This window comes from Prionailurus viverrinus, chromosome B2, assembly GCF_022837055.1.
Source record: "Prionailurus viverrinus isolate Anna chromosome B2, UM_Priviv_1.0, whole genome shotgun sequence".
Taxonomy (NCBI): domain Eukaryota; kingdom Metazoa; phylum Chordata; class Mammalia; order Carnivora; family Felidae; genus Prionailurus; species Prionailurus viverrinus.
In genome coordinates, this window is record NC_062565.1 from 42,183,182 (window position 1) to 42,318,913 (window position 135,732).

Sequence of the window (135,732 nt, forward strand, 5' to 3'; positions counted from 1 at the left end):
CACCTGTGGGTTAGGGATGTGAAATAAAAATTTATCTGAGTAACTGAAAAGATCAAATTGGCTTGACTGAACAATTCATGAATCGGGCAGCATCCCACTTAGCGAACAGAAAAAAGCTCTGTCCAGCTGTAGAAACAGGTTTGTAAGGGCAGGGGGTGGGGTAGCGGAAGGAAATTATTAGCAACGAGTGTATTGTTTTAGGTAAGGTCACCTCCCTAAGGGGGAACAGAAGGAGTCTATCCGTAAATGTTCTAGTGCTGCAGGTAATCCCAGGTTGACTGGTTAAGGGTCACATCCCTGGGAGGGTTAAAACTACAGTTAGGTTAGGTATGAAGTCTTGGTTTCCTGGTATGGGGCCTTGACATAAGTGACTCCATGACCCATGTGGGGCCTGGGGATTTTCTTTTCTTTTTAGCAATTTCTTTTTTTTTTCTTTTCTTTCTTTCTCTCTTTTTTTTTTTTTTTTTAAGAAAGGGAAAGAGTGCACAAGCAGAGGAGAAGGGCAGAGGGGGAGAGAGAGAGAGAGGGATTGACTGACAGAATCTTAAGCAGGTTCCATGCTGAGCATGGAGCCCAGCTTGGGGCTCGATCCCACGACCCTGGGATCATAACCCAAGCTGAAATCAAGAGTCAGATCCTCGACCTACTGAGCCACCCCAGTGCCCCTCTTTTTAGACATTTCTCCCTTTTGATTCGATTCTAAGCTTAACTGAGAGACGTGATCGAAATTTAAGACATTCCGTGACTAAGGTAGTCCACAAGTTACAACTTCAGGTTCACGGGTTTTTTTTTTTAAAGTCATCTCCAGGGGCACCTGGGTGGCTCAGTCGGTTGGACATCCGACTTCGGCCCAGGTCATGATCTCACGGTTGGGGGGGTTCATGCCCCACGTCGGGCTCTGTGCTGACAGCTCAGAGCCTGGAGCCTGCTTTGGATTCTGTGTCTCCCTCTCTCTCTGCCCCTTCCCTACTCACGCTCTCTCTCTGTCTCTCAAAAATAAATAAACATTGAAAAAAAATTTTTTAAATAAAGCAATCTCAATACCCAACGTGGGGTTCAAACTCACAACCCTGACATCAACACTTGCATGTTCCATGGCATGGATATCACGCCTGCCAGGAGCCGCAAGGTTCACCATTTTTAAGTCAGTTCATCCTCTTTGCTCTTTTTCTGACGGTCCAGTCTTCGGGAGATGGTGCACTTGGTGAAGTACAGCTGTGAACACACATTTAAAGCTTTTGAGAGAGTACAAGGCACCACGGAGATTATCGTAGTGAGCACAAACAGGATAATCCCCAATGTCTGCTGCGCACTTCAGAGCCATGGTCTCCAAGACCCAAATCAGTCAAAACCAAATAAGTCAAAGTAAGACTCTGCTGAAGGAGTCACTGTTTTAAGCCCTGTGGCTAGGGCAGCGAGCTCGTGCAACTGAGTTTCAGCCTCCCCAGAAGTGTTAATCCAGGTACAGCGGATGGCATTGGCCACAGCACAGACACGTCCTTGCTCAGCTAAAAGATAATCAGGGGCTATCCTGTTATCAAGGACAGCTTTACTGCAGAGTTGAAGGATCTTTGTTGGGCAGCTATTGTCTTAGTGACAGATTCTACAATATCTTTAAGAGTTAAGGAGAGGGGCGCCTGGGTGGCTCAGTCGGTTAAGCGTCTGACTTCGGCTCAGGTCATGATCTCACGGTCTGTGAGTTCGAGCCCCGCGTCGGGCTCTGTGCTGACAGCTCAGAGCCTGGAGCCTGTTTCAGATTCTGTGTCTCCCTCTCTCTGACCCTCCCCTGTTCATGCTCTGTCTCTCTCTGTCTCAAAAATAAACATTAAAAATAAATAAATAAATAAATAAATAAAAAGAGTTAAGGAGAGGTTTCTGATCATATTCTTATCTATATTTCCTCCTGACCAGGTAAGTATGGCTCTGCTAAACGAAGCAAACCCTGAGTTGTGAATCCCTCCTGATAGGTCTTTTTTTTCTTCCTTTCTTTCTATTCTTTCTTCCTTTTCTTCCTCTTTCTTTCTTTGTCTCTTTCTTTTCTTTCTTTCTTTCCTTCTCTCTCCTTTCTTTCTTTCTTTCCTTCTCTTTCTTTCCTTCTTTCTTTCTTTTAATTTTTTTATTTTAGAGAGAAAGTGAGCGGGGGAAAGGGGCAGAGGAAGAGAGAGAGAGAGAGAGAGACGATCTCAAGCAGGGTCTACGCTCAGCACTCAGCACAGAACCTGACGCAGGGCTCCATCCCACGATCCAGGGATCACGATCTGAGCTGAAATCAAGAGTCAGATGCACAGGATGCCTACGTGACTCAGTCAGTTGGGTGTCTGACTTCGGCCCAGGTCATGATCTCACGGTTCACGAGTTCAAGCCCTGCGTCGGGCTCTGGGCTGACAGCTCCGAACCTGGAGCCTGCTTCAGATTCTGTGTCTCCCTCTCTCTCTGCCCTTCCCCTGCACATGATCTTCTCTATCTCTGTCTCAAAAAATAAATAAAAACAGGGGCACCTGGGTGGCTCAGTCGGTTGAGCGTCCAACTTCGATTCAGGTCATGATCTCGCAGTTCGTGAGTTTGAGCCCTGCATCAGGCTCTGCACTGACAGTGCGGAGTCTGCTTGGGGTTCTCTCTCTCTCCCTCTCTCTGCCCCTCTCCCATGGTCTCGCTCTCAAGATAAATAAATAAATTTGAAAAAAATAAAATTAAAAAAAAAGAAAAAATACATAAATACAAAAATAAAAATATTAAAAAAAAAAAAGAGTTGGACGCTCAACTGACTGAGCCACCCAGGCACCCCTGGTAGGGTGCCTTTTCTAACTAACTCAATGATGTAAATCCAGGGGAGTCAACCAGTGAGATGTCTGATTTCACTTGTGACAAGTTGGGGACACAGTGAGATAACCTAAGAAGCATTGCCCGGCTGTGCACTGACGGGGAGAACAAAGACCAAAGGAAATGAAGATAAAATTCAATTTCCTTATATCCTGCAGCCCATTGACAAATACTTGAGGCCGGCAGAGTGTGACATTCCTCCAGGAATGTCTTGTTATATTTTTTAAAAAGATTTTATTTTGAAGTAATCTCTACATCCAATGTGGTGTTTGAACTTACAACCCCGAGATGGCGAGTGGAATGTCACCTCTCCACCCACTGAGCCAACCAGGGGCCCCCACCACTGTCTTAACGCTAATGCCTTGCTAGAGGGAAAAACGGACTTAGCCGGACAATAGCTAGGCCTCCAGGATCCTGTGAGTCTTCTTTAACATAAGAAAATCCTTCTGGATGTGGAGGTTCCTCAAAAAATTAAAAATAGATCTACCTATGACCCAGCAGTAGCACTGCTAGGAATTTACCCAAGGGATACAGGAGCACTGATGCATAGGGCCACTTGTACCCCAATGTTTATAGCAGCACTCTCAACAATAGCCAAATTATGGAAAGAGCCTAAATGTCCATCAACTGATGAATGGATAAAGAAATTGTGGTTTATATACACAATGGAATATTACGTGGCAATGAGAAAGAATGAAATATGGCCCTTTGTAGCAACATGGATGGAACTGGAGAGTGTGATGCTAAGTGAAATAAGCCATACAGAGAAAGACAGATACCATATGGTTTCACTCTTATGTGGATCCTGAGAAACTTAACAGAAACCCATGGGGGAGGGGAAGGGAAAAAAAAAAAAAAGAGGTTAGAGTGGAAGAGAACCAAAGCATAAGAGACTCTAAAAAACAGAACACACTGAGGGTTGATGGGGGGTGGGAGGGAGGGGAGGGTGGGTGATGGGTAGTGAGGAGCGAACCTTTTGGGATGAGCCCTGGGTGTTGTATGGAAACCAATTTGACAATAAACTTCATATATTGAAAAAAAAATGCAACAGTATATACCGGGCATTGTGTTATACTCTAAATATATAAAATAAAGCAAGAGCAGATTTAATTAAAAAAAAAAAAAAGAAAAGAAAAAAGAAAATCCTTCTGGAAACTTCCTTTGTTTCTTCCGCCCCTCCCCACTTAACCCCACTTAACCCCACTTAAAATGTATTGTGAGTCACTCCTCACAATCCTGGTGCAGCTCTTTCTGCCCACAGATCCTGTCTCTGGGCTTTAATAAAAACCACATTTTTTTTTTTTTTTTTTGCACCAAAACCATCTCAAGAATTCTTTCTTGACCGTTAGTTCCCGAACCCCACTTCAAATCATACCTTGCACCAGCTCTCTAGACATTTGTAGACCCAAGGAGAATGATGACCACCAAAGACAAGGGACAAACCCCATCCGGTCACAAACCACTTCCACTAAGGTGGCGCTGTGAATGTGGACAGATAAGAGTTTGGGATGACGAATCCAGCAGGCTGAAAGGCAAAGGTTATCCCCCTTCACACCAATGAGGGGGGTCATCTTTCCAGGCCAGTGCCATTGTGAAAGAAAGAGAAAAGAAAGGGTTTCATATCAGTTAAAGTGTGAGGTCTCACGACCTGGCCTCTTGGATGTCTCCAGCACTTGCACAGGACCAGATGCCAGGGGGAGCCTTCTCCAGCTCCAAGGTGCAAATCCAAGGTTTAAGGCCCTGTGGTTTGGCTGCCATCTGACTAGTGAGGAGGGCCTGCTATAGTCCCTTCCAAGGAGATTCAAGAGCAGGCTTTGTTCTCACCAGTCCAGTTGTATGATCTGAAAGTTACCAGAAATCTGTATTCTACAGGCTCCGGTGTGGCTCAGACGGTTGAGCATGTGACTCTTGATTTCAGCTCAGGTCGTGATCTCACAATGCGTGAGTTCGATGGTACTTGGCAGACTCCTTTCCATGAATTTCTCTGAAGATGAAACTCGCCTGCAGGAAGGTTCTATAAAAGTATCTGAGTAAAACAATAACTGCCTGTAAATGAGAAAGGACTTAAACATGACCTGGGTAAAAAGATCTGATGAGAGTTCATTGTAATGCAATTGACAAAGAAACTTGGGTATTCTTGCGACATACATTTTAAGACAGTAATTAGAATTACAAGTGCCGACATTATATTAGGACACATCAGATTGCCAGGAATTTTACAAGTTTCCCAGAACATGTATATGAAAGAGCGGACCTACGCCGGCAGACTCCATCTTGTTCTGTGTCCTCCACCTTCAGTGACTATGTCCCCGACATGGCCCCCTTTCCAGGAAAATTGCAGAAACCTCAAACCACGCCTGCTCCCCTTGAGTAATCTCCCACTCACCCGTTCAAAACCCGCCCAGCAACCTGCCTAATGGGACTCCGACCCTTCCCCAGCCAATTGGCTGAGGCCACGACCCTTCCCCAGCCAATAGGCTGAGGCCACGACCCTTCCCCAGCCAATCAGCTAAGGCCACAACCATTACCTCACCAACTGCCCCTAGACTCCTATAAAACCTTTGTGCTTTTGAAACTCGCTGGCTCTCTCCGGCATCTCCCCGCTGTGTCGGTGCAGGTAGGGGATTGAGCTCTAGCTAGCTCGAATAAAGGCTCTTTGCTTTTGCATTGGACCCAGCTCCCTGGTGGTCTTTGGGGATCGCGAATCCTGGGCATAACATATACAGGCATAATATAAAGAAGGCTTAGTAGCAATGCAGTTTGACATGTTGGGGTTCAAAGCCAATGGCCAAGAAAGAATTCTTTTCATTAATGTTTGTTTGTTTGTTTGTTTGTTTGTTTGTTTGTTTTAAACGTTTATTTATTTATTGAGAGAGAGAGAGAGAGAGAGATTGAGAGAGTATGAGCCCAGTAGGGGCAGAGAGAGAGGGGAGAGAGAATCCCAAGCAGGGTCTGCACTGTCCTTGTAGAGCCTGATGTGGGGCTTGAACTCATGACACATGAGATCATGACCTGAGCCGAGATCTTGAGTTGGACACTTAACCTCTGAGCCACCCAGGTGCCCAAATGTTTATTTACTTTGGAGAAGCGGGGAGAGGAGCAGGGACAGAGAGGGACAGAGGATCCAAAGCAGTACGAGGCTCGAGCTTGTGAACCATGAGATCGTGACCTGCGCCAAAGTTGGACACTTAACCTACTGAGCCACCCAGGCACCCCAAGAAAGAATTCTTGAGAAGTCTTTGGTGCAAAAGGGTGGCTTTCTTAAAGCACAGGGACAGGATCTCTGGGCAGAAAGAGTTGCACTGGGATTGTGAGGAGTGACTAATTCGATAGTTGGGAGCTGGAGGAGGTAAAAGCAAGGGGAAGTTTCCAAAAGGACTTTCATGTGCTAAGAAGACCCACAAGATCCTGGAGGCCTAGCTATTGTCAAGCTAAGGTTGTTTTTCCCTCTGGCAAAACATTAACAATAAGATAATTGGGAGTTCCTGGAAGAATGTTATTCTCTGCCTGCCTCAAGTATTTGTCATTGAGCAGCTGGTTATAAGGAAACTGAATTTTATCTGCGTTTCCTTTTGCTTTTGTTTCCCACATCAGTATTATTTTTTATTTGACAATGCTCCCCATGTAATTTAATATATCAGATAAGCCTAATTAAGTTTGATATCTCCTTTTTATAAGGAGAGAGAACAAATCCTTTGAGATGTTCCGGGAAACATCTGGAATAACTCAAAGGTAGTTCAAGGTCAAAAAGACTATTTAGGATTTGATTTGGGGGAAGCTCATCAAAAATATCAAAAAGGTTGGGGCACCTGGGTGGCTCAGTCAGTTAGGCATCCGACTCTTGATTGCGCCTCAGGTCATGATCTCGCGGTCCTGAGCGTAGAGCCTGCTTAAGATTCTCTCCCTCCCTCTGTCCCTCCTCCTCTCATGCTCACCCACTTTCTCTCTCAAAATCAATCAATCAAAAAGGTTTTAAAACACTTGGGCAAATAGAATCATAGGTCACTTTCACAATACTTAGTTATCCATTTAACCAAAGCAAGAAGTAAAGACTTTGCAAGCAAATACAGAAAGTTAAAATAGTTATTAAAAATTTCAAGTCTTTTAGCATTAAAAAGATTCAAGGTTTTTTGTTTTTTTTTTTCCTAAGTAATCAGAGACTCAATAAAGGCAAGCATACAATCTTTGCGTTTCTAGGCAGATTACATTAAAGGTGAAGAAAAACCTTTGTTTATAATGTCTTCTTAAGAACAGGTCAATAATCTAGAAAAAATATTCTTTTTTTAAGTTTATATATATATATATATTTTAAGTTTATATATATATACACACACACACATATAAATATATATATATATTTAAGTAATCTCTACATCCAATGTGGGGCTTAAACCCATGACCCCAAGATCAAGAGTCACATGCTCTTCCCACTGAGCTGAACAGATGCCCGGAGAAAACTATGTCCTTTTGACAGCAAGAAAAGCTAACTTCTAATTTTGCAGCTGTTTACTTTTGATACTAAAGCTCATTTTTTAAAATGTTTATTTATTTTTCAGAGAGAGAGAGAGAGAGACAGAGGATCCAGCATGGGCTCTGCGCTGACAGCAGAAAGCCTGATTCGGGGCTTGAACTCATGAACCGTGAGATCATGACCTGAGCTGAAGGCAGGTGCTTAACCACCTGAGCCACCCAGGCACCCCTAAATCTCATTTTCAAGTAAGTTCATTTTAATCTGAGCCAACTTGATCACATATTAAAATTCCTTTTGAAAATTTCCTTTTCCACAAATCTTCTACAACTCTTTCTGTTTTACATTCAGATTTTGTCCTCTATTTTCCTCTTTAAGTACCCCTATTTTAGAACAAAATTACTATATTTCTGTCTACAAAAATGCATTTCCATTAACTTCTTTTACTGAAAGCACACATCCTGTTCTTGCATTACTTCTGGTAGCTGTAATCACACGTATTAATTTGAATTCTTAACCCTTAGGAACCTTAGCTAAGAAGTAAATAATTGTGAACTGTCTTTTATATTAGCATACTGCGAATTGTCAGACTTATAAATACTTAATGTGATTTCTAAGAACATGCTTTAAAAAAAATTTTTTTTAATCTTTATTTTTGAGAGAGAGACAGGGAATGAACAGGGGAGGGGCAGAGAGAGAGGGAGACACAGAATCTGAAGCAGGTTCCAGGCTCCCAGCTGTCAGCCCAGAGCCCGATGCAGGGCTCGAACTCACAGACCGCAAGATCATGACTTCAGCCGAAGTTGAACACTTAACCGACTGAGCCACCTGGGAGCCTCAGAATATGTTTTTTTATAGAAAATTTCTCACCATGGCATAAACCATGTTTATTAATAGAGGCAATTATTTTTAGCTTGTCTATAAAAGGAAGCAAAAAAAAAAAAAAAGGAGAAGCCTGTGTTCAGTAATTAATGTTTCAGCATTTTATCTTATTTGGAAATGATCTAGATATTCTTTGAATTTAACTTAACTCATCACTTAGCAAAACTTTAAGATTTCAGGTTACCAAAAAGACTGAGGAAGGGGTGTCTGCCTGGCTCAGTCGGTAGGCTATGCAAATCTTGTTCTCAGAGTCAAGCCCCAAGCTGGGTGTGGAGCCTACTTTGAAAACAAAACAAAAAAGATGTTTAAAAGATTTCAGGAATTTTTTTTTTTTTTAAGTAATCTCTTCTCCCAATGTGGGGCTCGAACTCACAACCCTGAGATCAAGAGTCACATGCTCTTCCGACAGAGCCAGCCAGGCGCCCCATGAGGAAATTATTTTTAAAGTTTACCTAAGATTTTTTATCTTATTTATAGCTACTCAATTTATTTTTTCTTAACAATTATGTTTAGATTACCCACAAAAACTTCATGAGACATTAGATAAAATCAACTATTGTCCCAAGGTATTTTTCTTGTTGACAAATTTTGTAACAGAGATAACGTGACCTTACTCGATTAGCAAACCAGGGTAGGATAAAAGTATTATATTTAATGCTAATAACTTCAAAGACATGTTTATTTTAATTAAACTAACAACCTTAAACTAGCTTTAATACTAAAATATCTTCCCAGAGCATGTGAACCTGAAAAGCACTTGGATTAGCTTCTATTATACTTCTGAAATTTAGAAATATTTCATTTATAAGTGTTTATTTTTAAGCCAGTTAAATAGAAGCCTTCGCAAATTAATTCTAGCAATTCCATACAGAAGTAGAAAATGTCACCTATCTACAATAAACATATAAACAGAGACTTTACAATTATTGTTTTAAAATTTTTAGCCACGAGACAGGCATGAAAATACAAAACCCACTAGTTTATAAAAGAACAGTTAGATCCAAACTTTTTCTGGCAGATGAAATAAGTTCAGGTGGCTTGCTCAGATTGCTAAAGATTTTTCTACTAATATTTGTGGAAGAAAACACATGACTTTTCATTCGTCTAAGTTTCTTTTTTTTTAACACTTTTGAGAGAGAGAGACAGAGCAACAAGGGGGAGGGGCAGAGAAAGAGGGAGACAGAGGATCTGAAGCGGGCTCTGTGCTGACAGCAGAGAGCCCAATGCGGGGCTCGAACTCACAAACTGCGAGATCATGACCTGAGCCGAAGTCAGACATTTAACTGACTAAACCACCCAAGCGCCCCCATTCATGTAAATTTCAAATGGCCTGTGGTGCCTGGGTGGCTCAGTCAGTTGAGCTTCTGACTCTTGATTTTGGCTCAGGTCGTGATCTTATGGTTGTGGGATCAAGCCCCTCATCAGGCTCCAAGATGACTATGGAACCTGCTTAAGATTCTCTCTCTCTCTCTCTCTCTCTCTCTCTCTCTCTCTCTCTCTCTCCAGATGGCTGTCTCTCAAATAAAAAAGTTTTTTTAATTAAACTAAAAAACTTCTCATTGCCTTTCTCCCTTTCATTCTACTTCTGGTAAGAATTACTTTGGGCAAAATAAGTGAAGGGAATTAAGACATACAGACTTCTAGAATTAAGACATTATTAATTCCTAAAAAAAAAATTTTAATGTTTATTTATTATTGAGAGACAGAGAGAGACAGAACATGAGCAGGGGAGGGACACAGAGAGAGGGAGACACAGAATTGGAAGCAGGCTCCAGGCTCTGAGCTGTCAGCACAGAGCCCAACGTGGGACTCCAACCCACAAACTGCGAGATCATGACCTGAGCTGAAGTCGGATGCTTAACCGACTGAGCCACCTAGGCACCCCAAGACATTATTAAAAAAATGTTTTAAAGAGGGGGAAAGAATGGCTTCCCTGAGGTTTGTACTTTTAATATTTTTATCTCAAAGTCCCAGGAAGAGAATGCAAATTCCTCCAAGAAGGACTTTGGCTTTGTAAAGTCAATCATTTACAAGCCGCTTGAGATAGGGGAGGTTTGGGAATTAGTAAAGAAATAGGTGAACTTTGAATTGCCTTTAGAGCTGCAAGTCTAGTTTTGTAAAGATTTGTAAGATAAGGACAGTTGCCTTTAATCCCTCTTCTGCAAAACTGGGCTGTAGCCTGAATGTGGAGGACTGACATCCACCTACCTATGGTGAAATGTTTGTTAGTTTCTTTCTTGGTGGGTACATTTCACTGACAGGAAACAGCCTTCCAGCCAGCTTCCATCAGTTTTTCCAGGATCCCATCCTAAGGTTCTGAGTGGGGCTTAAAGTGGAGAGAGTATAGCTCTGATATTTACTAGAATTTGGCAAGGCTTTGTTTGGCTTTTAATTTTAGTTTTCCTTTGGCTGTCTCGGGGAACAATGTAACAGCTTACCAGAAGATTTCCACAGAGTCGCATCAGCTCTGGGAGAGTCTCAAGGGGGAGTAGGGGGGGCTCCTTTGAGAACAGATATGGTGGTGTCTGTAAAGTGATTAAACCGGTGGACTTTTGTCTCCAGTCATGTAGTGTAAAGGCAATTCAGACAGAGGATAACTAGAAGGAATCTTTGAGTAAAGGATAGAGGGAGGGGGAGGCAGTACGAATTAGGACAGTCTTACAGTCGTTTGTATTACTTCTGTGTCTTCGTAATTTTTTATCAGCTTTTTTGCACCGAAAGTTTCAATAAAGCTGGTTTTGCAATTTTGAACCCTTTGTTTTTACGTGTACTTCTTAAATGATCTTATCTGATTGGAACATTCTTCCTAATGGCCACTGTAATTCCCCTGAGGGCTGGTAAAGGAGTTTAACCTACATTTCTGTCCAGCCAGATCTAGCTGTAAATGAGGTACAACTCACTTTGGCCTTATTTTGGGGATCGCCACCTGAGGGTTATGAAGCCAAGTTCCTCAGAACGCAAATCAAGCTTAGTAAGATTTTGCCATTTGTGTAAATATCTATAGCTTCCAGAACCGAAGTTCTTAGACATAAAATAAGCAGGTGTGCTGGAAGGTGGTACACTTGACTCTGTAAAAATTAAGGATCCCATCTTTATTATTTATTTACTTATTTTTATTGTTTGTTTGCTTTTTTCATTAAGCTTCTGGGTTTCTCGAAGCCAGATTAATACCTAAGAAAGATGCACATGGAATTGGGTTTGTGTGGTGTTTCAGTGTTTCACCTCATTGCACAGAAATTGTCTCTTTTTTTAAATGTTTATTTACTTGTTTATTTATTATTTATTTTGAGATAGAGAGTCGGGGAGGGGCAGAGACAGAGGAGAGAGAGAGAATCTCCAGCCGACGCCGAGCATCAGCACGGAGCCCACTGCGGGACTCGAACCCACAAACCATGAGATCATGACTGGAGACAAAATCAAGAGCTGGATGCTTAACTGACTGAGCCACTCAGGCGCCCTAAATGTTTATTTATTTTTGAGAGAGAGATAGAGGGGTGTGGAGGGGTGGGGGGGGGGCGGGAGAGGATCTGAAGCAGGCTCTGTGCTGACAGCAGAGAGGCTGACGCGGGACTCAAACTCACGAACCGTGAGATTGTGACCTGAGCCAAAGTCGGACACTTAACAGACGGAGCCACCCAGATGCCCCGCGCGAAAATTTTCTTGAGGTTGGTAGATGACTTAGTGTCAATCTAACCCATTCGGTGGCCAACTTACCCTAACACGGGCGTCTTTGGGTCAGGTGGCACTCTTCACCCTCTAACAACTCTTAAATGCTTGACCCATGCCCACCAATTTTTGTGGCTTTTTGGCTTCCAAGATCCCCATCAGCAATTACACCTTACCTTGTGGGTACACTAACAGAAAGCCACAGAAACCAAGGAAACCGACCGTGGCCGCAGCAGTACCCAAAGAACTAGGGGGCGGGGAAAGGACAACCCGACCTCAAAGAATGGGGACTGCAGACTGATTCCATACAAATGGAGAAACACAGCTGCCACCAGCAGCTCCCCGCGTGGAATCTGAGGACAGAACCAAGAACGAGGGTTTAGAAGTCACTGCGGACCAGCCCATAGAAGACTCTGCACACTGCCAGCAATTCCAGTGTGGACTCCACAGGCAGACCTCAGTCTCCATCTGGGGCGAGCAGTTCCAAACCACTGGGGAACTGAAGACTGAACCAAGGGCTACAGCCTCAGCTTGCCAATTCAAACTGACCCACTAAGCCCTGGACCGGGAAGCCAGTTAGATCAGGAACTCATCGCAAAGAAAGCCCGGTTCCCAACTGAGAGGGACTTACCCACAGCCCTGGGAAACGGTGAGAAAGACAGTGAACTCAAAAAGGGGTTCGCAGCCTTTTTGTACCGCGCCTATCCACAGTCTTCTTCGGGGTCTGCCGCGGCCGCCAAATCTGTTAAACAACCAAAATTCAACTGAGTGGTTGGAAAGATCGAACTGGCTTTATTGAATAATTCATGAGTCAGGCAGCGTCCCACCCAGCAAAAGGAAAAAAGCTCCGTCCAGCTGTAGAAAAAGAAAGGTTTGCAAAGGCAGAGAGGAAGCGGGAAAGGGAAATTATTAGCAGTGTATTGTTTCAGGCAAAGGGAACGGAAGCAGTCTATCTGTACATTTCCTAGCGCTGCCCAAGAAATTCCAGGTTGACTGATTAAAGGTCACATTCCTGGGAGGGGTTGAAACTGCAGTTAAGTCAGTATTAGTCTTGGTTTGCTGATGTGGGGCCTTAACATAAGTGACTCCATGAGGGGCCCGTGGTTTTCTTTTTAACAGGGGTGCCCCTGGCTACCTCTCAGGGGGTGTCGGGTGGACAACAGAGATCAAAGTGTGCTCAGTGCTTGGTGAGCAGTGAGCGCTCCCCGGGTGGTAAACTCATCATCATCATCACTTTTAGATGAAGGAGCCCCACCTGCAGTTTGTGTGCCGACCAATCAGAGGGAGTGTCATTCACCTAGATGGTGTGGTGCACGCCCAGAGTTGCACCACATGGCGGCTGCCTAGCATTCGAGAAGTGAAATGAATTAGCATACATGTGATAAATGCATCTAATGAACACACGCATCTAACACATACGCAAGCGTGCATGCGTCACATTCTCCCACATCCAGACTCTGAAACAGAAGTGCCCCCCCAGCTACAGCCAGGCCTGTCTGGCCTGCCCCCTGCCAAATCTGCATCCCACCCCCTCTTTCTCCAGTCCCTTTGAACTTGATCCCAGCTCAACTTCATTTGCCTGCTCTCTCAGCCTAATGCCCAGGAAGGTCATTCCCACTTTGTCCTTGCTGTCTCAAGGATCTGTAACTACACTTTCTGTTCTTCTCCCCCGGCCTTCAGTGTGGCTAGCTTCCTCTGTGCACGGAACGGGGTGGTAGGGTTTGGCTGGGGAAGGGCCCTGGCCCGTGCTGCCTGCAACCTGCACAGCTCAGGCTGGGTGACCTTGATCGAGGCCATGTGGCAATCTAGATTTCACATCTTGATGACTAACTGCCATTCTCTGCAGCTGCTGCCCCCATTTCCTTCAGGCCCCCCTCCACGGCTTCCAGTTTTTCTGCAAGGATGAGGCCACATCAGAGGAACCCCCTCAGCCCGACTTCTCCAGTCCCTCAGAATAGCACGTAGCTTTGTCTTCTGGTTTCTGAGAAAGCGGGGTCTAAAGTGGGCCAGAAATCTTGCCGTTTGCAACAACATGGATGGGCTTTGAGGGCATTATACTGAGTAAAATAAGTCAGACAAAGACAGACAAATATATATGATCTCACTTATATGTAGAATCTTACAAAAAAAAAAAAAAAAACAAAGCCAAAAGCAAAAAATCTAACTCATACATATAAAGAACAGATTGGTGGGGATGGGGGTGTGTGCAAAACGGGTGAAGAGGGTCAAAAGGTATAGGGGCGCCTGGGTGGCTCAGCCGGTTAAGCGTCCGACTTCAGCTCAGGTCACGATCTCGGCTCAGGTCACGATCTCACGGTCCGTGAGTTCGAGCCCCGCATCGGGCTCTGGGCTGATGGCTCAGAGCCTGGAGCCTGCTTCCGATTCTGTGTCTCCCTCTCTCTCTGCCCCTCCCCCGTTCATGCTCTGTCTCTCTCTGTCTCAAAAATAAATAAACGTTAAAAAAAATTTTTTTTTTAATTTTAAAAAAAGGTATAAATTTCCAGTTATAAAATAAATATGTCATGGGGATGTAATGTACAGCTTTGTGACTATAGTTAATAATACGGTTGTATGTTTGAAAGTTGTTAGGAGAATAGTTCTTTTTTTTTTAAGATTTCATTTTTAAGTAATCTCTACACCCAACGTGGGGCGAAGTCACAACACTAAGATCAAGAGTCAGATGTTGCACTTGCTGAGCCATCCAGGTGCCCTGTCCAAAGAGTTCTTAAAAGTTCTCAACACAAGAAAAAAAAAATGGAATCATATTTGTATGTAAACTAATATAATGTTTATAATGTATATAAACTAATATAATATAATGTCATATGTCAATTATTTCTCAATTTAAAAAATAGAATGTGCTAGAAAAACTATGGACTACCACATAACAGGAGCAGTGGACTGGACACCACACAGCCACGGCTATAAGATTCTGAAAATATGCTGAGTGGAAAACAGTAAAGCAAAATGAACACGGTAACTTTTTTGTACATTTTTAAAATGATGGTTTCAACAGAATATAAACTTTCCCATCTTAACCATTAAAAAAAAAATTTAAACATGTATTAATTTTGAAAGACGAAGAGAGACAGAACATGAGCAGGGGTGGGACAGAGAGAGAGGGAGACATAGGATCCGAAGCAGGCTCCAGACTCTGAGCTGTCAGCACGGAGCCAGATGTGGGGCTCGAACTCACGGACCGTGAGATCATGACCTAAGCCGAAACCAAGAGTCGGATGTTTAACTGACCGAGCCACCCAGGTGCCCCCAAACATATTTTATTTCTCTACCCTCTTTGCACAAAAGGTAGCCTGGTATACTCATCAGTCTGCACCCTCCTTTTTTTCTTAAATTTTTTTTTAATGTTTATTTATTTTTGACAGAGAGACAGAGCATGAGTGAGGGAGGGGCAGAGAAAGAGGGAGACCCAGAATCCGAAGCAGGCTCCAGGCTCTGAGCTATCAGCACGGAGCCGGACGCGGAGCCCCGACTCACAGACCTCGAGATCATGACCTGAGCCGAAGTCGGACGCTCAACTGACTGAGTCACCCAGGTGCCCCTGCACCCTCCTTTTTTTCTTAAAAAAAAAAATTATTGTCTTGGGAATATTACAGATAAGCCAGGAAAAGAGGCTAGATGATCCATGTGGTCATAGATCAGACTTGGAGATATCAATATGAATTCATGTTTAGCTTAACATAGATACAGATGATTACATACAATATATTTATAGATGTGTGTGTATACTGGGGTCAGTATACACACACGCATTTCCTTCCTCTGCAGACTGAGAGGGCCCAAAGCAACAACACTCCAGTAGCAATGAGCACACCAAGTGCCCAGTACTTGGTTTCTAATACCATTCACCAATAAACAGAACTGGGGCTAGTGGGAGAAATGTCTGATTCTAGGGCTGGTGCAGGAAAGGTATAAGATGAGCCCAACGCGTCTTGTGCCAGAAAGTAAGGAAATGCTCAAAATAATAGCAAAAACCAAGAACACAACGATGAGAGTACGTCAAAGGCAGAGCTGATTGCCCACCCCTTAAGTGTGGGCAGCACCTAGTGACTTCCTTCCAAGGAGGGCACTATGAAAAGTGGGAGGAAAGAGTAACTTTATGGTAGAGAAACCTGACAAACACAACTTCAGGCAGCTGATCAAGGTCAGCGTCAACAGGCATGGCTTTTTACTTCTTTGGTTTCTTTCCCCCCAACCCCAAAACCCCAGTCTAATCATGAGAAAAACAGACAAATCTCACCTGAGGGACATTTTGCAAAACACCTGCCCGGGATTCCTCAAAACTGTCAAGGTCACCAAAACAAGGAAAGTCTGAGACACAGAGCCAGGAGGAACCTAAGGAGAAAAAGACAACTAAGTGTCATGTGGTCTCCTGGATGGGACCCTGGCACAGAAAAGGGACACTGGGTAAAAGCTAGGGAAATCTGAATAAAGTATGGGTTTCAGTTAACACTAATGTATCAATATCAGTTCCTTAATTGTACCGAACGTACTATCCTAAGGTCAGATGCTAATTATAGGGGGAATTGAGTGTGGGGGATACAGAAATAGTCTGTACTATCTTCACAATTTCTCTGTAAATGTAAAACTATTCTCAAATAAATAGGTGGGGCGCCTGAGTGGCTCAGTCAGTTAAGTGTCCGACTTCGGCTCAAGTCATGATCTCACTGTTCGTGAATCGAGCCCCACATCAAGCTCGCTGCTGTCAACGCAGAGCCCAGATCCTCTGTCTCCCTCTCTCTCTGCCCCTCCCCCTCAGAGATAAATAATAAAATAAACTTTAAAAAATAGTTTATTTTTTAAAGTAATTGAAATAGATACCTTGGAGATATTTTTCTATTGGTGCACAGAGAGCTTCTGTATGATTTTTTTATAGCGGCATAGGATCTCACTATGTAGTGAAGTCTTGACGTTGACTTATCTGTTCTTTCCTGACAGTTGTTCCCAATCTTCAACTATTATAACCAATGCTACAATGAATGACACCACACATGGCGTTTCATGTAATGCAGATATTTCTAGAACATACGTTTCTACAAGTGGGATATTAAGTTAAAAAGTATATACATCAGGGGCGCCTGGGTGGCTCAGTTGGTTAAGCATCCGACTTCGGCTCAGGTCATGAGCTGGAGGTCCGTGATTTCGAGCCCCGCTTCGGGCTCTGTGCTGATGGCTCAGACCCTGGAGCCTGCTTTGGATTCTGTGTCTCCCTCTCTCTCTACCCCTTCCCCATTCATGCTTTGTCTGTCCCTGAAAAATGAATAAATCTTAAAAGCAAAATTTACAAAAAGCATATACATCAGTAATTCATTATATATATTAAGCTCCCTCCATATCAGGGGAATTTATACTGCCACCAGCAATATAAGAGAGTGCATATCTCCCCACATCAACACGGTATGTGGTAAAACTTTTACATATCTCTAATCTGGTAGAAACAAAATTGTTTCTCAGTGTCCTCATAATTTGCATTTTTCTTATTGCAAGTTGAAACGGAGCTAAGACTCCCGTTTTGCTAGCATTTCATTTTCTGTGAGCTGCCTCTGTATATTCTTTGTCCATTTTTATACTAGGCTTTTGTGTTTTTCCTTATACAAGTCTAGGAGCTATTTATATTTTAGGAAGATTTGTCTTTGTTCTGCCATAGGGGCTGCGAATATTTCCCTTTGTTTGTCATTTGTCTTTCCACTGTTTTTTTCCCCCTAATGTTTATTTATTTACCTTTGAGAGAGAGACAGACAGACAGAGAGACAGAGCGTGAGAGGCAGAGGGGCAGAGAGAGCCAGAGACACAGAATCTAAAGCAACTCCAGGCTCTGAGCTGTCAGTACAGAGCCCGACCCAGAGCTTGAATTTGTGAACCACAAGATCATAACCTGAGCTGAATTCAGACACTTAACTGACTGAGCCACCCAGGCACCCCTCCACTGGGTTTTAATGCCTGCCACACAGACCCCACTCCTCCCTTTCACTCCAGCAGAACTGCTTTCCTCAGGCCACCTGTCCCCTCTCAGAGCCACGTCCCCAAACCCCTCTAGTTCCTCATTCGTCCTGGTGACATTTGACCTCTTAGTGACATCTGGCTCTATAAAGACTCTTCTTTTTTTTTTTTTTTTCTTCAACGTTTATTTATTTTTGGGACAGAGAGAGACAGAGCATGAACGGGGGAGGGGCAGAGAGAGAGGGAGACACAGAATCGGAAGCAGGCTCCAGGCTCTGAGCCATCAGCCCAGAGCCCGACGCGGGGCTCGAACTCACGGACCGCGAGATCGTGACCTGGCTGAAGTCGGACGCTTAGCCGACTGAGCCACCCAGGCGCCCCATAAAGACTCTTCTTATTGTAAATAACATTTATTGTGTCCTTTGACTTCTGGGATTACATATTCTTTTTTTTTTTTTAATGTTTGTTTATTTTTGAGAGAAAGAGCATGCGTGTGCAGGAGAGACATTGAGAGAGACAGAGAGAGAGAGAGAGAGAATCCCAAGCAAGCTCTGAGCTCTCAGTGCGAAGCCAGGGTTGGGGCTCCAACCAAGAGATCGGTACCTGAGCGGAAGGTGGATGCTTAACCGACTGAGCCACCCAGACGCCCCCCAGGATTACATATTCTCATTAGAACATGGAAAACAGAGAAAAGCACACAGAAGAAAACCAAAATTCACCTTTCAGCCTGCTTCCCAGGATAGCCACTTCCTGTTTCTCAATGCCTTTGTGTGTTTGTATCTGTGGGTGCATTTATTTACAAAATAAATTTCTTTTTTTTTTTTTTTTTTTTTGCAATTTATTAAATCTCCCTTTTGGGAGTCTACCGCTGCACTTTCACACCCCTCGCATTTCTCCTTGCGTTTATTCTGTCTCCACTAGAGGCAGGTCCGCCGGAGGTGCCCCTCCTGCCCGTCGCCTCTGCAGCCTCACTCTCTCGCCCAGTGCGCCACATTTCTCCCACGCTGCCCGAGGTTAACCGCTGCACACGCTCCTGCCAGAGACGTGAGCCTCCAGGTCCTGTGGGTCTTGCAGAAGCACCTTCACCTTGTTGGAAACTTGGCTTCCTCAACCCGTCCCCCAGAGTGAGTCTGCTTGTCCCTCTTTCCCTTAGTGGCACCCGCTAGTCAGAACCACCCAGACTCGCCCAAGCACCGTTTCCAGCCCCCGCCTCGCGCGCACCGGACATTTCCTGAATTCACCCCGCTGTTTGACCTCCATCTTGGCTCAGGGTCTTCCTCATCTGGATTCTGTTCCTCCTCCCTGCAGCAGGGTCGCCCTCTGCCCCCAGCGCACCTTCGGCCTCTGCCTTCTCTTCCTGTTTCCTCTCCGAACCCCCGCCCTCGCCTAGACCTCAGCTGGCTTCAAGCTCGGCCAGTCTTGTGGGAGGCCTTCTAAGAGAACTTCCACGCCTGCTCCCCAGGCCATGCTGGCCAGGCGCCCTGGACTCCTCAGGCGCCAGGCACTTTTCCCTGGCAGCACAATCGTCTCTCCTTATTGTAATTTCCTGTTTACTCCTCTGGGTGCCTTACTGACAGCCGGTGGCAGGGCTGTCTTTCACTGACTTATTTCAAGGTATTTCAAGTGCCTTCGCAGGAGCACTAACTACGTTTGTTGAGGAGGGAAATGAATGGGTGTCCTGGCTAACGTGCTCACTCCCTATTTCGAACGTCCAAAGCTCTCCACCAAGGACGCCTCTTGTGGGGCCAACCTGGCCGTGCGGGGAATTAGAACCCTCCTGGGTCTGAGGTGCAAACTCCTCTACCTCGACTGTCTTCCCCGCACCCTCTTCCGACTGTCACCGAGGTCCTCGCTGAACCTCAGTTTTTTTCATCTGTCTAGGGAAGAGAACACTCCAGGGAAAATTATAAGGACCAATGAATATGAGATGTGGGTACATTATTAAAAAAACAAGAGTGCTCCATTCACTGAGCATGTTCTCTATACCAGGCGCTGTTCTGATATCTAACCAGTAGTAAAAGCCTTTTCATTCTAAATGGGCTCCATTTCACAGAAAGGTAAACTGAGGCCCGGAGCCGTTAATGACTTATTTGCCTAAGATTCCACAATGGAGGCAGAAGGGCTGGGATTTGAACCCTGAGCGGAGCCTATTTGCTTAACCACCACCCCATATTGTATCCCTATTAAATAATATATATTAGTATCACTCGGTCTGAAAGCTGCCCTCTTCGAATAAAACCGACCCAATCACACAACCATCCCCTCCTGGAATGATTCTAACTCTAGCGGGAATTCTGTAGGTGGATTTTTGTGTAGATATCTATTTATCTATCTCAAGGATGGAAACGTGTTTAAAATGTAGCTCTTTACAAAAGAACCATGCCCATATTTTCTGTTCTTTGACATTTGTGTTATCAGATTCAAACAGAATCAACCCTTCGGTTGAATGACACAGAGTTTCACTACATCTATTTTGCCATAACTCACATGGATTTACCTTCAGTGGTATTGGAGATGTGCATTCCCCAAACCCAGCCTTCCAGGTCTTCCAAGAACCTTTAGGCTGGGTTTCCAGTGCCTTCCCTCATATTTTCAGAATTCCCTCACTGAGAGAGGTGGGTGCAAGGGAGAGGAAGGAAGTGGGTGGGGCTCTCCTCTTGGATTCACAGAGGACAGGAGGAGATAAAGAGAGGTCTGGTGGCCCTCTGGGTCTGTGGCTCAGGGCACAGGCTTTGCTCCCCTGGAATGCCATGGGGGGGCGTGGCAAGGTCACCTGCACGTTGTTGGGTTCCCCTGACCTGTCTCCTATGCCTATCCTATTTATGCATCCCTGATCCCAGCCTCATCCCTGGCACAAAGCACCAATTCCTGCCTAAGGGAGCCAGAGAAGGAAGGGAGGGCAGAAAGGGGCCATTTCTGGACACCCAAGGAGAGACTGAGTGTAGAAAGAAGGACACCCCCGGAGAACAGCCAGAAGCAAAAGGCACTCCCAGCACCATGCTCCCTGCTGCCAGCCCACACTGCCTTTACTTCTTGGGGTCCAGAAACTTGTGGGGAGGCAGGGGGAGAAAGAGAGGAAAAAAATGCTGGGGGCCTGGGTGGTTCCTTTGGTTAAACTTCCGACTCTTGATTTCACAGTTTCATGGGTTCGAACCCCATGTCGGCCTCTGCCGACAGACCATGCTTGGGATTCTCCCTCTCTCCCTCTCTTTCTGCCTCTCCCCTGCTCACACTCTATCTGTCTCTCTCAAAATAAATAAATAAACTTAAAAAAAAGAGGGAGAGAAAGGTGAAGAGAGTTAGGGAAATCCAGAGAAAAAGCCTAAGAGGTTGGAGAGACCAACTCAGGCGTACCTTAGAGATAGTGTGGGTTCAGTTCCAAACACTACAACAAAGCAAGTATTGCAATAAAGTGAGTGAAATGAATTTTTTGGTTTCTCAGTGCATATAAAAGTTAGGTTTGCACTATACTGTAGTCTCATAAGCGTGCAATAGCATTATGTCTAAAAAAAAATCTTTTTAATTTAAAAAATGAAGTTTATTTATTTATTTATTGAGAGAGAGAGAGAGAGAGAGAGAGAGAGAATCCCAAGCAGGCTCTGCACTGTCATCGCAGAGCCCGATGTGGGGCTCAAACACACAAACGGTGAGATCAGGACCTGAGCCAAAACCAAGAGCCGGACGCTTAACCAACATAGCCACCCAGGCACCCTACAATGTGCATATCTTAATTAAAAACTAATTTATTGCTGGGGCGCCTGGGTGGCTCAGTCGGTTGAGCATCTAACTTCGGCTCAGGTCACGATCTAGCGGTCCGTGAGTTCAAGCCCCACGTCAGGCTCTGTGCTGACAGCTCGGAGCCCAGAGCCTGCTTCGGATTCTGTGTCTCCCTCCCTCTGCCCCTTCCCCACTCATGCTCTGTCTCTCTTTGTCTCTCAAAAATGAATAAATGTTTAAAAAAATTTTTAAAAACTAATTTATTGCTAAAAAGAAATGCTACCCTTCATCTGAGCTTTCAGCAAATCAATCTTTCTGCCGGTGGAGGGTCCTACTTCCTTGCTGACGGCTGCTGACTGATCAGGGTGCTGGAGGCTTGAGGGTTATGGTGGCTGTGGCAGTTTCTTAAAATAAGACAACGGTCAAGTTTGCCACATCCATTGACTCTTCCTTTCACGAATGATTGCAGCATGTGCTGCTGTGTGATAGCATTTTCCCCGTGGTAGAGCTTCTTTCAAAACTGGAGTCGGTCCTCTCACATCCTGCCGTGGCTTTATCAATTATATTTACATAAAATTCTAAAACTTCTGTTGTCAGTTCATCAGTCTTCACAGCCTCTCCACCAGGAGCAGCTTCTGTCTCAAGAAACCACTTTCTTCAGGGGCGCCCGGGTGGCCGAGTTGGTTAAATGTCTGGCTTTGGCTCAGGTCATGATCTCATGGTTCCTGAGTTCAAGCCCCATGTCGGGCTCTGTGCTGACAATGTGGAGCCTGCTTTGGATTCTCTCTCTCCCTCTCTCTCTGCTCCTCCCCCACTCACTCTCTCTCTCTCTCTCTCTCAAATATAAATAAACTTAAAAAAAAAAACCACTTTCTGTGCTCATCCATCAGAAGCAACTCCTCATTTGTTCATGTTCTGACATGAGCTTGTAGCAATTCGGTCCCGTCTTCAGGCTCCACTTCTGCTTCTAGTTCTCTTGTTCTTTCCACCACATCCACACCACAGCTACTTCCTCCTCTCCGAAGTCTCGAACCCCTCAAAGTCCTCCACGAGGGTTGGAATCAAATCCTTCCAAACTTCAGGGCACCTGGGTGGCTCAGTCAGTTAAGTGTCCCAACTTCAGCTCAGGTCATGATCTCACGGTTCATGGGATCGAGCCCCACATCAGGTTCCGCACTGACATCGTGGAGCCTGCTTGGGATTGTGTGTGTGTGTCCCTCTCTCTCTGCCCCCTCCCCTGCTCTATTTCTCTCTCTCAAAATTCATAAACATTTAAAATAAAATAAAATATTTACATAAATTATATAATTTGGCTCATAACATTTTTCCACTTGGCTTTATCTTATTCAACATCATGTTTTGACACTTATCCCTGTTGATACTTGAGAGTTAGTGTACTCATTGTATCTGTTGTGTGGTATTCCATTTTATGATGAAGGTGATTTTTCTTTTCTTTTAAAAAAAAAAAAAACAAAGATTTCGGGCACCCGGGTGGCTCAGTTGGTTAAGCGTCGGACTTCAGCTCAGGTCACGATCTCAAGGTTCATGGGTTCGAGCCCCGCGTCAGGCTCTGTGTTGACAACTCAGAGCCTGGAGCCTGCTTTGGATTCTGTGTCTCCCTCTCCCTCTGCCCTCCCCGACTCGCGCTCTGTCTCTGTCTCTCTCTCTCTTTCTCAAAAATAAATAAACATTAAAAAAAATTTTTTAATAAAAAATAAATAAAATAAAATGTGCCTATTAGCTCTCTCTTCATCTACTTCTCAGAGATCCAGAACGGCAACCCTTTCAGATACCGTTTGCAGTTCCCCCTATGCTGGTGTAGATAAGTAACTTTTCACGCGTATGGGTCACTTGTGTCTCCTTTCCAGGAAATGACCTGCTCATGACCTTTGTTCATTTTCCTTGTTGTTATTGCTGTTTCCTTGTTGGTGGTGCTGTTTTCTTATTGATTATAGAAGTATTTTGTTCATGATGGATACCAAATCGTTTCCAGGTGTGTGGGTTGCAAATGTCTCCTCCCAGTCTGGGAGGGACGGTCTTGTCATTTTGTTGTGAGTGTCTTGTGTTAACTGAAAGTTTTTGAGTTATTATTGAAGCTGGGTGATTGATACGTGGGAGTTCGTCATACTATTGTCTCTACTTTTACATAATTGTGAAGATAACACAAAAAGTTTATAAAAATCTATGACACAAATAAGCGTCTACTATCCCAAATTCCTAAAGATCAGCTCCTATATTATATAGTTGTACTTTCCACATTCAGATCTCTGATGCTACTGCGATATATTTCTGTAGTTGGTACACCGACAGGTCAACACTTCTCTTTCCCTCACGGAGGGCCAACTGTCCCAGCCCCATTTCCCACCCTGGGCTCCAACCCTGTCCCTTCTCCTCTGAGCAGAAACTCCCCCTCTGCCCCATATACTCTGGGGTCTGTTTCTAAATTCTCTATTCTGTTCCTTAGCCACTGTGTCTTTGTTTGCGTTTTGCCACACCGTTTTAATTCCCATATTATTAGATTGGCCAGAGTAGTATTTGTAGGGCCAGATTGGTATCCTTTCTTCTTTTTCTCCTTGGTCCTTTTTTCTTCCACATGCATTTAAGAAATTTTTTTTTAACTTTTATTCATTTTTGAGAGACTGAGACAGAGTGCAAGCGGGGGGGAGGAGCAGCGAGAGGGGGAGACACAGAATCCGAAGCAGGCTCCAGGCTCCGAGCTGTCAGCACAAAGCCCGACGTGGGGCTCAAGCCCATAAACTGTGAGATCATGACCTGAGCTGAAGTCAGATGCTTCAGAGACTGAGCCCCCCAGGCGCCCCTTCCATATACATTTTTTGATCAGCTTACTCAATTCCAGAAAGGGAAGCAACCAACACTGTTGGGATCTTAATTGGAATCACACTGAATTTCCAGATTAATTTGGGGGAGAACTAACATTTGTGTAACCTGATACTCTCCTGACCATTGTTACCGGGCACGTTAATCCGTATGTTCAGGTCTTCTTTTTTTGGTCCCTCTGTAAAAATGGTGTTTGCTTTCACCGTTAGGGTCTCACTCAGTCTTTGTTAGACTTATGCCTGGGGTTTGTGGGTTTTGCTGCTGTCCCTCCACCCATCAAATATGCCAGGCATGTCCTTCCCTACCTCCTACCCCTGCCTCTTGGTGCCCACCCCTCCTTCCTGCTGCCCAGGGAGCAGCTGTCCTGTGCCAACAGCTGACTTCCCTGTGAGGCGTTTCCAGAGGGGTGCAGCTCACACACCCCCTCCCACCTTAGGTCCTGTCAGCTGAGTCTGGGGAGAGTGACAGTTGTTTCAGCGGGGACAATGGGCCGCATTCTGTACAGGCTCCTCTCTGGGCCGCCTTCCCCCTGGCCACAGCAACTGTTCTTGCGGATAGGGTAGGGTCCCACCTGTCAGCTGTACTCTTTCCGGCAACGCTCAACTCCCTGACCCATTTCTCCATGCCTGAGAAGCATGTCTAGTATGTGTCCTCCTACCTGGCTGCCTGGTCATGAGCTTATCCTGGCCTGGAATTGGTGGGCAGAAGAACGGACGGTGGTCATGGGTCATGGGACTGTCCCCTCCCAAGTGCATAATCTCTTACCTCAGTGGTGCTGCAAGTACCTGAAACTTTCTCCCAGGCCTCAGATCCTCATAACGGCCCCACTCAGACAGTTGAGTGACTATTGTCACAAGCCAAGAGGAGCTGTGCTAAGTAACAGGGCTGAACTCCCAGTGCCAGGCTGGTGCTCTGCCCTTCCCCCCCACCAACCCCGACACTCCCCACCCCTGACTGGCCTCCACACCTGCTCTTCAGCACCTGCACCCTCAGCACCCCTGCCCTTGATGAGGCGCCCCTGGCTTCTCTTCAGAACACCTGTTTGGGGGTGGGCACTGCAGAGCCAGGGGCCAGGGCCCGAAGGAGACTTGAAAACTCCATCGATTTTTCAAGCTTTAACTGAGGCCCAGCACCCACTCTCAGTGGCTGGTCGTGAACATCAGGGTGCCCCCTAGCAGACCTTCGAGAAGCAGCCAGCTGCCCTGGCCTCAGACATAGGGTGTACTGGGAGGTAAAACCCAAATGATGAAAGGAAGGAAACTCTTGTTTACCGGACACTTTCTAGAGCCAGTTCTGGACCACGTTCTCCCATGTCTCCATCCTGTCAGAGGCAGGAGTGGTGACAATTCCCGTGTTAGAGAAGGGGGCCACCACACAGCACAGCTCCAGACGGTGTTATCCCCATCCCCACTTGTGCAGTGCACAGTCCGCTCAGGCGTCCCCGGAGGCCCTGACAGAGGGTCCCAGAGCCAGCATGTAAATCCATTCTTCACCTCTCTGTGCAGGCCGTGGCAGAGGAGGTCATGTAGTGGAGTGCTGTGGACCCCTGCATGGGGACAAGCGGAAAGGGGTGGGAAGAACGGAAGGCCCCGCGGTCCCTGGTCTCCCAAGAACCCATTAGCTATATGGGGTGCCTGGCTGGCTCAGTCGGTGAAGCGTGAGACTCTTGATCTCGGGGTTGTGAGTTCAAGCCCCATGTTGGGTGTAGAGATTACTTAAAAAAAAAAAAAAACAACCTAACTATATTGCAACTCTCACCGCCCCCCCCACCCCCGCCCGGTCTACCCAGATGCTTGTCTCACACTATCTGCTGACTCTCCGTGGATCTGTCCCGTGTCCTCGGCGGCAACTGACACAGGCCTGGCACACGGTCACTGGCACTTCGGTGCTTGTGGTTGACACGAATGGCCCCAATTACCCAAAAGCATTCTAGAGACCCCTGAGGCTCTGGGAAGAAGACCAGGGAGGAGGACTCCAGGGGTCACAAACTTCACAAGCTGGCCCTCAGATCCTGTTTTGTTTTTTTAATTGACTTTAAGGAACAGGAGGTTTGGCCAGTTTCCTCAAAGTTTCTGGCCTCTTCCCAACAGCAGAGGGTGGGGGGCAGAGGTGAGGGTGGTGCAGGCAGGATCCATTACACAAGGCTAAATCAGGAACTGGAAGGAATTGCTCTGTGGTACCTCTGTTGCCAGAGAGGATGGTTATCTTTCCAGGAAAGGCTGAGGAAATCCTTAGCAGCGCCCCTCCTTTTCTGCCTTGGAGAAAATGTCTGGGGCAGGCTGATGGGCATAGGGAAGGATTAATCCAGGTGAAGGTGGGAAGGAGGTGGACAGGGGAGTTAATCCCAGGGGGTTAGGGAGTAGAGAGTAAACTAAGACTAGACCCAGGTCCTGGCAGCTGCTGCCCCTCCCCCACCTCCCTTTTCACCGCTCCCCCCCACCTCTGAGGTTCCCCATTGTTACCAGAGACAACATCCTGTTTCCTTTACTTGCCTCACTGGTCTAGGTCCAAGAGTCCCTCACTATGCTGGGGGGGGGGGGTGCGGAGAAGGGAGCGGGGAGATAGGGGAAGGGATGAGGACAAGGATGAGGGATGGGACAGGGATGGGACAGGCATCTGACTCCAGGTCCAAGGTCCAAGGATCTCACAGCTGTAGCAACTGAGGTTGGAGGGGAAGTGTGGCTTACTTGAGGTCATCAATTTCTGCTTATGCGGGTCAGTGCTTGGTTGGGACTCATGGTTCCCTCAAAATTGCATACTTCGAAGGTTCCCAGAGGGAACCATCAGGTCTGACTCCTTTCCCTTGGGTTCATGTGATTGGTTCGCCTCTCTGAAAGGCTCTCTCCAGCTTCCATGGCAAACAGGGTCTCACATCCTAAGAGTGTATGCAGATCAAAGGAGCTCTGGGGCTCGGCAGCACAGGCTCTGGACAAGCAGGTCTGAGTTTGGGACCCATCACAGAACCTTCACTGATTCATTCTTTACATTGAAAGTTTATTGCCAAGCACTGGGGACCACCAGCAGACAAAACAGATGTAAGTCCCTACGTTCTCTGGGGTGGGGGTGGGGGGCAGCAGATAATCAGTAAGATAAGGAAGTAAAATAAAATATATAGCAGGTCAGAAAATGATTTGCTGTGGAGACAAGTAAAACAGATTTGGATAGAGAGGGGACAGAGGAGATGGGATGAAAGGGGTGTAATTTTAAACAGGATGGATAGGTGCCATATGGGCAAAAACTTGAAAGAAGTGAGCTAGAGCCCCATGTGGATACCTGGAGAAAGAGCCTTGTGGGAAGGAGAAGAGTGGGTGCAAAGGGCCTGAGGCAGAACCATATCTGGCACAGTTAAGGAGCAGCAAGGAGGCCAGTGTGGCTGGAGCAGAATGAGAGAAACAAGGATAGAAGTTGAGTCAGGAAGTTAGGTGAGGTCAGACCACCCAAGGCTTTGTAGGTTGCGATTAAAGCCTTTGGCTTTAACTCTGAGATGGGAGCCACTGGACCGTTTGTGCAGAAAGAAGACAGGATCTGATTTATGGGGGTTTTTTTGTTTCGTTTCAAGCACAAATGTACTTAAAACAGCGCAAAGCCCACGCGGGGCTTGAACCCATGACCCTGAGATCAAGACCTAAGCTGAGATCAAGAGTTGGATGCTTAACCAGCTGGGCCACCCACGCACCCCTGAGCCATATTTCATAAAAATCTCCCTGGTCACTGTGTGGAAAAGAGAAGCAGGAACCACCAGTTAGGAGGCGACTGCAGTAATTCAGGTGAGAAATGATGAATGCTCAGATAAGGGTAGTCATGGTGACATCAGTGAGAGGTGGTGAGATTCTGGCTATTTTGAAAGTAGAGGTGCCAGAATTTACTAATATGGGTAGTGAACTGTGACGGGAAGAGAGAAGTCAAGATAACGTCCAAGATTTCGGCCAGAGGAACTAGAAAGTTGCATTTGTCACTTACAGGGATGGGCAAGCCTGAAGGAGGGGCAGGTTTGGGGGGAGATCAGGCCATTTATCTGTGGTAGGACTCTGGCTAAGGGAACCACTCTGAACCTCGGTTTCTTCATCTGTACAATGGTTATAATAGCTCTCCTGCAGAGTGTGTGGTGCCTAAATGGGGTGTCTCTTGATCAGACGGAGGCCCCCAAATGTGGAGTGATGATTGGGTGGAAGCCGGTGGTGCAGGCAGTGAAATAACTCACCTGAGGCAGAACGAAGGGGAGAGAAGTTTAGTGAACACACCGCAAGGGAGCATCTGGCTGGACAGCAGAGGAGGGGCTATATACAACAAGGCAGTGGGAGGGAAAGTGAGGAGGTATGGTGACAGGGAGTTTTCCCTGTTTTGGTACCTGTGCCTAGTTGTTATGGGTCAGTTAGGGCCTATGGATATTTCAGGGTGGGTGGCCTGATAGACCTGTCTGTATTCAGCCAAGTGGTCGCTGTGGCCCTTTTGTTTTAAGTTTATTTATTTATTTGGGGCAGGGAGGGGTGCAGAGAGAGAAGGAGAGAATCTCAAGCAGGCTCTGCACGCTCAGTGTGGAGCCCCACGTGGGGCTCGAACTCACCAACCATGAGACCGTGACTTGACCAGGAGTTGGATGCTTGACCGACTGAGCCACCCAGGTGCCCCTCACTGTGGCCCTTTTCTGCATTCCATTGCTCAAGCCTGTTTGTCTAAAAGCAGCCTCCAGATAATGGCAGTAAGAAGTGAGTGAGGTCATGAGCTCACAGGATTGGCACATGTGTCGGCCCATGGCCCAAGGATGACACATGACCAGCACATCTCCTCAGGCAGCAACTGGAAGGAGAGGAAGACTGAACCATAAATCTGAACTCGAGCTCCTCTCCCTGCTTCCTCCGGGCAGAAGTGGGAGGGCCTTTCTGACGTTAGGTTTTCTTTCTTCAAGGCCTTCGGTGGTTTTAGAGATGGTGATGATGCTAATGGAGGCTGGTGATGGAATGACGATAACTGTTCCCAAAGCTGTGAAGTTTACAAAATGCTTTCATGGCCATTATCTCTTCTGGGTCCAGAAAGGCAAAACGTGTACCCATTTTATGAAGTAGGAGGACGTGGTATTCAAAAACAAAACAAACCCAGGTTGTCTCTGTATTTCGCTAGCTCACGAAACTTCATTTCATCTTGGGCAAAAGTGAGTGAAGAGGGTCCTAAAAGTGGGTGGGAGTGCCACCTAGCTGTGTCCAACTGCCAGATGGACTGTGACCTCACTCCTCTACCCCCCGGTGCTTGCCCACGTCCTGCCGTCCTGTTCTCCCTGTTTCGGTCACTCCCTGCTACAGCATGCCTGGCGTGTCTGGGCTGCAGCCTTCCCACTTCTGAGGTTTGGGCAAATGGGTCTCTTACATCGTTCCATTCCAGGTACTCCCAGTTACTGAGACAACAGCGGAGGGGACTAGAGACCAGAAAAATCAATGCGCCGACCGTCACACCCTTAGAAAGCACAGTCTGGGTTCCAACTCTGAAGTCTACACCCAGCAGGAAAAATTCCTGCACGTGCTCCTTCTACTTCTTCGGAGCCAGCTGCCCCCCTGCCCTCAAGATACCAGGTGCCAGAACACAGCTGTCTCTTCGTTAATCCCCCCACCCAGGCAAGCGGTCCTAGGGTGGGGCTGAACTGGGTGGGGCCGCCGTGTAGGGTCCAGGGAGGCTGTGCCCCTGCAGGCAAACTCAGCCAGAGACTGATTCTGAGCAACAGTTCTGACTGGTGAGAGCTGCTGCCCGGTGGGGTTGGGGGGGATTGGGAAGGTAGGAAGTGTCAGGTCTGGGTGGATCAAGGGGCCTCGGAGGAAAATTTACAATTGCCTAGGGAAGAACTCCTGCTGGGTTGAGACTGAGGATGTGCTTGAGGAGGGGTGGGACTGACTGGGGGGGGGGGGGTGCGTGTGTGTCTAGGGAACTAGAGGAGCCCCTGGAGACAGGGAAGGGCAAATTGCGGGTCCTAGCCTCAGTTTTGCTCTTGCCTTGGTTCAATGTCTCCATCTGCACTGTGGTAAGAACCTTCCTGCCCCAGCTACATTGCCAAGAGAAAGGGCTTCTGGGAAGCAAAAACGGCCCAGGAATTGAAGTGGGGGGAGCATGAGGGTATACACTGGAGTGGGGGGACACCTGCCCACCCCAGTTTTTGCCAGGTGAGGAGGGAACAGGAAAGGGGCAAGCTTAGAGTCTGGATTGCTTTCGCAGTCGCTGACCCAGCCATGCCCGCTCCACTGCTCCCACTGCTGCTTCGAACCTTGATGTCCCGCTTGCTGCTGCCTGCCACCCGCCTGGCCCGCCGGCACCTCCTGCCCCTCCTGCGCCGACTGGCCCGCCGCCTGGGCTCGCAGGATGTTCGAGAAGCTTTGCTGGGCTGTCTGTTGTTCATCCTCAGCCAGAGCCGCCCTCCCGACGCTGAGGAGGTCTCCAGAGTGGCTGGCCAGGAGAGGAGGGAGAGGCTAGCTCCCCCAAAATGAGGCTGCGATCCCTGATATTGGCTGTGTCATCAAAAGCCATTCTTTTGGAGCAAGACAGTCCTGGCACCACCACTGAGCACAGCCTACCCACTGTGCAGAAGACGCGGTGGGGGACTGAGCACAAAGAGGGGTCTGACCAGGAATGCCTCCCCACTCCCAACAGGAATGACTGGAAGGATGCCCAGCATCTAGCAGAAAACTGATCTTCCGCGACCCTGCACTCCTCCTTCCAAGACACCTTTCCTAATCGAGCATCTGGGCTGGGAAGGGAAGGGAGGGGGATGAGGGGAGTGACTCTGCTCCCCCACCCCCATCCCGGGCAAATGGGAACCTGAGTTCCAGTGAGGGACAGTCCTCACCCATGGATAACTGACAACTTATCTGAGAGGGGAGATTTTAACCCAGTCTGTCCTTCAGACTCAGGATTTTCCTTCAAATAATAGAACCTTGATTTGTCAGTCTTGCCCCAAAGCCCAGCACGCAGCAGTTGCTCAATAAATATCTGCTCATTTGAATTCGTGGGATACCATTGAAAATTGTGTCACCCATGCTCCTACACTGAAAAACAGTCTAACGTGGCCAGGGGGTGGGAGGGGGAAAACCACTCCCGGCTCCCTTTTGCTTCCTATTCCATTGTCCTGCAGTCCTCATCTCCTGGAGATCGTTTCTCTTGCATAACTTCAGTATGTCACCCCGTGACCCAGCAGTCCTGGGTCCGATTTAGAGGTCTGGCCGGCCAGCTCAAGGTAAGAAGGAAAACTTCCTCGGGCCAGGTCCGAGACTGCTCACCTAGCAGCGTGGGAAGAGGGAGATTTGTTTGCTAAGGGGCCCTGCCGGCAGCCACCCAGGGGAGCAGAGCAAAAATGCTTCCCCTGAGGGGCACTGTGCCTTTTAAGAGATCTGGGCGGTTGGGGGTGGAGGTGACCATGGGCATTCACCTCATTATTTCCTCCTCCCCAAAGAGCAGCCCCTAAGGGGTCAGATCAGAGGTGTCCGATTCATTTGCTTTCAGCCTCCGGGTAATTTGCTTATTGTTCCCAAGCAACAGTCCTCCCTCCCACCTCCCTCCCTCCGCGAGTCTTAGGCTCTAGGTTGGGGGGGGGGGGTAGATAGTGAGGGATGCGGGCCCCTCTCAGGATCCCCATACGGTCCCCACACCAGTCTGAAGTTCGGCCCCTGGGAAGAAGTGACGCCAGAGCTGTGCGCCCCCACTCCAGCCCCGCGGGACCTTCCCCCAGACCCCCGCCTCCCCACCCCTCTCGGCACCATCTGCTTCCTCTTGGCGGCCTCAAAATCAGAGCACGTGCTCGCCCCTCTCGGGAAGGCGACCTGGGGGAAGGGGGCTTCAGCCCGTGGTCCCCTAACTCGTTCCCCTCTGGGGTCACGGGCACCTTTTCTCTCGCCTGCTCCCGGCCTTCCCTACGGCCGGCCTCGTTCGCCCCGGAGTGGCGGAGTGGCGCGGCGCGAGGAGGGACGGAGCAGGCCGCGGAGTGCGGGGCGGTAAGCCGCCGGGGTAGCCCGCTGCAGCCCGTCTCCCTCCCGGCAAGAGGCCGGTGTGACCCGGCGCGGGCCGCGAGCTACGGCCACGGCCCCAGCCCCAAAGTAAGGAGGCCACGAGGGGGACCCGGGCCGGGGGATTTCCTTCCCCCCCCCCCGCCCCCCCCTCCCCCGCTCCCCCCCCCTCCCCCGCTCCCCCCCCCTCCCCCGCTCCCAACCGGCAGGACTGCGGGGAGCGGAGGCGGGCCTCCAGCGCAGTGGGGCGGGGTCTGCGCGGTTCCCACGCGCCGCGCCGCCAGGGCAGGGACAGGTGCTGGTGCGGCCCAAGTTGGGGGATATCAACCGTGTCGGAATCTACGGTTTCCGGTACAGGGGAGCCTTTAATCAGACTTGGAAGGCCACCCTCCCCCCGCCCCCCCCATGACTCTTCCTCCCCACCCCTGCCGCCCTAACCGTATACAGATGCCCCCAAGGTCAGAGACCTGCCCAGAGCAAAGGGTAGGGGGAGAGGCCCGAGAAATTAGTCTGAGACGACCAAGCCCAGACCTAGTGAACCTCAAATCTTAAACCCTGACCCTCGTTCCCATCCTGGAGTACACACACCCACTAGGAAGGCGAGGGAAGTGAGAGGGCTGGATTCTGTATCTTAAATGTTTGTTTGTTTTTTATTTATTTTTTGTGGGGGGTAGGGGCAGAGAGAGAGGGGTACAGAGGATCTGAAGAGGGCTCCCCCCGGACAGCAGAGAGCCAGTGGTAGGGCTCAAACCCACCAACCAGGAGATCATGACCTGAGCTGAAGGTAGACGCTTAACCCACTGAGCCACCCAGGAGCTCCTGTATTTTAAATGTTGATGTTTGGTTCATCATAGATTTTTTTTGCATTAACTTTGATTTTTTTAAAGACTACAGTAAAATATTATTTATCTCGATTCCTGAATTTTTTTGGAGTCAACTCCCTTAAAATTTGCAGTCAAATGCCTCATTGGCCTCTCTCTAGTCCCAACCCTGCCACAAGGGCAGGGACAGAGAGTCACAAACAACAACTGAGAACGCACAGTCATGAGACAGGTGCTGGTGACAAATAGCCAAGCCAAGCAAACACACTTCCAGCAAACACAGATGGACACAGGGCTGGGGAAAAGAGGGCTGTGTGTGAGATGGCGGGGCAGGCTTGGGGCCTGGAATGGGAGGATGGAGTCTGGAGCTACGGACAGTCTCAACTAGAGTGGAGTATAGGGTGGGGGTGGGGGTGCAGCTGACTCAGCCCTTCCTACCCTACTTCTGTGCCAGTGACCTGAGGGAACTCAGGGAGGGAGAAAGCCCTAAGCCTGGGCAGAAGGCGACAGGACTGGCTGGGCCTGACCAGAAAAACTCCCAGTACTGACTGGTGTGAGTTGGGGCCCTGAGGATGTCCAGCAGAGGGCCCTGGCACCCAGCAACCATCTCTGGCCAGGGAAGTAGCTCCGAAGGGGCGTGGATGCTGGCTGGGGGCCCAGGCAGGGTGATTGCCAGATGGGCTTCTTTCCAGCAATAACAGCCCTGGCTGTTGCCATCTAGTGAGCAGGCCAGGCCTCAGCGGGGGTGGGGAGAGGAAACAGCCTTCCACTGTCTGGCCTGGGACCCTCACCACTTCCCTCCAGTTTCTTTCCACTTCCAGCCCCCTCTGCACACAACTCCAGCCACTGGCTACCAGCCTGGCCATGCCTGGAGGATCTGTCTGACCACTAAGGCCTGCCACCCCCACAGGCCCAAAGATGGGAAATGAAGGTGGGAGAGAGACAGGGGCTAAGGAAGAGGGGAGAGGAGGGCTGGGAGAGGAAGAGCGAGAGACGGGACAAACACAGGATGGGAATGGGGGTGGGTAGACCCAGACATGAAGCTGCCCTCAAGCCGTGGGGCAGTGCCTAAAAAAATACCACCCTACCCATCTTCCTGCCCTCTGTTTGGTTAAGGCTGGGGGATGATGGCGTGTTATGTCTCTGTGAGGCACAGAGCCAGGAGGCTGAGAACATTCCTTCTGGAGTAGCTTGGGGACAGGTCACTGATCCTAAGTAGAAAAGCTACCCCTCCTCTCAGGGCCCAGTCTGTTCCCTGGCAAGAAGGTGACTCTACCTTATTCTTATGATGGTAGTACGCTAATTGTTAATTAGTGTCCAAAGCTTCTTCAGGGGATGAGTCTCTTGGGTAGTTGAGGAGGGTGGGGTATGCTGGACTGGATTTTCTGTCTTCACACCTCTCGAGCCTTCAGATTGTCCTCCAGCACTGAGGGCAGCTATAGGGGCCGTATTCTCCTTCCCCCAAATTTACTGACCAGCAAAATGGGAGAGAATCATTCCGCCTCCCTTGGAGGTACAAGAAGGACTGACCACCCAGCATGCCCACCCCCTTCCTCCGCCTCTCAGTATCGGGGCCATAGGATTCACGCAGGATGTAAGGCTATTCTGGGCTTTTTCTCTTACCATCTCCAACTGTTCCTCAGCGTTTCCAAAGTTCTGGATTTAGCAAAAGTGAACCTCGAAGGGCCTACAGACCTATGCCACTACCCTTTCCCCGGCAACCCCCACAGAGACACACATCCCCCTCCTTATCACCACACAGTGGTATAGTGTTTGTGTGTGGGTGTTCGGGTCTGTGTGTTAGAGGTGGGAAAACCCACCACTCAGGTCACTGACTATACTGATTATGCAGAGGGATCCCTCCGGCATGGGGGTTGGGGGAGCAAAGGAAAGGAAGAAAGTGGCACTGAGAAGGGAAGAGGCCCACGCAGAAAAGGAAAAAAGTGCAGTGTAGGAGAAAGTGGCGTGGGAGGGGTTCGGGGAGTTATACCGGAACATCTGGGATGGAGTGTGGACGTGAAGGCGTCCGGACGGGTCTGAGCCGAAGGTTTGCTGCAAGCAGCGTCCGGACGCGGGTTCTGTAGGAGTTTCTGGAGCGGCAGCGCGGAGGAGACTAGGGGTACCCAGCGTGGGGCTGTATTCTCCGGCCCCGGGTGCTTCATAACGGGGCAGGGTTTGGTGTAGCAGGGCCCACAGGTCCCATCTTCAGAAATAGCTCGAGGTATGGGCCATGCAGCCCCGGCTGGGCGCAGCTGGGAAAGAAAGGGGGTGGGGGGCGAGGCTCACGTCCCGAGCTGCTGGGGTGGGGGAGCTGGGGCGGGGCCGCGGCGGCGAGGGCGGAGGGGGGGGCGGGCTGCGGCTGCGGACGTGGGCCGGGGCGGGCCCAGCGGAGGGCGGGTTTCAATGTGCTGCCGCGGGCGCGGGAAGCTACTGAGAGGGCGCGCGGATCTCGGCGCGGTAGGACTCCTTCCTAGCTAGCAGGTGCTTCTCGGGCCGGGGGCCCGGGATAGGGGGGAGCCGGGCACCGCCGGGGCGGGAGGTGTCTCTTCCCGCCGCCACGGGGGCCGGGAGGCTGGGCCTGGCAGCTGCGCGGCGCGCGGAGGGGACGCCGGGTGGGGGCCCCGCTTCCCCGGCGTGGAGCGTGCGGAGCCGCGCTGCACGTGGCGCGCAAGGGCCAGGGCGCGTGGGGACTCTGAGGAGATCGCGACCCGAGCGGAGCGTGGGCGGCCTGGTTCCTGGGCCTGAAACCGGCTGTCGCCGAACTGACCTCCGCAAGGGGCGGGCGAGTAGATGGGTAATCTCGATCAGTCTAGTTGGTACAGGAGAGGAGCCGCGCCGGTAACTGTGTTGGGAGGGGTGGGGGTGGGAATGGGGATGAGGGCAGGGCGCGTGCCTTGGAGGTGAAGGAGCTGTCTCTTTAACCTCTGCCTTTTATTGGCCGAATTCATGTTCCTGGCCTCCCCTTCCTGGGCACGTCCTTATTTACTCCCTGAGAGGACCCTTCCTTATCTTAGAAAGGACAGGGACACATACCGCGGGTTTCGGTCCGCGGTGGGGAGAGCAGCCTGGGTGAGTGAGGGCTGGTCCCAGCCCTGCCCTTCAGCCTTCTTGGGGCGGCCCCTTTGCCCACTCCTCGCGGTAACCTCCCACTTGTCCTTCTGCCTGTTGAGCTCTCGGTGCCAGGATGTGTGTGTATTTGGAGGGGGGTTGCCTTACACCTGAGGCTCCTGTCAGGCTGGAGATGCCGCCCGCACCTACCCACCCCCCCTCCCCGCATGTCCCAATTTAAAGGGCTAGCTGAGAAGCAGCCTTTATACCTACCTCCCGGCCCCAGAAGGAGGCTAGGATGAGCTGCACATTGACTTTGAATTCCAGCTCACCTGCTCACTAGCTCTGTGACCTTAGGCAAGTGACTCAACCGCTCTGAACCTCAGCCTCCCCCATCTGTTCAATGGAGAGAGATTAGTGCTAGCTTAGGGGTGGTTGTGAGGGCAGGTAGTGGCTGGCCCCATATGCAACTCCATGGGAGTAGAGAATATGATGCTACTGCAAAGATGTGTCTGGAAGCTGGGGTGCGTGAGAGGCACTGGGGGTCTGGAGGGGGGCAGAGATAGGTATAGAAGGAGGGGACGTGCTCAGTTCCGTGACTGCTTTCAGACCTCCATCCCGGCAGGCCAGGGCGTGGCTGGAGGGACACCAGATGCTGAGCTGGTGTCAAATCCCTGGTTGCTGCTGGGCAAAGGCAGGCAAGAACAAAACACCTGGGCTGGCCAGCCGACTGTGGGCAGGATGGGAGCACAGCTGGGGGGGGAGAGGACAGAAATGAATACTTCTCTGAGCCTAAGGCAGATTTTACTAAGAAAGGGATACTCTATTCTCTCCACCCCACCTCCCAGTTCTTTACTGCCAGGAATCTTACCTGGGGGGGTGGGGGGGTGGAGCATGGGGTGTGCTGAGGTGTGAAGCTGGGGGTTTCCCTCCTTGCTACCTAATAGAAAATCTGAGTCCTGAGCCTTCTCTCCCCACCCTCCAGGGTGGAGCCCTCTTGCCCCCATCCCTCTTGGAAACATGAACAGTGTTGTTCACCGCTCTGTCCCCAGTGCCCAGAACAGTGCCTGGAGAGCATGCAGAGGTCCTCAGTAAATATTTGTTGAGAAAATGAATAAAAGAAGACCTCTGCCTCCCATCTTGGAGGTGTGTGGGTCTGCTCCTCCTGTCCCTGTTCTACAACACAGGGGTGCGCTGGGGCGCTAAGGAAGGCCTTGGGAGAGTCTGGAGTTCACCCACGGAGGGGTTGAGAGCAGTAACAGGAGGGATAGAAAAGCTGGTTGAAGATTTCGGGGTCCCTGGAAGTAACTATTTGTCGGTATCTGTCTGTCTCAGGCTGGGAACTGGCTGTACCTGGGATTTCTCCCCCCCGCCCCCCCACCCCCAGCTCCCCTACTTAGACTGCTGGGTTTCTTATCTCCCAAGCTAGCTACAGGAGCAGTTTTTATCTCCTGGTTTTGTGTGTGTGTGAGAGGCTTCTCAGAATGGGGCCCAGGGTACCAGAACTCCCATGGCAAGGCCTGGGGGGTTCTCTCCCCATATGCCCTGTGCCACTTTCTTCATTCTGGACCCTTACCCAGGGGGCGCCCATGGACAAGGCCTGCCACCAGAGCCTGAGCTAGGACCACTTCCCAGGGACTGCCCAGGCCCCCTCTGCTCTGACCCTTCTGCTGGCAAGTCTGGGCATCCGGTGAGTGCTCGCCCTAGCCCAGGCCCGGGTCCTCACCCCAAACAGCAGACCTGGCTCCAGAGCTGGGCCTGCACGTGGGGGACGTGCCAGCACACGCCTGCCTGGCTTTCCTTGCCATCCAAAGGGAAAGCTGTCTGATCTGGTGCCAGGGCGCCTGCCCTGCACGAGCGGGAAGCGGGAGGGGGATTGTGAGGGGGTGGGCTAGGAGCTTTGGGACAATGTGGTCAGTCGGGCCTGTGTCCCTGCTCCCCCAGTCTTCCTTTCAAGTTTGCTCTCTGAAAGGGGAAGAGGATAGGGACCTGGGAGTGAGTCAAAGAGGAACCGAGGGGGGATGGGGTAACCCTGGGGACAGGACTGGGCATCGGGGAGGGGCCAGGGTGGTTGTGGGAAGGGCTGTGTCCCCACATGCATGGTGAAGTATTTTCCTAGAAAACTGGCCAGGAACTAGGAAGCCCCTGGGCAGTGACTGGAAAGGAAGGTTCAAGGGCTGCCAGCAGAGAGGCTGGAGTCTGGGGTGCCTCCAGCAGGGCGCAGGCCCTCCAGAGCCCACTCCTGCTGTGAGCGCAGGGGCTCCCCCAGAGGGTGTGAAGGTCAGACCTGCAGAGAGGGGCCTGGTGCCGGGGAGGCATCTCTGGCCTGGCTTCTGTCCTCTTCCCTGTGGCTCTTGCTGCTGCTGCTGCTGCTGCGTATCTGTTTGTTTTGTGCCCTCCCTCCTCCCCTTCCCTCCCCTCGCCCTCTTTGCTTTGACTCCTGCTTCCCTCCTCCTGTCGCTCCTTCCATTATCGTTTGTTGTCTGTTGTCCTTGTCCCTGACTGCTCTCATCCTCTTCCTTGCCTTCTTTGCCAGTCTTTCCCTCCCTCTCCCTCATATTTCCTCCTCCTCCTCTCCTGCCCGCCACTCTCCCGTTTCCCAGCTTACAAACTGCTTCAGCTGCTGGATAAAAATAGCGGTGGCCAGGCCGGGAGCCAGGTAGAGCCTGAGCAGGCAGGGGGCCCGACAGGGCTGGTCAGAGGGGTCAGATTGAGCAGTCCTCAGGGGCAGGGCCAGGAGGGGGTCCTTGTGGACTCTCCGGCTTGTCTGCTCTGTGAACCCTGCCTGCCTGCCGCCTACCCCACAAGAGTCTAAAGAGGCCTATGGGGAAGCAGGGCCAAGACGTGGCCTCACACTGCTTCTGCCCCCAGCAGACGCCAGGAGGAGGGAGCTATCGGCCAGACAAAACTGAGAACGCCGTCACCATGACAACCGGTCACGAGCCTCAGGACAGGTACTGGGGGACCTGGGCCAGGGGATCCAGGGGAGTGGAAATGGGTCTCCAGGGGGCTGGGTGTGGTGTCCTTTGGAATTTGGGGTTTCCACTGTTGCCTGGTCTTCCAGCAAAGTAGCTATGAGTCAGGCCTGCGCGAGGGGTGGGGACCATGCATGTCTTAGCCGGGGGGGGGCCTGTGGGGAGGGCCAGGATGGGTGGGCGGCAGCCCCTCCCTGGCCTCTCAGTGTTTCCACTGTTGCTCTCCAGCCAGCCAGCAGCTTCCAGCTCCTCCTCCCATCACTCTGGGGAAATCATTGGCGGCACCCCTAGTTCCGGAGCACATCTGGCAGAACTGCCCTCTCCCTCAGGCCTGGCCCTGCCTCAGATGACCCTGGCCCACCCTGGTCCTTGAACTGACCTTCCTCTCATTTCCCCGCCTCTGGAGCCTATACGCTCCTTTCAGTTAGACCCACAATGGTGATCATGCATACGTATTTGCGTGGGGGGAGAGGCTATAGCCCGGTTTAAGCCCTCCAAGGAGTCTAGGACCCAAGAGAGTCGATGAAGCCATGCCTGTGGTCCAAAACTCCTTCAGCCCAGGCCCCCCAACCTCATCCCCTCTCCGCTGCCAATCCGGTCTCCCTCGTGTGCCAGAGGCCACAGAAGTAGGCCACTTCTGGCTGTGGGACCTCAGGTACTTAGCTTAATCTCTCTGGGACTGTTCCCACCTGTAAAGTTGAGGTAGGGTTTATTTGAATGGGAGGGAATTTAAGGAGACATAGTAAGTACAGGCCCCAGGTTGGTTCCGTCCCTGTCTCCTCCATTTCCAGGCTGCCTGTCCTATCAGAGTCTCACCATTGGTAGCAGTTCTGTGAACCCCTCTCCCATCTCCATGTATTGGCACCCTCCTCTAGCCCCGCTCTGACCATGTATTCTGCACAACCACGTCTGGGAGCTTCTCCCTTCATTCGGGACCTCTGAGTCGAGCCTTTTAGCTGTGTTCTTCAAGGTCCGGAGGATAAAAGGGAGTGGGGGCGGAGGGAGGCTGCATTTGCAGTGGCTCAGACCTCGCCACTTGGGGCACTCACCCAGGCCTTTCCTGTGTGAGGCCGGGCCCTGTACTCTAACTGGACCTGTTTCTTCCCTGCCTTGGACTTTGTCTCTGCCATCTCTGTGAAGAAAGCGGGCGTTAGCTGTGGGGAAGATATGACAGGCACATCTGGAAACCACAGTAGGAGGGTTCGGGGCTCCCTGGGGAAGGCTGGCCATCCCAGACAGGCCCTGAAGTGTAGGGCTTGGGGCAATGCCCTGGCCGAAGCTAGGGCGGCACTTATTTACTATTTGGGGCCCAGATGACGTCCAGTGGCCTGATACCTCCTGGCCTACCCTATGTGGTGTGACCTACAAAGCTGGTTTTGTCTGGGCCAGGGAAAAAACAGCTCCCTCGCTTCCCAGCTACCCCAAGTCACCCCGCCCTCCTGTCCCACTAGGTCCAGAATGGTCTGGGAGTTTCTTGACCTCAGAATCCTCTTTGGGGAACCACACAGTCCCTACCCAGACAGCATAATCACTTCCAGCCTGCCCAGTGGGGGTGGGAGACACTTGCTGTTTGCTTTCTCCCTCACCCGCCTACCCCCAGCCTTCAGCAAGAGTTCCAAAACCACCTCCGGATGTGTGGGTCACACTGTTTCCCAAGCCTGCAGGGTCCCCCGAGTCTTCGGGGCTGAGAACCAAGGTCCTGTTGGCCATGCCTTTCAGTCCTGTGTCCCTGACCCTACTCTCCCTGTGGACATATCTGTGCCCTTTTCCCTACCCTTGGACACTTCCCCTTCTACATAAACCCATAGGTGGACTTGTGCACATGGGCACAGAAGCCTGTGCCCTGGGGCAGTTGGAGAGACCGAACGTTGGGGAGGGAGGAGCTCTTAAGTTTGATCTGCGAAGGAGGGTGGAGTAGTGGGTCACTAGGCCCCTCTTTCCTCTCCTGTCCTCAGGTACAAAGCCGTCTGGCTTATCTTCTTCATGCTGGGTCTGGGGACGCTGCTCCCGTGGAATTTTTTCATGACAGCCACTAGGGTGAGACTGGGGGGGACTGGGCTCCAGGGGGACATGTCCACTGGGCATGTAGGGCATGGATCTGTTCTTGGGGGCCCCGGGAGAGAAGTCTCACCGCTTCTCTCTGCAACCCACACAGTATTTCACAAACCGCCTGGACGAGACCCAGAATATGTCCTTGGTCACTGCTGAAAACAGCAAGGACTTCCAGCCCTCAGCCACCCCCACAGTACCCTCCCCAGAGCGGAATTATCTCAGTGCCCTCTTCAACAATGTCATGACCTTATGTGCCATGTTGCCCTTGCTGTTTTTCACCTGCCTTAACTCTTTCCTGCATCAGAGGTGAGTGTCCAGGCCCCTGGCCTGACCAGCCCCCTCCACCCCCTGCTGCCTCTTGTTCTCCCTGTGCTGAGCCCGCGGCCTCACCTCTTGTCCCTCTGCTGCCTCGGCCTAGGATCCCCCAGTCTGTTCGGATCCTGGGCAGCCTGATAGCCATCCTGTTGGTGTTCTTGATCACTGCTGTCCTGGTAAAGGTGCATCTGGATGCCGTGTCCTTCTTCGTCATCACCATGATCAAGATCATGCTCATTAACTGTAAGCAGGGCTGGGAGCAGGCCTAGGGCAGAGATCTTCCTGGATCCCCCCACCCTTCTTTCAGAAGCACAGTCAGCCAGGAAGGAGCCCATTCCTCCCGCTGGAGGAAATGGATACCGTGGGTAGTCAATGATTCAAGAGGCCAGAGCTGACATGGACCAGGGCTGGGAGTAGGGGCAGAGAGGGTCATTTGGTGTTAAGACTCACTGGGACCTGTGTTCCTATGGGGCCCCAGCCACCTCCAGCGGAAGCAAGTCCCACCTTGCTCTCCCCTCCCCTGCTGATGCCCACCTTGTGCCCCCAGCATTCGGTGCCATCCTGCAGGGCAGCCTGTTTGGTCTGGCTGGCCTCCTGCCCACCAGCTACACTGCCCCCATCATGAGTGGCCAGGGCCTGGCAGGCTTCTTCGCCTCGGTGGCCATGATCTGCGCCATCGCCAGTAAGTCTTCCTACTATCTGCCCGTTGGCCTAGTTGCTGGGGGAAAGGGACAGGGGTGGGGCTGGTCTTTGATTTCTGCACACCCTCCACCCAGGTGGCTCGGAGCTGTCAGAAAGTGCCTTTGGCTATTTTATCACGGCCTGTGGGGTTATCGTTTTGGCCATCATCTGTTACCTAGGCCTGCCCCGACTGGTAAGCGAATGGAGAAAGGCAGATTTGGGGTCTGGGGTGGGGGGTCCAGGGCTTCGGACCAATGGTGTTCTGAGACCCAAACCTGGGCGAGGCAGGAATTCTGGAGCTTCCACCACTGAATCCACCTCCACTGTCTCCCTCTCTTGGTAGGAATTCTACCGCTACTACCAGCAGCTCAAGCTTGAAGGGCCTGGAGAGCAGGAGACCAAGTTGGATCTCATTAGTAAAGGTCAGAATAGCCCACAGAAGCTGGGGTGGAGGGTGGCCTGCCCTGGAGGGAGCAGCATGGGCACAGAGGGCAAGAATGAGTATACTGTATTTGCTGGCAGTGACAAGCCAGAGGCCAGATGTCACCAGGGCTGGGATGAGGAAAACTACGGGAAACAAAAACTGGAAAAAATAAAGGCGGGGGGGGGGTGGGGGGGTGGGATTCCGGATGACCTTGAATGTCTGAGAGCAATGGGAAGCGATTTCAGTTTCTTGTAACGTGACCTGAGTCTCCTGGGAGAGGTCAGGACCGCTGGACCCATGCTGTGGGATTTACAGGAGATCTGGGCTAGGTGTTAGGGTGTGGCTGTGCACTGGTAAGGAGTGTCCACCCCCTTTTGTGTCATCTCCTGTTGTCCTGTCCTACCTACAATTTGATGCTTTCACAACCTGTCACCCCCTAGGAGAGGACCTAAAAGCAAACAAAGAGGAGTCCAGAGTTCCAGCCCCCAACTCTGAGGCCACCAACCAAGGCCACTCTATCCGAGCCATCCTCAGAAACGTATGTGGGGCATGGGTGTTCTGCCCTCTGCCCTTTACCCTCATTCTCTCCTTTTGCCCCTCCCGACCTGCACACTGTCCATCCGCTCCCTTTCCCACCCGATACTGGCCACTCTCCTGGATTCTCCTGTGTGTGTGTGTGTGTGTGTGTGTGTGTGTGTGTGTATGTCAGGGGGTGGGGATTCTGGGTTCTTTGAATGCACAACACCATGAAGACACGGGCCTGGGTCCCTTTCCTCTAGATCTTAGTCCCGGCTCTCTCCGTCTGCTTCATCTTCACGGTCACCATTGGGATGTTTCCCGCTGTGACTGCTGAGGTCCAATCCAGCATTGCGGGCAACAGTGCCTGGGGTGAGGACACCATGGGTTCCCAGGATGGGGACAGACAGGAGCTAGAGCAGGATTGGGGGTGAGGGAGTGGGGGATCCTAGGCTGTTGTCTCCCCATCTAGACTCTTCTTGGCCCATTTGCCCTTCCCTGGGCTGGAAGCATCTTCTCTGTTTTACAGCTGGGCAGCTGGGGAAACTGAGCCCCAGTGAGGCTAAATCTGTCTCTCTGGACCTAATAACCATCCCTGAATCTACTTTTCCTCTTCCAGGAGCCTACTTCATTCCTGTGTCTTGTTTCTTGACTTTCAATGTCTTCGACTGGCTGGGCCGGAGCCTCACAGCTATATTTACATGGGTAAGGGGTAGAAGGTGGCACCCAGCCCCTGTGAGAGGGAAGAGTCCAGCCTGAGATGCAGAAAGGGAACCAAGATAGTGTGGTGGTAAGGGGAGCATGCTTTTTTTTTTTTAAACCAAGACATTATGTATAGTAAGTTGTACAGGTCTTAAGCATACAGCTTAATGAATACACACACACGTAAACATGCATGCATCTCTGAATAATCACCACCCAGGTCAAATATAGAACATTGCCAGCACTCCAGAAGGCTCAACCATGCTCCCTCCCAATCACTATGCCCTAAGGGTAACCAGATTCAATCCAGATCCTAAGGGGCCCCCAGTGGAGGCTGTGGGCCAGCCCCCGCTGAGGTACCACCTGCTCCTCTGCAGCCTGGGAAGGACAGCCACTGGCTGCCAAGCCTGGTGCTGGCCCGGATATTGTTTGTGCCCCTGCTGCTGCTGTGCAATGTCCAGCCCCGCCGGTACCTGGCTGTGGTCTTCGAGCACGACGCCTGGTTCATCATCTTCATGGCTGCCTTCGCCTTCTCCAATGGCTACCTCGCCAGTCTCTGCATGTGCTTCGGGCCCAAGTGAGTGGGGAACTTGGTGGCATCAGGCAGGGTCTAGAGCTGCAGCAGTGGATGGTCAGTGAAGGGAGAGAGGGCAACAGAGACTCCCTGATCCTGGAGGGGCATGTAAGGCACGTAGGTGAAGGGGTAGTGGTGGGTGGTGGGCGGTGGGACACCCGGGGTACCTAGGTGGAGATGTGGATAGGTGGGAGACAGACCCCAGTACACATTCCCCCAAGAGGGAAAAGCCAGATTGGGGGCGGGAAAGTAAGATGCTTGGCAGCAGAATTCTGTGCTCAGGCAAGTCTCCCCACCCCAGAGGCTCTGGGTGGGGCTGGGGTAGGGGCCATTCTAAGGAAGCCTTGCCCTCCCGCCTTTAGGAAAGTGAAGCCGGCTGAGGCAGAGACAGCTGGAGCCATCATGGCCTTCTTTCTGTCTCTGGGCTTGGCACTGGGGGCTGTCTTCTCCTTCCTGTTCCGGTCAATTGTGTGACCATGGATGGATAGAAGGACTGCAGTGGCCACCTGCTCCTGCCCCCTTTCTTCTCCTTCAGGGACGGGCAGGAGTTTGGAGGTTTTCTCTTCTAGCTAGCCAGCTTCTTCTTTCTCACGGCCTATTCTGGGCCCGGGTGTCCAGGCCCTGAGGAGGGAACCTCTGTGGATGGACAGTGGGGACATTGTGAGCCTGAGGGTCAGAATCAAGGGAAGGGATACAGTCTCTACAGTCTCTGCATCTGTTCAAGGGCTGCCCCCCCTAACACCTTGGTTCTGACTGATCCTTGCTTGAGCAGGGGAAGCAGAGACTCCTGGGCTCAGAGAGTGTGTGTGTGTGTGTGTGTGTGTGTGTGTGTGTGTGTGTTCATCTGCCTATACCAGGGGTGGCTAGGGGGCAGGACTGTCTGTTCTAAAGTCCAGTCTGACATTTCCATCCCCCTTCTCCCTATGTGCCTCCTCCCCTCACATCTCCGTGTCCCTCCCCTCCTCCCCCTGCCTTGTTGTTACCCATCATGCACCTTGTACAGTTGCCATTTTATGCCTTTTTTTATATTCAACAGAAACCAGGTGCCTTCAGAGGCTCTCTGATAAAATAAAACTTTTTTTTTTTCTCCATGGCTCCCTGTGTCCTCCAGCCACAGCTTCATGCCCTAGAGAGGGCAGCAGGATGGCAGCCTGAATCTGGGGGATGAGCATGACCCAGCTGAGCCTTGCCAGCGCTGGGCTGGGCGTGGGTCCAAAGGTGGGGGGAAGCAGTTGGTCCTCTTAGCCTCAGAGAGGCTGCAGTGCCCCCTGGTGGGGCCACGGAGAAGGGACAAGTCTGGAGCTGGGATGTCCAGGCTGCCGGCTGAGACTGAGAAAGGCCATTTATCTTTGCTGCTCAGTTCCTTCTTTCATAGGACTGGGGACAGAGCCAGTGCTTCACCTTTTTTTTTTTGGTCTTCACTGCCATCTTTTCCACCTGTCCTCACTACCCAGCCTCAGGAATGAACCTGCAAAACTGGTCAGCACTCCTCCCTTGACTAACATCCCCTCCCCTGGCTGCCCTCCCACACCTCCAGGCAAGAAGAGGCTGCAGCCCAAGTGTTCTCCTCTACCTGGCACTCTGCCCTGACATCAAAGCTAAGTCTTCTGGGGAACAAGGGGCCTATGTGTCCTTGCATTAAAACTGGGCCCTCCCCTTTTCTTAAACTCACCTAGGGGTGGGATGGTATGGGACTCACTCCGTGGAGGGAGCCATACCACTGGGTCCCCCTTCTTAAAAATTGCTCTTCTGGACTGGAAGTGGGGCCAGAGCTCTGGCTACTGTGGACACACACACACACACACACACACACACACACACCTACCGACCCTGGCTATAGCCCAGACTGTTCACTAATCCCTGACCAGCAGATAGTTACAAATTGGCACCTCTGTCAGGGCTTCTGTTTCTCAGTTTAATTTAATTGAAGGCTTCAGGCCTCATTAAGGGCTCTTAGCACATTTTTAAGACTATTTGATGAGCTTTGAAGTTCTAATAGGATAGTTAAGTACATCATTACATGGAGAGCTAGAGTCCATGTATTCCAGGGGTACATGCCAAACCAGTATTCCTTTCCTATCCGATTCAAAAGCAGGGGTTCCCTGAGTATTCTCCCATCTTTGCAATGCCCTTTGGCAAAGAGGCTGAAATAAATCTGCACTCTTCCTCTTTTCTCCCTCAGTTCTTTTTTTTTTTTTTTTTTAATTCAAGAGGGAGAAAAAGAATCCCAAGCAGGCTTCACGCTCAGCATAGAGCCTGATGTGGGACTCGATCCCATGACCCGGGATCATGACCTGAGCCAAAATCAAGAATTGGATACTCAACCGAGTGAGCCACCAAGGCACCCCATCTCTCAGTCCTTCTTGACCGCCCCATTGTACCCCAGACTGAGAGGCCTAGTGCACTCCTTCCCTGGCACCAACAGCCCCTCAAGAACCCTGCGTTTTTTCCCTGGGTCTCTTCACTACCTTCTGCCTGCTCTCTCCGGACTCCAGCCCAGGTGTCCTTCAGACCATCCCATGCATGGCCACAGAATGATCCCAAACCAGACTTAATGTTACGTTAGTCTCTCTCCCTGGAACATGCTGAGCATTTCCTGGTCCTCCACCGCCGCCAGCAGTGACAGCCAGTTCATGCAGTTCCTTCCCCTTCTGTACCTCAGAGCTTTGGGAACTTTTGTGACTTGACTTCTGTCATGCTCTTACCTTACTTACTCCAGCTGCCAGACAGAATTCGTGTTTTTCACTTGATCTTAGCCAAAAGGCTGAGAAGCGATCGAATTCATGTTTTTCAAGTTAGGGTCACATTCTATTTATGTTTTCACTCTTCAAGCTACAAGTGCTTTCCTTGGCTCCCAGAGGTCCTCAAAAGCTGTTTCCTAAAAAAAAAAAAAAAAAAAAAAAAGCTGTTTCCTTCACTGCATCTGCTTGTCCCTTGCCACACAGTCTTCACACGCCTGTCTTCAGCTGTGTGGTGGCACTCACTTCATTGCCTGTGCTCATGGGATAGAGATGGGCGTGAAGTGGTTTTCTCTCAACCCCGTCCATGATTTGAAGGAGGAAAAAACCGCTCAGATCATCTCACTTTTCCTTCCTTCTGTACTCAGATTGATGTTGAAGCAAATCACTAGAGTATTTTTTTCAAAAAATGTTTTCTAATGCAAACGCCAGGAATTTGCAGTCTCACTTGTTTCCGTTCTCCTGACCTCACCTGAAGACTGCAGAGGTGAGGGTTAGAAAATACAACTCCCAGGTCTCCCTCGCCTAGCCCTCTGCAGTGATGGCTCCTGACCGCAGTAGGCGCTCTGAAGGCACCACCGCCTCGAGACGCAGGCCTCTGCTATGAGACTTCACCACTTTCCCTCTAGCACTTGCTTCCTGTGAGATGGGGAAGGGCTGACCGTGAGAATCAGCCAGGTGTCCCTGGCTCTCCCAGGACTTGCTCATTACCATCTTCCTTCCATCTGCCCTTTCTGCCTCAAGTATCAGCCTGTATTTAGCTGCTGGTCACCCTGGGGTAGCTGCCACTGCAAAATCGGAATTCCCCTTTTGTTTAACCTGTGATGAATTGGGGCTCTCAACTTTGGAAAAGCGAAGAGCCCCAGTAAAATCGGCGGCGATCCTTAAAAAATAGAAGTCAAGCCTCTGGTATAGCTGACAAACCAGAATAGATCTGTGTATCTATTCTTTGAGGTTAATCTGGAAAGAGCGTGGTGAGGGAGTATCATGGGTGAAGGGAAAATTCCAGCTATTGGGAAGACAAATAATCAGAATGTTAAACGACGCTTATGATTCAGAATGGATATGAGCAGAGAAATGCAGAATCACTCCGAAGAGCCCTGTTCTCTGGGCAGCAGGCCCTGCCTGAAACCTGAGTCTTGACATGCAGGAAGAGTGTCAGCCTGAGGGAAGTCAGCCAGCCATTGTGGTCCCACAGGGAGGCCAGGCTGGCAGTGAGGCCCATCTGGTTTCTAGGGCAAGTTGGCAGTGAGTGTAGAGATGGACACCTCACGTGAACACAACCCACGTCCCCCCTCTCCAACCCATAATGGTAGGTGTCCTAGCTGGGCTCCTCTAGCTAATCTCCGAATGACCAGGCTTCCTGCGCTGGTCCCCTCTGAGAGAGGAGGTGCTCGCCCAGAGCTCTCCATAGCCTTGGCAGTCGTAGTGCTCTGTCAATGAGCCGGTTGGCATTCTGGCCCCAGACTGCAGGGCAAATGCTAAATGAGTCACTAGGACCCCACAAAGGGCGGGGGGGGGGGGGGGCTTTCAGTGGGGTTGGTTCCGATTCAGAGCCTAGAATTCTTGGGCCTGCCAAAGAGGGCCTGCCTGTCCTGTGTGACCCAAGACAAATCACTCATCCCCCGGGGCCCAGATCTTTGTTCCTAAGACGGGGTGACATATATATATATATATGTGTGTGTGTGTGTGTGTGTGTGTGTGTGTGTGTGTGTATGGACTCGCTAAGGTGATTTAGGGAGTCTGTGAGAGAACCTGGATGCAAGATATGAGGACCCTGGAGACACGTGGTGAGACACGTGGCACCAAGAAACATTAGGACGAGCCTCAGTATGGTGCGCTCCCCGCCCCCATCTAAGCGGCTCGCTGTTCCTCGCCTCACCTTCAGCCCCTGGAGCCTTGTGAGCCGAACCTCATTTTCCCCCACACTAGGTATTCCCAGGGAGAAATGCCCCATGGGCCCCCGCCTAGCAAGGCCCAAGAACTGCTGGGCCGGGGCGGGACCTGGACCGGACGCAGGGGGCGGAACGCAGGAGCGGGAGTCAGCTCAGCCCCGCCCAGGGGCGGGGGAGGGGGGCGCGGTGATGTCACCCGTTCCGCGTGCTGCCTGGACCTGCGGCCCTCCGCACATGCACCGTGGCGGGTGGGAGACCAGATTGGTCATCTTGAGGCCAGCTCCACTGACCGGTAAGCCCGGGTGACCTTGAGCCAGGCATTTTTCTTTGCGAAGCTGCTCGTCTGTGAAGCAAAGGTAGTCACACTTGGCATTGCCTCTCTCTGGGCCATTAAACTCGGAGATCATAACAACTCTTGCTTTCACCCACTACTCCGCTCACCTCTTAGATGTGTAGTCACCTAACCATCTCCCAATAACCCCGTGTTCTGCTTACTGCTGTGCCCATTGTAGTCCAGAAATGCTGGAATGGTTTCCGAAGCTGAAATGGTTAAAGGGTGGAAAAATATTTTGTAAACCGCCAAAGCACTGGGTATACGCAAATCTCTGTCTCTGTCCACGTATCAGATATGCAGACAGAATGGAGAGACGGAAGAATTTCCAGACATTGAAGGAGGTGACATGCCAGGCCTCCAGTGATAGTGTGGCACTAAAATGCAGGCCTGGTATACCTTTCTCCCCTGCCTTCAAAAAAATTTTCCAGACAGTTCTCTTTTCACATCGCCAAGGATCCCAAGCCTCCTAGGATCTGGAACTCCCATGTAACCCTCCCCAGGTGAAAGCAGCAAAGGCCTGGTGTCTCATCTCAGTCTCTCCTGTTTATGAGTTCTTCATCACCCAGTCGCACTACCACAGCCCTGCCAATCCCTTACCTGGTGCAGGCACCAGGCCCAGAAATCCAGTCAGGTGAGAACTGCCTCTTGGAGAGTGCCTTGTGCCTGGGGCAGGACAGGTGGCAGCCAGAACAGTTAAGTAGGTCAGGGTTGTTTGTGGTGGACCCCGCCCCCTCACCTTCCCCGGCCTGAAATCTACTCTTGATTCAGGGTTAAGTTTTACCTTTTTATTTTTTTTAATGTTTATTTATTTTGAGAGAGAGAGAGAGACAATGTGTGTGTGTGTGTGTGTGTGTGTGTGCAGCGGGTGGGGGAGGGGAAGGCCAGGAGTGGCAGAGAGAGAGAGAGAGAGAGAGAAGCAGAGAATCCCAAGCAGGCTCTGCACTGTCAGCATGGAGCTGGACGAGGAGCTCGATCTTACAAACTGAGATGATTAACCGATGCTTAACCGACTGAGCCACCGAGGCACCCCAAGTTTTACCCTCTTATTCAAAGGGACCTGGGAACACTGAACAACACCCAAGACAAAAAGGGACACCTGGTGGGCATCAGGAGGACTACAGACAATTTGGGGTTAACAAAGATAGGCAGGACTCAGTCACACTCCTCAGGTCACCAATACTAGGCCCTCAGAGAGGCAAGACACACGCATATGTGTATTAATAGAGTAGGTTACCAAAAATGCCCTATTTACTATTTCAGACTGGCTTAGATCATAACTTCTGGCCTTTTTCACCACACTCCCCTGAGAAATTTTGTTCTTGCCCATGACTTCAACCATCAATCAGCCTCTGTCTCCTGGACATTCTCTCATTGGTGCCCCATACCATGCCTAAAACAGATTCTTGACCCCCTTCTATCCAGAGTGGTCTTCCTCCTGTGCCTTCAGCCCCCATATTCCATCATTCTACCTCGGAAAATGCGAACACCTTGCCTTTTCCCTACCCTTGTATGATCTCCCCACTTTTGACTTCTGCCTTCTCCAAACTATGTCCTGGGGAGTCTCCAAGTGTTTTTGTTTGTTTGTTTGTTTGTTTGCTTGCTTTGAGCAGCACAATTAACTGGCTTGACTTAATAGATTTAACATATTTAGACTTTAAAAAAAAATTTTTTTTTAACGTTTATTTATTTTTGAGACAGAGAGAGACAGAGCATGAACGGGGGAGGGGCAGAGAGGGAGACACAGAATTGGAAGCAGGCTCCAGGCTCTGAGCCATCAGCCCAGAGCCCAATGCGGGGCTCGAACTCACGGACCGCAAGATCGTGACCTGAGCTGAAGTCGGACGCTTAACCGACTGAGCCACCCAGGCGCCCCTAACATATTTAGACTTTTATCCAACAACTAGATAACATATATTTTTTTCAAGCATACATGGGACTTTTACACATATTAACCACATTTCAAAAGAAATCTCAAATACAAAAGAGTATGTTAAATGCTTTTAAGCTGATCAATGAAGATACCATAAGGGGAGTCAGAAAATGCTTAAAACTGAATTATAATAAAAATACTATATACGGAAACATGGGATATAGCTAAAATGGTACTTGAAGATAAATCTGTAGCCTTAAATTCTTATGTCAAAAAAGGGGAAAGACTGTAATTTAATGTGCTAAATATTAAAGCTAATACAAAAAGAACAAAACCAAACCAAAGAAAGAAAAAAAATTAGTGGAAATTTAAGAAAGAAAGTAAAGAAACTGAAGAAGCAGAAAACAAATATATGAACATTAATATAAATAAAATAGACAAATCTCTAGTGAAACTCATCATGAGAAAAAAGGGATAAGACATGAGAAACAATTTTAGGGATAAAAAAGAAGACATACTTTAGATAGAATAGAGATTGAAAAGATCATCAAAGAAAAGAGTATGCCATAATAAAGCTTTCAAGAAACATCCAGAAAAATTGACTCAAAGAGAGGTAGAAAACCTGAATAGTCCTATATCATTTAAATTGAGGGTGCCACTGGCTTAGTCAATGTAGCATATGACTCTTGATCTCGGGGTCGTGAGATCCAGCCCCACGTTGGGTGCAGGGATTACATCAAAATGAAATCTTAGAGAAACAATAATAAAGTAAAATCTTTAAAAAAAAAGTTGAGTCCTTAGTTAAAATGGTTCCATACAGGGGCACCAGGGTGGCTTAGCTGGTTAAGTGTCTGACTTCAGCTCAGGTCATGATCTTGTGGTTTGTGAGTTCCAGCCCCACATCGGACTTTGTGCTGACACCTCAGATTCTGTGTCTCCCTCTCTCTCTGCCCCACCCCTGCTCTTACTCTGTTTCTCTCTCTCTCAAAAATAAACATTGAAAAAATAGTTTGTCCATTACAAAAAAAAAAAAAATGTTTCCATACAGAAAACAATAGACTCAGGCTATTTTATAGGTGAGTTCATCAAAATTTTAAATAAATAGACTAATTCTGTTTAATATTACTGAGTCTGTTAATTAATTAAACATGTAAACACAGGGAATTTTTAATTTTTTAAAAAATGTTTAAGTGTTTATTTATTTTGAGAGAGAGCAAGGGAATGCAAGCAAGGGGAAGGGCAGAGAAGGAGAAGAGAGAATCCCAAGCAGGCTCCATACTGTCAGCACAGAGCCCGAGCGGGGCTCAGTCCCACAAACCCGTGAGATCATGACCTGAGCCCATATCAAGAGTCAGACGCTTAACCGACTGAGCCACCCAGGCACCACCCCATAGGGAATTTTCTTAAAGTTTATTTATTTATTTTGAGAGAGAGAGCAGGGGAGAGTCAGAGAGAGATTGGAACCCCAAGCAGAATCCACACTGCCGGCGTGTGTGCTCAGGGTGGGTCTTGAACCCACGAACTGCAAGACCATGAGCTAAGATCAAGAATCAGACACCCAACCAACCGAGCCACCCAGGCACCCCGTGCAAAGGGAATTTTTTAAAACAATAGTCTCAATAGATGCAGGAAAATAATTCAGATACTTGTTCCAATTAAAAGTTGTAACAACTTAGGAATAGAAAGAATATTGTGCTCAATGGTGAAACATTAAAAGCATTCCTTTCCTGATCAGAAATGAGATAGGGATGCCCAGAATCACTGTTTCCACTCATCATTGTCTTGCAGGTTTTAGCTGGTGCAGTATAACAAGAAATAAGAGATACAAGGATTAGAAAGGGAGATTCCAAACTGTCATTGTTCTCAGATGATAGATAGGGTTGTACTTAAAAAACAAAAAACAAGGGCGCCTGGGTGGCTCAGTCGGTTAACATTCTGGCTCTTGGTTTCTGCTCAGGTCATGATCTCACGGGTCGTGAGTTCAAGCCCCATGTCGGGTTCTGTGCTGACAGTGCAGAGCCTGCTTGGTGTTCTCTCTCTCTCTCTCTCTCTCTCTCTCTCTGTCCCTCCCCCCTCTCAAAATGAATAAATAAATAAATAAAAAAAACCCAGACAAATTAAGAATTAATAAGGTAGTTTACCAAGTTGTAGGACCAGTAAACAAAAGTCAATTGCTTTTCAAACTCTTCAGGAAACAAAATGAAGGAAATTTTCCATTGCCATTGCATCAAAAACAAAAAAAAACCAAACAAAAAGCATAGTACTAACAATCAAGTGGGTGAGAGTTGTGAGGTTTCTCATGTCCCAACAGGATGTGGAAACTGAGGCAAAGAGGTGGGGCCCAGGCTGGTCATGCAGACTGGCTCAATTGTCCCACATCTCTAAACATCAGGTCCATTGGCCTGTGAGGATGTCAGTTTAGGGTATTCCCCACTCCCCCCCACCCCCGCCGGAGTTCAGAGATTATAAGCGTCATGGAACTGGGAAGAACCAGAACTGACAGGACACATCTGGCAGCCACTGACTTCCGGAAGCCAGTTTGTTCTGGGAGTTAAGGATCCAGAGCTACCCCTCACTGGTATACAACCTCTGATGTCCCGATGCTTTTGGTTGCTTGATTCATCTACTGCCTCTTAGCTCCCCTCACTGGCCTCCCTGATCCCCCTGAAAGGCCAGTGGCACAGCCTAATTGGGAGAATTCCTATTCTGAGCAGCAGCTAAGTCTCTGTGCATCCTCCAAGACCCCACTTCGCTTTAGCTAGATTAGGGGTCTGTAAGTCTCCTCCGTAAAAGGTAAGAGAGTAAATATTTTAGACTTCGCATGCTCTATGGTCTCTGCCACACCATCAACTCTGCCACTGCGGCATAAAAGCAGCCAAAGACAACATGCAAACAAGGGTGGCTATGTTTCAGTAAAACTTTATGAACACACATCCGAATTTCACGTACTTTTCACAGGCCAAAACAGTATCTTTCTGTTGATTTTTCCCACAATTAAAAAAATGTAAAAACCATTCTCACCCATAAGCCATCTAAAAGCAAGCAACAGGCCCACCAGCTGCAGGCTACAGCTGGTCAACTCTTGCTTCAACTGGCTACCCTCCAACGACAGAAGGTTGGGCTGGGTCTTTGAGGCCTGGTCAGGAATAAAGGGTATCTTGGAAGCAATAGGCATTGCAAGTGCTCCCGGGAATAGGACTCCGGAGATCTAGAAGATTTTAAGCTTTGACAGCCTCCATGGCTTCCTCCAGTCTAAGTTAAGGTCAGAGCATCTTAACATGGCATTCGTGGCCCTCTGTGACCTGAACCCTGCCTGCAGGGCTACTTTTAGCTCTTCTGCCTCCTTCAGGGGCTCCTAGGCTATGGTCCTTCTGTCAGGGCTGTGCCTTTCCATGCTTTTCCCTCTTCCGGGAATAGACCTGTGTCATGGGCTGACTAGCCTTGGCCCTAAGCCTGCCCCTTCCCCAGGATGAGGTGCCTGCCACAGCGCCCTGTGGACTGAAACCTCCGTCTTGTTTATGCATTTTTGCATCCCCAGGCACTCCCTGTGGGAGCTTAAGTTAGTGTCAGTGAGTAGGAGAAGGCTTCCAGAAGAGAAGCCTTCCAGAAATTCTGTGCTAGTGCAAGACTTGAGATCTTCCCATTAGGAGACCCGCGAGGCGTCTCTGGTCCTAATACTGATCAGCACGTGATTTCTGCTCTGCTTTGGACTTGGGTCCTGGGAGGGGAGACAGCATCCCCACTCCATTCCTGGAGCAGGGAGCAAGGGTTGTTGCAACAAAGGCTCTGAGCTCACTGTCCTCATTGAAGCCTTGCTTCCCCAGTTCACAGAATGTGGAGACTCGCTTTTACCTCTTCACAGGATGGTGAAATGGTGTGAATGCTTTTTGTCAACTAGGGAGATGTTTCATTAGCTAGAGCCCTTCTGCCCAGAGGAAAAGAAGGTATATTGAGGGAGGACACTCTTGGTTTGAGATTTAGATCAGGAACAGAGAATCCTGGGGCATTTCTGGGAGCAGCACCCACACCCCTTCCCAAACCCATTAACTTCTCCCAGCCACCGGCTTCTCACACACCACAAGGAAGGAAAGAAGAGCAAGGAAAAATACAATTGGGGTGGTGCTAAGCCTGGTGGCAAGGATGAGGAAAGCAAGGACCCTTTATTCTTCGGAATTCAACACATAAAGAAAATACAAAGGAAGGAAGATGGGGCACCAGGGCTGACGAGGGAGGGCTGTGGGGCTGGGGGTGGGGGTGAGGTAGGGGAGGAACCCCTCCCCAGCATTCCAGTGGCGGACACAGTGGGCCAAGAAAGCAGTTGATGGACACCTACAATGTCACAGAGCAGGAAGTGGCCATTCTCTTCCGGAGGGGCTGTGGGCCCAACAGGATTCCAAGATGAGGCCTTGGATAGACAAGGACAGCTTTCCATCTGAAGGGCACACAAAAGGGGTAGAGCCAAGCGAAGTATGGCGTCCCACAGCTCCCTGGGCAGTCTAACGGCTTGGGAGCTCCGGCGCCACATCTGAAGAGGAACAATTTCTGGCAGCCTTCAACGGGCTGCTCTCTGGGAAGCGTCTTCAAGCGCCCTCCAGGAGCCCCTGCCACCCTGCAGGGGTCCCTGGAGACCCTCTGCTCCTCCCGTCTGGCAGCTGCAGGAGCGAAGAGGGCCAAAAACGAAACCAGATTGAGAAAACAGCTCGATATGCTCACGCTGGGGAGACGCATGTCTCTGTGTTCTACACACGTGGGCGACTGCAGGAGTTGGGGAGGGTCCCCCCGGTGGCCAAGTCGTCCCCAGTCTCCGCTCGCTGAAGGCGCGTCAGCACAGCCGCCCCAACAGCCCTGTGCTATGTGCTTGATGGGGAAGGGATTGGGGGAAGGTCAATCACTCCCTTTTTGCTCCATCCCACTCCCGAGGGAGTGCCGAGCTAGCTGGGCCTGGCAGGTGGATAATAGGGTCCCGCCAGCGGCTTTAGACGGTAAATAGGCTTGGGACAGCCCACCCCCTGCTCCCCGGGGACCCCGGCCGATTCCTAGGGGGTAACACAAGCAGCTGCAGAGACAGGACCAGGCCGCAGAGGGCGGGGCGGAGCCTGGAGGAAAGGGGCGGGGTGGGGGCGGTACCGCCAAGGCGGGTCTGGAAACTGCTGGAAGTAGTCGCAGTACCGCCGTCGTCGCTCCTTCCGCCGGGCGCGGGCAAAGAGTCCCACTGCTAGCCCGAGCCGGCGCCCTTCCCCCCCACCAAGAGCCACGCCCCGCTGCAAAGCGCTGGCTCTTTCTCCTCCCCGAGGGAGGACCGGGCTCCCGGGGCTGCGTGAAGTTAGATCTCGAATTGTGCACTGTCCCTAAGGAAAACCCTTTTCCCTTATTGGGCTGTAGGCATGTGTAGGGCAGTTTCTAGCAAGGAAGTGGAACCTGGGAGTCGAGGTCGGAGTGGTTGGCCTTTCTATCCACCTTTTTTGGTGTTCCTCTTGGCCAGGACACTTATGTGTGGAGGCGCCTGTATTAGAGGTTTATAGGGAGGTCAGTGGGATCCTTGCCACTAGATCCCTCGTTTATGTCATGTGAGCATTCTCAATCTCTAGTTCTTGGACGGTGGTCGAGCCTTGGCAGTGCGGAGATGCGGCCACGAAAAGCGGTACTTGCGCGTGCTCTCAGGGCGGAGACTGAGACCGGTTGCTTCCGCCCTTCCCCGCCCCCTCCCCTATTTTGGACCATGACGTCAAGGTGGGCGGGCAGCGGCAGGTGCCGGGCTGACCCGCATCCTCCTTTAAGGCGGAGGGATTCGGGGACGGGCAGCTGGTCTGTGCTTCGCCGTATATAGGGCCACTGGGGGCGAACAGCCGCTCTCTTGAGTCACCCCCGCGCAGCCTTGTTGCGGATTTTGAGCCGGACTTAGTCCCTGCTCACCGTGGTCTGTCGTGCTTACAGCTCTTCTCCTTGAAGGTAAGGTCATTGGTTTTTTTCAGGTGTTTCTGATTGGATTGCCCTTACGTGTTGCTTTCGTCCATCGTTTCCTTTTCAAAGCCTAGATTTTGTCGTGTTGGAGCGGTCTTGGGATAGATAGGTCAACTCGGAATTTTTGGGGGGTGTGGATGGGACAGGGCTCTCGAGAGTTGGGCTAGTTTTTTCGTCCGTGCTTTGGTGCGGGGTTTTCCCTCAGACGGCAACTAGCCGTGGGGGGAGGTGGGCCGCGGCGTGGGCTTGGGGTAGTGGGCAGCTGCACGTGGTGTCCGCGCCGGCCCGGGACGCTGCCATGTTTGCCCCTCCACTTCCGGACGCGGCTACGGGGCGCCGGAGGGTCCCCAAGGGTGGTGGGTGTGCGCGCTGGACGTGACTCAGCACAGCCTGGTGCTGGCCTGGCTTTGCCATCTCTTCCGTGGGACGCATTTTTCCAGGGCTTTCTGTTCCTTTATGTGAGGTTCTTCGGCAAGGAACGATTATGGCTGGCTCTGGCCTGCCGTTCTTTCTTTCCAGAGCTTTTCTGCAGTCCCGGTGAGGGGGAGGGGAGAGGAGGGGGCAGGCTCTGGAAGATTCATGGGCCCTTTCCTCCCCCGCCCCTCCCAGAGAGCTGAGATTGTTCTGGAAGCTTCTGGAGCCCAGCGCCCCGCCCTGGTGCCCGGATGCTGGGGCGAAGGGAGGCTGCGCGGTGGCGCCCCCTCCTCGCGTGGCCCTGGCCAACGCATGTCCGGCAGTGACGAGGGTCTGCCCAGCCGTCTACGGCCACCATCTTAGTTGTGTTTGGTTTCGTTCTATATTGTAGCCACATGTGTTGAGGGGTGCTTTATCCGTTCTTTGTCTGAGCCTCTTGGGCGGGTATTCACCGGTCTCTCGGGTTATCTTCTATCCTGTGAGGCAGCAATCCCACGTGAGCTTTTGATGTGGGAGATTCTCGATTGAAGAGAGCCAATTCCGGATTACTGGCCATTTAACATAAAATCGCTCATCTTGGGCTATTGGATTTTGTAACAAAAAAGGTGGTGGAAACGTAGTAGGTGGTTTTCTCCTTCACCTGAGTTTGGATTACCTGGAGTTGTTATTCCTATTCCTGGGATGGGCCCAGTATCTGTATTTTGAACAGCCTACCAGGTGATGCTGAGGTTTTGGGTCCCACGGATCAGTTAAGAGCAGTTTGGTTTCAAAATACCTTTTCAAAAAGCTTGACCTTGTGTATTGTGTTGAAGCAGCTTTTTATTTTTCTTTCTAAGTTGGATTCCCACTAAGAGAAGTCTTGAAAAGGCGCTACGGTTTTTGAGGAATATGTTCATTACCTGGATTAAAACAGCTTGGACTAAGTCTCTTTGAGTCTTCCGCTGTGACCAGGGTGAACTTGAAGTGTTAAATGTGGAGCCATCCGGTTCTTTTCTAATTCTTGATTATTCTCATTTTAGATGCCTGAGGAAGTGCACCATGGAGAGGAGGAGGTGGAGACATTTGCCTTCCAGGCAGAAATTGCCCAACTCATGTCCCTCATCATCAATACCTTTTATTCCAACAAGGAAATTTTCCTTCGGGAGTTGATCAGTAACGCTTCTGATGTGAGTGCTGTGGGCAGCTTCATTTGTGGTTTTTGTTTTCAGCACTCGGAAAAGAGAGAAAGGCGGTTTGGTATTTTGTGGGGCTGCTATTCTAAAAACGTTGATGTGGATAGATGGGCTATTGTAACTGTAAATGGTTCTTTTTGTGTTCTAAGTTTTATTTTGAGAGTGAGGGAGGGGCAGAGAGAGGGAGAATCCCGAGCAGGCTCTGAGCGGTCAACATGGAGCCCAACACACGGGGCTTGAACCCACAAACTGAGATCATGACCTGAGCCAAAATCAAGAGTCCGGTGCCCCACCTGTATGTGGCTCTTACACGCCAAGTTTGGGAGTGGGTAATCAAAATTGATGCTACTTGGGAATAAAAAGTAGTTTCCTTTCGGACGAAGAGCTGGGCTTTTAGGAAGCAGAATTGTAAAAATGAGATTTGTGTTTTCAGGCCTTGGACAAGATTCGGTATGAGAGCCTGACAGACCCTTCCAAGTTGGACAGCGGTAAAGAGCTCAAAATTGACATCATCCCCAACCCCCAGGAACGCACTCTGACTCTAGTGGACACAGGCATTGGCATGACCAAAGCCGATCTCATAAATAATTTGGGGACCATTGCCAAGTCGGGCACTAAAGCATTCATGGAGGCTCTCCAGGTATGTGGTATTTCAGCTAGGTGCACGCCATCCATTTTTGTGGATGTTTGGTTTGCTATTTTGTTTTAAACTTGTTTGTAAAATTTTCTGGCAGGCTGGTGCAGACATTTCCATGATTGGACAATTTGGTGTTGGCTTTTATTCTGCTTATCTGGTGGCAGAGAAAGTGGTTGTGATCACAAAGCACAACGATGATGAGCAGTATGCCTGGGAGTCTTCTGCTGGGGGCTCCTTCACTGTACGTGCAGACCATGGTAAGACGGCTTTCCTATTAGGTTGTCTGGGTTAGAATTCTGGGGAAACCTGTAATGGAGATCTTGAGGGTGTTACCTGTGGAGTCGTTGATGACAGGTCTGCATTTAGCTTCATTTTTTATACTCTGTGATTAACTCCTAGGTGAGCCCATTGGCCGGGGCACCAAAGTGATCCTCCATCTTAAAGAAGACCAGACAGAATATTTAGAGGAGAGACGTGTCAAAGAAGTGGTGAAGAAGCACTCACAGTTCATAGGCTATCCCATCACTCTTTATGTGAGTATGGATTGGTACTCCTCACGTGTATGTCTGCTCTTTCGGAGAGTTCCAAGGTCCCCGGTTTTGGTTTCTGAAGTCTGGAGCTACTGTCTTTTGTACTTTCAGCTGGAGAAGGAACGAGAGAAAGAAATCAGTGATGATGAGGCAGAGGAGGAGAAAGGTGAGAAAGAAGAGGAAGATAAAGATGATGAGGAGAAACCCAAGATTGAAGATGTGGGCTCAGATGAGGAGGATGATAGTGGGAAGGACAAGAAGAAGAAAACAAAGAAGATTAAGGAGAAGTACATTGATCAGGAAGAACTGAACAAGACCAAACCCATTTGGACCAGAAACCCTGACGACATCACCCAGGAGGAATATGGAGAGTTTTACAAGAGCCTTACGAATGACTGGGAAGACCACTTGGCAGTCAAGGTGAGAAGCCTTGCATGTTGATTGAATAGGAAGAGCAGGCAGAACGGGGTTGCTGGTAGTAGACCATGGAACTTGCCCATCTGTTTGGTGGTGGGAACTGAATGCCATGGATCCATGTCCTTTCACTTGTTGATGATCTTTTAGGGTAAAGAAAGGACATCTCCGTGACATCACTTTGTCTCTGTGGCAGGTTCCTGATAGGACTGTTAACTCATTAATCCCAGGATTATACATAGCAGTACCATTGTGGATTAGTTTGGGGCATAGGAGTTTAATTTTTTCAAAAGAGGTCCTATGATGTCTGTTCTGTCATCAGTGCTTAGGGAAGAACTCTGTTTCAGACAATTCAATGAATGATGTGATGTTGGGATTTAAAGGTGTATCTTGAAATACACTACTGGCTTGCTTTGAATTTCTTTCAGCACTTCTCTGTGGAAGGTCAGCTGGAATTCAGGGCATTGCTGTTCATCCCCCGTCGGGCTCCTTTTGACCTTTTTGAGAACAAGAAGAAAAAGAACAACATTAAGCTCTATGTCCGCCGTGTGTTTATCATGGACAGCTGTGATGAGTTGATACCGGAGTATCTCAGTGAGTGTCCTTTTGGCCGAATGTAGTTGGTTGGGTAAAGTCCTATATTGCTCTCAGGAAACGGAGGTTTTGTCTTTTTTTTTTTTGAAATCAGGTTCAGTGAGAAAGTGGATCCTGTTGAACTTAGATGACCCTGTCTACGTTAACTCCCATTTTCTCCCTGACTGCAGATTTCATCCGTGGTGTGGTGGACTCTGAGGACTTGCCCCTAAACATCTCCCGAGAAATGCTCCAGCAGAGCAAAATCTTGAAGGTCATTCGCAAAAACATCGTAAAGAAGTGCCTTGAGCTCTTCTCTGAACTGGCAGAAGACAAGGAGAACTATAAGAAATTCTATGAGGCATTCTCTAAAAACCTGAAGGTACGGAAGCAGCAAATGCTTACTTAAGATGGATGGGTTTTTTCATTCACCTAGAGAGTAACAGATTATTTACAAGTAAGATCGTTTTCTTTCCACCTTTGAAGCTTGGAATCCATGAGGACTCCACTAATCGGCGCCGTCTTTCTGAGCTGCTGCGTTATCACACCTCCCAGTCTGGAGATGAGATGACTTCTCTTTCGGAGTATGTCTCTCGCATGAAGGAGACCCAGAAGTCCATCTATTACATCACTGGTATGTTGGAGCCTGGGTCTGATCAAAGCCTCATGAGGGTATAAGGAAATAGGGAGGACATTTGGGAATGCCTGGGAACTGGTAGGTGGCATTCTGATCCCTGAGTCTCTCTCAACCCTGCAGGCGAGAGCAAAGAGCAGGTTGCCAACTCCGCTTTTGTGGAGCGGGTGCGGAAGCGGGGCTTCGAGGTAGTGTATATGACTGAGCCTATCGATGAGTACTGCGTGCAGCAGCTCAAGGAGTTTGATGGGAAGAGTCTCGTCTCCGTTACCAAGGAGGGCCTGGAGCTACCTGAGGATGAAGAGGAGAAAAAGAAAATGGAAGAGAGCAAGGCCAAGTTTGAGAACCTCTGCAAACTTATGAAAGAAATACTGGATAAGAAGGTTGAGAAGGTAAGCAGTTCTGGGACTAGGATGTAGTTTGTAAATGCTTTAGAGCTGTTTCCCTCAGAATCTTGTGGTGCTACACAATTAGTTTTAGGTCGTCTAATTTGTGCAGAGTTTCTTTCCCCTTGCGCTGCTTTTACCAGCAGGTTTAAGGTTGGTATTTTTATAAATATTTGGGAACGATGAAGTGTTTCTTCTGAGAATAGAGCTTAACATACCATCATCTTAGCTTGGAAATGGTAATCAGATTTAACGTAAACATAAGTTTTTGTCATTATCCACAGGTGACCATCTCAAACAGGCTAGTGTCTTCACCCTGCTGCATTGTGACGAGCACCTACGGCTGGACGGCCAACATGGAGCGGATCATGAAAGCCCAGGCACTTCGGGACAACTCTACAATGGGTTATATGATGGCCAAAAAGCACCTGGAGATTAATCCTGACCACCCCATTGTGGAGACACTACGGCAGAAGGCAGAGGCGGACAAGAATGACAAGGCTGTCAAGGACCTGGTGGTGCTCCTGTTTGAAACTGCACTGCTCTCTTCTGGCTTCTCACTGGAGGATCCCCAGACCCACTCCAACCGAATTTACCGCATGATCAAGCTAGGCCTGGGTGAGTATCTTTGTTACACCAGAGTGTGGCTAGGAGTTGGGTAAACTAGTCTCCGAGGGACAGATTTGACTTAATGGTATTCGGATTGACATTCACGTGGCGTTCTTTCCTACTTAACAGGTATTGACGAAGACGAAGTAACTGCAGAGGAACCCAGTGCTGCTGTTCCTGATGAGATCCCTCCCCTTGAGGGTGATGAGGATGCGTCCCGCATGGAAGAAGTAGATTAGTTTCTACCTGCAGACCTGTGCCCTCTGTATAGTGTCCCCATGGCTTCCCAGCAGCCCTGAGTGGCCTCAGTTCACCTGGTTCCTTCTGCTGATGTCTAGTGTTTTGTTTTTTTTCCCCCTCCTGTCTTTGTCTGAGGCAGGATACAAGGGCCTCAGGCCTATCCCTTCCTATATTTGACGAGGGGGTTGGATGTGTACTGTGGTTTTTTGTTTATTTTGTTCTGAAGTTAAAGTATGCAAAATAAAGAAAATACAGTTTTATACAGTTCTGCTTTCCCTTGTAAAGTGGATCTGGTGCCTTTTGAGTTTCCTTTGCTTTCCTATTCCAAGTTGTACCTGGTTTCATCCTGGTAATCGGTTACTCTGGTACATTGAAAGCTAAAGTCACTTGTAACCATCTAGCAGTTCTGAAGTCCCCCAACATTGACTCTAAAGGGTGGCCACAAACCAGCATGTAATACTCTGTCCCCTTCCTAAAGCACATACTTCAGTCAATGAAAACACGGGACTCGAGACCATTGCAGCAATTTAATTTAATAAAATAAAATTAGAGCAAAAAGTTAACATTTCCAAAGTACCAAAACCTGCAATGGGCTCTTGGAGCAGAGCCTGGGGATCCAGGAGCAGAGGGTGGTGGTGCTGGGTAGGGCCCTCCTGTCCTCCTCCCCCAGCACAGCACCGTCTTTCAGGGACTCCCGGGAAAGCAGCACTTGGAGCCTACAACACTTGTGCTTTTCTCACCAGAGTAAGTTCCATAGGTCTCTGGGAGGGAGTCTGCACGGGTGGGCCATTCAAGGGAGGGGACAAGCACAGGTGTGTTGGTGGCAGAGCCCACAGGGCAAGACTTCAGGGAATTTGGAGAGCGGCTTTAGAAGGTGCTTCTGCCTTCTCGGCAAGCCCCTCCCACCCACTGAGGAAGGTCCTCTACCTTGGGGCTCAGAAGAATCCCTACTGGAGGACGGGTGACTTAAGGCAAAGGGGAAGGCTGACTCCTGGACTCAACCCCAACCTGCAGAGCTGGTTTGTGATACTAAAAGCCTGCATTCTGACCTTGAGCCAGCCACCTCAAAAGTTACAGTAGGAGAGGAAAACTGGTATGGTGAGGTTCTTGTTGGACTTCGTCTCTCAGGCCCCTCAAACTTTCTGCACAGGGGACTCGACAGGCACAGCCTTCTTACCCCGTTGCTTTAGTCGGCCCCGGGCATAGACTCTGAGGAGGAGGGCAGCAAAGACCACAGCCACCCCCAGACCCCCCACCACAGTGACTGTGTGGCCGTAGAGGAGGCAGGAGAGGAGGATGGCGAAGGCCTGGCGGAGGGTCATGATGATGGTGAAGACGGCGGCCCCGAACTGCCCAATGGTGTAGAAGATGAAGAGCTGGCCGCATGCAGAGCAGACTGAGAGCAGAAGGGCATGCGCAGCAAATTCACTGTGTCGCCCCATGAAGCGGGTCCCCTCCAGGAGGGCCCCCTGCTCTAGCAGGGAGCCCACCGTGAAGAGGCAGGAGAAGAAATTGACCCCAAACATCATCTGCACCGAAGACATCTTATAGGCAAACAGGGCATCCTGCCAGTTCGAGGTGAAGCTGTCAAAGGCGATGTAGCCTGCCAGCAGGATGAGGCCGGACAGGGTGGTGGCCGGGGAGCTGCGGGGCTCCGGTCCGCTGGACAGCAGGAACATGCTGACCCCGATGGAGATGAGGCCGGCCGTCAGGTATTCCCAGTGTTCGTAGCTGCGCCGAGACACCAACTTTCCCATCAGCATGACCGGGATCACCTTAGAGGCCTTGGCCAGCACCTGGGTGGGAAAGCTGACGAACTTGAGAGCTTCGTACTGACACCAGCTGCTGAGCACGTTTGACAGGCTGGCAAAGGAGTACCGGTACATGGGTGCCCCGTGCCGGGGCTGCTTACAGAGGATGCAGCAGAGGCCAGCCACCAGCAGGGCCAGCACCCGGTTCATCAGCACCAGGAACTGGGAGTCCGTGAAGCGCTCACCTGGCGAGGTGGCAGTAGCCCCATAGCTGCGGGTCATCACTCTCTCCTGCAGCACTCCCCAAGTCAGGTAGGACACCTGGAGGGAGGGGCGGGGAGGAACGAGGACCGAGAAGGTAAGAGGAGGAGAAGGTGGCCCGAAAGATTTCGACCTCCCTCTTCCTCAGAAAAGGTCTAGGTGATTCAAAGGACAGCATACGTATGTTGGTCCCTCTGTAATAACCAGAAGTTTCCTCTCCCCTCCAAAGCCTGGATTCACCTCGGAAGGATCGAGTGTGTGTGAAACAATGACAGAGGCTTTAGGCATGCCCAGACCCTGTCTGCCCCACCGGAGGGTACATTAAAGCAGACTCCATCCCATGTATCCTCCTGTCTATCCTCAGTGGATTCGGGGAGTAAGACTGGACACCTGTGCGGCACGTGTAGGACTAGTAGTGCCCGCTCCAAAGTGCCAAGAACTCCGTATCTTCGCTCCCTGTCACATGCAGTAGTGGGGGGAGGGCTGCGTGGCTTCCCCAAAATTTGATCAGTGGGTTAGCAGTATAGGAGACATCACTGCAGGGGGAAGGGTAGTAACGGCACAGGAGAAATCACACAAGAGGGCAAGAGGAAGGGGGAAGGACAAGACAGTGGTTATCCCGACCACCTCTAAGATGGTGGTACCATGCGCCCCCTGGAAGAGGGGGCCATGTTAACACAGCCAGCAAACCGCGGGGGGCTGGCAGGGTGAAAACTTCGGTTCCGCACCGTACCTGTCCTGGGGCCCAACCCAGGAAGAGAGGCAGAGCCTGCCTACCTACCTGGAGCCCCGCGGCACAGAAGAGCAGCTTCAGGGCCTGCCAAGTGGGAGTGGTCTCTGCCGGCTCCGTCCGGGAAGCCAGAGGAACCTCGTCAGAGGCCTTGGGCTCATGGCCAAACACACAAGTTTTCACCAGGGGAAAGCAGAGACCCCTGCCTAAAAAACAGGCACACAAGGTCAAGAGCCAGTATTCTCCCCAGCACCTCCTCTTGCCCAGAGCAGCCAGCGGCCCTGCTGTCAGGCCTGCGGGCATCCCTCCCTCCCTTCCCAAGCCACATCCCAATCTGGACTGCTGGTCAGCACTCGTAACAGGGACCTGGCACGCTTCCCTACCCTTTCGGCACACACACCTGTCTCCAGGTAGTTCTTCCGCTTGAAGTACTGCACCAGCAGGTAGCCAGGTACCATAAAGCTGGCATAGCCAGCAGCATTCACCAAAAAGCGGAAAAACCACAGCTGCGTCCATGACTCTGGAGGGGCTTCGGGGGTCTCCCCACCTGCCCCCAGGGAGGGGAGCGCAGCCAGCACCACCACTGCCCACCACCTGCGGGGACAGCGGACGTAAGGATTAGGGTGCCGTTCCTCATCCACTCGGCCCTCCAGAGGGGACTACACTGGAGAAGGGCCCGGAGTCTCCCCGCCCCCCTCAGCTGCAGCCCAGCCCGGACAAAGGGCCTCTCTCTCTCCTGGGGGGGCCGGCGCGGGCCAGGCGGGGCTCCCTCCCTCCTCGGGGGCGGACCCGCCCCTCTGGCCACACAGGTTCCCTCTGTTCCCTCCAGCGCTGGCCGGCCGTTCGGGCTACAGGCGGCGCCCCCTCCTCCCACCCCGCCCTCCAGGATCCCGGAGCGCCAGGGTTCCCAACTCCTCCGCCCGACACTCCCGGACCCTCGCAAGGAGGACAAGTCCAGTCCACGCCGCGCCCCCCCCCCCCTCCCCGCCGGCCCCGGGCTCCGCTATGCGGGCCTGCCGCCGGGCAGCTGGGACCCCACCCGGCCCCTCCGTGCCCAGCAGCGGCAGTCACGTGGCCCGGGGGCTCGGTCACGTGGGCCCGCCGCTCCCCCAGCCCCCCCACCTGGCGTCCATGGTCCGGGCCGCGTGGGGCGGAGGGGGGCCGGGGAATGCGGTCCCCGGGCCGCGCGCTCCCTCCGCTCCCGCTGCCGCCTCCAGGAGCGGCCGGCGAGCGAGCGGCTAGCGGAAGTGCCGCGCTCTTCCCGCCTCCCTCCCCGCGGCCGCCCCTCCGCCCCCAGCCGCGACCAGGCAGCGCCCCGGGCCGCCGGCGGGCCACAGCGCCCCCGCGCGGCCCGGAGGGAGACGCGGCCCGGTATCCGGGAGCTGGACCGCCCAGGGCGGGGAGCCCCCAGGCCGTACACCCGCACCCCGCTTCGTCATCGCCCTAAGTCCACACAACCAACCCGGGAGGTAGTGGTGCTCCCGCCCTCTTGGGACAGGGACATTGACGTTGTGCGTCCCAAGCACTTCCTCTTGCGCCACCCCTTCCCCGTTTTCTGACGGGAAGATACCTCCTTCCTTTCCCCAATGGGCTGCAGTTCTGTCCCAACTCCCCAAGACCTTCAGGCTCGGCATGACCTGGCCTGTCTACCTCGCCCACTCACCCACCCTCTGCAGAGTCCCACTGGCCTGCTCTCCGTTCCTCTAATTCACCAAAGGCCTTCGCCTGAACGCTCTCCCTACATCCCTTACTCGTCCTCGTGTCTAGGTGGAGATGACAGGCCTCACAGACCTCCCCTGACCGCCCAAAGTGTGGCCCTCCACCAACGCGTGTTCTCCACCCCACTCTTTTTTTTCCCCCCTCACAGAATCCTCTGCAGCTTGTAATTACATATTTATTGGGGCGTTTGTGATTTTAATGGCTGTCTCACTCACTAGACCGTAAGATCCAACTGGCCAGAGATTGTGTCGTTGGTTTATCCCCCTGTATCCATATTGGCCATGTTCACCTCACAGGAACTTCAGACGTGTGTGGAATGAAAGGAAAAACACACAAAGCCACCGCCCTCTACAGGCTGGCCTTTCTCTCCAGGCTCCTCCAGATGGCCACCTCCAGGGCAGTGGTGATGCCTCCCACCCTGGGGGGGGGGGGGGGGGTTTCTTCTCATTCAGGGCAAGGGTTTGTGCTGGACAGAGAGGCCTGAGGATGGTACCCCCTCCCCCCCCCCCCCCAACACGCACTCCCTACCTAGCAGAGTCCTACCCTGCTCAAGTGGCAATTTCCTTCTCTCTGTCTCTATCATAAGGTCACAAGGCAGGCCTATCTAAAAATCCCCAATGCACGCAGACAGGCACGTGCGCAAAACAACTGTAGGGAGGGATCTTTATAAAGGTCTCTGCTGTTTTAGTGTCATGTTATGGAAACTTCCCCTTCCCCAGGGGGTCAGTTCAGGGCCTTCTGTGTGAAGTCTTTAAACAACAGTGTTTTTAAGAGTCCTCAACAGCAGTGAGATGGAACCCCTCAGGGTCCTGCTTGCTGATTTCAGTTTCTCTCCTCACTCAGGAGAGTCCATGTCTTCCTACTGATTGGCAGTTTCAGGCTGACCCAACGTGGGTAGAAACAAGAGCCCCTGCCGTCTTCTAGAGGCAAACAGGCTTTGCCCAGGATACCTGGGGCTTTGGGAGTCTTCAAGAATCTCCATCCACCTGGAAAAGTCTTCCTTCCAGACTTGCCTTCTCTCACTTGTGATCCCTCCTCTCCGCTCAGGACCGTACTGGCCCCAGGCTGTGGCCTCAGCAGTCCCCAGGACACCAGAAGGGCACATTGTCAGGGCCCAGACTTCAGCAGCTGTAGCTCCGGCTTCCGGATGTGAAGAGGTGGAGTCTCCGGGGCCCCAGACTCTGCCCTGGCTTCAGTCGGCACACAGCAGTGGCTTGCCAGAGATCTTCAGGTCATCAAAGGGCAAAAGAGCCAAGGGCTGAGAAAGAGAATGGAGAGAAGCAAAATCAGGGCCCATGGGGAAAAAGTGGCAGTGGAGGAAGGGAGCTGGGGAGACAGATTGGACCATTTCTCCTCCACCAAATGACAACTCAAGGACATTGGGGAACAAATCTTCCCACTAATCCCCAACATAGCAGCCCCTCTGGGCTAGGCAGAGCCCTGAAACCTTAGGCAAGCCCTGACTCTCTAAGATATCAGAATATCAGAGCTCCCACCCTGGAGGTGATCTAGCCCATGTGTCTGGTTTTGTTTTTTTTTTTTTTTTATTTTTTGGCGGGGGGTGGGGGGCAGGGGTGCGGGGGGTACTTAGAAAACATTTTGAATATTTTTTTAAGTAAGCTGAAGGCCCAGTGTGGGGCTTGAACCCACAACCCTGAGATCAAGAGTTGTATGCTCTACTGACTGAGCCAGCCAGGAGCCCCAGAGTTTTTTCCTTTGAACATTTTAAAATGGGAAAGACACTACAGGAAATCTAGGTTCCATCTTTCTTCAAAAAATTCCAAGACCTGGCAACACTGGGCCCACATTCTTCCTCTGCAACTATCTGCTGAAGCTGAGTAGAGTGACCCTTGGGCATTGACTCTGGTCTCTCACAGGCCCCATCACCTTGCCTTACACCTATCCTGTCTCACCGATCCACTGTAGCTGCAGGGCTCCTGTTAGAGTCCAAGTTTGGGCTCCCTGGTCTGGACCAACTAAAAAAACAGAGGGGCAGAGGCTTGCCCAAGGTCCCACAGCTGGTGAGTGTCAGAGTCGTGGATTACTCCCGGGGATCCTGACTCTTTGGCCCTTTCAGCCATTATGGTGCCTGTCTCTGCTCTAGGTGCAGGAGGTCCTGGAGAGCAGAGCTGAGCCTATGCCTCTTACATCCTCAGCCAGGTCCTGGGGAGTCTCGTCTTCCACGTTCCGCAGCAGGGAGTCGGCACCTGCCTCGCACAGAGTGGATGAGATGCTGCTGAGGCCCCGACCTGCCGCAAGGTGCAGGGGTGTGCACCCGTTGAGCATGCGGGCGTCTACACGTGCGCCAGCCTGGAGCAGGAACTGCACCAGACCCCGCTCCTGGGTCTCCACAGCCAGGTGCAGGGCTGTTTTCCCACTGGTGCCCTCCTGGAGGAGAAGAAGGATGTCAGCCAAGGCCCTCGAGAAGAATCGTGCTGGGCCTGGGCCCTGGATAAGGAGGTGAGTGCCACCACTGCTGACTGCTAGGCAGGGGACTTGGGGCTGGATCAGGCGGTGGGGCAGGCCCTGGGCCGGGCCCTGATTGGTCCTCTCACCTGTGTGTCAATGTCAGCTCCGTTCTGCAGCAGCAGTTCCATGAGTGGCCGGTTCCTCTGCAGGGTGGCGATGTGGAGACAGGCCAGACCTGGGATGGGGTGAGGGTGGGGGCTGCTAATCAGCGTCCACCAACTCTCTCCCTCCCTCTCTTCAGGGACCTCCCTACCCCTCAGCCCCAAGGGACTCACTGCCCACTCAATGCCTCTGATCACAGGAGTGTTAAAACACAAACCCAAAAACCCCCTCAAAAGTCTGAGGGGAAAGGAACTCAAAGTTTCCACCTTTTCAGAGTCATGTTATTGAAACTTTCATGCTTCAGGGGTCAGGTTGCTGAGTGACACCCCACATAGGTGTGCCCTCCCCCAGCACACATTCCCCTCCCCCTTCCCCCTCTCCCCGCCCGCCCGCCCCCCCCCCCATCTCTAACTCTACCTGCCTTGAAGCCCCATCCAAAAGCCACCTTCTTCAGAGCTCTCTAGGATCCTCAGGCCCCAGCCACCCCTCCCCCCCACCCGCCCCGGGGTGGGGGGGGGGCCCTGTCCTGCCCTGTGCTTCCCTAGCCTTCTTGCTACCCGCTTTCTGGCGTGGAACCACTCCCCCCACCCCCGCCTACAGAACTTGATTCAAAGTGACATCCCTCACCTCCTTCAAGTCTCTGCTCAAAGGCTGCTGCTCCTTGAGGGTTTCCCTGGTCACTCTCTTTAAAAATCACACCCGCCCCATCCCTCACATTCTAGTTCTCACTCTGCTCTACTTTTCCCACAGCACTTACAGCTTGGTAACCTACTAGAGAACTCACTTCTTATATTTAGTGTCTGCCTCGATCGCTCTCCAGCTCCTGGAATAATGTCTGGCACACACAAGGCCCCCAGTACATTTTTGTTGCATGAATTAACGAGTTCGTCTAATCTCTGTTAAACTAAATATCTTGAGGGCAAGGTTTAGCTCTCTGTTGAGCTCACAGTAGGCTCTCATTAAATTCTAAATCAAGTTCATTCATTCATTCGTTCATTCGTTCCTTCAGCAAAAAGGGACTGAGTACCTGTTGACTTAAAACTGGAGGTGCATTGACAGACAAGCTATGAACCTCCTTTTCCTGACAGTGGGGTCCATCTCTTGTCCCCTCCTCATCCCACAGGCCCTGAGGCTGCCCATACCTTGCCAGTTTTGCAGCTGGAGGTCCAGGGAGTGAGGTGGTCCTCGGCCCGGCTCTGGCCGCCCCTCCAGCAGGCAGCGGGCACAGGCCAAGTGCTGGCGCTGGCAGGCCACATGCAGGGCCGTGTCACCGTGTCTATCCTGTAGCACCCGACTGGCCCCCTTCAGCACCAGGGCCCGAACTGCACCCGGCTGGTCCAGATGTACAGCCAGATGGAGTGCTGTCTGTAGGCACAAAGGGTCCAGGGCTACTGTAGCATGCTCCCACCTCTGGGGACGTGCCAGGGTGGACACAGGAATTACCAGCTGCCAGCACCTTTTTTGAGGGCAGCTTATAAAGGCTATGGTCCTGGTCTTCCAAGGAAACGCGACCAAACCCTTCCCTCTGTCACTGCCCACCACCCCAGTTCTGGAGGCAGGGTGAGGAAAGTGGGCCCCTGCTCTTCTTAGAGGTCCCCTCAGCCCCTGGAGAAAGGAAAGTTGGGGGCAGGGAAGACCTCTGTTATCCTTGGGGGCCAAGTGACAAGGACGGGCTAGAGGGAGGAAAGACAGAGGTACCAGGCAGGCAGTCTCAACCTGGCATACTCCTCTTTTAAGGCTCCATGCAGATGCCGCCTCCTGTATTAATGCTCCCCACAGACGCTGGGTCCCACAGCAGCTGGGGTCACAACTCTGGTCACCATGCTATGAAATCAGGGGTTGACAGGAGTCCCCTAGCCCAGGCTCCAGCACCTTGTGGGCAGAGGCGTGTCTTACTTGCGTGTAGCATCAGCTTCTGTCCCAGGGTCTGGGATATGGTTTCCTGAGTGCGCAGCCCAAGTACCCTTGTGTGGCTGCTGGGAATGGCTGTCAGGGCAGATATAGGTATCTGGGCATAGCCCAGCCTCTCCCCCAACCCACCTGGTAAAGGTTGTTCTGAATGTCCAGGACCTCCTGGGGCAGCAAAGCCAGGCAACAGAGCAGCACGGCTGGGGCCTCGTGAATCACCGCCAAGTGGACCAGCCTGGGAGAGGGAGACCAGGAACAGGGTTTAAGTGTTAGGGCTCAGGCCAGAGACAGTGAGCTAGGGTCCTGGGGTTAGAAGGAAGAACACATCAATCTCTAAGAAGACACACATAGGGTCGGTGTAGGAAGTGAGAGTTTGGGCCAGGAAGTGAGGGTTGGTGAGGGAAGCCAGGATCCGGCGGGTGGGAGTTCCAAGTTCCCATCTCTGGCCTTCAGGGGGGCCTTGGCTGAGTGGGAGCGTGGGCAGGGTGCTGATGGGACAAGGTCCTTCCTGTTCAGCCTGCCCACACCCTACTCCCCTCTGGCCCCAGGGCCCCACCGGGCCGGCTGCAGCTCAAAGCCAAACTGAAAGCTGCCGGGGTAGCACAGAGGTGGTTTCCGGGGCTGAGCTCCCCACGTCTGCCAACCCCAACAGGGAGGACTGAGAGGGCAGGAGCGGGGTCACCCCCACTCGGGGCAACTCAGCGGTACACATTCCAACGGAGAGAACACAGAAGCTCGTGGAAGAGGAGACAGCGCGGCATCCTGTCCTGCTGCCCTTTCACAGGGGGATCAAGAGGGTCACTCTTCAGACAGCACAGACTGGGTGGGGCCTGACCAGAGGCCCTCCACTCCGAGGACACTTCCAAGGGGAGGTCTGTGCAGTGCAGAAAGTGTGTGTTTGTTGGGGGCCAAAGAGCCTTAATCTCTTGCTCAGGTGGGAGGGGGCAGTTGGGAGGGGAAGTTCCAGTCCTGGGGTTTCCCCACATCAGGTGGGGAAAATGAAAGCCAGAGCTGGAAGGTCTAGGCCGTGACAGCTGCCTTGGGGCATGAAGTGCCTTGGGGGGTAGTTTGGGTAAAGGCCTGTCTGGGCTGGGGAGGGGGCTGCTCAGGCAGAAGGGGGGCAGGCTCAGTGGCGGGGCGGCAGGAGAGGCCCAGGAGAGAGTGACTGAGGGAGGGAGGGAGGAACCGCTCTGGAAATCCCCTCGGCCAGGGCCTGTTCTCTAGGTCACATTCCTGCAGCCACCTCCCTCTCTCCCTGTCTCCCCTCCTCCCACTTCCTCTCCCCACTTCCATAAGTCCTATAAGCCAGACACCTCTGAGGGAAGACAGTGCCCCCTCCTCTCTAAGGACCTCCTGGGGAGTCCTGACACCGCTTCTCCACCGCCCCTAACCCCACAGTCTAGACGCGACACCTGTCTTTAACTAGAGCCGGGTAAAGGCTTCTGCTGAGAGGCTGACAAAGGACGGCAGTGCCAGAAGTCACCACTCCCTAGGTCAAAGGTCAGCCAGAGGTATTCCACATGGAACCCCCAAATTCTTGGTTCTGGGCCTGAGGGTTGGTGATCTGGGCGGGATACAAAAAGGCCTGAGGTCATTCCTCTCCCACTCCCTGGGTCCAAACGCTATCTTTGTCAAAGGCCACCCAGGATTAGGACCCTCCCATCTGCTCCAAAAAGCAGGTCAAGACAGACACCTGCTGCCTCCTCTACCCTCCCCACCCCCATTCATTCCAGCATCCCCAGTCTGGGACCCCAGCCCACTCCACTCTGTTCCTCATCCACAAATCCCAGCCACCCCCTCTCTTGACAGTGTTTCTTCTTCCTAAGGGACAAATCCTCAACTGGCCAGTCCCTCCCACCCAAACTACTTCTTACTTCAACTGCGGGCCCCCCCAGCCCAGTCCCCACCAAGCTCCACCTGGGCCTGGGGCAGGAAGGGTAAAGTAAAGGGGTCAGACAGGACAGTGAGGGGGACTTGGAGGGCTCAGGAGGTAGAGGGTGCCGGTAAAGCTGACTCCAGCCCTCACTTCCCCTTTCACAGCAGAGAAGGAAGTAAGCTGGGCAGCCAGCCGCCTGTCTGTCTGATGGGGCAAGAGTGCTCCAGCCTGGCTCACCCCCTCTTCCTCAGGGCTAGCCTCAGCTCTGCACCCTGCCAGCACCTCCATCCTTAGCTTCCTGACCCCTCCTGGCAACCTGTAACTGGCATCTTTTGTTCCCCGAGACGGGGCATTCTGAGGTCAGGGGCTGGGAATCCCAGATATTGAGCAAACAAGGATACCTACCCTCTTCCCCAGCAAGGAAAAAAAAAACCCCTAAAAATCTGGACTGGTCAGGGGAATTTTCTCTTCCAAGGGGTGGGTTATTGGTAGCTTTCCGAGCTGCTAGCTGGGTTCCAGGTGTCTGGTAAGGGCCCTACCAGCTCTGCCCACCTCCCAAAGGGAGTGCAGAGAAATGATGCTGGGGCCTCTGGTCTGGGTCCCTCCAGAGCTAAAAAGTGGGCTAAGAGTGAAGTCTGGAGTTTGGAAGAGTGGGGACGGCCCCTTCCAGCGCGGGTGTCTTGAGGGATCCTCACAGAGTGGGTTCCCGGCCTGTTGAGGCTCCTGGCAGGCCCAGAGTTGGCATCGATTGGAAGGGGTCCCTGTCTCAGCTTAGACCCCAGACTCACGTGTCTCCATCCTCCGAGATGTAAGTGAGTGCTTCCAGCTGCTGAGGGCTCAGCGCTCCCGCTGCGGGGAGCGGAGAGCGTGGGGCTGGGTCCTCGGTCTCCGTGCCTCCCAACAAGGGCAGGGGCTCAGTGAGCGACGAGGAGCCATAGGTGGAGTCAGCTCGCTCCCCATCTGTATCTTCCTTCTCCTGTGGCTCCTTGGCTGTTCCCGGAGGATGGGTCCAAGGCTGGGGGCCGCCACTGTCCGAAGGTCCGGAGGCCGGGGCCGGGGTGGGCTCGGGCAGGGAGCGCAGAGAACGCAGAGACTCGATGCCCGAGTCGTACTGGCTCTCATCCGTCTCGTCCGGCCCCTTGCGCGCCTCCGACATGCCCGCGGTGCCGGCCCACGGGGGCCAGGTCCGAGCAGGATCCGGCTCCGGGCTCCGCCGCGCCGCCTTTCCGGGTTGCAGGTCCGCCTTGCGGAGCTGGCGCCCGGCCCGGAGTGGCGTTCTTCCCGGGCTGCGGGGGCCCGAGGGGTCGGCGAGAAGCGCGGGCGAGGCTCGGAGCGCTGGCGGGTTCCAAGGCAGCGGCTACTCCGAGCAGCTGGACTGCCCAGTCGGACGCGCTCTCTCGCCCCGCCCCTCCTGCCCCGCCCCCGACAGACGCTTCCGGACCGAGGCCCCGCCCTCCGGAATCCCCCTTACCCCGCCTTCTGCGTTGGCTCCGAGTCAGGGGTTACCCGGTCCTGAGTCACTCGTGCGTTAATTCACCCATTCATTCATTCATTCATTCACCCATCCATCCTTCCATCCATTCACATTTTCCCCCGTCCTTCTTTTTTTCATTCATTAATTCCATGCATTTTCTTTCCTTCCTTCCCTTCCTCCATTTCTTCATTCATTTTTTTCATTCATTCATTCATTCATTCATTCGTTTGTTTTTAAAGGAATATTTATTAACCGTCTGCACAGGCTGAGCTGAGCGTCTTGCAGGGAAAGCACGTAGGTGATGGGACGGGGAGCCATTGCTTCCTATCTCCTGCCCATTTCTCTCAATTTCTCTGTTTTTCTCATCTATCAGTGCCCAGGAGTTTGGGTAGGGAAAGATAAGATACCTATTGTCTGTAAAGAAGCAGTTTTCCCTTTGGGTCCTGGATAGAGGGTCTCCTGTGTGAAACTTCCAGATCACATAGAATTGGACATGAGGACGGATTTTTAATTTTTGTTCTTTTTTGAAAGTAGGTTTTCCCAGGCAGGCCCTTGTCTTAAAAAAAAAAAAAAAAAAAAAAAGGCAGAGTGGTCATGTTTTTTGTTTGTTGTCTAAAAAAGCAGAGTAGGGGCGCCTGGGTGGCGCAGTCGGTTGGGCGTCCGACTTCAGCCAGGTCACGATCTCACGGTCCGTGAGTTCGAGCCCCTCGTCAGGCTCTGGGCTGATGGCTCAGAGCCTGGAGCCTGTTTCCGATTCTGTGTCTCCCTCTCTCTCTGCCCCTCCCCCGTTCATGCTCTGTCTCTCTCTGTCCCAAAAATAAATTAAAAATGTTGAAAAAAAAAAATTTAAAAAAAAAAATAAAAAAGCAGAGTGGTCATTCTTCACAGGGATGAAACACTGGCTGCGGGTAGTTACAACATCTGGTTACCCTCAGCAGGCAGGGAAGTTTAGTTCCTCCTGGTGGGGCCAGGATGGGGAGGCCCCAGACATGCTGGGCCATGCTCTGCTGAGGTCCCCACCACAGCCACAGCCCTAATGCCAGCACATCTTTCCTCCTTCCCTGTCCCTGCTTTCCCTGGGTCTAAAGGGCCTAGGGAGGTTGTAGGCATACTCCACCCACACAGTGAGCCCCAAACTAGTGCCCCATGATTCATCCCCTACCCCAAGTGCCAAAACCTAGGGCAGCAGTGACTTTAGATTATCCCTAAGGGAACATCTCCCTATTCCATCTCTAGCATTGGTGGAAGGAAGCTGGAGTGAGTGTAGACAGCTACTAACCAGCTCTCCTACTGCCCTCCTCCGTGCAACAGCATTTTAACCATCTCTCTGACAGACATGTATGGGGCTTCTCCTATATGCCTGACACTGGTATTTCTTTTTTTTTTTTTAATTTATTTTTAAAGCTTATTTATTTATTTATTTATTTAGAGAATGATCATGCCCTAAGCTGAAATCAAGAGTCAGATGCTTAACTGACTGAGCCATCCAGGCGCCCCTGACATTGGTTTTTCTGCTGGAAGCAAAAGCAAGTATCAATAGTAACAGTAATAACCAACAACCACTAACCCCACCTCACCCCAAAATGCCCCATGGCCCTAGCCTTCACAAATCTCCCTGACAATTACAATACAGACTGATTGTGCTAAGACAGGAGTGAGCACAGGGTGCTGTGGGGCCATGGAGTGGGGTCAACTACACAGTGGGGCGAGGGGAAGGGACGGTTTCATCTGACCTGGAAATGGGAAGGGAAGAGGGCTGGGGAGAAGAGAAGTACCTAGTGTGTGTGCTTGGAGGGGGGTGGGCAGTGAGTAAAGAGAAGATAGTGGATGGACAGACAGGAGGAGATGACCCACTGCTCTTCCTCCCCGTGGAGGACCAGAGTGGAGAGGATGTGTTGAGCATGAGGCAGTGAGACGCCATGAGGGGAAAGCCCAAGGAAATTGAGGCATCTCCTTCCCTTGAGGTCAGCGTCATTTCAGATGTTCTCAACTTCCTCCCCTGACATGTTCCTCTCTCCTCCTCAAAGGCTGGAGCAAAAAATACAGTCATAAACTCCAGACCCAGACGACTTGGGCTCAAAATCTGGCACGATCACATCCCCATCTTAAAATTGGGAAGCTGAAACCCAGAGGGGTGAGTTGACCTGCCAAAAATCAAACAGTCAGAAAAGGCAGAGCACGGTTCTCCTGCCCCTAATCCAAAACTTTGAAAAAATTTTTCAGTGAAACTTTCTTTCTTTTATTATGAAGGTCTAAGGAATTGGGACATCTGAACCTTCGGCAAGGACACAGAAACTCAGGAAGATGCAGTGACTGCTCCTTTCATTCATACGGAGGCTGAATTTAAGGAAAAACCTATCCCAATTCAGTCCCGGGTCTCGCTCTGAACCAGAACAGGTGTGTAGCTGCCCCTTTTCTAGCCACGTGGGGGCAGCATTGAGTCACGCACTGCTTCCAGCACCTAGCCTGCACTTTGACAGGAAGCCCTTAGGGGGACACTTCAGGAAAGGGGACAGGGAGCATACAGTTTCATTTGGAAAGATGACATGAGGACTCTGACTCAGGCCTCAACGTGGTCAGGGCCCTGACTTTGCTTCCTCAGCCCCTCCAGTCCTCTTCTCTCTCTGCCGTTTTTTTTCTGGTTCCCTTTGTAGTGCCCCACTCCCAGCCTCCACCCACCCCAGTCAAGCTCATCTTCAGAAAACAGGCCCAGTTGCCATGGTGACCAGCTGGTCAGCTGGCTCCTTCCACACCCCCTCCCTTCACCCCTCTTTTCCCCGAGCTTCCAAGGAAGGGTTATGTGTGTGAATGGAGAAGGGGAGTTGTTGGGGGGCTTTTATCTTGGGAGCTCCGGGGTTGGCCAAAAGGAGTTGGGCTAGCTCTCCTCCAAAGCCCCCTGAGGGGAGAAGGGAAGGCAGTAGGGGTGGGGAACAGGAGGAAGATTATAACAACTAAGTGGAGAGTGTGAGGATCCCATCTGGGTTGGGAAAGGGCAGGGTTAGGAACTCTGCACTGTCTGCAGTGAGGACTGAACTAAATGGAATGGGCTGAGGTAAGATGAGGGATTGGAGTTAGATGTGAGGCAGGACTTCCCACAAAGCATGAGTGAGAGACCCTGGAGTGAGCCACCAAGTGAGAGGGCTCTTCAGGACCACACCCTTCCTCTGTTTGGGTAGGGAGGAAGGACTCACTGACTACTGGAGGATCGTGCAGGCTGGATAGTTCTGAAGCAAGAGGCAGACAGCCGACCATCCACCTTCACCTTGCCTGGAAAGAGAAGAGTAGGAAAATGGAGGCAGGACCAGGAGTGGGGGTGTATGTGGGGGTGGAGGCAGTGGCTAACCTGCCTCAGATGAGGGGCAGGACCATCCCAGCAGATCAGTATGCTTGTCCCCTATCCCCAAAGACCAGATTATCCCAAGCTTTGCCTTAAACGAACTTCCTACTCACAAACATCTGCATGGCCTTTGGAATGAGAAAGATCTGGATTCTAGGATTAGCTCTGTGAGTACCAGCAGGTGACCTTGAATAAGTCAGTTACCCTCCCTCTACCTTGGTTTCTTGTGGGTAAATGGGGGAACGGTTAATATATATATGTCAAAGACTCTAATGTAACACGTGGCAAGCAGTAGGATTCCACAGTGACTGTGCACACACAGATTGAATATGCGTAGCCTTTATACTACTTTTTTGATGTTTATTCTTTTTGAGAGACAGTGAGTGGAGGGCGGGGAGGCAGAGAGAGAGAGAGAGAGAGAGAGAGAGAGAGAGAGAGAGGTAATCCCAAGCAGGCTCTGAGCTGTCAGCCCAGAACCTGATGGGGGGCTTGAACCCACAAACAGGGAGATCATGACCTGAGCCCAAATCCAGAGTCAGACACTTAACCAACTGTGCCACTCAGGCACCCCATTCTATTTTTTTTAAAGATAAAAAAAAATTATTTTAAAGAGTGTGGGGAAGTGGGGGAGGGGAGAAGGAGCAGAGGGAGGAAGAGAGAGGATCTTTTTAAAAAAATGTTTATTTATTTATTTTGAGACAGCAGGGAAGGGGCAGAGAGAATTCCAAGCAGGCTCCACGCTGTCAGCACAGAACCTGATGTGGGGGGAAAACTCACCAACCATGAGATCATGACCTGAGCCGAAATCAAGAGTTGGGTGCTCAACCAACTGAGCCACCCAGGCGCCCCAGAGAGACAAAATCTTAACAGGCTCCATGCTCCGCATACAGCCTGATTTGGGGCTTAATCCCACAACACTAGGATCATGACCTGAGCTGAAATCAAGAGTCAGATGCTCAACTGACTGAGCCACCCAGGTGCCCCCCATTATACTATTTTATCATAATGATTGATCCCCATCCCCAATTAGACTTTGTATTCTTTGAGGGTAGAATATTGTATGTTTCATTTCTGAACAGGGTACTCAGTAGAGACCTAATATCTGTTTATTGAATGGATGCATCCAGGAATGAATGAATGTCAGTTTTCTTTCTGCCTGTCCTAAGCAGTACAGAAGAGCAGTGTGGGTAGATGGCGGGAAAGCGTAGGATACTCACAGCCCAGCTTGGGGTATGATTATGCCTCCTACACCCACAGAAGAAGGTCAAAGCCGTAGAGATTGTCCAGTTAACTTTTCCGATGCACAGATGAGGAAACTGTGGCTTGAAGAGCGTAAGGCACTTGCACAAGGTCACACAACCCCTCAATGGCAGAGCCAGGATTAAAAATTAGAACTCAGGTTTCCTGGTCTCCAGCCTAGGGTAATGTACACACTTCATTCTTCTTTGGGGCTGTTCTTCTAAGGAAGGAAAATGGCTTTGGGAAGGCTGGTTCCAATGTCCTCCCCTCTGCCCTCTGTTAGTCCTTTCTCATATCTAGCTTCAATTCTTACCCTATTCCATCTCTGTTCAGTTGGGTCAGGCGTCTGAAGGCTGGCTCCTGCCTTAACCCGTTACCACCCAACTGGGAGTAAGGATCTTCCCTAGGGTTCCAAGGCTCAATTTCCTCTCCCCACCCTCTGCCCCAGGAACTTGCGGGAACCAAGGATGGGGAGGGATGTTGGCTGAACCGCTGGCGCCCCCTCCACGATGAAGGGACAGAGAAGTGTTGCTGCACAGATCTTCCCAGGATGGGGCGGGAGGAGGGGGTGCGGTGAGCAGGGCTGGGAGTGGGGAAGGGGTGTAGGGAGCCCCTGTTGCTTCTCCTCTTTGGGGGGGTGGTTATTAGGTAGGCTTGCGGAAGGCGGAGTTTGGGGGGCCGGGGGCGGGGCTCCTGCGCTGGGAGGAAGAGGGGGGGCGCGCTGGCTCCAGCTCGGCTCAGACAAAAGGCGGCGGCGGGAGCGGGCGGGAGGCGGAGCGGCGCCGCGAGGGCCTCAAGGTGACACCCGCCCCCGGCCCCGGCCCCCCCGGCCCGGCCCCCCAGCCCGCCTCCCCACCCCCAGCCCCTAGACCCCTACCCTTCGGTGCCCTTTCCAGGCCCCCTCCCCCCGGCGGGGGGTGGGGAGCAGCGAGGGCCCCGCCCCCTCCCGCCCCCTCCCCAGGGCCCGCGCAGGATGCCCTCGGCCCCCGACAGCCCCCCGGGAAGCCCTGAGCTCGACGCACCCCCTCTACGCCATGTCCCCCCCTGGCTCGGCCGCGGGAGAGAGCGCCGGCGGCGGCGGCGGCGGTGGCGGCCCCGGGGTCCCGGAGGAGCCCACGGCGGCGGCGGCGGCGGCGGACGAGGGCCCCGCCCGAGAGGAGGTGAGAACAGGCGGCGCCCCTTCCCCGGGCGCGGCCGTAGCCTGGTCCCCCATCCCCCGCCGCGCGCGGCCCCCGCCGGTTCCGCCGCAGCGCGGCCGGCGCCCCGCACCCCGAGCCGGCCGCCGCAGCCGCAGTCCCGCGCCGATGCCCCCACCGGTGGCCGGAGCTGTCCGCGGTGGCGGGGAAGGGGCTGCGCCGGGGGCGGGGCTCGGGGGTCCCGGGCAGGGGGAGGGGCCTAGGGGCGGAGCCTCGCGGACCCCGGGCGGAATGGGGTGGGGACGGTGGCAGGATTCCTGTTTCGCGAAGGGGATGCAATCTTGAACGCAAGGAAGGGCGACTTGTAGGGGCTACAGAGGCAGAAGAGGAAATGGTGGTGGTACCTGAGCTGTGGTCCTAAGAAGGTCAAATGTGTACAGAGGCGATTACCCCCGGGGTCACTGGGAGTGAGTGCACCTCTCTCCCAACGTCCCTGCAGCTCCCTCATTCCTGGGTGGGGGGAGGCCCTGAGTCCAGGAATCCTTCAGAGTGTTGGAAATAAGCATCTCCCTAGTTGGAGCCCTACTCTTCAGTCCTCTGAACCTGGAGACAAAGAGACTGAGGAAGGTACCAGTAGCACTGCTCCCCTCCCCCCTCTCCCCCCAGGCACACTCGTGCACACACATATATACACACTGCACTTGAGCAGAAGCACATGGGACGGGGCAGACCTGCAGGTAGAGACCCTTTCAGATGTGCGCTCAGTGGGATACACTCAGGTGGACACACAAAGGTGCACATATGTACACACCCCAAGGACAAGGCTCCCAGAAAGGTACCCCGTACCCTAATCTTGTTTGTATACGCTGTGTGCTATTTCCTAGCCCACCCTACCTATCTGCACTTCCAGATCTTTCCTCTCATTTCACACCAGGCCCAGGGACTGCTGCCTGTTACTGTGCCCTTCCTTTCCACCCTCTTCTCCCTTCCCGTGGCTAGCCTCCAGGTTAGGCCTGGGGAATTGGAGGAAATCAGGATCTAGTAGGAGGGTGTGTGGGGGGGAGGGGTTCCTAAAGCTAGACAGCAGGGAGGAGGAGTTGAAAGCACAGCCCACCACCAGAATTCCAACTCCATTCTCATCTATTAAGTGGCTGCTGCGTGCTGGGTGCCACGGTCGGCACCCAGGATGCAGAGACGGAGACCCTGCCCTCAGGAGCACTCAGTCTAGACACGTAAACAACTCACTGGGGCAACCATGGGACAGAGTGGGCCAAGTGCTTCAAGAGGCCCCCAGAGAGCCAGCCCCAAGAATCATTGTCTTTTGACAAATGGCTGGGCTGCAAACCTCTTCCTCCCTACTCCCCACCCAGTCCCACATCCCCTTTCCCCAGCCACTTGCCTCGGCCCTTCTGGATATCTCCTCCTGGACTGCCTTCTACTCAGAGATGCCAGTCCTCTCCCTCCCCTCTGAGAACAGGAAAAGGATGTGAGGGTCCAGGAAGGGGACTCACAGGGGGCCTAGGGTTCAGAACGTGGGCAAGGAGTCAGAACTGAGGGTTTCCTGCCCCCTCCCAAAGGAGGTATGAGACTAATTGTCTGTGAGGGACAGGGAAGTGGATGGGTCAAAGAGGACTGGCTCTTCCAGAACCTAGGACTCAAAGAACCTGGAAGAAGTGAGGGCCTCACCTGTTAAGCGGGAAAGTGATGTCAGTGGGTCCCTCCCCACTTTCCTGGAACACCTGGAAGGAGTCCTGGCTGGGGACCTGCCTTCCCTGATGCCTATCTGTCCTCCCTTGTCTTCCCCATCCACGCCTTCTCCTGTTTCACTGCCATCTTTATGTCTGTCTTTGGACTGTGTTTTTCTGGGTACCATCCTATCCATCTGTGTCTTCTCTGCCACCTGGGCCTCCTCCTTCCATCTCTGGCTGTGACCCCTCGCTGCCTTTTGGGGTGTCTCTCTCTACACTTCCCTGCATTGGCATTTTGTTCTCACTTCCTGTCCCCATGGCTCACTCTGGGTCATTTCTGCTTTTATCTTTGGTCCTCGGCTCCCATCTTGGTCTTACCTTTTCTTGCCACGTCCCTGTCATCTCTGATGCTGGCTTCCACCCCTCCATCCATCTCTGTGCTGGGTCCTGCCACTCTGTCTCACTCCCTGTTCACCTTGGACCTTCCCCTGCCCATCTGAGCAGCAGCGTCCCATCCAGCCCTCTTTCACCAAGTCCCTCTGCCGTGAGTCCCACTGGAAGTGCCTGCTGCTCTCGCTGCTCATGTACGGCTGTCTGGGGGCCGTGGCCTGGTGCCACGTAACCACGGTGACCCGCCTCACCTTCAGCAGCGCCTACCAGGGCAACAGCCTCATGTACCACGACAGCCCCTGCTCCAACGGCTATGTCTACATCCCCCTGGCCTTCCTGCTCATGCTGTACGCCGTCTACCTGGTGGAGTGTTGGCATTGCCAAGCCCGCCATGAGCTGCAGCACCGTGTTGATGTGAGCAGCGTGCGGGAGCGTGTGGGCCGCATGCAGCAGGCCACGCCCTGTATCTGGTGGAAGGCCATCAGCTACCACTATGTCCGCCGCACCCGCCAGGTCACCCGATACCGCAATGGAGACGCCTACACCACCACCCAGGTGAGGGGCTGGAGGGGAGCGCAGGCCAGTCCAGAGGGGAGGGGGGTGCTGGGACCCTGACTGACCGTCCCCAGGGGGAGGAGCAGAGGCAGCAGTGAGCTGCAATAGCAACTATAATAATAACGGCAAACACTAGCAGCAAGGCTCTGCCCTACATACATTACAAATACCAGATTGATTTATCTCACCCTCCTAACAACCCTATGAGGTAGGTAACTACTATCCGCATTTTACACATGAGGAGTGAGGCTTGGAGAGGTTAGTACCTTGCCAAAGTCAAACAGTATGTGGTGGAGCTGGGATTTGAACCCAGGCAGTCTGGCTCCAAGGTCTATACCGCTTAGTGCTTAATGGTTGGAGATGGCCTCACAGGCGCTGTCCCGCTGCATACTCTCACCCATTCAGTGAGGTGGCTGCTACCAGGGCCTCTTTCACAGGGAAGGAATCCTAAACTCAATGACCTGCCCAAGGTCTGCAGCTTCTTAGTGGTAGTGCTAGATTTAAGCCAGGGGCCCTTTGCCAAGTCCAAGGCTCCCAGAGGTGGGAGTCTGCTGGCAAAAAGGTGGAGGTAGGCATGGGAGGCCTCGTGGAGAGGTGGAGTGGGGGCCAATTAGCACTTACTGGACCCTCCAGGATTAGGCATTATTCCAGCCCTGGAGGAAGAGGTTTTCTCAGATAACGGTGACCCCCGTCTCAGTTTTGGGATGGGTAAACAGAAACCCGGGGCCTGTGAGAATCAGGAAGGGGGCTGGGTGACAGCTAAGGTGGGAACAGGGAGCCCCGAGACAAAGCCGGTTCCGGCCATTAGGGACCACATCTGTAAACAGGAAGGGCAGGCCATTTGGGGTCATGAGGGGGCAGTGGGGGACATGGGAGACGGCAAAAAGGTTAGGCAAACCCGAGGGGCAGTTCGTGGCCAGCGCCTGACCCCGGGACGAAGCAGAGCTTAATTCAAACTAGAATACACCCGCAGGTCTGAGCTCCGGCCCGTCTTCCTCTCTAGTTGAGTACGTTGAGGGCCTGCGCTGCTCCATAAAGCAGACGATAAGATCCTACCCGGCTCCAAGCGGGCTCGAAGGCAGGGCAGGCTTAGGGTTTGAGCAGGCAGCAAGAGCGGCGATGGGGCGGACGAGGGTGAGCCGACAGAGGCGACTCCCGCCGCCCTCCCCGGCGCCGCAGGTCTACCATGAGCGCGTCAACACGCACGTGGCGGAGGCCGAGTTCGACTACGCGCGCTGCGGCGTCCGCGACGTGTCCAAGGCGCTGGTGGGGCTGGAGGGCGCGCCGGCCACGCGCCTGCGCTTCACCAAGTGCTTCAGCTTCGCCAGCGTGGAGGCCGAGAACGCGTACCTGTGCCAGCGCGCGCGCTTCTTCGCCGAGAACGAGGGCCTGGACGACTACATGGAGGCGCGCGAGGGCATGCACCTCAAGAACGTGGACTTCCGCGAGTTCATGGTGGCCTTCCCGGACCCGGCCCGGCCGCCGTGGTACGCCTGCTCGTCCGCCTTCTGGGCCGCGGCGCTGCTCACGCTGTCGTGGCCGCTGCGCGTGCTGGCCGAGTACCGCACGGCCTACGCGCACTACCACGTGGAGAAGCTCTTCGGCCTGGAAGGTCCCGGCTCGGCGAGCAGCGCGGGCGGCGGCCTGAGCCCCAGCGACGAGCTGCTGCCGCCGCTCACGCACCGCCTGCCGCGGGTCAACACGGTGGACAGCACGGAGCTCGAGTGGCACATCCGCTCCAACCAGCAGCTGGTGCCCAGCTACTCGGAGGCGGTGCTCATGGACCTGGCGGCGCTGGGGGCGCGCTGCGCGGGGGCGGCGGGCGGCGGCTACGCGCCCACGTGCCGCTACGGCGGGGTGGGCGGCCCGGGCGCGGCGGGCGTGGCCCCGTACCGGCGCAGCTGCGAGCACTGCCAGCGCGCCGTCAGCAGCTCGTCCATCTTCTCGCGAAGCGCGCTCAGCATCTGCGCCAGCCCGCGGGCCGGGCCCGGGCCCGGAGGCGGGGCGGGCTGCGGGGGCAGCCGCTTCTCGCTCGGCCGCCTCTACGGCTCCCGGCGCAGCTGCCTGTGGCGCAGCCGGAGCGGGAGCGTCAACGAGGCGAGCTGCCCCACCGAGCAGACGCGGCTGTCGAGCCAGGCCAGCATGGGGGACGACGAGGACGACGACGAGGAGGAGGCCGGGCCGCCGCCGCCCTACCACGACGCCCTCTACTTCCCGGTCCTCATCGTGCACCGGCAGGAGGGGTGTCTGGGCCACAGCCACCGGCCGCTGCACCGCCATGGCTCCTGCGTAGAGACCTCACTGTGACCTCCGGCCCCGGGCAGCCCGTCGCCCTCCCTCCTGCCCCTCGCGGGACTGAGCTTCTTGCGTGTAGCAGGGGGGGTCACGATGGTGACCGAGGCTGTGCTGGGCACGGCGCGGGGAGCGGGGAGGCGACGGTGCGCGGGACAGACCCCATGGGGTCCGGATCCCCCGCCTTCCCTGTACATAAAGAGACCGATGGGTGGGAGGGGATCGGGGTGGGGGGGGCTCCGGAGAATCCCGGCCCGGTCGGCTCTTCCAGCCCCGTCCCTGTCCTAGGGGGACACCTCCCCGCCCTACACGCACACTCGAGATTTCCCGTCCAGCCTTTCAACGGATCTTCTGACTGTTAGTGGAGGCCGTGCTGTGGCACCGCGTGGGGCCCGTCTCCAGTGTGAGGCCCCTCGCTGTGCAGCTGGGGAGGTTTAGAGACGTGGGGAAGGGAAATTGGGGCTTTCCTTCCATCGCTGCCTGGCCCCACCAGGGCCTCTCTCTACTGAGGTCGCCGTGGTTTGGCGAACAGCGGGGCTGGCTTCCAACCAGCTAATGAATTCAGTGGGTCTGAAGCCGGGGCCAGATGTCAGCCCCGATGCTCCATCTCAAAACCGTGCAAACGTTGCTATCCTCTTCTTGGCGCTGGCCCCAACCATCGGGGTTTCCTTTCTGCCACTCCCTTCACTGCTGTTTATCTCGCTGGGCCCCTGGAGTGTGGGTCCTGGAGGGACTGTGCTCACACTGCACACGTCACTCCCCCCGCCCCCCTCCGGCTCTCTGGCCCTAAAGAGCACTTGCCCAGAGAGGAGGGAGGCATAATGTGGAGGGCATGTACCTCAGTCCTTTCTCTAAACTCTGCAGCCCCCTGGCAGCAGCAGCCTCCTCACCTGGGTTCTGAGAGGGCTCTCCCTTCAGTTGGGGGGGTTGGGGGGTGGGATACCCTCCCCCTAGGCGCGTTCATTAAAGCTGGCCAACGTGTGTGGGTGGGAAGAGTGGGAGACAGACCTGGGTGACAAACTCTCGAAGCAGGTGGGATTCAAAGAGGAGAGGGCAGTGGAGGGAGACTGAAAGGGGTGTCTGGGGCAACTCTTGCTTCCCCAGACTTGGGGGGGGTGCAAAGGGTGGTTGTCCCCACACATTACCTCTGTAGGACTGAGGATGTCCTCACAAGCCCCAGCTGGAGAAATGAACTCAAATCCAGTGGCAGGGTCAGAGGCAGGAATTCTCTAAATCTTGCCCAACCCCTCTGTCCTCCCCTATCCCATGAGCTGAAGCCCTGCAGTGGGGCCCAGAGGGGCATCCTGCCACCACCCAAGGGCGCTGGCCCCACGTCCTGTTCCCCTAAAGCTGTGACACCTCCTCTCCGCCACCACTCCCTCCCTGATGTGCTTCTGTGTGCATGTCTGCGTACAACCCCCTGCCCTCCCAACTCTCCTGCCAAAGTTTTCCCAGCAGACTTAGTGCCCAGGGATTGAGGTCACATTTCAGGCTGGAGAGGATAACCCTTGGGCGGCCGCCATCACTCACCCCTGATGCTCCTCGCTTTGCCCGAGCCATCAGAGGTCCTCCGTCCCCTCCTTCAGCCTCTGCCATCTTCCTCCAGCCTAGCCAGGCCTACACCTGCCAAGGACATGGCCTCCACCTATGCAACATCTCCTCTGGCTCCCCCTGTCCCCTTCCCTGGGGGACTTGGGAGGTACAGATTGTGGGGACACCACGGCCCGTGGCCCACTGGGGTTGAGCTTTACTTTGCTGTAGCGACGGCTTAGTGGGAAGACAGAGGAGGCAGGAGATGGGGAGGCTTGGGCAGGAGGGAACAGCTGTCCACTAGGTTTCCCTGGGCAGCAGGGGCCACCTGCCTGCCAGCACTGAAGCTGCCTGGGCCCTGAGTCTGTGCTCCTCGGGGGCCTGGAGGTTGGAGCACCCCTCTTTGCTCTGAACAGACATCTGTGAGGTACAGGTGGTGGGAGCTGTGGCCGCAGGCCCCAGTCCTTGGCACCTGGATGTCATACCCTTGGGCGGCCTGGCCACTTCTCGGCTCCAAGGCGGAAGGAACTCAGCTCCTTCTCCCTCAGGCCTGTTCCTGAGACAGAGCCTGAGCTTGGGGGGGAGGGGCGGGGGGCACTATTATTATTTTTGCCTGTATTGACCATTTCTGCCTAGGTCTTCTTACGCAGACAGCCTCACCTCCCACACACGCACAGACTTAGAGAGGAGCCAATTCTTTGGTCTGTTTTCTTGGTAGCTTTATTGATTGCCAGGGAAAACGAAAACCAGAAAATTAATTAATCTCTAAAATTAAACTTTACACTGAATGTTCTTGTTTCTCTAATTAGAACCTCTGCTAGCAGCTGTGGCTATGTACACACATACACACACACACACACGCTCGCACTCACACACACCCTCACATCTACACGTGTGCACTCCAGAACTGTCAGAGGGTGTCAGGCACAAACAGACTCTAGGTTGCCCAGACAGGCACACAAGTGCAGTCGCTCCCAAGCCCCCTGTGGTGCTCGGCTTGGCGCCTGCTTGGTGGAAGGAGTCCTTGGAGCGCGCAGGCACCCCTAGGCTGTGGCTGCAGCCCATGGCCCACCCTTTGGAAAAGACCACGAGGCTGGAGGCTCTGGGCCCCTCGGCGGGAGGAGGATGGGAGATGGGGGCTCAGCCTGAAGCTCTCAGGTTCTCTGGTGGCCCCGTGGGTCGACATGACTCCTGTGGGCAGCCACGGAGTGTCGCAGACTCGTGGAGGGCACCCGGAAGGCTCCATACGTGCGCGGGGACAAGGGCTTGAGGGGTGGGCTGGGCCTGGCTAGGGAGAAGACGGGTCTCTGTCAATTGGGTGCATCACACTGTGGCCTTTCTGTCGTGGATTTCCAAGCGCAAAGATTGTACAAATCAAACTGGTGGATAATAAAGTTGCAGATGACTCACCGACTTCCCTCCCCAGTGTGGCACCTCCAGCAGAAGCTCGCAGGGGAGGCAGGGAGTCTGAGCCCCTCCTGTCACCTCTGTTTCCCCCTTCCGAGGTGTGTGTGTGTGGGGGGTAGTATTAGTGGATGGGATGGCCTGTAGAATGGGGTCACTTTGGCAGGTCGAGTAATAGGGAGGTGGCATCTGCAGGGGTGAGGGTGGAAGAGCCAGGCAAAGCTCTGTGGTAGCCAGGGGAGAGAGACAATATAGAGTGTGTGTGTGTGTGTGTGTGTGTGTGTGTGTGTGAGAGAGAGAGAGAGAGAGGGAGAGAGAGACTGTGCACGTGCACACTTGGACATGCTTGAAGGTCAAGAAGTCAAGGATCTGTTCAAAAGAGAAGAAAATGGTCGGGAGGAGGGTCAGGGAGATGGGCGACCTCCATGGGACAGGCTGGGCTGGCACAGGCCTTCAGAGTCCTCTCTGCCTTCCCTAATCCTGGAAGAAGTCGGTCATTTCGTGGCGTCTGGTAATATCCTGTCCCTGGGTATAGGAGATGGGTCCCACTTCATACCCCTTTGCTCCCCCTATCCCAGACCCCTCCTCTTCCTCACATCTTTATCCAAATGACCCTCGATCACTCACCCTAAGGATATCCGTGCTCTCCCCCTTTCTCCTCCCTCTAGACCAGTGTGGCACTCTACAGCAGGCACGACAGAGGCATGAAATGAAGGATGGGACTGGGGCAGTGACCCAGCTCCAGCCACTGCCCCAGCCCTGTCCCCCATCTTATCCTGCAGGGTTCTCAGGGCCCTTGGCCGTGATTGGTGACAGGAAGCAGCTGGGATTCGGGGCCCGCTGGCGGTCTGCTTCCCGGTTGGCACAGAGAGCCTGGCCAATGAGGTACTCGCTCTCCTGGGCTACATCTGACAGGCGCAAGTCAAACTCCAGGAGGGTCCTGTTGTCTGACATGCCTTCCAGGAGCTGCTTCCCGCCATCCTGAGAGAGGAGTACAGGGAAAGGGTCATTTCATGTTACTACCCAGGATCACACACACGCACACACACCTACACGCTCTATATAAAGATGTGACGAGTGGTGCCTGGGTGGTGCAGTCGGGTAAGCGTCCGACTCTTGATCTCGGCCCAGGTCACGATCTCACAGTGCATGAGTTCGAGCCCCGCATCAGGCTCTGTGCTGATGGTGCCGAGCCTGCTTGGGATTCTGTCTCTCCCTCTTGCTGCCCCTCCCCTGCTTGTGCTCTCTTTCTCTCAAAATAAATAAATAAACTAAAATATAAAAATAAAAAAAACAAAAAAAGATGTGACTAGGATAAGAGTTTCACAAAACAATGGTTAACCGATTTGTGCACCACATTACTGTGTTCGGTCCTAGGTTATCCTACCCTATTCCATTCTCTTCCGTAAAAAAAGTGGTGCTCAAGACATAGTAAATTGATTTTTCAACCCTAATGGTTTGAAAAACATCGCTCTGTGGCAATGATGGTAATTCCACTCCTCTGGTCCAGCCATGGGTATGTGAGACAGATCTGGCTGATGACATGTGAGGAGGAAGTTTGGAGGGAGTGGCTTCTGGAAGGTTCTTCTCGCTCTGAAAAAGGAACAAGAGGGGTGCTCTCCCTTTTTCTGTCTCTGAGCATGACGCTTTGTGAGGTGCAGCAGCCATCCTGGGACCATGAGAGAAGCACCTGACAGGACATGGCCATGTGGCCAGGATGGGCAGAGCAGACAATGGCAGCACTAAGCCAGTGAATTTACCAACTCCAGAACCCCCTACCCTGGGGCTTCTGATTATGGGACGTAAAGTTCCTTTTGTTTGTTTGTTTGTTTGTTTTTCAGTTTATTTATTTATTTTGAGAGAGAGGGCAAGCAGAGGAGGGGCAGAGAGAGAGGGAGGGAGAGAGAGAGAGAGAGAGAGAGAGAGAGAGTATCCCAAGCAGGCTCCACACTGTCAGCCCAGAGTCTGATGCGGGGCTTGAACTCACAAACCATGAGATCATGACCTGAGCTGAAACCAAGAGCCAGACGCTTAACCGACTGAGCCACCCAGGCGCCCCCAACAGTCCTCTTGTTTAAGCCATTTCCCGGTTCAGCTTTCTATTACTTGTAGCCAAAAGCACCCCATCTGGAAACAGTGCGTGTGTGAACAAGGCTTTTCTGGCGAGGTTTGGTAGAGGTCTTTTATGTGACAGACTTCTATGGTTGTGACCCAGTAGTGTGTTGCAAAGTCAATTTAATGGGTTACGGGCGCATTTTTAGAAAATGAGGCAGAATAGGGGCGCCTGGGTGGCTCAGTCGGTTAAGTGTCCGGCTTCAACCCAGGTCATGATCTCACGGTTTTTGGGTTCGAGCCCCGGGTCAGGCTCAGTGCTGACAGCTCAGAGCCTGGAGCCTGCTTCAGATTCTGTGTCTCCCCCTCTCTCTGCCCCTCCCTCACTCATACTCCATCTCTCAAAAATAAATAAACGTTAAAAAAAAAAAAAGGACACTGAAGGACATCAGTGCCTAGCATAGGATAAAACCCTGAGTAACAGCTAGCGATACTGATGTCCTAGCCAGGGCTTTGCAATGTTACCTGCTTTACAAGGATAACACATTTACTCCTCCCAGCAACAACACTTCGTAGATACAATTATTATCCCGATTTTACAGATGAGGACACGGAGGCCCCAAAAGGTGAAGTAATTTAGCCCAGTGAATGGCAGAGCTGGGATTAGAACCAAGGGAAGTCTGTGGTCTTAGCAACTATCCCGGAAGCATCCCGAGGCAGTCGGAGGCCACACCCAGCCCTCCCGAGGCCCCAGGGCCTCTCCTGGGCCCCGCCTGCCCCAGAAGGTGCAGCTTACCAGCCCGATGTGGTTGCAGGACAGGTTGATGCTGGTGAGCGTGGTGTTGACGGCGAGCACCTGGGAGAGGAGGGTGGCGGTGGGCTCAGACAGCTCATTGCCCCCGAGGTGCAGTGTTGTGAGGCACCTGTTGGTCTGCAAGGCGTGCGCGAGCGCCTGGCCGCCCTCATCCTCAATGCGGTTGAGGCGCAGGTTGAGGGAAATGAGGTTGGTGTTGTGTGCTAGGGCGTGAGCCAGCGACTGGGCACCAAGCGCGCGCACCTGGTTGTTGGCCAGGTTGAGCACTCGCAAACGGCTGTGGCTCAGCAGCTTGGCCGCGGCACGCGCGCCCCGGTCCCCAACGAGGTTGTGTGACAGGTCCAGCTCCTCGAGGGCTGGGTGATCCAGGAGGCTGCGAATGAGGACGCGTGCCTTGTCGTCATCCACCTTGCTCCGGGTCAGCCTGAAGATCTGTGGGCAGGTAGAGGGCACGCAGCCGCTGGCAGTTAGGGATAATCTGCCTGCCTGCCTGCTTACCTACCTTCTGTGGGTAGAGGGGGGGGGGGGCACAGGGAGGCCTGAAGTTCCGCCCACCTGATGTTGGCCCCCTGACTGGCTCTTGGGCAGGGCAGGCCTCCCCCGCATGGCAGAGCAATGCAGAATGGGTGGCAGTCAGTAGCAAAAAAGCCGACCATTTATGGAGAAATCACCACGTGCTGTGCATGCTGGTAGAGCATATCATGACCATCACCTCTAACCCTCAGCATCCCAGTCTGGTAGCATGAGTTCTTTCCACGTTACAGATAGAAAACGAAAGGGGCACCTGGGTGGCTCCGCTGATTAAGCGTCCGACTTCAGCTCAGGTCACGAGCTCACGGTTCGTGAGTTCGAGCCCCGCGTCGGGCTCTGTGCTGACGGCTCGGAGCCTTGAGCCTGCTTCGGATTCTGTGTCTCCCTCTCTCTCGGCCCCTCCCCCACTCACACTGTGTCTCACTCTCTCTCTCTCTCTCTCAAAAATAAACATTTAAAAAAATAGTTTAAAAAAAAAAAAAAAGAAAGAAAATGATAGCTTAGGGTGGATGCGTCATTTGCCCAGAACCACGCAGCGATCAAGCCCCAGAGGCAGGTTTGAATCCAGGTCTGTTTGATGTCCCAGCCCCTCGCCGTGCCCGCTTCAGCTGGCTAAGATCTACCATGGCAAGGAGAGGAACTCTTGGAAGGAGGTGCCAGGGTAAGAACCGGGGTGAGAGACGGGAAATGGGGGAACGGAAGGAAAAGATGAAAGAGAGACGTTGGACTAGCATGAGGAATTCTGGAGATGGGGGCCCTAACCCTTCCCTTCTCACCAGTCCCTCCCGCCCCTCCCTCTTCCTCGAGGCCTCTTCACGCTCTCCCCATCCTTCAGTCCTCAGCGTTCCCTACATCCCTCTCAGCCAGCTTAGAGCCTCTCGTCCCTCTCGTCACTTCCTTGCACCTATCTGGCAAAGCTCCAACCGTGGAGCAACCCCGCTCTCTAGTTTCTGCGTACCTGTGCCCGAGCAGCTGCCAGGGTGGAAATGTCACATGACAGGACTGATTCGTAGCGCTGGAGCCACCAGTCGACCCTCCGTGCCGTGGGCCAACTCAGCCCTGTTTCTCCGGACAACGCACTCTCTCGTACTCTGTAAAAACGATGTCAACCTTCTCCAGCCTCCTCACCCTTCAGGGGGCCACTCTACAGGTAAGTCTCCCCCTGCCTCCCCAGCCATTGAATGGGAACCCGTCGCTTTCCTAATACCAAACACAAATCCGCTGCTACCCACCATATCCACTCTCTCCTCTGCCCAGAGCCAACCGTCCCACTCGGTCCTCGACTCCACTCAGTCTTGCCTTCTCAGGAACCTTCCTTGGTCAATGAACCTGTGGCTTTCTCAACTGCTTTCTTGCTATTGGATGGAGCTTCACGTTGGAGTTATTTATTTATTTATTTATTTATTTATTTATTTATTTTGAGACGAGTTGGGGAGGGGCAGAAAGAGAGAGAGAGAGAGAGAGAGAGAGAGAGAGAGTCTCCACTAGGCTCCACGCTCAGCACAGAAGCCGATGCGGGGCTCGATCTCACAAATGGTGAGATCATGACCTAAGCTGAAATCAACAGTCAGACACTTAACGGACTGAGCCACCCAGGTGCCCCCACATTGGTTTTATTTTATTTTATTTTATTTTATTTTATTTTATTTTATTTTAGAAATTCTTTGTTTTTAAATTTTTTAAAAATGTTTATTCATTATTTTTGAGAGAGAGAGCGCAGGGGAGGGGCAGAGAGAGAGGAAGACGCAGAATCCGACGCAGGCTCCAGGCTCTGAGCTGTCAGCACAGAGCCCGATGTGGGTGGGGCTTGAACTCACAGAGTGTGAGATCATGACCTGAACTGAAGTCAGACGCCCAACCGACTGAGCCACCCAGGCACCGCCCCCCCCCCCCACACACACATTGGTTTTAAATGCAAGCAAGTTTCTTTTTAGGAAAACTCAAACCTTTCATCTATTACCAATTTCCCCTTCACCCCCTTCACAGCCAAGTTCTTGAAAAAGCTGATCACAGCCATCCGGTTTCCTCACTTCCCACTCTCTCTGTAAGTCACTCCGATCTGGCCCCTGTTCCTAGCACTCCACTGACAGTTCCAGCTCTGTGACCTCCGAGCTTGCTAAATCTGGTCCTCATCGTCATCCCCGCCCCCCATTGCTGCCTGCCCCTTTTCTTGACACACACCCCTCCCTTGTCTCTGCGACTCAAGGCCACGTCCCCCTTTCCCTCTTTCTCTGACTTTTTGGCAGGCTTTCCCTCTTGCAACCAGAATATTTGGGACCTACTTTACTAAAAAATTATTCGTTGTGTATTTGAATTTCAAATTTAACTAGGTGTCCTGTATTTTTATTGGCTAAACCTAGCGATCCTCTCCTGGTTGTAATTGTATGTTTACGTGATTGCTGATTAGAGCCCTTTATGCCACCAGACTGTTAGCTCCAGAGGGCACAAATGCATAATTTTGCTCACTGTCGAATCTTTAGCACCTAGGACAGGGCCTGGGGTGCAGCTGTTCCCCGGATGAATAAATGGCCAGTGAGCTGGGAGCACTGTGCCTTGCTCATCTCTGCATCCGCAGAACGCAGCTTGGTGCAGGTGCATAAAAGGACACTTCGTCGGCGAATGAGAAGGAAATGGGAGGGGGAAGATGGCGATGGGGGAGGAGGAGGAACACGGGGAGAGGAGAGGGAATCCAAGAGGCGCAGAGAATGGGAGGTGGGGGAAGGCCCGGAGGTACCTTGAGGGTGTGGCATGCCTTGATGGTGGCCGCCAGGGAGTGGCAGTCGCGATAGGTGAAGAGGAAGAGGTTCCACTCGAAGTTCATGCCGCAGTCCTTGACCCCGTACACCAGGTCCAGCTCCTCCAGATGGCTCAGGCCGGCCACCAGGTCTCCCAGTTGGTAGTGGTCAGTGGCGGGCTCCTCCAGCTCTGCCTCGCTGCCGGAGTCGGACAGTTCCCCGCTCCGGGGTCGGGGCGGGAGCTTCATGGGCGGAAGGAATTGATCCACACGGAGCCTGCGCACATAGTTCCTGCAGAGCGGCAGCAGGTTGAGGATCAGCGCGGGGTCCGTGGTGCTGGGGATGAAGTGCTTTAGCAGGTTCTCCAGGTGCCGTTCGAAGAACATGCGCTTCCAGCTGCCGCCGTGCTTGGCCACGTGGCACACGGGCCAGCGCTGCGTGCAGCAGCGGCGCCAGTAGCTCTCGTCGTCGATCAGGTTGGCGGTCACAGCCAGCGGCAGGTCGGGTGACAAGTGGTCCAGGACCTTCTGCTTGTGTTCCGGAAGCAGCTGCTTCAGGATAGGGTTGTCTTTGGGGACAGGAAGGAAAGCAGGAGTCACCGTGTGGGGGACGCCACCGCACGGTGCCCTGGGGCTGGGCCTACCTGGGGGCCCTGAAGAAACGGAAGGCCCTCCCCGGCCCTCGGGGAGCCCCAGTCTGAGAAGGGAGACAGCCTTTACTGTCAGGGATGCCCAGTCTGAGGGAGGAGACACAGCCCTTGACTTTGGGGTGTTCCCTGCCTGAGCCTGGATGCCTTAGTATCTGGTTTCTGGGAGCCCCTAGTCTGAGCCAGAATCTCAGGGCTGGCCCTCAGTGATCACCTAGTCTGACGGAGGAGATAATCCTGAGTTCAGAGACTCCAAAATGATTTGATTCGTTCATTTCAAAACAAAAAACTTTTTGAGCATGTCTTGTGCACCAGACGCTGTTCTAAGTGCTGAGGATACAAGAGTGAACAGAACAGAGGAAGCCACTCCCTCTTAGGAGAGGAGGCAGACAGTAAAAGAGTCCAGCGAAAATATTGTAGGTCAGGTGGCGATAGGTGCTGTAGATAGAATGATGGCCCTGTCCTCGGAGGGCTCCCCATCCAGTAGGGGAGGCTGGCAACTCATCTTTAAAAAGGATGAACAGGGGCGCCTGGGTGGCGCAGTCGGTTAAGCGTCCGACTTCAGCCAGGTCACGATCTCGAGGTCCGCAAGTTCGAGCCCCGCGTCGGGCTCTGGGCTGATGGCTCAGAGCCTGCAGCCTGTTTCCGATTCTGTGTCTTCCTCTCTCTCTGCCCCTCCCCCGTTCATGCTCTGTCTCTCTCTGTCCCCAAAAAAATAAATAAACGTTGAAAAAATAAATAAATAAATAAATAAATAAATAAATAAATAAATAAAAAGGATGAGCATTTACAGAGCATCGAGTACAGAACAAACTAAGAACCTATACACGCTGTGGAAGGAGAGTGTGGAGGATAGTCAACCAGGGAGGGCTTTCTGGAGGAGGAGTTCAGTAGATATGGTTCGGGCTGGGTTTTGCTGGAGAGAGTGGGAAAGGTGAGGGGACGGCATAGACACGGAGGGCACGGTGCGGGTGGGAATCTGGTCTCTCTGGCCCTGGGAAGGAAGGGCAGTGTTGAGTGGGGGATGAGGACATGGTGTGGGAGGGCAGGGGCTGCCCCAGGCCCCAGCCGCTCAGGCCTCGCCTCCAGGAGGTCCCCACCCACCCCTCCCCGCTCTCTCGGAGCCTTTCCCTCCCCGCCCAACTGCAGGGACAGACTCACTCTGGAAGTTCTCGACAATGTGCTGAATGCAGAGCTCTGTGAGGAGGGGCACGATGGCCAGCGACCACTCAGGATCCTCAGCGATGATCCTGCGCATGCGACCTCCACTGGCCCCAGTACTCCAGCCCTTGGACTTGCTAGGGGGTGGGATGATGGAGGGCCTTGAGGGCTGTGGGCCCGTGCTGGAGGTCTGACCTGCAGTGGAGGACTTGTCCTGGGTGGAGGTGGAGAACCGGCTGAGGGCCGATGAGGTCGATGTGCCTAGAGTTGCCTGCATGCTCTGCATTGGCAGCGTGGGTGCAGGTGGCCCCTTGGTGATGGCCTTGTGACGGGGAGGCTCTCAGACCGGCAGGCCCTCGATGCCCATGGGAACCTGGAGGGAGGGGAGGGGTAGAGGTGTTAACTCTGGAGGACCTCGGTGGGCACTTCGCAAGAGGGCAGCACAGAGTGGTTCTTAAGGGTCCATCTCTGGAGTAGAGCAGAACCAGGCACAAATCCCGCCGACTAGCTATGTGGCTCTGGGCGAGTGACTGAATCTCTTAGTCTCATGTGGCTCCTCTATGAAGTGAGGACAACAGTCATCGGGAAGAGGAGGGGGAGAAGTGAATAAAATAATCCATCCAAAGAGGCATAGTATCCTGTCTGCAGCAAGGGGCAGGCCCTCATTGTGGATAATAATACCTACACAACAATTGTAAGCAATTGATATATGTTGGACACTTTTTTTAAAAAGTTCTTTAGGCATCTTAACTCATTTAATCCTCACAAAAGCCTTTTGGGGATAGGCACTCGTATTTTTCCCGTGTTTTCTGCTGTGAACCTGAAACAGAGAGGTTCATTGACTTGCCCCATGTCACACAGCTTATAAATAACAAGGGTGGATTTCAACTCAGTCTATCAAGTTCATACTTAAAAAAATTTTGTTTTAATTTATTTTTGAGAGAGTGCAAGCTGGGGGGGGGGGTTGCGCAGAGAGAGGGAGACAGAGGATCTGAAGAGGGCTCTGCACTGAGAGTAGCAAGCCTGATGTGGGGCTCGAACTCACAAACCATGAAATCATGACCTGAGCCAAAGTCAGAAGCTCAACTGACTGAGCCACCCAGGGGCCCCCATACCCTTTTTTCCCCCCCTAAGATTTTATTTTAAGTAATCTCTACACCCAACGTGGGGCTCAAACTCATAACCCCGAGATCAAGAGTTGCATGTTCTTTTTTTATTTTTTATTTTTTTTTTTCAACGTTTTTTATTTATTTTTGCGACAGAGAGAGACAGAGCATGAACCGGGGAGGGGCAGAGAGAGAGGGAGACACAGAATCGGAAACAGGCTCCAGGCTCCGAGCCAACAGCCCAGAGCCTGACGCGGGGCTCGAACTCGCCGACCGCGAGATCGTGACCTGGCTGAAGTCGGACGCTTAACCGACTGCGCCACCCAGGCGCCCCAAGAGTTGCATGTTCTACCAATGGAGCCAACTGAGCACCCCTCAAGTTCATACTCTTTTTTTTTTTTTTTTTAATTTTTTTTTTCAACGTTTATTTATTTTTGGGACAGAGAGAGACAGAGCATGAACGGGGGAGGGGCAGAGAGAGGGAGACACAGAATCGGAAACAGGCTCCAGGCTCCGAGCCATCAGCCCAGAGCCTGACGCGGGGCTCGAACTCACGGACCGCGAGATCGTGACCTGGCTGAAGTCAGACACTTAACTGACTGCGCCACCCAGGCGCCCCTCAAGTTCATACTCTTAACCCTACATTGTACTGTCCGTCTGAGGGTGAGGGGTGGGGTGTGTATTGCCAAAAGACCAAGGTATAATAAAGAACCATTTAGTTCAAAACAGCTCTGGGGCACCTGGGTGGCTCAGTCAGTTAAGCAACTGACTTCGGCTCAGGTCATGATCTCACGGTGCGTGGGTTCGAGCCCCGTGTCAGGCTTTGTGCTGACAGCTCAGAGCCTGGAGCCTGCTTCAGATTCTGTGTCTCCCTTTCTCTCTGTTCCTCCTCTGCTCGTTCTCTGTCTCTGTCTCTCAAAAATAAATAAACGTTAAGAAAAAAATTGAAAAAAACCCCCACAGCTCCTGGGGTTAAGTATTTCACAGAAAAGCAACTGCCTGATCAGGGGGATGGGGTTGGGAACAGTACTGGCAAATAGAAATATAACACAGGTCAAAATTCAAGTCACGTACACTATTTGCAATTTTCTAGCATCCTCGTTAAAAAAGTAAAGAGCGGCACCTGGGTGGCTCAGTCGGGTAAGCATCTGACTCTCGATTTCCACTCAGGTCATGATCTCACGGTCATGAGTTCGAGCCTGGAGTCAGGCTTCATTCTGGCAGTGCAGAGCCTGCTTGGGGTTCTCACTCTCCCTGTCTCTCTGCCCCTCTCTTCTGTTCTCTCTCTCTCTCTCTCTCTCTCTCTCAAAAATAAACTTGTAAAAAAAAGAGAAATGGGTGAAATTAATTTTATGTTTAACCCAATATGTCCGAAATATTATCACTGAATATGTAATCAATGTGACAATTATTAATGAGATATTTTATATACGTGTCTTTCATACTAAGCCTTCAAAATCTGATGGCTCAAGAGCCACACGTGGCTACTGGCTACTGTCTTGGATAGCGTAGGCTGAGAGGAAGGAAGGGGGAACCAGACCCGCGCTCTGTCCAGGGTGCCAGTACCTTCCCTGCTTCTTCTGCGAGGACTCTGGCTCCACACCCTACCCCCAACCTCCTGATCCAGTCTTCCTAGTTCTCCCAGCCTCCCGGCTTTCCAGACGGCAGCGGGGAAGGCGTGGGAGGCGAAAAGGCAGCTAAATCTGGGGCTGAAGACAGAAGACAGAGGATGGATCTGGGGCTGGGGACCCTCCTCCGCGTTTGTCCATTCCTGCCTCCTTGCTGCAGGTGGCCTCGCCCTGAGACTGCAGGCGGAAATGGGGCTGCTCGCACCTAGCTCCTCCTCCGGGCTGTTTCCCTTCAGATTTGCTCCCTGACTCGGGTGTACTGTGTCGTGGCCAGTGGGAAGGAACACTCTGAACCAGCAAAGGTGTCCTTGACAGATGGAGGGGACCAGATGGTACTCCCCAGTCCACCAGGCATCTCAAGGAGGAGGAAGAGCCTGGCTGTGTGTGTGTGTGTGTGTGTGAGAGAGAGAGAGAGAGAGAGAGAGAGACAGAGAGAGACAGAGAGAGACAGAGACAGAGAAGGAGGCATGGGGCAGCATAGGAAAGGTATCTTTGTATTTGTGAAATCCTTATGCAAATCAAATGCAAGTTCACAAACAGATTGTGTCCAGATCTGCGGAATAACCAGCTGGTGCATTTGACTAATAGCCCCTCAGAGGGTGTGGCTGGGAGGGGATGCTGCTTAGAGGTGCCAGATGACTTTGCATTTCTGGCTTTGCCAGTGACTTGCTGTGTGACCTTGGCCAACATACTTAACCTGAGTTTCCGTTTCCTTATCTGTAAAACAGGATAATGATATTTTCCTTATGCAGGCGGTTGTGGAGATTCCTCTGAGATAATATTTGAAAAGAGTACTTGGGGGGGTTGGCGTGTGGAGGATGAAGACACTATGGAGGGGGAGGGTCTTAGGCAGGGGACACAGGGGAACCCTGCCTCTCGAGCGCCGACCTGAGACGGTATCCTTGGATAAGGTCCTTCCCTATCTCCAGGGGAGAGGCAGTGGTGGTGTTTGGGGCTGGAAAGGATGGAGGGGCCTGGCAGACAAGGAGAAAAGAGACAACAGGCCAGCCCTGCTCCTGCCAGCTCCACGTCTGGGTTCCTGGGGCTCCCTCCAAAAGTTCCCTCCGGAGTTCTGGCCTAAAACATTCCGTATTCCCCTTGGTCCCAGATGCAATCCCAAGACACCCTGCGGGTCAGGCCCAAGAAAGCAGGATCCAGCTGGGCAGGGGGAGCCCGGGTTTCTGGCCGGTGTTGCCCGGGAGCCGACTCTCTAGGTATTTCTCACGACACTGCCGGCCTCACCACCCAGGTAGGCTGTTCCCTCTCCTTCCTCCTGGGAGGCCACATGTGGGGAAACCCCACCTGGGGCCGGGCTGGCGCTGGTTTCACTGCCTGGTGCCTCACTGTCTGAGGCCCTGACATTTCTTCCTGAGTCTGGTCCTAATCTTTCTTGCTGCTGTTTGGAGCCTGCAGCCACCTCTGGGCGTGACACTGTAGGACCCACCCCAGGGTGGGTTCCAGCGCCCTGAGCCACCTCTTCAGAAGTGTGCGGGGCCAGGCCCCGGTGCCAGGCTGAGACCGGGTCGAGCAATGTTCCCCGTTGACTCAAGCCAACCCGGTGGTTCCCCCTCCCATTCATGTGGGAGGCCGGGCCCCGGCGCCAGGCTGAGACCGGGTCGAGCAACGTTCCCTGTTGACTCAAGCCAACCCGGTGGTTCCCCCTTCCATTCCCCCACTTTCGAGGGCATACGAAAGCCTTGTCAAGGCTGAGAAAGTTAATTCCTGAAGACTGTGGTCTGCAGGTGTTGGCAGTAATGCTACCTCCCTTTTTCTACCCCGAGTCAGATAGAAACAAACATGGGAATTGTGTTTTGCTAGCAATCTTATCAACAAGGTCTTGTGACCCATCTAGAAAATGCACAAGAAACACAGAACTAAATGTTTTGGTGGGCAAACCTGTTTATTCTTAGAATGACCTAACCCATAAGAGTCTGGTTATAAAAGATTGTGTACAGCAACAATAAAGTCGTCACTTGGGCCATCAGCCCAGGGGACCCTCCTGTTGCCAAACTTTCTCTTCTCTCTTTTTTTCTTGCATTCCCCTACCCTCAGGACCCCGACCTCGGTGTTTGTCGCGCCGGCCGCGACACAGAAGGAAGAGGCAAAGCATCCTTCCATGTGCCCCAGGTACAGGACTGGTATCAAAAAGACCCCCTTTTGTCCTGTGATGTTTCATAGAAACCTCCAAACCACCAGGGCTGGTGTCATTTGTAAGGCAAATGTTGAAGCCATTAACCTCATACAATAAGGTAGGAGTTGATCGTATTCACTTCATTGATTTTTGGAAAAGTAGATATTACAAAAATATTTGGGGGAAGCAAATGATGACTAGACACAGAGAATTCTTTCTTCTTCTTTTTTTTTTTTTAGAGAGAGGAAGTGCACAAGCGGGGGAGAGGGGCAGAGGGAGAGAGAGAGAGAGAGAGAGAGAGAGAGAGAGAGAGAATCTTGAGCTCCATGCTTAGCATGAGGCTCAATCCTACGACCCTGGGATCATGACCTGAGCCAAAATAAGAGTCAGATGCTCTACTCACTGAGCCACCCAGGCGCCCCTTTTCTTATTGAAGAAGTTTTCTTTTCAATTCCGGTTAATTAACACACAGTGTAATATTAGCTTCAGGTATCCGCTGTGGCGATGGGACACTTCCATACCACACCCTGTGCTCATCACAGCCAGTGCACGCCTGGCTCCCCATCGCCTGTGTAAACCATCCACCTCCCCTCTGGTAACCATCCTATATTAGCGAACTGGAATTTAGATACAAACTTAAAAAAAAAAAAAAAAAAAAGATGATACGAAGCAGGGATCCTCCCCGGCAGGCGGTACACCTGACCCCTGCCTGCCCTTCTCCCCCACTGTGAGGCCGCCACTCTCTCGGCTCCCCTCCAGCCTCTCCGGTCATTCTCGAGGTCTCCATTGCAGACTCCCCTCACTCTTACCCACCTCCCTGCGACCCTGCGTGGCTCCTATGGATGGTTGCAACTCTTACCTTTCCTCTGAGTTCCAGACTCAGGCCTACCAGCTGCCTCTCACCTCCCTCCAACTGAGTCTGCACCCAGAGAACTCAGAGCCTCCCCCAAGCCTCTCCTTCCCCTGGCTCCCTGCCTGGCCAGGGGCGCCGCCCCTCCATGTCTGGTTACTGTTGGCGCCCTCCAGTTCTACTCCCACCCCCGCAGCCCTCCCCTCCCTGAATGCTGTTGCTTTAGCTCGGGGCCTCCCTGCCGGCCTGGATCCCGGTGGTAACTGCCCAGCACCTGGGGATGGCAGCCAGCGCGGTCCTCACCACTAGCCTTCCCACAGCTGCCACCGCCACTCGCTGGCCACTGCCCACGGGCCACAGCCCGGCTTCCTCAGCTCAGTGGAGAAGGCCCTCCGTGACCAGATATGTTGTTGGAAATAAGCTCGCTTTGCATCTGGAGCTCTGCAGGCTAGTTCACGCTGCCCAGCCTTTGCTCCAGCGGTTCTCTCTCTGCCTGGAACGCCTTTCCCACTGTCTCAGCCTGGGGAACTGGAGCGTCCTTGATCTTTCAAGCCTGAGTTTCCCTACCACTTCCTTTCTGAAGCCTTCCATCCTTTCTGGTCCCCACCCCCCAAGTACCCTTTCCCTCTATCAGACCTTGTGCTGGTGTCATTTCAGTGGCCTGATTGATCACCTTCTCCCCACACCTACGCTAGACCGTGAGCTCCTTGAGGTGCAGGGACTGTTCTGGACTCCTTTTTCTCCCTAATCCCTGGCCCCTGGTGGGTCTGCTCTACAGGAGGTAGCTGGTGTTCTGAGCTGCCCCACCCCCTTCTGAGAACAGATCCTGGCCAATAGGAGTGCCCCATATTGGCCAGGGTGATTGGCTCAGGGGTGGCCACCTGATGCAAGCCAATCAGAGTCCTTCTTGGGATTTGTTGGAGCAGCGGAGGTAGACCAAGGACGCATGTCCTTGAAGGCTGCTGATCCCCCGCTGCTGGAGGCTATTCGCCTTCGCGTGGAACCCCGCCTGCTGCAGGAGGGGATGAAGCCTGGGAGAGACCAGCAGGAGTGAGAGGTGGACAGAGCACCCGGTACCTTCAGTCCCCAGTCTGAGGCCCCGAGGCTCCCAGAACTGCACTTCCTCTGGTTCTGAGACCTCTTTGCCAGCCTTTCTAACAGGTCCCTTTTGCTAAAGCTGAGTTCGGTTTCTGCCCCTTTGTGACCAAAGGGTCCCAACCATTTGGGTCGGCTCACAATTTGGTGAATGAAATGGAAAGAAATCCTAAATCAGGAGATGAAATGGTTCGATGGGGTGTCTGAGAATCAGGGCCAGAGTCCCCAGGTTTATTATACACAGGGCTCGGCATCTAACTCCTGGGGCCTCTTCCTATCCTGACCACCCCTGGCCTCCAGCCTCACCTCTCATCTCTCCAGGCATCAGCAACTTGACCTACTTATCAATCCCCCACATCTCAGTGTGAACGAGTTTCAGATCCAAAATGGCAAGTTAGGAAGGTGGCCAAAGAGGGCACACCACTGAGTGGGGGGAAGGTGGGGAGGGGCCCACAGGAGAGTAAGTCAGGCGACCTGAGGCAAGTCTACCTACCTTACTGGGTGACTTTAGTCTGGCCTAGGCATCACCAGTCTGCAGCTGCGGGTATCTTTCCTGGAAGCCCGGGGGGGTGGATAGACACCCATTAGCTAGGGGCCCAGGGGTATCCTGACAGCTCCCAAGGGCCCAAGAAGGGCAGCCCCAGAAGTGGCAGTCACTTTCCTTTCTGGAGCTTTGTCCCCCCTCGGGAACCTTCGGGGCAAACAGAGAATCCCAGAGTTTGAAGACTGGAAGCATGTTTAAGAGTCTGATCCTTCTCCGGGGCAAGAATCTTTTCTGACATTCCAGAGAGAAGGTTGGGGCGAGGGGGTGATCACCTCTTGTGCCACCACCTGGTGTCCCTATCTAAGGCACACCTTATGCTCGACTGGCGAAAGTGGGAACATGTCCAGTGACCTTTCATCTCCTGGCACCTGTCTTACAGGCCTGTTGGGCTGTTTTGCCAGCATCACCCTAACCCAACACAGAACCACAGTCCCTGCCAAAAGGCCAATCCTCTTCCAACCACGTCCCCACCCTGTGTCCTTACTATCAGGGTCCAGGGTCCTGAAATCCCATTCAGGCCAGAATCAGAGGGTTAGGTGTTAGGGTCCACCCTCTATGCGCCCAAGCACAAGCAACATAAAGGGACAACATGCTCCAGCTTGGCCAGCTTATCCTCATTTTTGATGGCTTGCGCCTGGTGGTCAATGTTCTGGGAACTATATCCTTGCCTACACACAGCTATGATTTATTGAGTTTGGGCCTCTCAAAGCTCTCCCAGCAGGAAGCAGCTGGCTAAGGCCTCGGGCATTACGTTACCTTAGGGCCAATCTCCACTCTGCCCCCTAGCATCTGTGAGACCTTGGGCAAGTCATTTCACCCCACTAAGCCCCCTATGTCTTTATCTGTAAAATGGGGGTGGTAATTAATGGGATCCACTTCCTAGGATTATCCAGAAGATTAAGGGAGCTAATGTGGGTGAGACATTTCATGTCATGCTGGGCCCAGAGCCAGCATTCAAAATATGTGTTAGATATTGTGATGAAGATGTTACATGCCTTGCCTACATATGTTTATTAGGTCTTTAAATTTAGGGGCGCCTGGGTGGCTCAGTTGGTTAAACGTTCGACTTTTGGCTCAGGCTCAGGTCATGATCTCACGGTTCGTGAGCCGGAGCCCCACGTCGGGCTCTGTGCTGACAGTGCAGCCCCGATTCTCTCTCTCTCCCTCTCTCTCTGCCCCTCCCTTGCTCATGCCCTCTCTCTCTCAAAATAAATGAACGTAGAAAGCAAATCTTCAAATTTACTATTGAGGATTATTATTGTTATTACGACACTATTATCTCCTTGCACAAATGAGGACACAGGCTTGGAAAGTGTCAGTAACCTGCGAAGCGTCACGGAGCTAGTAAGTGGAGACGCTAAAGTTTGAGCTGCTCTCCGTCCAAAGCTGTCGGTCACTTCCAGGCACAAAAGCACAGACCAACAATGGTCCTTCCTAAGGACTTAGGTTCCTTCCTAAGTCGCCCAAACTTGGTTGTTCACAGCGCTTTTCCAGCGGGCCTCCCGCTTTCTCCAGCTCATGATCTCTTGTCATGTCACCAGCGTGAAGCCCGGGGTCACCCTTTGGATGCTGGCCTAAACAGCCCAGGCTCCCTCACCTCCTAAATCACTGCCAGACACGGGGCCCTTCCGAAGACCTGGGGCATCGCCTGTGGCCTTCAGCACGAGGCCTTCTGGGGACCCCAGAAGGTCCCGCGGAGCTCTGCTCTCCTGCCCCATGGCTCGTGTAGGGCCCTTGTCACAGACCTAGGTAGGATTCAGAGTCTGAGTCTCTGGCATGTTTCCTCCCCAGAGGTCTCAGACCTTCTCCATTCTTCTCAAGTCCCCAGTTAAATATAATCACCGTGGGCAGAGGCTTCTTCCCGTTGCCCAAATGGGAAAGTTGAAGAGGTTGGGGGGGAGCTCTCACCCCTTCCTGCTCATCACATCCCCGGTCCTTGTTCTCACCTACTTCCCTCTTGACTGAGGCGCCAAGCACCTCTATGCCCAGGGACACAACCCTCTGGGCTGGCTTGGCCTGATGGGCTACACCCCGCCCCCTCCAGCCGCCTCCCCCACCTTGCTTCTACCTTCTTGGCTAGCTTCTCCTTCACCTTAGGATCCCCAGGGAGAACCCTCCCCTGGCACCTATCCTCAGGCCCTGAATGGGCCCTTTGTCTTACTCCCCCGATGTCTTTTGACCCCCTGTTTGATCACTCCCAAACTCCCACTTGGGAATTCCCAGTCTGTGAAACCACGAAAGAGGGACAACAGTCTCTCTGACAGAGCCCAGCCCGGCATGCTTGATGTTGGCCCCAGTGAGACAGCATACTGTTCACATCCCCGGGCCTGGCCCTCCTCCCAACTCCTGACCACTTGGTCTGTGGTCTTAAAAAGGACTCCAGAGTATTCGCTCCCCACCCCTCACTCCTGCCTGGGGCTCAGACACCCCAGCAGGGAAGCTTAGCTCCAAAGGCCAGCGAGTCCCTCCCTCAACCTGCCTGGGGTGCAGAGTCCCTGGTAGCTCCTTGGTAACCAAGGGAAACCAACCACGCTGTGGGAGGGAGGGAGGGAGGGGCCGAAGTTTCTGGACCTGCAGGAGGGACTGCAATCAGCAGGAGCTGGGATGGGGGTCAACCTTTCTGAGACGACTGCGGCCTGGAGCTCAGGACTGCTCTCCTCCACCGCCTGCCCGATGCCCCACTTTCCCCTTCCTCCTTCTCGCGGTGCCCCACCCCTACCCCCGCACCCCCTTACTCGCAGACCGTGACTGTAGCGGAGAGGACAAGTGTCAGGCTTCAAATGGGTGGGGAGCTTCCTGCGGGTACAGACCCGCCCGGAGTCAAGCCAACCTCAGCTGGGTGGGAGTGGGGGTTGGCTTGAGAGTTCAGCCCCATAAGGGAGACCCGGGGTTGAGCGTCCTCTCTTCTGGGGCTCACCTCACCCACTCTCGGTGCCCGGGTGCTCGCTTCCCTGCGGGCCCCCCGCGCGGCCGGCGCCGGTCGTTAGGGACGCCCCACGTCGCCAGGGGGCGGGTCCGAGGGCTGGTGCGCATGTGCGCGAGAACACCCGCCCGCGCGCCGAGTCTCGGCGGTGCACAGTGGGTAGTGGGCGCTCTGGCCGTGGGGCGTGCTCTGTGGATCTGGGGGACATGTTTAGGAATAGGTGGGCTTTTCTTGGGGGGAAGATGAGGCGTGGGGGCCGGGGCAGGGCTCCTGAACCGTAGTGCTGTTCCTTCTTGGTACCTTTTGTGTGAAAATAGGGGCGCGGGGTGGCGAGTGGAAAGACAGTTCGGGAAACGCATCAGCAGTCTCTTCTGGAAGATGTGGAGGTGGAAGGGCGCCAGCAGGGGTTACTGGAAGGCACCAGACAGTAAGGTTCCAGGTCTCCACAGCGCTCCTTCACGCAGCCCTAAACTTTATATCGCCACCCCGCCCCCTCTCCCCGCCCCCCCCCCCCCCCCCCAGCCCTGGGTTACAGGATGTGGTGCTTCTGATGGGCAGGAATGACCAACTTCAGGGGACTGGCTAGTAAGAAAAACTGTCCTTCAGGAGGGGAGAGGCAACCAGGATGGTGGGAAGTTTCACACGGAGGTGGCTTAGCTTTGACTTTCAGGTGTCGCGATTCCTAGTGTGTTACCATGGGTAAGTTAATATCTTAGAAGCTCAGTTAATCCATCATAAAACCGTGCCATGACTCCCCCACCCTGATGTGCACGCGTAGACAGCCGGGCCTTCAGTGAGCACCGCCGAACGGTGGCTACGAGATGCGGAGGTAAAGCTTTGCCACTCCGCAGGGCTGAAAGCGGTCAGGGCTCAGCGGAATCCCGGAATCCCGGGCAGGAACCGGTCCTTTGCAAGCCCTCTCACCAGGGCCGCAATTAGAATGAGAGATCATAAAGGAAGCAGCGCTCTGCGCTAATCATTTTAACTAAATGGCCCTAGAACTCAGTCACCAGGGAGCCTTTGACTTGAAGATGGGCCCCCTGAGGTCCTTTCCTTCATCCAGCAGCAGAGATTTGGGAACAGAGGTAGAACTCTGGCTTGGCCCTGAGTGGATTCATTCTGTTAAGGAAGCAGGGCTTCCTCCTGTTCTGAGCCTCCGGTTCTCAGCTTCAGCTCAGGCTCAGGGGCAGGTGCTCTGGCCCCTGCTCTCTACAGACCCCATCACCTGCCACTCTCCCAGCTCACGGTGCCTGCTCAGCTCCCCCTCAGGGCCCCTGAGCTGGCTGAAGTCCTCAGCCTGGAGCGCTCTTCCCTCAGAGACCCTCGTGGCTCATACCCTCCCCTCAGATGCCACCTCCGGGGGCAACAGCAGTCACCCCCACCCTCCTGATCCCTGTCCCGCTTTCTCTGCAGACCTCATCACCGCCTTACATCCTCTTCCTTCTCTTTATCGCGTATCTCGCTACTAGACGGAAGCTCCGCAAGTGCAGGAAGTTGTCCCTTTGGCTCTCACCACATTCTCAGCAACCGACCAGGGCCTGCTGCGCATTTTCTCAACAAATCACCAGGGCCTTCGCTAAAATGTGAAGTCACTGTTAATGACACAAGTGACACCAGAGAGGGTGTGCCCTGCTGTAATGACTTTCATAAGACAGTTCTGGATCTTGGTGGCCAGCGAGGCCTTTGTGGGTGCCCAGGCTGGCACGGAAAACCTGTTAAACACCCGTGGTGAGGAGGATGGTTCTGATCTGGATGATGGGTGACTGTTCGATCCAGTGTGAGGGATCAGCCGGGTGATAGAGCACCCTTACCAGGTTGCTGGGAGGGGAAAGCTGTTCTTTTTTAAGCAGAAGAACTTCTGGAACTTCCTGGCTGCAGTGAAATACTTGATGAGCACTCACAGCCAAGACAGTCCATGGCTTCACATTTATCCAGTGGGGGTGTGTCTCTGGGCCCACTTCTGCCTTCCAGAACCCCAACTCCTCGTGTCCTCACGGGGCCTGGCCCAAGGCAGCCCCCTAGGGCTCAGCTGCTTGGCCTCCAGTCTTTAGTCCTTTGCTTCAGCCTCCGGGGAGGTTCTGCTGGCTCCTTCAAGGGTTCCTGGCACTGGCCCGTCGGCAGTCTGTCCAGTCTATGTGAGTCCCTGGCGAGCCCGGCTCAGAGCTGGTTGAGGGCGTAGGCTCGGGCTGTCCTGAGGGCAGCTTCCAGGTCAGCCGTCGTTCCGGTGCCCTGAGCCACCACTTGAGAGCCCCAGGCCTTGCCCCCCATGTGGCTGCATACCGCCAGTGCCCAGGCCTCTGCTGTGAAGGCTGGTGTGGTACCCTGGGAACCAAGAGAGAAGGGGCAGTGATGCAGAGCAGCCCTCCCCACCAGCGCTCACTCCATCTATCCCTTGAGAGTGGCATCACAGTGATTAGTCAGGAGACAGGAGAGCACGGGCTGGGAAAGTGTGTGGAGGTTACTGAATGTCCGCTACTTGTTTGCAAGGGATGTGTGCCCTGGATGGTCATAGTTAGGGACCCCCACGGTGCCTTCTCTGGTGGGCGGCTGTGGTTAGGGAGGAGACGGCCCTGTCCCCGTCCTGGGGTGTCCTCCTAGATCACCTCTAGCCAGCCTTGGAGGAATCAAAGGTGTGCAACTGGAGAGCTGGACCAGGATGGGTGGGTGGGGCTGCTCTCCTCCTTCTCTCACCTGGGCCACCTGACAGGCACACAGCACGTGCCCCAGCGGCTGGGGGCTGAGCAGTAGCACAGACGTGCGAGGCGCCCGCTCACACAGCTGCCGTACCACCTTCACCAGCACCTGGGCAGGGAAGGGCAGACAGTGAGCCCACAGCTCTCTGGACTCCCAGCTACCTCCCAGCCAGGACTTTCCCCTCCCCAGACCCTGGGGCCACCCCCAGCCCCCACACTCACGGAGAGGGACTCAGTGGAGACTGTGTCCACAATCAGGGGCCCCTCTGAATGCCGCCGCAGCAGCTCCTGGGTTTTCTGTGCAGCCTGCGGGGCAGGAAGGACGGCACGGGGATCAGGGTGGAAGGCAGCCGGGCCCCACTTCCGAACCGAGCCCCCGTCCAGAAATCCCCTCCGCCAGCAAAGGTCTTTGGCTTGGAGGAGAGGTACCAGGGGCTCTGCCTCAAATGGCCTGTGTCCTTCCTCTCGTCCCTCACCTCGTCCCTTTCACCACAGCTCCAGGCCCCTACAAATAGGCCACTGAAGGTGAAGGACTAAGGCTGGAGCACAGATGGACGAAAGGGGGCGGGAGGAAGGCAGATCCACGGTCAAGTGGCACTGGGGGCTGAAAGGCGTAATCAAGTCAGTCAGCTTCCTAGAGGGCGAGTCTGAGCCAGACTTGGGAGTTGAAGGACAGACACGGTTTGGCAGAGAAAGAAGTGGGGGAAATGGCCTGGTGATGGCACCCAGCTGGCAGGAGAGACAGGAGCTGCACCCCATCCCCTGCGTCAGGCCCCATGCCAGGTCGCGAAGCTTCTCCGTGTGCATGCTGGAGTGCCTCTGCCCCTCGCCAACTGTGCTGGGTACCTGCCCCCGTGGGTACAGCCGAACCTCCTCTCACCTGCCCCATTTCTAGCTTCCGGATGGCAGTGTTGGCACGTCGCTGCAGCACCTTCAGTGTGGCCTGAAGCTCCCGCCGCTGCCACTGGGGCATCACCGCAGTGTCCACAGCCTAAGGCCACAAACAGTACATCAGCAGCGCCCCTCCCAGTCTCGGAGCCAGGAGCCAGCCGAGCAAGGGAAGAGATCACACCCGCCACATCCCACCCTGCAGACAAACAACAAATATCTAGGCCAGCAGGAGTCCCAGAAGAATTGGGGGAGAGACCGAGGCATGGGGAAGAGGGCCAGGAGAGAGTGGGGAACAGCTCCGCGGCAGCAGTGACCCTCACATCAGTGAGTCGTCCCATGTCCTTGGATAGTCGCTGAGCCTCCACCACATCCTGGCTGCCCCGACTCAGCCGTTCTGCCGCGGCTCCTACCTCCTGGGCCAGAGACTGGCCCACCTCTCGGGCCTGCCAGGAGGGAACGGGATGCTCAGGGCTGCTCGGCTTGCTGTCACCTCCCCAGGACAGGGGGGCTCTCAACCCACTGCTAGTCAGGGCCAAGACAGAAATACTGAACAATCAGGCCCAGTCAAGGCACCAAATAATCACAACAGATGCCAGCTGTTGGCAGCGCACACGTACAAACACTGGTTCTATGCTGGGCATCCCCCGGCCTGAGAGTTTCGGCTGTGTGTGCTCCCTCCATCCCCCCCCCCGCCCCCGTCCAAATCCGGTGGCCTCCTGGACCCTGCCGGCGTGCCAACCTGCTGGGCCTGCTCCCCGGTGACGGCTAGCAGGCGGGTGGTGCCCCTGGAGAGCTGGCGCTCCCCAACGATGACCAGGTCCCCTATAGCCCCTGTGCGCAGCAGGTGCCTGTAGGCAGAGGGAGGGAGAAGGAAGTCAAGGGGCATGGTGGGACGGAAAGGAGCAACCTAAACTCCAACCCGGGGGCTGGTGGCTCCAAAGACCAAAGAAGGGTGAGGATCTTAGGCCCCGGGCTGGGGCAGGCCGAAAGGAGTGACTCACGTCCCACAGCACAGCTCCACAGAGGTCTGCAGCGCAGCCTGGGAGGAGAGGTCCAGCGCCTCGGCCACGGGCACCCCCACTGACACCACCTGCACAGGGTCTGGGTATACCTGAGGAGGAGAGGGGATCAGTCTGTTCACCAGCTCGTGAGGGGCAGGCAGTCTCACCAAGGGGCCTCCCCAACTCACCTCATCCAGGGAGCGCAGGCCAGGGACGTCGGCGGTGCGTGCCAGGGCCACCTCCTCCATGTACACGGCCTCATCCTGCCCCACCGCCTCCTGCACCGTGCCCTCCACTGCCCGGAGCTGCTCTGGGGTCAGTGGAGCCTGGTGGGGTAGGGGGAAATGGACAGACCGACAGGCAGTCAGCTGCGTGCCTGTAACCAAGGCAGTAAGAAGCAGTCCGTGTTCACTGACTCTCCTCAGGTTCTCAAACAGTGGCTAGCACCGAGCAGGCGCTCCATCAACCTTTGTGGAGTAGACAGTTCTTTTCCTTAGAAAGCTGTTGGAAATTGCAGGCCTCTCATCAGGCACTAAAAATTGATGTAACAGAAAATGCTGTTCTGTACCGAGGGAGCTCACCACAAGGGCCAGCCTAACGGAAGAGAAACACAGGATGGGGTAGACGCAGGTGCAAGGACAGAGCTAGATGTGCGAGGAAGGAAGGGTGACAGAGAACGGAGGGCAGCTCTGCTTGAGCAAGAATGTCTTGGGTGACAGCGGGAACAAGGAAGCCGGGTGGCCGGAGGCTTCAGAGGCTATCTAACCTGACCCCTCGCTGGTGCAGGATGCCGAGATGAAGATGTCCCTCATGGCCTCACAGTGACTGAGCGACAGGGAGCCTAGCTCCTTGGACTGGCCAAACTCCTCCTCCCACCACCCCCCTCACCCCCCAAGCCACCAAACTACCTCTTTTTAAGCCTTTCTGTCTTCCTCACCTGGGTGGCCACATCGAAGCGCAGCCGCTCGGGGTTGAGATGGGAACCTCGCTGCTCCGTGCCGGGGCCCAGGATCTGCCGGAGTGCCCAGTTCAACAGGTGGGTGGCCGTGTGCTTCTCCATGCAGCCTAGACGCCAGGACTGAAACACTTTTGTCACCCAGAATCCTGGGGGGTAGGGAGAGTCGAGAGGCTGCAGGATATTCTAAATATCAGGGCTTGGGGCCTTACCTCATCTACATGTAGCTGCACCTGGTCCCCAACCTCCAGGGCCTCAGGGGCCACAGCCTCGTGCAGGATGAAGCCTCCACAGACCTGGGCCCGGGGCACTGGGAACAGTACATCCTGGGGAAGGGCAGGGGCCAAGGCACTGGAGCAACTGGTTGTAGCTTTTCCCTCCCCTTGGCTCCCTTCCCAGGTCGGGTCTGCCTTCTGCAGAAATTAACTTGTGTGTGTGTGTGTGTGTGTGTGTGTGTGTGTGTGCGCGCGCGTGTATGGGGGCTCACCTCCTGCCCCACCCGCACCAGATAGCCTCGGTCTGAAGCCTGACCCCCCTGTTCAGCGTAGAAGTTGGTTTTGTCCAAGAGAAGGCCACAACGCTGGCCTTTCCCCACAGAGGCCACAGCTGTCCCGTCCTCTGTATACAGCTGGAGCACCCGCGCCTCGCAGGTGCCAAACTCTGCCAGGAAGAAGAATGGTTATCAGTGCTGGGCAGGGGTGTGGGCCCTGGGCCGTTGGTCTGTACCTTACTTGAAGCCAATGGGCATGTAGCTGGTGGAGGGGCACTTTCAGGGGCCACAGCGACCCCTGGTGGCTATAACCCCCTCGCCACCCTCCCCACCCCCCCACCCCCCCACCCCCCCCACCCCTGCCCGCCATGAAATGTATAGGGCTGGTAGCAACCCTCACAGATGTCCCTCTGTCCCTCCGAGAAACCGCCAGGGACGCTTGTGGCCACCAGCCTCAGTCCAGCCTCTCACCATAACCCCCGCTGGGTCGAAGAGAGTAGTTGTACTTGGGACTGTCGTCAGTTGGGGGCACCCCTCGGCGCTGCAGCTCCCCCAGTGCGTGGACATTCAGCTGCAGTCCCCGCTCCTGAGCTGGCTCGGCCTGCCGGGACTGGTGCTGCAGGATGGGCGCATGCATAGGGAAGGGGTACAGGGACAGTGCAGTGGGACCTGAGCCTCCACAGAGCCCTGCCCCTGCCACACAGCTGTGTGGACTCTGCAGCCCCTCTGGAATAAGCCCTCGGGGCTTGGCTGGCTGCTAGAGACCCTGGGCTGGCTGGTGAACCACCCATCATGCAGGGTCTCAGGATGAGGCCCCCTTCACCCACCGCTCCCCTCTCTAGGATGCTGTGCTGGCCTCTCCCCATTCCTGGTTCTGTTCAGTCCACTGTATTAGAGTTCTCCTCTACAGGCTGTGGGTGGGGCCTGAGGTGAGGGGACAGACCCTGTCTCCTGTTTCCCTCAATAGCTGCAGCTCCTCCCCCAGGAACTCAGGGCTGGGGAAGGGACTGTCCCAACAGAAGCCTGCGCAGGGGTGCCCCAGCGTGTACCTGGGCCGCCTCCTGGGCCAGCCGCGCCAGCCCAGCAGAGTCCAGCCGCACCCCCTTCTCCTCCAGCATCAGCTCTACCAGGTCCAGGGGGAGCCCCAGGTTCCCAGACAGCGATAAGGACCAGGCCACTTCAGCTTTGAAGAAGGAAGACAAAGGGTGTTCAGAGGGGAGGGCAGGATAGACTGAAGGGGAAGAAGTGAGGGAGAAATAAGGGCCAGGGCTTTTCCAACCACGCAGCAGCCACCAGGTACCAAGCACAAGTGTCCACTCCCTACACCCGGTAGGTCCAGGAGAGGGATCAGGCTTTAGGCTCAAAGGCCAGAGCTGAGGGTAGGCCAGGAGACTTCCTTGTCATCTGTCATCTCAGAGGAGAAGGGAAGCTCATTCTCGGGATGAAGCCGGCCTTGGGAAGCAGAGACTGGTGGCAGGGCCAGCTGGACAGAGGGGAAGTGGGGAGAAGGAGGGTGGTGTCCCGCCACAGAGAGATGTGGGTGTTGGAGACAGTGCAGGGAGAGGGACATGGGGAGGAGGGTCTGCATGCTAGGCACACGCCTGCCTCAGAGCTCTGTCCTCTTCCTGCCTTGGTTCACCTGAGTGAGCCCCTCATACCTTGGCCAGGCCGCTCACTCACCAGGGAACAAATCAGAAGGCCCCAGGCGCCTCAGGGTCTGATCGATGATGTGCCGACCCCGCTGCAGGGAGGCCAGGAAGGCTGCCTCATCCTCTGACACCAGGTTGACTATCTGAACAGGGGGGCAGGGCGGGACTGGAGCTGGGCCTCCTGGAAGGGAGAGCCGCTCTCCACCCCTCTCTTTTCGGCCCCTCCCTCCCCATCCAAAGCCAGTACCTGGGCTGAGTGCTTCCGCAGTTCTGGATAAGCATCTCCCTGGGGGAGGCAGAGGACCAAGAAGGTGTGAAAGGCAACCTCCCCACCCTGGACCTCCCTGAGGACACCTGCCTTGGAAGCTCAGCTCCGGCTGATGGATGGCAGACTCAAACAGGGAATATGGACAGAAGGGGGTCCCAAACTCAGAGGCTCAGAAGCCAGGGCAGGGAGGCCTCCTGAGGGCTCCCTGCTTTTTGGATTCAGTCTTGGCTTTCTCAGCCTGACAAGACCTGGGGCTGGCCATTTAGGGTGGGGAGCCTAGGCTGAGGGCACCATCTAGGCTCAGTGGCAAGCTTCCTGAGCACCTGGGGAAGCCCAGAAGAATAAGTTCTGCCCTCACCAGGGTCTCCACCACTACAGGCACCAGGCTGCCTAGGAAGCCAGGTGGTGCCCGCAACACCTCTGTAGAGAACCGCACAGCTCGACGAAGGATCCGACGAAGCACCAACCTAGAGGGGTTCAGAAGCCAGATAAGAACCGCCTGCAACCCTTGGTCAGCAGTATGGAGAGTGGGGAGGACGAGGTTCAGAGTGGGTGCTCTCATCTCAGAGCCCTCTCCCTTCCCTCACTCCTCCTGACCCACCTCTCCCCTGCAACACCCCCTGCCTCTCTGTGTAGCCCCTGCCAGACTCACGGGGCACCCGACATTCCGGGGCAGACACCGTCGGCGATGCAGACGCTGAGTGTGCGGATGTGATCAGCCACAACGCGGTATGCCATGTCTGTGCGCCCCTCGTCTGCTGCTCCTACCCGACCCAAGTAAGGGGGCACCCCGCAACCCTGGAGAGCGAGAGACAAGGAGACATGGCTGCTGGTCCTGCCTGATGTGGTCCAGGTGGGGTGCCCTTCATCATCTCTAGAGCATCTGCCCTCACCCCTAAAGCTGATCACATCTGGAATGACCTGGTTGGAGAAGGTTCAAACATAAAAGGGAGTCAGTCCCTGCCCTCCCAGGGCCACATTCAGCACTCACAACAATCACAGCTGTGATCATTTACTGAATTTCTACCATCAGAACGGGGAGGGTGCTCGAACGAAGCGTTGCCTAATATCCAAAACATCCTGCTCTGGGAGGTATTACTAGTCTCGCTTTAAAGAGGAAACTGAGGCTCTGAGGAGCTAAGTGGCACGAGGCCACACAACGCATCAGGAGCAGATCTGAGATTTGCACCGGCCTGACTCCACTGCCCACACCCACTTCTCCAGCCTTTACGGGGGGCAGGGAGGGAGGTGTGAGCTGTGCCTATGTGTAAGTGCTCCAAAGCAGATGGCTGATTCATCCAGCTCTAAACCTGTCTCTTCCCTGAGCTTCCTCCTCTCGATTAACAGTCCTGCCATTCACCACACTGCTCAAGTCAAAAACTAGAGAGCGAGCCTTGATTTTTATTTCCCTTCCTCATCCAGTCTGTCACTGGGGACTTTTGCTCCTGTCCTGCCTTTGTGAGATCTTTCAAATCAATTACTTTTCTCCACTTCCACAGCTACCAGCCTCAACCATGCCCTCCTGTCTCCTCCCTTTACTACGAAACAGCCTCCCAATTGGCTTCTTAGCTTCTCCTAGGTCTCCCTCCAGCTCATCCTTCACGCGGCAACAAGAGGGGCCTTTAAAAGTGTCAGTCAGATCATGCCCCTCCCCCACGCAGAACGCTTTTCACTACACTTAGCGTAATAAGAGCCCCACTTTGGACTTCAAGGGCCCAGAAGGTTGGACTTCTGCCTTCCTTTCTATGGTAGACTGTTTGCAAAAATGGCCACAATCCTTCCCTCTTCAGTGTGCTTGCCACTTTACAACGAGACCACAGCTGCTTCCCATCCAAGGATAGAATCTATTTCTCTATCCCTTGAACCTAGGCTAGCCTTGCGACTTGCTTTGGCCAACAGAATGAGGTGGAAAGGACACTGTCCTGAGCCTAAGCCTCAAGAGACCTGGTGTGCTTCTGTTCTCCTTCTTGGAACCTTGCTGCCTTGGGATGGGAACAACCCTAAGCTAGCCTGCTGCTTGACAGACACACAGCCTGGTCACCCCCGTTGCCCCAAACAGCCAGCCAGCCAGTCCGTCCTCGAACTACAGCTGCCTAGCAGCTATCTATAGGTGTTATGAACGAACTCACAGAAGACCAAAAGGTTGACCCAACAGAGCCCAGCCACCATTGCTAGCTCACAGACTCATATGCTAAATGAATGGTTGTTATTTTAAACTACAAAGTATTAGGCGCTTTGTTACACAACAAAAGCGCAGTCACACATCCTCCAGCTACATCCCAGGTGATTCTACTCTGGCTAGCTCTAGGCCACCTTTGTGTTCCTTTCCTGCCTCAGGGCCTTGGTACCTGCCATCCCCTCGGCCTGGAATGAGCTTCTTTGGCTGGCTCCTCCTCTTTCAGGTCCCAGCTCAGAGATCACCTCCTTGGTGAGCCTTCCCCAAACACTTCATTGCAGATTCCTCTCCACCGCCCCCCCTACCCCCACCACAGTTACTATCATCCATGGTTACTACCGGGTCACAATCTGCAATCTGGTTCAAATCTGCCGTCTTGTTCTTTAATACACTTACTTATTTATCTCTTAGGCTACAATGTAATCTCTTCTACTAAGCACAAGGGACTACACACAAAGTAGGCACTAAACACCTATTTTTTGAAGATGCGAAGGAAGGAAGGATTTGGGAGCAGTATCAGGTAATAAATACAAATCCCAGCCTCATGTTTGACCCTGCTATCCTTGGCTGGGCAAGGTTTCCACATACAGGAATACTCGGAGTTCTCAACAAAGCGCCAGCTTCTGGAAGGGAAGGGGCCGGCTCACCTGCTGAATGGCGTCAAGCAGCGGGGAGAAGAGATCAGTGTCGTAAGTGGAGCGCGTGCCTTGCAGCACGGCCACCAGCCTTTCCAGGCCCATTCCCGTGTCCACGTGCCGCTGGGGCAGGGGCTGCAGGCTTCCATCTGCCTCTCTGGCCAGGGAAGGTGTGCAAGGTGAGGCCCCACATGGGATTACTGGGGTGAGGCAGATGCCCAAGTGCAGCGGAGGAACGAGGAGGGGCTGACAGTGGGAGGAACCAGAAGGCAGTATCCATCCCTCCCACAAAGGCAGACAGTGATGGCCTTGGGTCCTGTACTTTCTCATAAAGGGTGATCTCCACCCTCACCCCTGCTTGGGCCCTTGCCTGGACCCACACATCCCCTTTCTGGGACAGAATTCTTTGCCCCGAGAAAGAGACATGTCAAGGCTGGGAGAAAATCTTAGAGACCACCAGGCTCCGTGCCATCCAGTGATGAGAGAACAGAAGCCGGCGGACAGCAGTGACTAGTTGAAAGTGTCACGAGCAAAGACTAGGGTTATATCAGTTATTACCTGAAAAGTGTTTAGAAATGTACCTGGCACACAGTAAACACCATTTAGGTGGGTTTTTTTTTTTTTTTTATAAGAAATGGATCAAAGTCTCCTGAATGCCACCTTGCCCACTTCTGGCCAGGGATTTTCCTTCTGCTTCAGCACCCCATTACCTGTTGTGTTGAATGAAGACCAGATTCCACAGCTCCACCAGCTGGGGGGCTCCCCCTCTCCCAGCCAGGTCATAGTGGATCTCCGTGCAGGGCCCACAGGGGCCGGTGTTCCCCATTTCCCAGAAGTTCTCTTGTGGTCCAAAGGAAAGCACATGACTGGCACACACCCTGACAAGAAAGCCAGGCGGGTGGTAGGGAGACAGACAAACCTGGAAGCCAGAACCCTGTCTGCCATGAGAGCCTCTCCACCAAGCTCAGCAAGAGGAGAAACAGGGCTGACCCCAATCTGTTCTGGGAGCAGATGCTAAGACTCTGATGACTGATGCTGGTACTCTCCATTTGCCAGTCCTCCTGCCCTCTGGAAGTGGACACAAGGGGCAGAGGCAGACTTACCCTAAGCTGAGCCAGATGTCCCTGCTCTCTAGGTCTGGGTCCAGCCCTGCCTTGGGGTCACCACCGAAGTAGGAGACCCAGAGCCTGTCTTCAGGGATCCCGTAGACCTGAGTCAGCAGTTCCCAGGCCATGCGGCAAGCCTCCTCCTGCAGGGGAAACCCACATGGGGTGGGAGGAGGAAAATGGTGAGAAGAGGGCCCCGCTGGAGCACCAATCAAGCCACATGAGTTCAGCCCTCAGCTTAACACAAAATTCCACTGCCCTCCTTGTTTCCCGAACAAACCATGACCATTTCTGCTTGAGTCTTTTTCCTGTCCAGAAAACTTCACCCCTCCTTTAGATCCTTTCCTTCAAGTCCCACTCTCTCCATGAAGTTGTCTTTCCACCCTAACCTGGGATGATTTCTAACTCCTGCATTTTAGTATTTGTCTGACCATTTATTCATTCAACAATTACCAACCAGCCATTAGGCAGGAGGCACAGTCCTGGCCCTCACACTTACAATCCAATTAGGGAAGTAAGACACAGTCTCATCATACTTGTTCGTCTAGCACTTTGCCTTCCTGTGTAGTATGAGTCCTGTCCAAGCAGGGCTTAGGAGTGGAGACAGGACTCCTCTTGAGCCCCTCCTTGGTTGACCACTGACCTTTTTTCTAACTCTAGGGCTTCCTGGAGACTCACCTTAAAATATTCACCCCCAAAAGCCCAATTGCCAAGCATCTCAAAGAAGGTGTGATGGGAAAGGTCTCGGCCCACATCCTCCAGGTCGTTGTGGCGTCCTCCAGCCCTCACACATTTCTGGCTGTTGGCCACACGTCGGAAGCCTGCCATTTCGCTTCGTGGATCCACGGTGCCCAGGAAGATTGGCTTGAACTGGAAACACACGAAGGTCCCAGTTCTCACTCCCTCCGTAGACGGGAGAAGTGGGGAGTGGGGTGTTCAGAGTGAAGGCTGACTGTGCCCCCGAGAGTGCGGTGTGGTCTTGGCTAAGGGGCAATCTGGAAGCCTGGAGGCACCCATCTCTGATGTGTGTGGAGCAGACAAGAGGTAAATAAATCAGGAAACAGAGATACTCTGCTAGTAAATTAGGCAACATAAAAGAAGGAGGACTATGTTGGTGACGGGAAACAGGGCACTGAATGGCTTCATCCTTCATGTCAGCTTCTTTAAACCACACCCAATAACTTCAGTATAAAACCAAGACCACAGGGCACTGGGCATGCCTCACAAACTCAGCATTTAATAGCCTCTACGTTTGGGGTGCTTGGGTGGCTCAGTCGGCTAAGCTTCTAACTTTTTTTTTTTTAATTTTTTTTTTCAATGTTTATTTATTTTGGGGACAGAGAGAGACAGAGCATGAACGGGGGAGGGGCAGAGAGAGAGGGAGACACAGAATCGGAGGCAGGCTCCAGGCTCTGAGCCATCAGCCCAGAGCCTGACGTGGGGCTCGAACTCATGGACCGCGAGATCGTGACCTGAGCTGAAGTCGGACGCTTAACCGACTGCGCCACCCAGGCGCCCCATCTAACTCTTGATTTTAGCTCAGGTCATGATCTCAAGGTTTGTGAGTTCAAGCCCTGCATCAGCCTCTGCGCTGACAGCATGGAGCCTGCTTGGGATTCTTTTTTTTTTTTTTTCTTTTTTTTTTTTTAATGTTTATTTATTTTTGAGACAGAGAGACACAGCATGAGCAGGGAAGGGGCAGAGAGAGAAGGAGACACAGAATGTGAAGCAGGCTCCAGGCTCTGAGCTGTCAGCACAGAGCCCGACGAGGGGCTGCGAGATCATGACCTGAGCCGAAGTCGGCCACTTAACCGACTGAGCCACCCAGGCGCCCCAAGCCTGCTTGGGATTCTGTCTCCCTCTCTCTCTGCCCCTCCCCACTTGCTCTATCTCTCTCAAAATAAAAATAAACTTAAAAAAAAAGGTCTCTACGGTTAACCGATTCCCCCCTCCCTGCTCATTTTACAGGTGAAGACAAATCTAGAGAGGGTAAGTGGTGCTCAAAGTCAAAAGCTTAGAGAATACAGTCTAGCACATAAAATGTGCTCAACAAACGTTTATTTAACGAATTAGTTACCTTTATTTACAGCATGAATAAATGAAGCCAGACTGCCCCCACCAGTGTGCCCCCAGAGAACTCCACACTCTCCATTCTCGGACCTAAAACTAAATCCCAACCCAAGCTCCGAGGTCGGGCCCTCCACGACTTAGCCTAACTTGTGCCCCCCACGACTTAGCCTAACAACAAACGGCCCTTTCCTCCAAAGCCAAGAGCTCCGCCCCTCGCTTCTTTTGCCCAATCCCGCAGCGCCTTTCTCCCCGGAAAAAAATCACAAACTCCGCCCCCGCTCAGGGTGGCTCAGCCCCCACCTGGTTCATGCCCGCATTGACGAAAAGCAAACTGGGGTCGCCGCGGGGCCGCACGGAGGCGGACGGCACCAGTCGGTGGCCGTGGCGGTCCCGAAAGAAGCTCAGGAAGGCGTCCCGAACGGCCGTGGCCGAGGCTGGAGGGGGCTCGGATGAGAAGGGCCGACGGCTGAGGCCCCCCCACAGAGGCGACCTTCGAAAGGCCCGCCGCAGTCGCCGAGCTGCAGCTGCCATCGACGCCGCCATCTTAACTCGGGGCAGTAACTTCACGGGGTCAAGGGGCACCGCGGGGATAGAAGGTGGCGTGGAAAGGAAGCCGCGCTCTTTGTACAGCGGCCCCTGGCGGTAGGAGGACTCAAGGCAGCCTCTGCCGCTTGGGTAGAAGTGATTGGGAAGGGGACGTCAGCAGTAGGCCTAGCTAGCACAGCTGCCTGGCACATAGTAGGCCCTTAATTCGTTCGTCATTACACAAATATTCATTTAGAAGCTACTAGTGCCAGGCATTGTTTTAGGCTCTTAAGGTATATTAGTCACAACAAAATCCTTTAATACAAATCCGTGCTCTCCAGAAATCTATATCATAGTAGTAATTGTCATGTTTATTAGTTAATTTTGCAAGGTTACAACTGGAGTTGCAGTGAACAGGCTTGGATTCAACGTCGTGTGTGTGCGCGCGCACACACGTGTGTGTGTGTGTGTGTGTGTGTGTTTCCAGGCTGAGGGAAGAAGGCAGAATGCCAAGGGAGGTAATATTAGCATCCATTCAAGAAGCATTCCATAAACATATTGAATATTAACTATGTGCCAGGCACTGTTCTAGGCACTTGCCAATGCCCTTTGCCCTTGGCATTGGAAATGACTGTTTTGTTCTTAGGGATTGAAGCAGGCCCCTTGGAACAGGAGCAAATAGCATCTGTTTCCTTATTAATTGCTAAATAACATTTGGTCTTTTAATTTGCCTGGGGATTAGAGGGAATCCAGGTTGTCAGGGCAGGATGAAGCTGTTGACCAATAGCTGCAGAGATTTCTCTCTCTCTAAGTTTCCCAAAGCCCTAGGGTTTTGTGTGCTTTGCATTAGGGTAAGAGAGGTACCTGTTCCACCTCCCGCTTCTGTCTTTTTCTCCGTGGTGACAGCTGTGACCATGATGCCAACACAGGCCCTTGTGGGTACAGCCAGGGCCCTCATGGGGCTTCTCATGATAACCTCCGCTCTTGGCCTGGGAAATTAAACAGGTGAAGAAGAGAACTCATGAAGGTTAAAGCGGAGCAGCAGAGCTGAAATCAGTGTGGCCACCTACTAGGCCTCAGCCATCCACATGGGCTCTTTTGGTCATTCTTTATGAGTTATGTTATTTAGGGACTTTTGAAAAATGGTTTCCTTGGGAAACGTGTAGTCTTTTTGGACTCGAGTTTCCATAGCAATGGTGAATTCTCAACTTTGTATTCTGACAGAGCATAGCATCTATCCCATGATCCTCTGTTTCTCCTCTTGCCCACGTAAATTAAAAGTGTTGTTTTGAAAGTGTGTTTTGCCTGTTTTGGTTTTTCCAGTGTTTTTGGAACAGGAACCCAAAGCCAGATGGGGATTTCTGTGAGATTGATGATCTTGAGACAAGACTGTGAAATTCTTCCCCAAACTGAGATGGGAGTGTTTTGCTAGAGAAATCTAGCTGGGGCCTCTAACCAGTACTGACGTCAACAACTTTCTTTCATTTTCAGATTTTTCTCAGAAAGTTTTTGTATTATAGTAGGAACTCCATGTTTTTAGACTAATGTGGATCTAGTGTGGAGCCATGGATTATGTTTTTCAAACAGCTTTATTGAAATATAATTCATATACCCTACAGTTCACCCATTTAAAGTGTACAAGTCAGTGGCTTTCAGTACATTCACAGAATCATCGTCTGTGAATCATAATTACTTTCAGAACATTTTCATCACCTCCAAAAGAAACCTCATGCCCTTTAGCTATTAACCACTCCCGTCAGCGGTAGGCAACTACTAATCTGTTTTCTGTCTGTAGATTTGCCGATTCTGAACATTTCATGTAAATGGAATCACACAATACATGATCTTTTGTAACTTCACTTAGCATAATGTTGACAAGTTTCATCTATGTTATAGCATGTATCATGGAGTTTTAGAAATGCATTTTTTTGAGTTGTTTTCTGTTGGAGGAAGGGTTTTTCCTCTATCTTGCTGTTTTGTCCCTGCTATTAAAAAATGGTCATTTTCTTTTGTTTAAGTGTGGTATTCTCTGGTAAATCTGTCGTCCCCCCCCCCCCCCCCCCCCCGTGAAGCAAAGTGGTTCTTTTAGGATTGTGATGTGTCTGTTCTGATTTGCCACTGTCCTCTGATGAGGAAGTGAAACTTAAGGTCTGCAGTTTCCCAAGACAGATATATCTGGGGAGAACTCACCAGACTGAGAAGTTACTGACCTGGGAACTTCTCTCAGGAGTACTCATCATCCATCTTAGTATTTGTAAGAATTTCATTTTGGGGTTTAAAATGCAAACTGAGGGGCGCCTGGGTGGCTCAGTCGATTAAGTGTATGACTTTGGTTCAAGTCATGATCTCACAGCTCGTGGGTTCGAACCCGCGTCAGGCTCTGTGCTGACAGTTCAGAGCCTGGAGCCTGCTTTGGATTCTGTGTCTCCCTCCCTCTCTGCCCTTCCCCGGCTCACGCTCTGTCTCTAAACATTAACAAGTTTAACAATAAATAAGTCAATAAATAAAAAATAAAATGTAAACTGAGTCTGTTTACTAGGAGCTGTTCAGCTGGGTTTGGGTGCTGCCTTCCCTGGGTTTGGGATTGCCCTGGTGTTGTTTGACTTACTTATCTTGGCAGGCCCAAGGCACCCATTCTTTGAGCGTTCTCTTTTCACCTTGTTCATGAGAAGGAACGCCTGCCCTTACTCTGGGAATGGAAATTGTTCCTCCTGATTTCCCCCTTGGCTTTGAGAGCAGGAACCTGAGGTCAGTGATGCATTCTGTCCTGGACTGATGGTCAGAGGAGACACAAGGGAATTTTTTACCCTTACTGAGCATAGGGAAGTCAGCTTTGGGAACTTCCTCATCATAAAAGCCATCTTTTAGTGTCGAGGTTAAAAGTTCAACCTGTAAGAGGTATTCCCAGTTTGATGTATTTGTTTACGGCTTTGCCCTGTCTGGATTGTGAAAGCAACGCTTGTCAAATGTCTATATGCATAGGGATTTACCGGGATCTTGTTAAAACTGCAGACACAGACTTAGTAGGTCTGGGTAAGCTCGCAGTTCTTTCTTTCTAGCAGGCTCCTAGGTGATGCTGTTGCTGCCCCTTGCCTACCAGACCATACTTTGAGCGACAAGAGTGTGGGAGAGGACTTGTGGGAAGAGTTGGGACGCAGACTTTTGCTTGGGGCGGGGTCCTAGGGCTTGGGTGCTTCTAGGCTCTCCCCTTCCTCCCGGAGCAGCTTGGTGGAGCCCGGAGCTCCCTCTGCGCATGCGTGCTCGCTCCCATGCTCTTCAGCCTGCGTCCACCTGAGAGTGACTGCTGCGTCTGCCTGTTGCTAAGAGACGCGGAGGTTGAGGGGACCAGCGGTGGGGGGATGGGAGGGGGGCGGCGCCCACGGGAGCCGGGAAAGGGCATGGGGACGCAGGATCTGGGACTCCAGGGATGGGAGCCTTCTGGGATCCAGAATTCAGCGATTTAGTGGACCCTCAGTGTTGCAATGCCTGGGTTTGTCTTTAGGCATTTTTTTTTTAATTGTCCCATTTTAAATGGTTATAAGTACGAACGTAATATTCTCGACTTGCCTCTTGGCCAGGAAAATCTGAAATACTTTCTATCTGGCCCTTTGGGAAAAAAAATGGCCAACTCCTGTGTAAGAGGTTTGTTTTGTTTTTAATCTTTTTTTTTTCTTTCTAAATCACATAATAAAACACAGACTTAGAAAAGTCAACCAAACCAAATGAATAGCTTAATTATTATTAGAAGGCAGACATCTTTGTATCCACCACCCTGATTGCAAAATAGAACTTTGCATCGATCCCAGGCACTCTACCTGGACCTACCCAGCCATCTTCCTCCTTCCAAAGCTGGCCACTACCCTGACTTTATTTTTTTTTTTTTAATTTTTTTTTTCAACGTTTATTTATTTTTGGAACAGAGAGAGACAGAGCATGAACGGGGGAGGGGCAGAGAGAGAGGGAGACACAGAATCTGAAACGGGCTCCAGGCTCTGAGCTGTCAGCCCAGAGCCTGACGCAGGGCTCGAACTCACGGACCGCGAGATCGTGACCTGGCTGAAGTCCGACGCTTAACCGACTGCACCACCCAGGCGCCCCTACCCTGACTTTAATAGTTATCACAAATTTGGGTGTCTTTATAGTTTTATCACCCAAATATACATCCTTAGATGTATTTTATCGAGACAGAGAGACAGAGAGCGAGCGAGCTAGCTGGGGAGAGGGGGAGAGAGACAGAATCCCTTGTCAGTGCACTGTCAGTGCAGAGCGCTTGAGCTCAGGAACCATGGGATCATGACTGAGATCATGAACTGAAGCGAAAACAAGAGTCGTAGGCTTAGCCAACTGAGCCTTCCAGGTGTCCCTTTAGATGTATTCTAAAAACCTTACTGAAAATGCATTTTAAGTCTTTTGATCTGTGGATTCCCTCTTAATTTCCTTCTTTTCCTTACAGTGTGTGGACTTTTTCACAGTCTGTTTTTGCTGACTTCATATTCAACGTTCAACTCACATTCAACATGTTCTTCTGCCCTCTCTTATTTCAATCAAATTAGCACCTGGATCTAGAAACTTAATCAGGTACAGGTTCGAATCCCTTTGGCGAGAGTCTACATGGTAGAGGGTGCTCTTTCACCAGAGGGCATGTTGATGTCTGGTTATCTTTCTATGATCTTAGCAGCCACATATACATACTGTCTCTACCTGTTAATTCATTGGAGAGTGCAACATGGTGATATTCACATTCTATCATCTCTATTTCATTTATTCTCTATAAAAGGCTATCTTTTTTCCTCAATTTATTTAAAAAACATCTGTCTAAAGCAAAATAATTTTGTAATTGTATCATTCTGTTTATTGCTCCTTTCCTTTTTTTTTTTTTTAATGTTTTCTAATGTTTATTTATTCTTGAGACAGAGACAGAGCGTGAACAGGGGAGGGGCAGAGAGAGAGGGAGACACAGAATCTGAAACAGGCTCCAGGCTCTGAGCTGTCAGCACAGAGCCCGACGCGGGGCTCAAACCCACGAACTGTGTGAGATCATGACCTGAGCCGAAGTCGGACGCTCAACCGACTGAGCCACCCAGGCGCCCCTCCTTTTTTTTTTTTTTTTTTAATGTTTATTTCTTTTTGAGAGGGAGACAGAGAGCAAGTGGGGAAGGGGCAGAGAGAGAGAGAGAGAGAGAGAGAGAGAGAGAGAGAGGGAGACACAGAATCTAAAGCAGGCTTCAGGCCCCGAGCTGTCAGCACAGAGCCCGACATGGGACTTGAACCCACAAACCCGTGAGATCATGACCTGAGCCAAAGTCAGATGTTTAACGAACAGAACCACCCAAGTGCCCCTTGCACCTGTCCTTTTTGTTGTGTATGTATGTCACACATATGGTTATAACATAAAGGAGGGGGCGTGGTAGTGGACCTATATGGTTGTAAAGTTTTTATGAAGTAGAATAAATATTCACTCTAGGTGGACTCTGAATAGTTAAGGATATATATTGAAATCCTTAGAGCAGCAGTCCTTAAAGTGGGTGATGGAAAGACTTTGGGGGAATCTCCAAAACCATTCGGGAGGCCCGCGAGGTCCTCGTTTTTCCAACAACATATGTCAGTAAGGTTGCATTTTCTTCATATATGCCAACCCAAACAGCCTATCACAACAGATTGAATGTCAAAGTCAGTATGAGTATCCATCTGTCTTTTATTAAGCCAGGCATTAAAGAGGTTTGCAAAAACAGAAAACAATGCCTCTCTTCTCACTGATTTTTTAAAATATATTTTTCATAAAAACATGTTGTTTATGTTAACATAAAAATATTTAAATCTTTAAAAATTTTTCAGTTTAATTTCATAAATCTGCATACTTCTCTATCTCCTCCATAAAAACTCTTTGGGGATCTCCAATACTTTTTAGGGATGTAAAGGGACCCTGAAACCAAAATGCTTGTTAATTGCTGCTGTAGAGCAAACACTCAAGAATAATGGGACAGGCAACGCTATTCACAAGAGCCAAAAGGTGAAAACAATGCAAATCCTCATCAGTGGAAAAATGGAGAGACAAAGTGTGGGATATACATACAATGGAATATGACTGCCTTAAAAGGAAGTACAGATACATGCTACCAAGTGGATTATCCTGGAAAACATTATGCTAATTGAAAGAAGCCAAGCACTAAAGGCCACTATTGTATGATTCTGTTTCTATGCAGTGTTCACAGTAGGCAAATCCATACAGCCAGCTAGATTGAAGGCAACCAGGCGAAGAGAAAGGGGAGAATACGGAGTTACTACTTTATGCATATGGAGTTTTATTTTGGGACAATAGAAATGTTTTATTTTTTACTTTTTTTTAAACATTTATTTTTTATTTTTATTTAAAAATATTTTTTGGGGGCGCCTGGGTGGCGCAGTCGGTTAAGCGTCCGACGTCAGCCAGGTCACGATCTCGCGGTCCGTGAGTTCGAGCCCCACGTCAGGCTCTGGGCTGATGGCTCGGAGCCTGGAGCCTGTTTCCGATTCTGTGTCACCCTCTCTCTCTGCCCCTCCCCCGTTCATGCTCTGTCTCTCTCTGTTCCAAAAATAAATAAAGGTTGAAAAAAAAAATTAAAAAAAAATTAAAAAAACATAAAAACATTTTTTTAACACTTATTTATTTTTTGAGAGACAGAGTGGAAGCAGGAGAGGGGCAGAGAGAGAGAGAGAGGGAGGCACAGAATCCAAAGCAGGCTCCAGGCTCTGAGCTGTCAGCACAGAGCCCGACGTGGGGCTTGGATTCGTGAACTGTGAGATCATGACCTGAGCCGAAGTTGGACACTTAACTGACTGAGCCACCCAGGTGCCCCAGTATGTAATAATAATAATAAAAAAAAATCTAGGGAACACTTCTCAAATTTGCATGTGATCCTTGTGCAGAGGCCATGCTATTCTCTGTATTGGTTTAGTTTTAGTACATATGCTACTGAAGTGAGCACACAGTGTATGATTAAAAAACACAACACTGAGCATGCAAGAAAAGTTGAACTATTTTTGATAACAAGAGTAAAGAGGGTGGAAAGTGCTTTTTAAAACAGCTAAACAAATAGAGTGTAGTTGATCATAAGCACGCCAGTGTCGAGGAATGGAGTGTCCTGCTATTTGCAACTTACTCTGAATTGCACCAAAAATAGAATGGATTCATTGATGGAGGGGATAGATGTGTGATAAGGGGATAGGGCAAATACACACAAATGTTAACAATTGTAGAATCTAAGTGGTGAGTATATGAGTGCTTATTGTATAATTCATTCAATTGTTCTTTGTATTTGAAATTTTCACAATCTTTTTTGGGGGGAAATTTTTATTTGTATTGTGCAAGGTATGCTGGGAAGGAGTGAGAGTCCTTTAGCGTATGGGGACCTGAAAGGCTGAGGGGACCCCTCCAGCAATTTAGAGGCCTCTGGGGGAAACTGCGGAGGACTAACTGGCCTGGAATTAGGACGCTGGAGGCACATTTGTGCTGGGGTGGGACAGGAAAGAGTAAAAGGGTCAGAGGGACCAGGTGTGACTTTCCCTGATGAACATGGATGCAAAAATTCTCAACAAGATACTCGCAAATCAAATCCAACAATACATTAAAAGAATTATTCACCATGATCAAGTGGGACTTATTCCTGGGCTGCAGGGGTGGTCCAATATCTGCGAATCGATCAACATGATACATCACATTAATAAAAGAAAGGATAAGAACCACATGACCCTCTTAATAGATGCAGAAAAGCATTTGACAAAATACAGCATCCTTTCTTGATAAAAACCCTTAAGAAAATAGCGATAGAAAGAACATACCTCAAGATCATAAAAGCCATATATGAAAGACCCACAGCTATTATCATTCTCAATGAGGAAAAACTGAGAGCTTCCCCCTATGGTCAGGAACACGACAAGGATGTCCACTCTTACCACCATTAGCCTCAGCAATCAGATAACAAAAAGAAATAAAAGGCATCTAAATCGTCAAGGAAGAAGTCAAACTTTCACTCTTCGCAGATGGCATCATACTTGACGTGGAAAACCTGAAAGACTCCACCAAAAACTGCTAGGACTGATACATGAATTCAGCAAAGTCGCAGGATATAAAATCAACATACAGAAATCGGTTGCATTTCTACGTACCAATAACGAAGCAGCAGAAAGAGAAATCAAGGAATTGATACCACTTACAATTGCACCAAAAAACCATAGAATACCTGGGAATAAACCTAACCAAAGAGGTAAAATATCTGTACGCTGAAAACTATAGAACGCTTATGAAAGAAATTGAAGAAGACACAAAGAAATGGAAAAACATCCCATGCTCATAGATTGGAAGGACAAATATTTTTGAAAGGTCTAGGGGCGCCTGGGTGGCGCAGTCGGTTAAGCGTCCGACTTCAGCCAGGTCACGATCTCGCGGTCCGTGAGTTCGAGCCCCGCGTCGGGCTCTGGGCTGATGGCTCAGAGGCTGGAGCCTGTTTCCGATTCTGTGTCTCCTTCTCTCCCTGCCCCTCCCCTGTTCATGCTCTGTCTCTCTCTGTCCCAAAAATAAATAAACATTAAAAAAAAACTTAAAAAAAAAAAAAAACACAACACCAGCATTCTTCACAGAGCTAGAACAAACAATTCTAAAATTTGTATGGAACCAGAAAAGGCCCTGAATAGCCAAAGTAATGTAGAAGGAGAAAACCAAAGGTGGAGGCATCACAATGCCAGACTCCAAGCTGTGTTGCAAAGTTGTAAATAATAAGACAGTATGGTACTGTCACGAAAACAGACACATAGATCAGTGGAACAGAACAGAGAACCCAGAAATGACCCACAAACGTATGGCCAACTAATCTTGACAAAGCAGGAAAGGATATCCAATGGAATAAAGACAGTCTCTTCAGCAAATTGTGTTGGGAAAACTGGACAGCGACATGCAGAAGAATGAACCTGAACCACTTTCTTACACTGTACGCAAATATAAACCCAAATGGATGAAAGACCTAAACGTCAGACAGAAAACCATCAAAATCCTAGAGGAGAAAGCAGGCAACGACTTCTTTTATCTTGGCCACAGTAATGTCTTACTAGACATGTCTCTGGAGGCAAGGGAAACAAAAGCAAAAATGAACTATTGGGACCTCATCAAGATAAGAAGCTTCTGCACTGCAAAGGAAACAATCAGCAAAATTAAAAGGCAACCGACAGAATGGGAGAAGACATTTACAAATGACATATTGGATAAAGGGTTAGCATCCAAAATCTATAAAGAACTTACCAAACTCAACACTCACAAAACAAATAATCCAGTGAAGAAATGGGCAAAAGACATGAACATTTTTCCAAAGAAGACATCCAGATGGCTAACAGATACATGAAAAGATCTCAACATCACTCATCATCAGGGAAATACAAACCAAAACCACAGTGAGACACCACCTCATACCTGTCAGAATGACTAAAATTAACAACTCAGGAAACAAGAGATGTTGGCGAGGATGCGGAGAAAGAGGAACCCTGTTTCATTGTTGGTGGGAATGCAAACTGGTGCAGCCACTCTGGAGAAAAGTATGGAGGTTCTTCAAAAAGTTAAAAACAGAACTAGCTTATGACCCGGCAATTGCACTACTAGGTTTTTATCCAAAGGATACAAAAATGCTGATTTGAAGGGGCACATGCACCCTAATGTTTATAGCAGCACTATCAACAATAGCCAAAGTATGGAAAGAGTCAAATGTCCATTGACTGATGAATGGATAAAGAAGATATGGTGTATGTATACAATGGAATAGTACTTGGCAATCAAAAAGAATGAAATCTTACCATTTGCAACAATGTGGATGGAACTAGAACGTATTATTCTAAGCATAGAAGTCCATCAGAGAAAGACATATATATGATTTCACTCCTATGTGGAATTTAAGAAACAAAACAGATGGACATAGGGGAAGGGAAGAAAAAATAAGGTAAAAACAGGAAGGCAAACCATAAGAAAACCTTAAATACGGAAAACAAACTGAAGGTTGCTGGATCAGTGTTGGGTGGGGGGATGGGCTAAATGGGTGATGGGCCTGCAGGAGGGCACTTGTTGGGATGAGCCCTGGGTGTCATATGTAAGCCATGAATCACTAAATTCTACTCCTGAGACCATTATTACACTGTATGTTAACTAACTTGGATTTCAACAAAAATTAAAAATTAAAAGGGGGACCAGGTATGGAGAGTGGGAAAGAAGGAGGGTGATTACAATCCACCTTTGAATTTCCTTAGGTAAAGAGATTACATATATCGCTTACTAGTTTCCCTGTTGTCTTTGGCACTTAAAGGGAGAGAGAGCCAAGATAGCAATGTGAGCTCGTGAAACGCAGCCGGCCACTTGTGCAAGATTTCCAAATGGCATGACAGTACCAGGGCTCAGAGTTTGGCTCTCAGAATTGCAAATCCAGAGATTAAAACATCTGAGGGTCTCATGTGTGCCCAGATCCTGCTAGCCCACTGCTAGATTACTAACAAACCAGGAGCGCGAGACCTGGAACTGCCAAGCGGATCAGACGCTTGGGGCAGATGGTCACTGCATTTTCTCTCCCGTGGGCTTGAGCAACAAATATCTTCAGAAGCCTCCTTAAAGGGCAGAGCAACATGGCAAGGGGAATTAGTGGGACGGCGGCTTAGTGGCTGACGTTACTCAGGGTGGTTAGATGCAGGCCTGCAAATCCAACTGGAATGTTTGCCTTGGCTAGAGTTAGCACACTCTCCCCTGGACAGGGCTGGAGACCCACACTTACGTTTTTTTGACCCTTGGTCTTCTCCCTTCCAGACACTACGTTTCTTCTGTTAACAGATTTTTTCCTCACGTGACCCGATGGATTAGGTGTGGCATCTTAAGCCAATTATCCCATGGGTATTTTCCATGACTTCTTCTTCTTCTCCTCCTCCTCCTTTTTTTTTAAGAGTTTATTTATTTTTTGAGAAAGAGAGACAGAATGTGAATGGGGAAGGAGTGGAGACACAGAGGGAGACACAGAATCTGGAGCAGCCTCCAGGCCTGAACTGTCAGCACAGAGCCTGACACGGGGCTGGAACTTGGGAACGTTGAGATCATGACCTAGGCCGAAGTCAGATACTTAGCTAACTGAGTCACCCAGGCGCCCCATCCATGACTTCCTAACCACACCTTTGCATGCCACCTGTAGCAAGAGTCAGAGGTATAGGAAGTAACCCATGGTTGAGGGACTGGAGGTGCTAAGAAAGAAGAAAAGGTGATCATAGAGATAGATAGCCAGTAGAGTACCCAGACTATTTAATTCAGACCCTTTTCAGAGTTTATGGTCTCTACGAATTCTGTTTGGATTTTAATCCTGTGAGTTTTTCATGCCTCTCACCTGCCCTGGTCCCAGCTGGCACATGGAACCATTTTTGATGCTTTGGAAAGTGGCATTTTCCTGTGTATTCTATTCCTACAACGCATCTTTGGTTTGATCAAAATCAAGTATCCACTTGTCACTAATGTTGAGTCTGATGGGATTTTCTCTTGCTATCTCAGCTGCAGCCCCTGACAAAGCAGACTTTACCTGACTGGCAGATAGAAAATTGTACATCACGATCGTGGCTAACCGAGGAGGTATCATAGGTGTTTGTCAAGACTCGTGTCAAAACATTTCACTGTGTATAATTAAAACACACACACGCACACACACACACACACACACACACACACACACACAAAACCACACTACACCAATGTTGAGTCTAGTTGATGATATGCAGGCTGAACTGTTTAAGGGTAAAGTCTTCTGATGTTTGTAACATATTGTGAAATGCATCAGAAATAGGATGAATTTAGAGATCTTTGTTTTAGACAGCATAGAAACAGACGCAAAGCGTGTAGGCCACGTGTTAATAGGGCATCATCATCACTTACTGATTAGTAAAAAGTAGTATTTATTACATTTTTTCTAACTTCAGAAGAGCATGTGTATTGTTAAACAGCTGAAGATTGAGTAGCTTCATTTAAGTGTGGTTGTGAATGATGAGGTTGTGTTGTGTGGGAAGCTACCTTTCAGTCGTGGGCCTGAGCTACTCGGGTACTGTGAGCGGCTTGTGGGACCCAAGGAATTTCACAAAAATCCCCTACCCCCTGGACAAGCAGAGCAAGACTGACTCCATTTTGTGCTACACCCACCATGTCATGTATAACCCCCACCCTAGTCAAGCCGCTGAGCACACCCTTATTGGAAACTGGCTCATATAGGAATACGGAACCCCTAACCGCCATGGAATGTAAACCCCGCCTTTTGCCCGCCAAACTTGCACGCCAATTCTTAAACCCCGCCTTTTGCCCTCCAAACTTGCGCGCCAATTCTGACCAGAGTGATAGGTTAGTTCATACAGTTACTATAGGGTAAATTGTAATTCAATTGGCTACCTGCGTGTGGACTGACATGACTATGCAACTTTCTGTGTGTGTTACAATCTCATTGGCCACTGGCCCCTATAAAACTGCTACGCCTCTTAACCTAGGGGTCCAAGTCCCTGCTCCGTTGTGTCGGGTATACTTGGGCCCAAGCTCGAGCTTGCAAATAAACCCTCGTGCGTTTGCATCGGTATCGGCTCCTTGGTGGTCTCTTGGATTCGAAATTGGGGGCATTACAGGCTGGAAGAAGGGGTAAGATTGTTTTTTAGTGTTTATTCTTTTTTTTTTTTTTTTTTGGTTGTTTACTTTTGAGAGAGAGAAAGAGAGAGAGAGAGAGAGAGAGATAGTGTGAGTGGGGGAGGGGCAGAGAGAGAGAGAGAGAGAGAGAGAGAGAGAGACAGAATCTGAAACAGGCCCCAGGCTCCAAGATGTCAGCAAAGAGCCCAACGTGGGGTTTGAACTCATGAACCATGAGATCATGACCTGAGCCGAAGTTGGACGCTTAACCGACTGAGCCACTCAGGCACCCCATGTTTAGTCATTTTTGAAAGACAGAATGAGTAGGGAGGGGCAGAGAGAGAGAGAGGGAGACAGAGAATCCTAAGCAGGCTCCCAGCTATCAGTGTAAAGCCTGGGGCTCGAACTCATGAACTGTGAGATCATGACCCGAGCCAAGTTGGACGATCAACTGACTGAGCCACCCAGGTGCCCCAAGATGTTGTTGAATAACAAAAATTCAACTGAGTAAATTCTAAAGATCTAATTGGCTTGATTGATTGATTCATGAATTGATTCATCTAGCAAGTAGAGGGGAGCTCCAAAGGACTACAGAAAAGGAAATGTTTTTAAAGGTAGACAGGGAGCAGAATAAAGGAAGAATCCATTGTTTTAGGCAAAGCTGCCCTTCTAAAGGGAAGAGAAGGAGTCTCTCAGTGAATTTCCTACTGCTGCCCCAGAAATTCCTGTGTTGACTGGTTAAAGGTCACATCTCTGGGGGGTTGAAATTGCAGTTAAGGTAGTTAAGTCTTGGTTTACTGACTTGGGGCCTTAACCTAAGCGACACCATTTTGGGTTTGTGGTTTTCATGTTAACAATACACAGAGAGCATGTTGATGAGCCCCGCTTTGTTGCTCAGCCGTGGGTTTAACTTGCCCATACGTCTCTGATCAAGTCCGCATATACCTTCTCCAAAGAGTGTATGTTGAGGGTGGTTAGAATAATTTTAATTCGGTGAATTGCCACCCCTGGCCCCATGGCTATCTTCCCGGTGTCCTTAAAACCCATGACTGCAGGTGCGGCTTCCTGACCAACTTGTTCCTCGGTGAGAGCAAACAGCGGTGAGTCAGGAGCAGAAGCAGGGCCTCCAAAGCTCCGTTGTAGCTGTGACCGTGTCTTCCCCAAAAAGGAACGTCCCGCTCTTGATTTCAGCTCAGGTTATGATCCCACGGCCCTGTGTCGGGGTCTGTGCTGAGCACAGAGCCTGCTTAAGATTCTCTCCCTCTCTCCCTCTGCCCCTCTTCTCTGCTAGTGCTCTCTCATAAATAAATAAATAAATAGATAAATATGAGTTAATTAAAAAAAAAAAAAGAATCTATTCTCTTATCAGTGTTGACCAAGGCCAGGGGTGCTGTGTAGTGTGTTTTCTTTCCTTGAGAGAACCTGGAAGACAGAAATTCCGGAGGCTCCTGGCTAGCTCAGTTGGTAGAGCATGTGGCTCTTGATCCTGGGGTTGTGAGCTCAAGCCTTATGTTGGGGTTAAAATTTACTTAAAAAAAAAATGGTATAGGGGCGCCTGGGTGGCTCAGTCGGTTAAGCGTCCGCTTCAGCTCAGGTCACGATCTCGCGGTCCCTGAGTTCAAGCCCCGCGTCGGGCTCTGGGCTGATGGCTCAGAGCCTGGAGCCTGCTTCCGATTCTGTGTCTCCCTCTCTCTCTGCCCCTCCCCCGTT

General features: G+C 52.2%; 8 protein-coding genes and 1 non-coding gene across 33 annotated transcripts; 4 read left to right on the top strand and 5 right to left on the bottom strand.

Annotated features, from left to right (window-relative positions):
* Positions 1 to 5,169: 5,169 nt before the first annotated feature.
* Positions 5,170 to 31,316, top strand: MYMX (myomixer, myoblast fusion factor). Of its 5 annotated transcripts, XM_047858666.1 has the most exons (5): positions 5,170 to 5,437; positions 14,692 to 14,812; positions 27,909 to 28,116; positions 29,726 to 29,955; positions 30,548 to 31,316. In XM_047858666.1, the coding sequence occupies exon 5, from the start codon at positions 30,562 to 30,564 to the stop codon at positions 30,814 to 30,816; it is 255 nt and encodes an 84-aa protein (XP_047714622.1). In that variant the 5' UTR covers positions 5,170 to 5,437; positions 14,692 to 14,812; positions 27,909 to 28,116; positions 29,726 to 29,955; positions 30,548 to 30,561; the 3' UTR covers positions 30,817 to 31,316. The 5 variants fall into 5 exon arrangements, 4 of the variants coding, with proteins under 4 accessions (XP_047714622.1, XP_047714623.1, XP_047714620.1 ...); XM_047858667.1 differs by lacking the exons at positions 5,170 to 5,437; positions 14,692 to 14,812 and adding an exon at positions 7,511 to 7,536; XM_047858664.1 differs by lacking the exons at positions 5,170 to 5,437; positions 14,692 to 14,812 and adding an exon at positions 18,877 to 18,918.
* Positions 31,317 to 35,520: 4,204 nt separating this feature from the next.
* Positions 35,521 to 45,525, top strand: SLC29A1 (solute carrier family 29 member 1 (Augustine blood group)). Of its 9 annotated transcripts, none has more exons than XM_047858655.1 (14): positions 35,521 to 35,630; positions 37,778 to 37,887; positions 39,069 to 39,151; positions 41,128 to 41,209; positions 41,328 to 41,530; positions 41,643 to 41,782; positions 42,087 to 42,221; positions 42,316 to 42,413; positions 42,564 to 42,642; positions 43,085 to 43,182; positions 43,424 to 43,532; positions 43,780 to 43,865; positions 44,240 to 44,439; positions 44,799 to 45,525. In XM_047858655.1, the coding sequence occupies exons 3-14, from the start codon at positions 39,123 to 39,125 to the stop codon at positions 44,908 to 44,910; spliced, it is 1,371 nt and encodes a 456-aa protein (XP_047714611.1). In that variant the 5' UTR covers positions 35,521 to 35,630; positions 37,778 to 37,887; positions 39,069 to 39,122; the 3' UTR covers positions 44,911 to 45,525. The 9 variants fall into 9 exon arrangements, with proteins under 9 accessions (XP_047714611.1, XP_047714610.1, XP_047714612.1 ...); XM_047858654.1 differs by having other exon boundaries at positions 39,072 to 39,151; XM_047858661.1 differs by having other exon boundaries at positions 35,588 to 35,606; positions 39,072 to 39,151.
* Positions 45,526 to 57,065: 11,540 nt separating this feature from the next.
* On the top strand, positions 57,066 to 63,107 carry HSP90AB1 (heat shock protein 90 alpha family class B member 1). Of its 2 annotated transcripts, none has more exons than XM_047859958.1 (12): positions 57,066 to 57,222; positions 58,668 to 58,814; positions 59,254 to 59,460; positions 59,555 to 59,714; positions 59,857 to 59,990; positions 60,099 to 60,407; positions 60,830 to 60,995; positions 61,166 to 61,356; positions 61,461 to 61,608; positions 61,732 to 62,000; positions 62,279 to 62,612; positions 62,733 to 63,107. In XM_047859958.1, the coding sequence occupies exons 2-12, from the start codon at positions 58,668 to 58,670 to the stop codon at positions 62,840 to 62,842; spliced, it is 2,175 nt and encodes a 724-aa protein (XP_047715914.1). In that variant the 5' UTR covers positions 57,066 to 57,222; the 3' UTR covers positions 62,843 to 63,107. The 2 variants fall into 2 exon arrangements, with proteins under 2 accessions (XP_047715914.1, XP_047715915.1); XM_047859959.1 differs by lacking the exon at positions 57,066 to 57,222 and adding an exon at positions 57,993 to 58,010.
* Positions 63,108 to 63,360: 253 nt separating this feature from the next.
* SLC35B2 (solute carrier family 35 member B2) lies at positions 63,361 to 66,841 on the bottom strand. 3 transcript variants are annotated; one of them, XM_047859960.1, is made up of 4 exons: positions 66,708 to 66,841; positions 65,986 to 66,179; positions 65,637 to 65,791; positions 63,361 to 64,915 (listed from the first exon to the last, which is right to left on the bottom strand). In XM_047859960.1, the coding sequence occupies exons 1-4, from the start codon at positions 66,716 to 66,718 to the stop codon at positions 63,977 to 63,979; spliced, it is 1,299 nt and encodes a 432-aa protein (XP_047715916.1). In that variant the 5' UTR covers positions 66,719 to 66,841; the 3' UTR covers positions 63,361 to 63,976. The 3 variants fall into 3 exon arrangements, with proteins under 3 accessions (XP_047715916.1, XP_047715918.1, XP_047715919.1); XM_047859962.1 differs by lacking the exon at positions 65,986 to 66,179 and having other exon boundaries at positions 66,708 to 66,829; XM_047859963.1 differs by lacking the exons at positions 65,637 to 65,791; positions 66,708 to 66,841 and having other exon boundaries at positions 65,986 to 66,066.
* Positions 66,842 to 67,465: 624 nt separating this feature from the next.
* NFKBIE (NFKB inhibitor epsilon) lies at positions 67,466 to 75,055 on the bottom strand. The gene is made up of 6 exons (XM_047859392.1): positions 74,448 to 75,055; positions 71,916 to 72,018; positions 71,018 to 71,240; positions 69,860 to 69,948; positions 69,453 to 69,692; positions 67,466 to 68,562 (listed from the first exon to the last, which is right to left on the bottom strand). The coding sequence occupies exons 1-6, from the start codon at positions 74,813 to 74,815 to the stop codon at positions 68,497 to 68,499; spliced, it is 1,089 nt and encodes a 362-aa protein (XP_047715348.1). The 5' UTR covers positions 74,816 to 75,055; the 3' UTR covers positions 67,466 to 68,496.
* Positions 72,527 to 98,905, top strand: TMEM151B (transmembrane protein 151B). Of its 5 annotated transcripts, XR_007152262.1 has the most exons (9): positions 72,527 to 72,655; positions 77,161 to 77,267; positions 77,384 to 77,530; positions 80,158 to 80,869; positions 83,038 to 83,478; positions 84,658 to 87,722; positions 90,883 to 90,891; positions 95,872 to 95,874; positions 98,895 to 98,905. XR_007152262.1 is itself a non-coding variant. In XM_047859382.1 (6 exons), the coding sequence occupies exons 4-6, from the start codon at positions 80,744 to 80,746 to the stop codon at positions 85,783 to 85,785; spliced, it is 1,695 nt and encodes a 564-aa protein (XP_047715338.1). In that variant the 5' UTR covers positions 72,527 to 72,655; positions 77,161 to 77,267; positions 77,384 to 77,530; positions 80,158 to 80,743; the 3' UTR covers positions 85,786 to 88,713. The 5 variants fall into 5 exon arrangements, 4 of the variants coding, with proteins under 4 accessions (XP_047715338.1, XP_047715342.1, XP_047715340.1 ...); XM_047859382.1 differs by lacking the exons at positions 90,883 to 90,891; positions 95,872 to 95,874; positions 98,895 to 98,905 and having other exon boundaries at positions 84,658 to 88,713; XM_047859386.1 differs by lacking the exons at positions 80,158 to 80,869; positions 90,883 to 90,891; positions 95,872 to 95,874; positions 98,895 to 98,905 and having other exon boundaries at positions 84,658 to 88,713.
* TCTE1 (t-complex-associated-testis-expressed 1) lies at positions 88,808 to 107,346 on the bottom strand. Of its 5 annotated transcripts, XM_047859391.1 has the most exons (6): positions 106,915 to 107,345; positions 96,644 to 97,016; positions 94,836 to 95,404; positions 91,814 to 92,002; positions 91,553 to 91,612; positions 88,808 to 89,685 (listed from the first exon to the last, which is right to left on the bottom strand). In XM_047859391.1, the coding sequence occupies exons 2-6, from the start codon at positions 96,927 to 96,929 to the stop codon at positions 89,476 to 89,478; spliced, it is 1,314 nt and encodes a 437-aa protein (XP_047715347.1). In that variant the 5' UTR covers positions 96,930 to 97,016; positions 106,915 to 107,345; the 3' UTR covers positions 88,808 to 89,475. The 5 variants fall into 5 exon arrangements, with proteins under 5 accessions (XP_047715347.1, XP_047715345.1, XP_047715343.1 ...); XM_047859389.1 differs by having other exon boundaries at positions 91,553 to 92,002; positions 106,920 to 107,346; XM_047859387.1 differs by having other exon boundaries at positions 91,553 to 92,002; positions 106,915 to 107,346.
* Positions 107,347 to 108,497: 1,151 nt separating this feature from the next.
* On the bottom strand, positions 108,498 to 121,410 carry AARS2 (alanyl-tRNA synthetase 2, mitochondrial). Of its 2 annotated transcripts, XM_047860280.1 has the most exons (22): positions 121,155 to 121,410; positions 119,463 to 119,654; positions 118,782 to 118,927; positions 118,389 to 118,556; positions 117,691 to 117,835; positions 115,520 to 115,665; positions 115,226 to 115,334; positions 114,847 to 114,885; positions 114,631 to 114,742; positions 114,000 to 114,133; positions 113,422 to 113,566; positions 112,948 to 113,120; positions 112,673 to 112,786; positions 112,443 to 112,583; positions 111,694 to 111,831; positions 111,506 to 111,615; positions 111,244 to 111,352; positions 110,825 to 110,947; positions 110,494 to 110,604; positions 109,836 to 109,919; positions 109,612 to 109,722; positions 108,498 to 109,242 (listed from the first exon to the last, which is right to left on the bottom strand). In XM_047860280.1, exons 1-22 carry the CDS (start codon positions 121,395 to 121,397, stop codon positions 109,078 to 109,080), a joined length of 2,958 nt encoding a protein of 985 aa, XP_047716236.1. In that variant the 5' UTR covers positions 121,398 to 121,410; the 3' UTR covers positions 108,498 to 109,077. The 2 variants fall into 2 exon arrangements, with proteins under 2 accessions (XP_047716236.1, XP_047716237.1); XM_047860281.1 differs by lacking the exons at positions 109,612 to 109,722; positions 109,836 to 109,919.
* Positions 121,411 to 128,240: 6,830 nt separating this feature from the next.
* Positions 128,241 to 128,344, bottom strand: LOC125166891 (U6 spliceosomal RNA). Its single transcript, XR_007152598.1, has one exon. It is a non-coding gene; the product is annotated as a U6 spliceosomal RNA (small nuclear RNA).
* Positions 128,345 to 135,732: the final 7,388 nt, after the last annotated feature.

Bases quoted from the DNA above. Each gene is read 5' to 3' on its own strand.
- MYMX (XM_047858663.1), top strand. From the start codon at position 29,346: ATGCTTTCATGGCCATTATCTCTTCTGGGTCCAGAAAGGCAAAACGTG. The intron at 29,914-30,547 runs GTGCCAGAACAC...TTGCTTTCGCAG, and splicing joins CCCTGCCCTCAAGATACCAG to TCGCTGACCCAGCCATGCCC.
- TMEM151B (XM_047859382.1), top strand. From the start codon at position 80,744: ATGTCCCCCCCTGGCTCGGCCGCGGGAGAGAGCGCCGGCGGCGGCGGC. The intron at 80,870-83,037 runs GTGAGAACAGGC...CCATCTGAGCAG, and splicing joins AGGGCCCCGCCCGAGAGGAG to CAGCGTCCCATCCAGCCCTC. The intron at 83,479-84,657 runs GTGAGGGGCTGG...CCGGCGCCGCAG, and splicing joins ACGCCTACACCACCACCCAG to GTCTACCATGAGCGCGTCAA.
- HSP90AB1 (XM_047859958.1), top strand. From the start codon at position 58,668: ATGCCTGAGGAAGTGCACCATGGAGAGGAGGAGGTGGAGACATTTGCC. The intron at 59,461-59,554 runs GTATGTGGTATT...ATTTTCTGGCAG, and splicing joins CATTCATGGAGGCTCTCCAG to GCTGGTGCAGACATTTCCAT. The intron at 60,996-61,165 runs GTGAGTGTCCTT...CCCTGACTGCAG, and splicing joins GTTGATACCGGAGTATCTCA to ATTTCATCCGTGGTGTGGTG.
- SLC35B2 (XM_047859960.1), bottom strand. The intron at 65,792-65,985 runs GTGTGTGTGCCG...CCTGTTTTTTAG, and splicing joins GAAGAACTACCTGGAGACAG to GCAGGGGTCTCTGCTTTCCC. The intron at 64,916-65,636 runs GTAGGTAGGCAG...CCCTCCCTCCAG, and splicing joins TCTGTGCCGCGGGGCTCCAG to GTGTCCTACCTGACTTGGGG.
- TCTE1 (XM_047859389.1), bottom strand. From the start codon at position 96,929: ATGCAGAGCATGCAGGCAACTCTAGGCACATCGACCTCATCGGCCCTC. The intron at 92,003-94,835 runs GTACCTCCGGGC...ACCTGCCCACAG, and splicing joins AGGCATGCCACACCCTCAAG to ATCTTCAGGCTGACCCGGAG. The intron at 89,686-91,552 runs GTAAGCTGCACC...CTCCTCTCTCAG, and splicing joins CCTGCAACCACATCGGGCTG to GATGGCGGGAAGCAGCTCCT.
- NFKBIE (XM_047859392.1), bottom strand. From the start codon at position 74,815: ATGTCGGAGGCGCGCAAGGGGCCGGACGAGACGGATGAGAGCCAGTAC. The intron at 69,949-71,017 runs GTATGGGCAGCC...ACCCCATCCCAG, and splicing joins CCAGCTGCAAAACTGGCAAG to GTCTGGCCTGTCTCCACATC. The intron at 69,693-69,859 runs GTGAGAGGACCA...CTTCTCCTCCAG, and splicing joins GAGCTGACATTGACACACAG to GAGGGCACCAGTGGGAAAAC.
- AARS2 (XM_047860280.1), bottom strand. From the start codon at position 121,397: ATGGCGGCGTCGATGGCAGCTGCAGCTCGGCGACTGCGGCGGGCCTTT. The intron at 115,335-115,519 runs GTGAGTCTGGCA...GAACCCCTCTAG, and splicing joins CCCGGAATGTCGGGTGCCCC to GTTGGTGCTTCGTCGGATCC. The intron at 109,920-110,493 runs GTGAGAGGAGGT...CCTGCCCCGCAG, and splicing joins GGAAGCTAGAAATGGGGCAG to GCTGCACAGAAAACCCAGGA.
- SLC29A1 (XM_047858655.1), top strand. From the start codon at position 39,123: ATGACAACCGGTCACGAGCCTCAGGACAG. The intron at 41,531-41,642 runs GTGAGTGTCCAG...GCCTCGGCCTAG, and splicing joins AACTCTTTCCTGCATCAGAG to GATCCCCCAGTCTGTTCGGA. The intron at 42,414-42,563 runs GTAAGCGAATGG...CTCTCTTGGTAG, and splicing joins ACCTAGGCCTGCCCCGACTG to GAATTCTACCGCTACTACCA.